This window comes from Cynocephalus volans, chromosome 18 (assembly GCF_027409185.1).
Source record: "Cynocephalus volans isolate mCynVol1 chromosome 18, mCynVol1.pri, whole genome shotgun sequence".
NCBI lineage: Eukaryota > Metazoa > Chordata > Mammalia > Dermoptera > Cynocephalidae > Cynocephalus > Cynocephalus volans.
In genome coordinates this window covers 13,565,885-13,697,202 of record NC_084477.1, presented here as the reverse complement: position 1 = coordinate 13,697,202, position 131,318 = coordinate 13,565,885, and the positions used below count along the sequence as shown (strand labels likewise).

The 131,318-nt window shown below is 44.6% G+C and overlaps 1 protein-coding gene across 1 annotated transcript; it reads right to left on the bottom strand.

Annotated features, from left to right (window-relative positions):
• Positions 1-15,608: 15,608 nt before the first annotated feature.
• On the bottom strand, positions 15,609-97,438 carry NID1 (nidogen 1). Its single transcript, XM_063082732.1, has 20 exons — positions 97,165-97,438; positions 76,709-77,008; positions 74,368-74,594; positions 71,056-71,438; positions 68,632-68,781; positions 64,347-64,598; positions 61,749-61,949; positions 59,541-59,786; positions 58,802-58,945; positions 54,079-54,204; positions 48,467-48,616; positions 47,327-47,449; positions 33,113-33,340; positions 31,245-31,417; positions 25,977-26,103; positions 21,705-21,876; positions 20,596-20,753; positions 19,451-19,574; positions 18,643-18,755; positions 15,609-17,686 (listed from the first exon to the last, which is right to left on the bottom strand). The coding sequence occupies exons 1-20, from the start codon at positions 97,390-97,392 to the stop codon at positions 17,565-17,567; spliced, it is 3,747 nt and encodes a 1,248-aa protein (XP_062938802.1). The 5' UTR covers positions 97,393-97,438; the 3' UTR covers positions 15,609-17,564.
• Between the last annotated feature and the right edge of the window lie 33,880 nt (positions 97,439-131,318).

The window sequence follows — 131,318 nt, the reverse complement described above, 5'->3', positions numbered from 1 at the left end:
CAACCCTCACCTAAAACAAATATGTCAGGCAGTTGAGCCCGTGACCCTTTTGCAATGAATCTAGAAGTTGTTCTGATTCATACTCAGCAACTTCATTTAGAAGAGCTGCTGGATTCACAGTAACCATTTCATTATTACGTCTTCTCAATGAGAGTGTCTTCGAAATACAGCTATTTTAAGAGGATCTTGAAACATTTTTTGACACTAAAAAGGAAATGTTCCTGAAATTGTTGGAAACCACTGCTCTGAGCCTACCTTCCCCAGCATCTGTATGGAGAACTGAAGGCTCAAAACAAGGAAAGGAAACAAACAAACAAACAAACAAAACTTGTTAATTATCTTCCATTTGCCATTCAAACATAAGTGCCAATTGTTTTGCCTAATAGACACTCTGCTTATCACAGGCCACTGGTGTTAACATTTCTGAGTGTTAAATTTTTGTCCCAGGGCCGGCCCGTGGCTCACTCGGTAGAGTGCGGTGCTGATAGCGCCAAGGCCCCGGGTTCGGATCCCATATACGGATGGCCGGTTCGCTCACTGGCTGAGCGTGGTGCTGACAACACCAAGTCAAGGGTTAAGATCCCCTTACCGGTCATCTTTAAAAAAAAAAAAAAAAATTTTTGTCCCACACATTTTCTTTAAAATTGATATACTGAGATTTGCATTTGGAAGAGTAGCATAAGAAAAATTATAATTCATTCCCTAGGTTATTGCTTTTCTCTTATTGCAAGAATGCAATACATACTTGGCGTAACCCCATGCTGGCACCTGTCTTATTCTGCCATATGTTTATATTTATTTCTACCAATAGTGCCCAAATTCCTTCGGGGTAGGAATCACCATTTACTTCTTTGGTATTGTTACAGAATCCATTAAAAAGCTAGCCAGGGGCTGGCTGGCTAACTCAGTTGGTTAGAGCATGGTGCTGACAACACCACGGTCCAGGGTTCAGGTTTCATTGCCTGTCCTGGCCAGATGCTCTCCCTGACCATAAATAAATAAATAAATAAATAAATAAATAAATAAATAAATAAATAAATAAATAAATAAATAAATAAATAAATAAATAAATAAATAAATAAATAAATAAATAAATAAATAAATAAATAAATAAATAAATAAATAAATAAATAAATAAATAAATAAATAAATAAATAAATAAATAAATAAATAAATAAATAAATAAATAAATAAATAAATAAATAAATAAATAAATAAATAAATAAATAAATAAATAAATAAATAAATAAATAAATAAATAAATAAATAAATAAATAAATAAATAAATAAATAAATAAATAAATAAATAAATAAATAAATAAATAAATAAATAAATAAATAAATAAATAAATAAATAAATAAATAAATAAATAAATAAATAAATAAATAAATAAATAAATAAATAAATAAATAAATAAATAAATAAATAAATAAATAAATAAATAAATAAATAAATAAATAAATAAATAAATAAATAAATAAATAAATAAATAAATAAATAAATAAATAAATAAATAAATAAATAAATAAATAAATAAATAAATAAATAAATAAATAAATAAATAAATAAATAAATAAATAAATAAATAAATAAATAAATAAATAAATAAATAAATAAATAAATAAATAAATAAATAAATAAATAAATAAATAAATAAATAAATAAATAAATAAATAAATAAATAAATAAATAAATAAATAAATAAATAAATAAATAAATAAATAAATAAATAAATAAATAAATAAATAAATAAATAAATAAATAAATAAATAAATAAATAAATAAATAAATAAATAAATAAATAAATAAATAAATAAATAAATAAATAAATAAATAAATAAATAAATAAATAAATAAATAAATAAATAAATAAATAAATAAATAAATAAATAAATAAATAAATAAATAAATAAATAAATAAATAAATAAATAAATAAATAAATAAATAAATAAATAAATACATAAATAAATAAAAGCTAGCTGAGAGTCTGCACTTGCTTCGTGATTCCCAAAGTAATGATTAACATAAACTGTGTTCCTGGACTTCCAGATTTACTCAAATGCCTTCTGGTGTTGGTACTGTAAACCTGGTTCTGGCTTTTTTCTCCATTGGACAGCATATTGGCCAAATCTCTTCTTCCTTGGGAATAAGTTCGTGTTTAAACACTGCCAAAATACATGTTACGTGCTGTCATTTTCTAGATCTCTGTCCTTTCTCTCTCCACTGGAGACATGGTGTCCAAGTAGCATGTGCTTGAGAGATTGATAAGAACCTTAAATAGAATGTTGGAAGTTCTCCCAAATTGCATCTATATGAATTATACCTGAAAACATTGTGAGCGTTGAAAGAATTTACTTGGAATAATTAAAGAGACAATTATCTATACTTTCTACACCTATGAGCTGATTGAGGTTTAGGATAATTTCTCTGAGCACACACCCTGGTAGATTTCTAAATTAATCGGTCTTCCTGACAAAGTTACCATTTCCCAGAAGCCTCTTTGCCTTTCACAGCAATGACTGGCATTTTCATATCATATAAGGATTTATAAAGTAGGCATTTGCTCAGCCCCTTGAGGGTCCACGCGGTTCCACTGTGGTCTCGGGGGTGGGCATCAGCCTGGGGGGAGAGGTAACGCCATGTGGTGTATCTTCCTGAAGGGTGCATTTTATCTGATGATGTGCTTGTCTGCTCAGGCTGCTGTCACAAAATGCCACAAACTAGGTGGCTTCAACAACAGACATTTATTGTCTCATGGTTCTGACACTAGAAGTCCAAGGTCAAGGTGTCAGCAGGGCTGGTTCCTTCTGGGGATGTCAGGGAGGGTCTGTGTAGAGCAAGGGCTGGGTCTGGAGCTCACAGACCCCTCGAGCCCGTTCACAAACTGGGTCACAAACCCTTCACATGCCAGGCTGGGTCCTCAGACCCCTTACACGACAGGCTGAGTCACCAGACCCCTTTATGCAGGTCTATGAACTAGGTAACTGGTAAAAACATCCTTGGAGCCTTGGTTGAAGTAGGAATAGTCTTTATTCAGCACACACAACACTGTGAGCTAGGCAGTACAAAGAGAAACTCAGAAACTCAACTGCTACAGGCAAAGTCCAAAGAAAAACTGAAACTGAGCAGCTGCCAAGAGAGTAAACATGCTCTATTGTTAGACATGAGCTCTCTGCCACCAGCCTGCTTCACAAACTGCAGAGCACACAAAAGCAATAACTAGAAAGATACATGGGTGCACATGCACACTAACTCCACCCACACACAACTTGTTTACAAGAAATGTCAAGGGAGCCTGACTATATTATCTTATTTTCCCCATAGTCCGTCCCGTGCCTCTCTCCTAGTGTCTGGTGGTTTGCTGGTCATCTTGTAATTGCATTACCTTGATCACCGTCTTCATCCCCTGGCTGTTCTCTCTGGGGACATGTCTGCCTCTGTGTCCAAACTTCCCCTTTTAATAAGGACACCAGTCATATTGGATTAAGGTCCACCCTAATGACCTCATCTTAACTTGACCACATCTCCAAGAACCTTATTTCCAAATATCACATTCTGAGGTCCTGGGGGTTAGGACTTCAATACATCTATTTTGCAGGAACACAATTTAACCCATAACAGATGGTAAAGGGGTTGAAATGGTATTTTACAGTTGAAAATTTGCATACTACAGAGTTTAAGATTCATGTGGATTTTTTTTGTTTATTTATTAATATTTTTTGCATTCTATGATGTTGTTGCAGAGACGTTGGGAGGGTGGGGGAGAGGAGAAGGGGGAAGGAAATAGGGTGGGAGGAGTAGGAAACAGGAGTGGTGGGGTTGAGGCCTGTGGCACCCCTGTCATTCCTGCAGGGGAGACCAGGGGGCTTCCAGTGGTGTCTTGGTCATTGCTGGGCTGGCTGCAGGTGTCAGAGGTCATGGCTGAGGCCCCCAGCCCTTCCCTATCCTTGGCTTGGTAGCCCAGGGGACTTCAGTCCTTCTAGGTGTTATAGGTGTTCTTTGGTGATGTGAGACCTTTACTAGTTAATATCAAACTTTGTCTCTGGTTGTGGGTAATCTGTTTTTTCTTGCAGTTCTGTGTTGGATTATTTGCTGTTCCCACCACTTAAACTCTGCACTGGAACTAATTTGTTGTCCTTTGCTTACTTCTAAAATGAGGGAACTTCCTGTGGGGACCAGTACTTGAGCTCTGTGGTTGAGCTGAATTGCTGCTTTGCTGCTGATTCTCTAGGGAAGGCTTTTTGTGCAGCTCTGGTTTTAATGGTTGACTTTATAGGTACTTCTGGCTCTCATGAGATCTGGTGCACCTGGGTGGTGTGGAAACTCGGGTCTGGGCCTGGTCTTTTCAGCAAACTGTACTCCCTGCAGTTCTATATTCCTGACCAGTCTCCTCTGAGTGGTCCTACACTGATGGGGGTGTGTGGGGAAAATATAGGAAAATGGTCAGGGCCCCTTGGAAGTTTAGAATCTCGCTGAGCATTTGATGTAAATATTCACGTGTGTCCAGGTGTTCCTTGGCTATTGACTAATGTAATTGTGCACATGCACCCAGGTGTCCTGGGTTATGGACTTAAGTATAAAGGACAAACAGCTCTGATCCATAGGGCCCCCTGCCACCTGGGGTGCCCCTGGGGGGCCACCGGGAGGCCACTACTGCTGCTGGAGGCTGTTGCTGCCAGTGCCCCAGGGATGCTCCAAGAGGCCACCACAGCCACTGCTGCTGCTACTGCTGAAGACTGAGCTTGTGTCATCTGCCAATGGCTCCCAGGATCTTTCCCAATTACCTAGCATGGACTTGTGTGTGAGGGGTCTGGTGACCCAGTCTGTATAATGGGTTTGAAGGGCTTGAGCCTTAGCCCTGACAATAGAAAACAGTATAACTAAAATATATCAAAATAGAAACTTAGTATAACTAAAATAATGAAACATTTTGACTTTAGTTATGATTTACCTAACTCAACAAGTGGCACTCTGTAGCTTTACAGGGTGCAGATCAGCTGTCCTTGCTGTGCCCCATTGTTCCCCTGGTGGGTCCGTCTCCCCCACCGCCTGTGCTGCAAACACTTCCCAAGGGATGGGCCCTGTGCCAGTCACTTGTGATGAGTCACTGGTGTGGGGAAAATAGGAGAATTTAGTCAGGCTCCCTCAGCTCAGGTCTGGTTGGGGGCTGAGCAGCACATTTCTTGTAAAAAAGTTGTGTGTGGGTGGAGTCAGTGTGCATGTGCACCAATGTATCTTTTTAGTTTTGTTGCTATTGTGTGTTCTTGAGTTTGTGAAGCAGAGCTGGCCCTACAGCTCGCATCTAAAAATAAAGCATGTTTACTCTGCTGACAGCTGCTCAGTTTTTTCTTTGGACTTTGCTGGTAGCAGTTGAGTTTCTGAGTTTCTCTTTGGACTGCCTAGGTATTAGATGTGTGTGTGCCAAACAAAGTCTATTCCTACTTCATCCAAGGCTCCAAGGACCTTTTTGCCAGTTACCTAGCTCTAAGACCTGCATGTGAAGGGTTTGTGAACGGGCTCGAGGGATCTGTGAGTGCCAGACCCCAGCTCCAGCTCTACAACCAGCCCCTGAGTGGCTCCTTTTTTTCAGTTGTTGTGGCTCCTCATTCCTATGTGTGTCCATGGGAACTCTATTAGTGGTCTTGTTGTCCTGGGGGCCACCAAGGCCCTCCTCTCACCTGCTGCCTGCAAGCAACTCCATCTGAAGGGCACAGCTGCAGCTTCTGCCGGCTCCTGCTCTGTGTGCTCAGCAGGTCCAGCCTGGACGTGGCCGGGATTTGAAATGGAGCAGTTTTATCTTTCTCTCATTGTGGCTTCTCCCACAAGCACGTGAAGTATCCAAAGAACACTTAGCTTTTACCACTCCCCACCTTCCACAGGTCTCTTCCCCCAGGGGGTGAAATTCAGCTCTCTTGTCCTTTTGTTGGGAAAGTCTGAGATGTCCTCACAGCTGGTGCTACCATCATGTCTATTTCACAGGGGAGGAAACTGAGGCTGGAAGAAGGTGCCAGATGGTGCCTTCAAAAGATATGTAAGTATTCTCCTTTATTTTGTTTGGCCAAGCAACCCACAGAATGCAGTTCTAGGTTTCTAAGAGCTGATCACATTTAGAATCTTTATTAAGGGGATCCTGAGATGGGAGCTGTGGGCCAGCCATGCCCCCACCCACAACCAGATCTTAGAATATACTTATTAGCCACGTGTGTTTCTTTGAGGTGTGTGACTCATCTGCTCATGTCCTTCACCAAATTTCTGCTTAGATTTTTCTAATCCATTTTTAAGAGTTCTTTTTATGATAATAAAGATAGCTCCAAAAAAAAAAAAAAAAAGAATCTTTATTAAAATTCCTCCCAATTTTCTCACCAAATATTTCTCATCAAATATTGAGAAAACTGAGAAGATATTAACACAGGAGATATCTTAAGCCTATAACCCATGTATCTTTTTGATGCTTGGCCTGGCTGGTTTATTCAGAACAGCAAAGTCGTGGTTATCGGATGCCACCAAGTGCATCTGACATCATGTCCCCAAAGGCTCCTCTGTAGCTTTGTTCTTTGTGCACCTCGGGAAGCTTCATGGAGTCCCAGAGGACCAACGTGGCCAGGGCTGGTTGGTACCACTGGTCTTCTTTGTAATCACAGTGGGAAAAGCCCCTGTTGAGTTAAAATATCACTTTATTTCTCACAAAGTCTTCCCTTCCCAAATTCTTGTTGACCATCAAAGTGACTCTTTATGGTGGCGTTGACTTTGGGAAAACCCCCTGAGCTGTATGTAAACCCTTTCCAGTTGTGTACTTTTCCATATGTATGTCATTCCTCAAGAGGATGTTTAAAAACCAGCTTTATAAAAGACATATACTGTGACCACTAAAGACCAAAGGGTGGTCATTATTTTAGACTGTTGGGGTTAGCGATGACTTTTTTTTCTTGAATCTATTTTCCAAATGTTCTGTAATATCATGAAATAACTTTTGTTAAATTGGAACAATTTATCCTAGAGGGAAATATAGATCTTCCTTGACGTATGATGGGGTTTCATCTTGATAAACCCATTGTAAGTTGAAAATATCTTAATCAGCTTAGCCTGCTTTAAACATGCTCAGAACACTTACATTAGTCTACAGTTGGGCAAAATCAAATGGCAGCCTATTTTATAATAAAAGGTTGAATGCTTCATGCAACTTATTGAATATTGTACTGAAACTGAGAAACAAAGTGGGCGTATGGGGACTTGAAGTACAGTTTTGCACCATTGTAAAGTCAGAAAATTGTAAATTGAACCATCGTAAGCTGGGGACCGTTAGTACCTATTATTGTCCACAGCTTATTACAGATGGGTGCGTGTATATGAAACAGAGAAAATGTTTTACTTTAGGAGATTATCTACTGATGCACAAATCCTTCTACTCACATTTGCTAATAATGAAATGATGTCATACTCTAAGATATTCAATGAGTTAAAATGATGGATGCATTTTATTTTATCTTTCATGAATTCTTTGCTTCTCTAGCATGGAGATTTCACCTCATATCCATGAAAATCAGAGCTTAGAACTCTGGGTCTCTCTTTATGGACTTCAAAATGTCTCCTAGTTCATTGATGGTAATGGGGTTGCTGATACATTTCAGAACCTGCTTGTTATTTCTCTTTCATGATTGTGAGAAGAGGGTGGAGGCTGTAGGAAGCCAGGAGAAGCTACTGGCTCCCTGCTGAGCATGCTACAGCAGAGCCCTGTCTGGGTTAGAGGGAGGGGGTGAGGACTGGCTGGGGACTGGCTCTGGGAGGGAATGACAGGGCAGCCCTCTGTCCCCTTGCCTCCCTGTGGCATAGGCAGGGATATGATCCATAGTTAACACTCATTCGAGTCCTTGGGAATGGAGTTAGTTTTAGAAGCCCTCTCTCTCCTGTCCCAAGTGCCACCTGTGTTGACAGCCCTGCCTGAGATTTGTCAGGCCACATCTCCAGACCTTTGCACGTGCTATTTTGTTCCTTGGTCTGGAATGCCCTCTCTTCTTTTATCTGCTTGGCAAACTCCTCTTTCCCTTCGAGATCCAGCTCAGGCACCACTTTCTCTACCACCCCCCACCTTCCCAGCCCCCTGTCCACCTCTGCATCATGCTTCAAGCCCAACATCTGGCACAAAGCCGGTGCTCAGCGAGTGTATGGGGCATGCGTGCACTTCCAGGAAAGATGGTGCAGTGTAGAGGAAAAGCATGGGCCTTGGCACCTGGGGGAGGCTCAGTGTGAATCCCAGCCCTGCAATGTACCAACTGTGAGAACTTAAATGCGTGGCTTAATCTCCCTGTACCTCCAGGTGACCGCTCATGAAGTAGGAACAGAAATACCCCGCATTCTCCACAGACTTAGTAAAGGCAAAAGCACTTTGTGATTGTAAAGTGCTACACAAATGTTGGAAACCACTAGCATTTACTGTGTTCTTGCTGCCTGCCAGGCACTTTCCTCTGTCACCTCATTGAGCCCCACGATGACATCGAATGAACGATAAGATCCTAATTTTGCAATGAAGAAAAGGGGGATTCAGAGGGGTGAAGGGACTTGCCCAGCAGGTGGCAGAGCAGAACTCACGCTCAGATGCATCCACTTCAAGTTCAACGCTCACTCTGCACAGGTGGGGACGCACGTCGGCCTGGAGTACACAGGGACAGTGTGTCCTGGACGACACTAGCAGCTCGTCTTGGTTGTCACCAAAGAGCTGGCGAACCAACTCCGCTTATGAATTATTCAAGCTTTAACCCACCGAGCCTCTCAACACACCAAATGTTGACTCCAGCCTGGAATAAGATATCAATGTATTGATGAGGCTATTACTGAATAATGAGATTCCTGTGATTTCTTTTTCTCCTACCTGACCTTTATTTTCTAATTGTCTAAATGGACATGTGTTAAATACAAATAAAAAGTAAAGTGAGCTAAAGTAGAAATAATTCGAATTTTAAAGTATTTTATAAAAAGGGAGGTGGGGAAGGGTGTTTAGAGGAAACCAGATCTGGAGTTGGACTCTGCTCTGACACTCGCTAATGGCGTGTTCTTTGCCAAGTCACTTTCTTGAGCCTCAGTTTCCTAATTTACACAATGGGCACAATAAATCCTATCTTGCCACGTTATGATGAGTTAGGTATCCCATTTCCCATTTACATTCGACAAATGATTCCTACTGAGCCCTCTCTCTCAGACATTGACCGCTGCTGGGATTAATATCCACTTAGTGACTAGACACACACCGAATGAGGACCATGTCTTATTTCCTACCTTTTCTCGAATTTTCTTACTATTCTGGTCATTTTCCAGTAGCCTCCCTTGGAACCTGGTCCATGAAGATGCACGTCCAGAGTGTCCAGAATACACTTGAAATACCCCTGTGTGATCCTCACGATGCTTATGGCCCTGGACCCAGAGGGACGGATGTCTGTAAATGTTCATTGAACAAAGAAATGACTTTGGGAGGAAAAGTGCTGGGCTACTTGTGGGAGATATGAATTAAGACAAGTTTAAACACATTTGGGACTTTGATAGCGGCTTAGGCAACTGACCAATAATAAGAAAGTTCCCGATCAGGACTACAGGAAAGTTACAGCCTCTTTGCAGCAGGTTACCTGGGCAGCCAGGCCTGGGAACCTCCAAACTTCTCTCCTCTCCAAAACCAGACATTGAGAGGCTCTTACTGCCCCCATGTGTTCTCTCCTGGAACTGCCTTTGGGAAGACCTGCCCCAGATGGAAACTTTGAATCGCCAGGGCCAGAGAGCGCTCAGCCTGTCATTTAAGTTCACCTGCCCCCACCCAAGCTCCAAGCAACCAGGAAACTACTCTTAGAGACTGTTTAATGGCCCTTCCATCTCTTAATTCCCCTCCTAGGTGTCCTCCTCCGTGGTAAGGGACCCCAAATCCTTGGGGCTGCAGTTTCCAGCAGTGCCCTGTGTCCCAGCCCAGGAGGAATAGGGGAGTAGCCACAGCCCAACTTCAGAACCAGAGCTGGGCAGTGACACTCCTGCCCTGTCACCTCCTCTTTCCAGTCTCGTGGTCTTCAAACGTGCTTGCTCAAGTACCCCCTAAAAGAATTTTTGCAAGATCCTGTTTCCCCTTACATTTTTATTCATAGGAAACATTTTTCATCATAGGTTTGCTTAGTTACAAAGAGATGCAATTTTCAGTGCATTTTGGATATTGGCATTTAAGAAGTAAAACCATCACAGTGCTCTTACAGATGCACCCAGCGGAATCCAAACCCAACAGCGATTTTGTATCTACCGCCATCTGTTTAAAAAGGATGCCTATAAGCTCTTTAATGAGCCTTCCCCTCTCTGCACTTGCAGCCCCGTTCTCAATAAAATGTTACTATAACCTGATATGTTTTTGTCCTGAAAGTCTCTCATTTTTCACCCAGTGATAACCTAGACTTGAGGGAGAGGAATGGATCTTGGAGTAAGTGAGGGATGCCCTGGGGAAGGACAGGGTGTCCTGTCAGATGGAGTAGACAGCAAACATACAGGGCAGGGAAGCCTGAGGGCAGAGGAGCAAGGATAGGGGACACGGGGGCTGCCTTCAGGGGACTCTTTCTATTGTTCCCAATGCCCTTCCTTGCTGTGGAAGCCTCCAGAAGCCCTGTCCCCTCATGGATGGTACCTGGGAGGGTGGTGTCCCCGTGGGAAGTGAAGGTCGACAGGGGAGAGGACTGTCCTGTGCTCTGTCTTCTCCTTGGAAGCCCCCCGGAGGCAGGGGGTCCACAGCATGGCCACAGTATGGACACAAGGACACTGGAGGGCCCCGTGGAGCAGGGACCCCAGGACCCGCAGCTGGTGGACAAGTTAACACGGGCAGAGGACCTCCCTTCCCTATGTGGGAAAGGCCAGAGGCAGGGAAGGTACAGTCCCTCCCCAGCCCGTGCCTGGCACCAGTTCCTAGTGCCTGTGAGCGAATCTCCCTCCCCTCTAACATGACCAGCAACTCTCTAATCTCCAAGGCCACCCCCTATTCTTCCATCCTTTAGGGGGTGGCCACTGCCTGCTGTTGACACGTTCACTCTCTCTTGCTATCCTAAACTGACCCAGGTTGTGCTCAGACCATCTCATTCTTGGAAGGGGAAAAGGTGGGGCTATTCATTTCATGCCTCTTGTAGCAGCAGAAATTCTGAATGAGCATTTACGCTATTTGAGGCCTGGCCGCGCGCACACACAGCAGATATGCAATCGTGTGGCTGTTGCTTTTTTAAACTAAATCTGTGACTGGCTGAAAATAAAGAGAGGAAGACCTCCTGGGAGTAGTAATCAGACTCTGAAAGCTTCATTCCTCAGTTAAGAAGATTTGGTTGCTGTAAGTGTTTAAAGACTAGAGAAAGATGGTCATTTGGCTTTGGGACCACTGGTTAAGGCAACTGTGTTTGCACAGAGTGTCTGCCTTTGGATCAGTTGCGCCTTTATTTTTTCTTTATTGGACTCAAACCCTGTGTGTGTGTGTGAGTGTGTTTATATGTGCATTGGGTAAGCTTATCATTTAAGGCATCAACCCAGGGGTTTCCTTTCTCTCTACACCTCAATCCCTGGCTCTGCCTTTGGGATGACATTGCTGGGGCCTGCATTTGCCCTTGGGCGGAATGATGTTGGATGATACTGAACATTGCCCCTGAGAGCTCAGAGCAGAAGAGGAGGGGAAAAAGGAAGCCGTGGGTGGGGTGGGTCCTGCAGGTGGGGGGGAACCTCTGCAGGGTTCCACCAATTTCTGCTGCTACAACAAGCATGAAATGAATAGTCCCATCTTTTCCCTCCTCAAAGAAAGGGCAGGCACTGGCTGCCGGTCCCCACGGGGGAGGCAGGACAACTGGACCTCGCGCCATCTGCAGAAGGCATGAGGAAGGGCTGAAGGAGCTGGCGGTGGGGATGAGGAGACCCATGGAGAGAGATCCCATGGAAATAGAGCCACCAAGCACAGGCACCGCCACGGAGGGACACTGGAACACGAGGCCAGCCTCAGACCATCAGGACGGGTGGGGGGCGTCCTGAGAAGCAGCCAGCTGGGGCTGCCAGCTCCGTGGAGTTTCGATTTGGGTCTAGGGGAGAACCTCAAGGAAGGACAGGGGGACTGCCCTGCTGAACACTACTGAGGTGGCTGAGAATGCACTCGATTGTGCTAGAAATCCCCTAGAGAGGCCAGTGAAGCTGTCTGCCATTGGGAGGCTCTAAGTCTGAACATCAACATAAGCATTTTTGGCACATCCGTGTAATTCATACCTGTTAGTTACACTGGAACTGACCAGTATCCTAATGCATGTGAGATATGGTTATAAGGTAGCTTTGTAATGTTTTTTTTAAAAACTAAACTACAGAAATTTTCAAACATACACAAAAGTAGAGATCACAGAACTATGAACTCCTGTCTCAGGATCTCTACAAAAAACAGATGCACTCAATAGAACAATTTGAGGGAGGTTTGCTTATGGCTGGGGGCTGGGGTGTGGGAGAGCTGAAAGGAATAGAGCAGTTCCAGGGGACAGTGACAGTGCTGTCACCTCTCTGAGGCTCAGAGAGATGAGGTGTGGGCAGAGCGGGACACCCCAAGAGGGGCAGCAACTTTCAGTCAAAGGCAACTCAGCAGGAGGAAGTGAGTGTGGGGGGACAGACACCCAGTCCCACTTTCCTCTCTCCCTCCATCTCCTGCTGGGAAGCCGGGGGTGAGGAAACCACACACGTCCACATGGATCGGACTCTTGGGGTGCAAACCAGGGGTGGGGGGCAGCAGACAGACACATGGAAGGAACCAGCACATCCCATATGTCAACACCCAGCTGCAGCAAGGCCGTTCATCTCTACTGATGAGTAACACATGACCACCCATTTAGCGACTCAGAGCAACACCCGTGTGTGATGTCACAGTTCTGGGGGTCAGGAGTCCGGCTCAGCAGGGCTCACGGGGCGAGGTCAAGGTGTGGGCAGGGCCGAGGGCCTTTCTGGAGGCACCTGGGATGAATCCACTTCAAGGTCCCCTCGGGTTGTGGCAGAGCTCAGTTTCTTGCAGCTGTAGGATTGGGGTGTCCTTGTGCTGGCTGGCAGTCACTTCTAGAAGATACCTGACTCCTGCCCATGGCTCCCTTCCTCCATCTTTGAAGCCAGCGTGGCTGGTCGAGCCCTTTTTCCTCCTCTCTGCCTCCTTCACCGTCTTCCTTGTCTGTTTTTAAGGGCTCAGCCGAATAATTCAGAATAATTTTCCTATTTTAAAGTCAGCTGATTAGTCATCTTAATCCCACCTGCAAAATCCTTTCCAGTATCTAAATTAGAATCTTGAAATCTTTACAATTTCCAGCTACAACAATGATCAGTCTTTTGCCAATCTTAGGGTAACTGGGGGTTTTTGTTTTAATTATGGTGATTTTTTAAAAGTCTTTATTGAGATTAAGTCACATACCATACGATTCACCCAAAGTGTATATTCAATGCTTTTGCTATATTATATTATTAATTTAAAAAATTGTGGTAGAATGTATATAATAAAATCTTCCATTTTAACCGTTTTTAAGTGTACAATTCAGGGACATTAATTACATTTATAATGTTGAACAAGATCACACTGTGCATTTCCAAAATGCTTTCATTACCCCCAAGCAAAACTTGGTAAACATTGGGCAGTAATTCGCCATTCTGTTCCCTCCAAGCCCCTGGTAACCCCCAATCTACATTCAGTCTTATGAATTTGCCTATTCTAGATACCTGATTTAAGTGCAATCATATACTTGTCCCTTTGTGTCTGACTTATTTCATGTAGCATAATGTCTGCAAGATTCATTCACGTTGTAGCACGTATCAGAACTTCATTGCTGTTTTATGCTGAATAATATTCCATTGTATTGTACAATGTCTGTGTATCCACTCATCTGTCAGTGGATGCTTGTGTGGTTTCCACCTTTTGGCTACAGTGAGTAATACTGCAATGAACATTATTAGTACACAAGTGTCTGTTCCAGCCCCTGCTTTCAATTTTTGGGGGGTATATACCTGGGAGTGGAATTGCTGGATCATATGGTTAATTCCATACTCAACTTTTTGAGGAACCACCAAACTGTCTTCTACAAAGTCTGCACCATTTTACATTCCCACCAGCGACAGACAAGTTCTAATTTTCCATATCCTCTCCAGCACGTGTATGTTTTGATAACAGCCATCCTAATGGGTGCAAAGTGGTATCAAACTGTGGTTTTGATTTGCAGTCCCCTAATAATTAGTGATATTGAGCATCTTTTCATATGCTTTTCAGTCTTTTGTATAATTCTCTTGAGAAATGTTTATTCAGATCCTTTACCTATTTTTGAATTGGGTTTTTCTTTTTATTATTGTTTCACTGTAGTTCTTTATATATTCTGTATATTAACCTGTTATCCATATAGATGTTGCAAGGATTTTCTCCCACTCCACGGGTTGTCTGATAGTATTCTTTGATGCACAAATGCTTTTAATTTTGTCGACACCCAATTTATCTATTTTTTTCTTTTGTGGCTTATGCTTTTGGTGTCACATCCAAGAAATCATTGCCAAACTCTATATCATGACGATTTTCCCATGTGCCAGCCTCCAAATATCAAAAGCAGAAATAAGTCATCAGAGCCTACAACACTCATTTCTAGAAAACAAGGCTTTATTGACCACCCTGGCTCCAGCAAGCTACACCAGGGACCTGAGCTGCTGTCTCCACAGCTTCCTGCCCTGATGGAGAATGTCATGACTAAGTGAAAGCTGAAAATTACCAGCCTCTTCACCAAGCTCTCTCCTGGTGCTGCAAGTGTTTTGCTGGACCCAGAGTTCCAGAATAGTTGCTTCAGACAACCTCTGCCAGTTCGGTTGTTTTGATGGAGGGCTGGATTCCTGAAGCTTCCTACTCTGCTATCTTTCTTGATGTCATATTAGGTAACTAGTTTTATGGGTAGAATAAAACACTGGAAGTTTTACTCCTAATATAAGCTGTCCCTTTCAAGACAGCTCACATCGGCAGGCTGCACGCTGATTCCATTGACGGTGCCATTTCACAGATAGGCCCTTACACTGCAATTCCCTTCTCTGCAACAACTGAGCTCTGGGCACCTCATTCCTGCAACTTCTGAGCTGCCTTCACTCTGCCTAAGTCAGAGGCCACTTTCCTCCCACCCAGGGGCCAGCATGGGAGACGCTGCCCACTGGCGGCAGCTTAGAGCAGATCAATGCCAAGAAAGCATATTTCTTCTTTCTGCAGGTAAGGAGGGGAAAAAAAACCCAGTTCATTTTCAGAACTGAATCAGGAAACTTTCTACTGCCTGCAGCTAGAGTACACTTTTTCTAAAAAATGAAAACTATGTCCAAAAGGGTTTTGGGATCTATGATATAATTAATGTTTAAGTCAATTACAGGCCCTTAAGGCTTCTGTGGACTGATATAGGAAATGTATCACCCCCTTGTAACACTGGGGTTTGGTCTCTGGGTTATTCCATAGATTTTGCAGATTATTAAATGGCTGTCTGTCTTTCCATCATGAATCAGCCTCCCAACATTAAATCTCCTCATTCAAAAAAGACAGAGAAAGATTATTTTTTAACAAAACTTTTTTTTTTTTTATTTTTTGTTTTTGGCACGAATATCTGTACAGCTGTAAACTCAAAAACATCATCCAATACTGTATAAATCTGGGGGAAGTTATAAGCACCTTCAGTGGTTTCCACAGTTTCAGAATTCACCCTTTAAAAGATTTTAGAATGAATCTCGTAAAATGAATAAAATAGTTGTAAAAATTAGACAAAATCATGATGAACACTGGATATAGAGGGTTTGATACAGAATGATAAACAGAAGGAAAGTGCGACTAATTCATGGGGTTGGGTTACACCCATGGAAAAGATTCACATGTTCCCCAAATATTGTGATTTGGGGGGATTTAGTTGCCTCACAAAACAAACTCCAATTATTTAAGGAAAAATATTCTCCAAGTTCAGGTTCCAGAGTAGAGCAGAAGCAAAGGCAGGAGAGGATGGGGTGAGGGGTTTGAAGGACGGGGAGAGGTCTCTTCCACAAGGAAAGTAGCAGGCAAGTTCTTCCATGTCCTCTAGTCTAAGTGTTCTTTGGCAAAGTGTACCATTTTCTCTTTGGAATTATTTAAAGGTTTCTGTTACTGCTGTTCTTAAATCGCCTCCCCTACCCCTACCCCTTTCTCCTGGGTTTTCCATTCCTGTTCTTAACCAATCTCTTTGTGATACTATTCATCGAGTCTTGTCTACCCCTTACCTCATCCTTTACTAACTCGAACTCTTTATAACTCCTTATAACTCGAACATCCTTACTAACTCGAACAGCTCAGCTTTCAATCCAAAATTTCTATTGTTTTAGGACTCTAGAAAGCAGCTGATAAAAACATAACCCTAGCTAATTATATGGTCAGGGGATGTTTTCTAAATGAATCATAGAAACATAAACAAGAAATGTGGCAATGGTCCCTTTAATTATACCAATGAGCAATCAAGGATCTGGACCATTAGTATAAATATTCAATGCAGTCTTCCTAGATAGTGTATTTAGATGAGAATACAGCTCTCTCACAGATAGAGAGAGAAACAAAGGAGAAGCAAGTTTACAGCTGTGTGTCAACTGGTTCTCAGGAGTGGAGGACAGAGGTGAGGGACTGTGGTGGGTCATTACCTGGAACCAGCCCCAGCTTGTGCTTCAGATGTGTCTCAGTGGTGCCAGCAGTGGGGCTGAAGACCAGCACAGCACCAGAGACCAAATGCTGTGATGCAAGTGCTTTTGGCAAAGAGGAACAATTTGATAATCTTTGGTATAATTGAAGGCACATCAAAAGAATCCCATATCCTCAAACATCTAACTCTATACCTTGAAATTCCTACCACTAGACACTCCTTTGACTGAAGACTTTGACTACCAAAGGCTATTGCTCAAATGCTAATATCCTATCTAGGAGGGGATACTCATTAAGAGCCACCAAATACCCACATATCCTTAGGACAGGGTGGGTTTTGATAAAAAGGCAGAGCATGCTCACTGTAATGGAAGCCTTGGGTAGGATGAAGATGGTGAGGAACTGGGGAGGAAAAAGAGGGAAATGAGAGCACCAAGAGAAAAAGTGTGGGAGGACTAACTCCCTCCTTCACTCACAACCTTTTCTAGGCTGGCCCTGGCTGCTGTGTTGAGGAGCTGACAGGATGGTGAGTGCCTCAGAGTGAGGCTGAGCTCGTAAGGCCACAGGGAATGGGGCAACTCAGGCTTGGGAAGCTAGCATTAGGAAAAGGTCCCAGGGCCTACGATGAGGCATGTAATCCTCACCCATGGCTGAATAAGCTTGTCTGAGGGCTGGGATCAGGGCAGTTTTCTGTCTTCACATAGGGGAAGAGACTTTCCCATTATGGGAGCCCAGGGTTTATGTTTTGGGGAACAGTGAGAGGAAAGTTGTTGGGGCTCAGGCTGGGCTAGACTAGGGCCTAATGGCCACTCAGCTAGAGGACAGTTTTCAGTCTGGACTAAGTCATTTCAAGTAGGGCGTTGCTGTGAAATACTTGGAGAGGGAACAGGGTACTCTTGTCTTCATTTCCGCTCAATACAGTCAACTCCCAGTGTGTTGTCAGGGCAGCGGCAGGTCCTGCTCCCTGGGGTGGCCAAGCAGAGGTGGGTGCAGCCGCCATTGTTCACTGAGCAGTAGTTGTGGCCTGGAAAAGCAGAAATCTGTTCAATGGCCTCCTCTGTGACCTGACTCAACAGCCACCTAACAGAGTGGCTTCTTTGTTACCCACCTTTTTGGATTTTATGAGACCTAGCTTGTGAGGACTCCAGGAGGACAGGGAACACTGCAGTAGACACTCAGTTATGCTGATCTATTGTTTGTTTGCTCATCATTAAACCAGACAGGCAAAAACACCAATTCCCAATTTGGGGGCTATGCAGATTTACCATTAAAGCTGTTAAACAGATCTCAGGAAGGTTCTTTCTCCAGCTCCGATGATAACATGGAGTTGGAATTTTAAAGTGCTAAATACTCTCTATCTGGCCTGCATTCCTGGCTTCCCACTGACTGGGGGAGAGGAGGGAGGAAAGAGAAAAAGAAAAGTGGCTTAGGAGAGTGGCCTTCGGGAGACAGCATAGCAGGGACCTGGATGTACCTGCAGCTCTGTGAGACTTTGAGCAAATCACTTCAGTTTCCTTATTTATCAAATGGACATAATAACAGTATGTGCCTCACAGGGTTGCTATGAGGATGAGATGAACTAATGAATACAAAGCACTTGAACTCCAAGAGAGTTGATATATATAAAGTACTTAGCTCACAGTAAGTGCTGCATAAATGTCTGCAATTCTTTTTTATTGTCGCAGCAAAGATCCTAACATTAATGCTCCCTTTGGAACCCAAAGACCATATACTTGTTCTAGACTCAAGACTCACTCAAGACTCAGAGCTTTTCCTCACCTGCCCACTCCACACCCTAATGCTTTCTATGTATTTATCTGGCTCAGTCACTCAATATTGAAGACCGTTGATGGATGGGACTGCATCTCTCCTGCAGTGTGATCGGGGCTACCTACGGGTATACAGGCAGCAGCCAGAGTGTGGGCTCTGAGCCTCAGGGTGCCCCCAACCAACCCCACAGTAACAGCCCAGGCGAGTCACCTTGGGGACACTGAGACAGGGCAATGGTGATGCCATATAGCCGGCTCTGCTTGTGGGGGTGGAAGGCATCCATCTCTCTGGAAATAGCAAGATCGGCAGCAACCACAGAATTCCTACAAAGCACCAAAGGGCAGGAGGTAAAAACACATCTGATGCCTTGAACTCTTCTCTACGGGGCAATCCCTTTTGTAGTTTGGGGGATAAGTTGACGGTCACAAACAGACATGGTGGTTTTGTGTCCTAGACATCCCTCCCTCCTCCTGGGGTGGGTCAAGCCTGCATTTCTCTGCTTTCTTAAAAAAAAAAAAAAAGATCAGCTAGCTCTCTCCTCCCACTCTCAATACCAGGCGGGAAATGGGCTTTCTGTCTAGCTGCCGCTGGCAGCTGCCCCCTTCATTTAACCCTTCCTGGTGCAGGAAGGGCTGGGTAGGAAGGGGCTGTGGCAATATTGCAGTTCAAGAACTCTAATGGAGCAGGGGCATGAAGTGGGCATGGAGCCCACCAGCCAAGGGACCCTAGGCCAGCTCCTGGGGAAGAACAGACATGCTCAGGAAGTCCACCTTTACAGACTTGAAACTGCCCCACCAGGAGCGTCCAGATGGTAAATGGCACCCCCTGCTCCCCAGGAACCCAGCCTCCCTCCTCCACCCACCTCTCCCACCTCCTGACAACCAGAAGGGTGGGGGAAAGGGGGCATCTCTGGAGGCGTGAGGGTCAAGCCAAGAGGCCAGATTGGGGGGTTTGGCCTCCCAGGGACAGAGAGAGTGGGAGGGCAGGCCCGCCAGCCCTGCACTGGCAGGTGACATACGTCTGCCAGTCTGTATAGTACAGATTCTTCCCGTAGCTCGTCACAGCAAAGGGATACTGGAGCCCTTCGAGAACCTTCCGTCTGCTGGGCTGAGCGGGGTTCAGGCATTCTGCCCGATGGGTGCCTGCGTGGAGCGAAAACAAATCATTCATTGTCCATGCAAGAAATGGGCCCATTGTGTCAACATCCAAGAGGAACAAGGGCAAGGGTGGGAGAAATTCAGCGTTATGATGACAAATCCTGGAGAACACAAGGCTTGCTCTTAACAGGAACCCCTGGACCCTGTTTCAGCCACTCCCCTGGCCTCCTTCCTCTTAGTAGGAACTGGGCCACCTCCCAGCTCCTGCTCAAGTCCCTTCTTCCTGAAGTCTCCTTCCCTAGACCCTCTGTCCCCAAATCCTGAGCCCGTGAGAGCTGCTGGATTGCACCAGGGGTTGGCAGCTGGGCCCAGCCTCGTGTCCGTGCCCATGCGAGGACAGTAACTTAAGGCTGTGTTTTCATTTATGTGTCCCCGCCTTTCTCCTTGTACTAAATAGAGAGGGACCATGTCTCAGCATCTCTGCATCTCTGCATGAGATGTCTCTGCATCCCTCATGGCACCTGACACAGTGTCTGGATTGGAGAAGGTGCTCCAAAGAGACATTTATAGACAGAGAGGATCAATACTCCTCCCTGACTGCACATCGTACCCACATCCCTGGCCTGTGGACACCCCACTTCTGTGAAAGTAGGGGCTCGCATCAGGGACTGACTGCACGTGGGCTGCTTGTACTTTGGCTCCAAGTCTTGCCTAAGCCCCTGGGGACAAGAGGGCATTCCGGGAATGTAAGTTGTGAATTGCTTAACAGGTATCAGGATGACTTCAGCTCTGTGTCCTGCCACTTAGAACAGGGGTTGGCCAACTTCTTAAAGGGCCAGAGCATAATAATTTTAGGTTTTGTGGACCAAGAGGTACAACCAAGGGTGGCGGTTAGGAATTTCTATAACCATCTAAAATGTAACATTTAAAGATGTAAAAACTGTTCATAGCTTCTGGTTATACAAAGACAGGTGGCAGGTTAGGTTTGGCCCCAGGGCTGTGGTTTGTCACCTCCTGACTTAGAAGATTGAGAACTCTCCCATGACAGTGTCAAGCTTTCGATCACCTGCGTCCACCCAGCAGAGCTGTGATGAGAAGGCGTCGAAGGTCAGCCCGTTGGGCAAGCCCAGGTCATCCTGCACAAGAATCCTCCGGTTTGTGCCGTCCATGTAGGAAGTTTCAATTTTGGGGCTATCTCTGTTCCAATCTGTCCAATAAAGGTTCCTGGTGGAATAAAAGGTGGGGAAAAAGGAAGCGAAATAATAAAGATGCATGAGAAAAAGCTCATAAAAGACACTTAAGAAGAACCTATGAGAAGAAACTAGCAGACTTGAAAGCACAGAACAGCTAAAAAGGATCCAGGGATGACAAAGCACATTTGCTTTTGCAAGGACACTTGGGTTGGGTTCTTGCTTGAATTTGGTTACTCTGTTCTAACACGTTCAGTTCCCTTTAATGTAACTGACATATTATCTCTCAATAAAGCTGTTAACATAACAAATCAAAAAGCTTGTAACTGACATAAATGCACGGGAATTCTCCGAATGCTGCCACCTGCAGGAGGACACGGCAGACCCAGGGGACCAGACTAGGGCGAGATGCAGATGTTGGAAGAGGCGGTGGTCAAGGTGCCTGCCATCGGGGAGGTGACCGAGTGGTCACAGAACAAGGGATGTGGTTTCAAAAGGAAGGAATTAAAGTGTCAAGGAGACAAGGGCCTGGCATGTAAGATTTAGAGCTTGCAATAAGGAGAAAGGAAGGAAAGCACTGAAGTGCTAAAGAAACCCAAGGAAGGGGTCTGCAGGGTGTTCAAAACACATCTGCCCAGGAAGGAGCCCCAGGGCTACATTTAAGCCACGCTGATGCTCTTCTGCGGCTCATACAACTTTGGTGTAGATCCATATTCAACCCATAAGGAAAATACCCAATTTCTGAGCTGCCAAGTGACAAAGTGTCTTGGTAAAAGATTTGAAAGTGGAACACAGTATCAAGTCACATTGTAATAAACACGCTGGCATTTCACCATGGACATTCCACGTCACCCCCTGCAGACTCTTTCCTGCTGTCCGCAGCCGTCTCAGGAGAGCAATGCTGGCGTTGCAGCCTCCCGTCTGAGAAGATCCAGAAGAGCAGATGCAATAGAACAGAGGCCCCCCCACACCCACACAAAGGTACCCTCGCACGGAATCCGTCACGATGCCTCTGGGATTCACCAAATCCGTCTCCAGCAGCACCCGGCGCTGCGAGCCATCCAGCTTTGCGACTTCGATCCGATCCAGCAGAGAATCCGTCCAGAAGATGTTGCGGCCAAGGTGGTCCACCGCGATGCCTTCCGGACTCCCCAGATCTGGAATCAAACACAGAGATCCTGTGATTTTTTTTTTCTTTCTTTCTTTGTTTTTTAAAAGATGACCGGTAAGGGGATCTTAACCCTTGACTTGGTGTTGTCAGCACCATGCTCTCCCAAGTGAGCTAACCGGCCATCCCTATATGGGATCCGAACCTGTGGCCTTGGTGTTATCAGCACCACACTCTCCCGAGTGAGCCACAGGCTGGCCCCTGTGATTTTTCTACTAAGCAGGTGAGATTAGTTTCTTCTGATCACTCAGTGCTATTTCATGTAGCATCCCATCTTTACACTTGCAGAAACTACATGGGATCGTGAAATGCTTATTGTTTAGTAGATAAGCAACCCCCGCAGTGACAAATTCGAAATGCCACCCGTTCACTCCACAACAACTGCTGTATGCTGAGTTAGGGATCTGGGTCCTCAACAGGAATGATGACTAAAGCTGTGGTCCCCGCCTTCAAAGAGCCTATGACCTGTCACAATTCAGTTCCAGGTTTTGCAGGAGCCTGGAGGAGGGGAGACCAGGGAAGGATTCCTGGGGCAGGTGACACTTCTCAAAGCTGGCTCTTAAAGGATCAGTAGCCATTTGTCAGGCAAAGATCGTGGTAAGGGTCTTCCAGGTAGCAGGCCCAGCACATAGGTATACAGGGAGATTGGACCTGGCCTGCAGCGAACCGTAAGTGATTTTATCTGGCTGGAGACCACGGTGGCGGGGGGTGGCCAGAGACGAACTTAGAATGCCATATTTAGGGTTTGTCTCCCAGGCAAAGGAGCAGCATAGAAAGATGTTAAGATGGGGAGTAGAACAAAGAAATTCACTTATTCATTAATTATGGGGGAAAAAGGTCATTTCAGAGCAATAATATTTTCAAGAAATCATAGCTATTATGACTTTCATTCAAGTATAAGGGGTACAAAGAAGGCATTGTTGGTGATGACAAATATTAGTCCTCACGGCCAGCTTAACATCAGCACAGCCAGGTTAAGCAACTTCCCCCTTCTTCCTCCCCTCTTTCCCTTTTTGCTCCAGGAACTGAGCAGTGAAATTCCTCTCCTGGGAAGGGGTAAAAATGACCATTATCATCAAAAGAATGCCTTGTGGGTTGCAGAAGCCGGCTTTGGGCTGGAGCACTTTGCACTGATCTAGTAATGACACTAATTAGAAGCCTATGCCCTAACTGACCCTTAGCAGACTACGAGGGCTGTGTCACCTTGCATAGCACTGATTTCAAAATTGCCCATTACCCTGCCAGAACCTCAAAGGCTTACAAACCCCTGTTTTCCTTTGTTTGGTGGAACCGATCTGGCTTGGACTCCCCTGCACGTTAGCAGAATAAAGCTTTTTGGCTGAAACAGCACCTGGCTTGGGTCTCTCTCTCCCTTTTCTCTGTCTTGCCGAACCTAACAACAAATAACTCCCAGAAACCTTTAGTGGGTTGTAGCAACTGGTTTTCAAGCCAGGGGTCACCACTGGGTGACATGAACCTTCACTGTGAACACTCAGTACCCATCTAACTTTACTGGAAGTTCAAGATTGCAATGGTTTTCTGACTATAAATTTTTCAAAAATTAAAAGCAACAGTTTGAGTTTAATTGGTGTCACTTAGGACTCTTTCCCTTGTACTGATTAGAAAACTGAAGGTCATTTAGTATGGCCAGAGTGTAGGCGGCAATGAGAAGAGACCACCCCACCCGAGTGACAACCCTGTGTCCCTCTGTCAATGCACGAGCTCCCTTTGCATCAGTCTACACTGGACCCTACCACAATCATGGCCGTGGATGCCCAGAAACATCAAAGCCCCCTGCAAGGAGCCCCACCAGAGGACATTTATGAATAATCAGAAACCACACTTGAACGGGTTTTTATCATTCAAACCCAAAGTAGAGATGTCTAAAGAAATTAAGGGTCTCCCACATCCTTAGAGGCTCAAGGACAGCGAAACCGACCTCCAAAGCCCCGTCTGGCCTTGAGACAGAACCAGAATAAATCATTCTGGGATTTATCTGGAATGAGGACATCCTGCATGAGGGACGTGAGCTACTCAGACACACCTAGAAAAGAGGGAAAGGCTGTTCCATTAGAACACCGTGGACCGGTGTCATCCTGTCTCCTGATGAACAGCCCTGGTCCTCAACTCAAACCAAGAGCATCCAAGTCTCCCTCCCCCAAATGAGAAAATGCTTCTTTGCAGACTACAGTTTTAAAGGAAAGGCCTGGAAAATCTCACCCTTTACTGTGCAGTCGGGAGGAAATGTAGACAGCCAGGCCAATATGGGAACCTGATTACGATACTTATTAGAGATATCTGGTTGGGTCTTTAACTCAAGGAAAGAGAGAGAAGCCCAGGATTCAAACTGCATGAAACAAGAAAGAAAAGAAAGCAATAGTCACTGTACTAATTCACTAGGGAAGCACCAACCTGTACCATGCTAAGGAGGTAACTGGAAGTTTCTTTCTCTCTTTTCAGTACAGGTCCTTGGACTTTTGTTGTAATGGTCTTTTATGTAGATAAAACATACTCATGTGAAATAGTCTTGATTTGTTGAATGCAGGCATTAAAAAAAAATATTCCCAGTGATCTTTCTCCTACAAAGATCTCATTTTGGTTTAATTCTGTGTGTTTGCAGTAAGTTGGCTTTTGCTTGGAATGTTTCCTGCTGAGCTTAAAGTTTTCTTGGATAATTATTAGCTCCAAGAGCAACAGGAAATAGCAAACGATGACTCTCTCCCCTTCTTCCCACTGGGTTTGGAAATCAAATCATAGATCACAGAAACAACATTTTTTAACAGAGACAGATAAGATGCCAAAAGACATTTTCAAACTTCTGTCCATTAAACCAAAGCATGAAAACTAGCAGATATTACTTAAGTAGCCCATCAGATTCTAGAAAAGGATTAGAGGATTCAGGGTCTGTGTAATTCAACCTCAGCTTAATTCCTGCTGCGTTATCTCTGGTGAAGGAGCCAAGGAAGGAAAAAAATGCCCCAACGTTGTTCCAGAGGCACAGGGACCCTTCTAGAATATCAGTTGTTAGGGGAAGGCTAGATTGGAAACTGAAAAAGCTACATTCAGTCCCAAGTAAAAAGAAACAAAATGAGGCTCATATATCTTAAAGATATATCTTTGATTTGAATAGTTTGCAGAGGAAGCAAGATGACTCTACACAACAAATATTATCAGCATGACAATGTCTGTTGAGCAAAACTATTTGCACCAGTGGATGAGTCACTGACTTAAACAACATGTAAAACACGGCCTTTTCAGTATGGGGGAATGTTTTTGGGTCCTTGGATTTTTGTTGCAATGGTCTAGATAAAACACACCCATGGAAAAAACAGTCTTGATTTACTGAATGTAGGCATTAAAATAATATATATTGTCCTTGGCTTAATTTGGCATCCTTAAGTTAAGGAATCGAGGTTAAATGCTGAAAGGTAGGCTCAAAGAGTCATGAACTTTATCATCAGTAATGGAATAAAAATCTGAGAAATGTCTGTCAATTTCAGTCTGCTCTGCTGTACTCATTGGCACAGGCAATCCAGGCGGTGCCAGTGGTGGCAGGATCGAGAAGACAAACTACCTCCCATGCCACAAGGTTACAGGTTGAACAAGCCTTTAACTCAACAGCTGTCTTGGGAACAGACTCCGCTGTCAGGGCCAGATTTGGCAATCTACATGTGACCCTCCCCACTTTAAGATTCACCTGCCCGTTGCCCTTGGAAAAACCCAAATGGAACACGTCGAGGAGCAGACACTCTGAGAATCAAGTCCAGGTTCAGCAGCCAGAGGGAGAAACATACATGAAAACCACATGGTGAGTTTGGCCTTAATTGTTCATGAAAACTGGCTACATAAGCTTTCAGAGAAGGGCACGGGCACTTGCCCTGTTTCAATTTTATTCTCAGGCTGGCAACAAATCTCAGCGAAGGTGACTTTGGGAGGAGCTGAAAAGGGGAGCACTTTGAAGCTGAGGACCCGGCCCCTCTCCAGCCACCCTGTGAGCAACCACCTGCTCCACTCCTCTGCCTTCTGCCAAGAGCCCCGTGGGCTGCTAGAAGCAAAACCGAAAAGGAAGAATGGTGTCTGCTTGCCCACCTTGTCGAACAATGGTAGATGGCTCCCCGCCATGCAGACTGGCTCTCCCGATGGAAGGCTCGCCGATGTCCGTCCAGTACACCATCTTGTCCACGCAGTCAAAGGCCAGTCCAATGATGACTTTAGCCTGGAAGTGAAGACCAGGGGTGAGAACAGACCACACATAGCACCTGAGTAACTCACGGGGGCGAGAAATCTCTTCCTGCACTCGCAGGCACTGGGAAATCTTTTTTAATGAAGTGTCTTCAAGTCTTTTGTCCATTTAAAAATTTTTATTATTGAGTTGTAAGAGTTCTTTATATGAGGACACTTCAAAAAGTTCATGGAAAGAGTCATGTTATTTTTTAATTCTACTTTTTTCCATGGGCTTTTTGAAGTACCCTGGTATATTTCAGATATAACTCTTTTGTCATATATATACATATGTGTGTGTAGGAATGTATGCATATGTATATTTCCTCTCATATGTAGCTTGCTGGTTTGAAGAGCAAAATTTTAAAATTTTTATTAAATTCATTTTATTATTTTTTTTCTCTTATGGCTAACGCTTTCTATATACTGTCTAAGAAATATTTGCCTACCTGATGGTCATAAAGAAAAATAAATAAAAGGCATAAATACTGGAAAGGAAAAAGTAAAGCCACTCTATTCTAAGATAATCTGATTGTTTATGTACAAAGTCCCCGGGAACCTAGAAAACTATTATAACTAATAATTTAATCTAGCAAGCTTGCAGGATACCAGGTCAATATGAAATTGTACTTCTAATATACTAGCCAAAAATAAAAAATAAAATTTAAAAACAATAGTGATTATAGCAGCATCAAAAAACATAAAATATTTCAGAATAAACATTTTTAAATGTACAAAATTCTGCACTGAATACTATAAAACATTACAGAGTGAAATTAAAGGCAACCCAAATAAATAAAGAGGTAAGTTAGGTTAATGGATCGTAGGATTTAACATTGCCAAGATATCAATTCTCCCTAAATAGAGTTATAGATTTAATGTCATCTTTATTGAAGTCCCAGCAGGCTTTTTTAAAAATAGAAACTTACAAGCGTATTCTAAAATGTGTATGGAAAGGCAAAGGATCTAGAATAGTTGAAACAATCTTGAAAAAGAACAAAGTTGGAGAATTCACACTCCCAGATTTTGAGACTTACTATAATCAAGACAGTAAGAGATTGATGTAAGGTTAGAGAAATAGATCAGTGCAACAGAACAGAGAAATAGGCCCTCACCTACACTAATATGTTTTTTGACAAAGATACCAAGGTGCCAATAGGGAAATACGGTGTTTTCAACAAATGATGCCAGAACATCTGGACAAACGTGGGGAAAAAAAGAATCTCAACCTGACCTTCCACCATTGGCAAAGATTTAAAGCTGAAACTATAAAAGCTTCTAGAAGAAATCATAAGAAAATATCTTTGCACCCTTCTGAATAAGCTCACCTGCCAGGCCAAGCTTACATAACAGACGATGGTAACTGCAAGGAACTCCAGATCATAAAACTGTGCTTTTACATTTATTATATTATATTACAAATATGTGTATCATAAATTTATACTTAATTTAGATTATATTTAGATTACAAATTAATTTATATTTAGATATATGGTATAACTACACATATACATAATATTGTATTATATGTACATTAACTATTAACTATCTAGGTGGCCTCTGAAAATGCCAAGACAGCCCCGTGCACCTGTAGGACAGACATTCTCTCGAACCATCATCACCATGTGCTCAGCCCACCTATGGGTGGCTCTTTTCCTGTATCCCTTGCTCATTGGTTTCCCTGCCTGCCCCCCATCTTACTAAGATAAGAGAACACGTCCTTCAGGAAACATACTCAGAGTCCCTTACCACACACTGATTCTTACAAAAGTGGAGCAAAAAAAAGGACAGAAGGAAGCAAAGTTGAGTAACTTTTTTACATTTGATTTGCGTTCAACAAAAATCTGCTGAGCTACACTTACGTTTGAAGAGACATCAAGATTTAGCTGCTCTGAGTAAGCCAAGTTGTCCTCCAAAGAGGCACATCAAATACTTGCCACTAAGTCATTTAACGAGTATTTATGAGATGCCCATGATGCATGACCAACTATGGTGATATTTAGACAAGACCCTATCCTCGTAAGAACACCATGCAACTTAAATTATCCGAAGCAACTTAGAGACTGCCTCAAAACAAGACATCTTCCTGCAGGTTGGTTTGGCAAAGCCTCGTTCAGATCTCCAGCAAATGGAAGTATTTAAAAACCAGAGGTATTTATACTTATGTAAAATTTAACCATTGGGAGAAACCAGGTTAAAGGGACTCAGGACCTCTCTGGACTATGTTTCCAACTTCCTGTGGCTCTATAATTATTTCAAAATTAAAAGTGAGAAACAAAACAAAACATGAGGAGTTCACCTCTCACTGCCCATAAGAGGCTCAGGAAAAAGCTGGCAGACTCATCTCAGCCCGTGGTGAGGTCAGGTTCTGTTGACAGCCTGGGAACACTAAATTGTTTAGTTACAAGAAGTCCAGGGGATGGGTGCTTGGTCATGGACACAGGACTACTAGGCATTACGAGGCCAGGGAAAGGCGGTGGGGACCACATACATGGAAGACCAGGAAGATCAGGGTTTTAGCACATGCTTCCTCCTCAAGAGGACAGGTCAAAAAAGACAGTAACCTTTACCTCAAACCACACACAAAAATTAACTCAAAATGGATCAAAGGCTTAAACATAAGAGGTAAAACGGTAAAACGCTTAGAAGAAACCACAGGTGGAAAGTCTCATGGAATCGGACTTGACCATGATCTCTTGGATATTACAACCAAAAGCACAGGCAACAAAAGAAAAAAATAGGTAAATTGGACTATATCAAAATGAAAAATTTCTGGGTATTGTAGGATGCAACCAACGGAGTGAAATGCAACCTATGGAATGAGAAAATATTTGCAAATCATATTTCTTATAAGGAGTTAATATCCAGAATATAAAAAGAACTCCTACAACTCAACAACAATGAAAAAACTGATTAAAAAGTGGGCAAAGGATGTGAATTGACAATTTCCCAAAGAAGATATAAGAATGTCCAATAAGCCAATGAAAAGATATTCATCACTAATCATTAGGGAAATGCAAATCAAAACCACAATGACATATCATTTCATGCCCATTAAAATGGCTATTACTAAAAAACACACACGTCCACACACAAATAGAAAGTAGTAAGTGTTGGTGAGGATGTGGGGCAATTAAAACACCAGTGCTCTCCTGGCGGGAATGTAAAATGGTACAACCACTGTGGAAAACAGCATGGCGGTTTCTCTAAAAGTTGAATATAGAATTACCATGTGATCTAGCAATTCCACTTCAGGGTATACATCCAAAAGAAGTGAAAACAGGGACTTGAACAGATATTTGTACACCCATGTTCAAAGCAGCATAATTGATAACAGCCAGAAGGTAGAAGCAACCCAAGTGTCCAATGATGGATAAATGGATAAATTGAATGTGCTATATCCATACAATGGAATATTGTTCAGCCTTAAAAAGGAAGGAAATTCTGACATATGCTACAACATGGGTGAACTTGAAGACATCAAGCTAAGTAAAATAAGCCAGACACAAGAGGACTAATACTGTATAATCCTACTTACTTGAGGTTCATAGAGTAGTCAAATTCATGGAGGCAGAAAGTAGAGTGGAGGTTATAGGGGGCTGGGGCGGGGTTCAGGGAGAACAGGGAGTTATTGTGTAATGGGTTTGGTGTTTCAGTTTGGGATGATAAAATAGTTCTGGAGGTGGATGGAAGTGATGGTTGCACAGCACCATGAATGTACTTAATGCCACTGAACTGTACACACTTAAAAGTGGTTAAAACGGTTAAAAGAAAAAAAAAAAGACAGTGAACCCTTATCCTGTTGTTTCGGCACCCCCCCTCCTATCCCACCTCAATTCTCTGCCTTTTATGGCCTTGCACGACATTTAGCCTCTCCCCTGGGTCTTGGGGAAGAGTGACTTTCACAGGGACTTTAACCCATCTACTACCTGAGAGCATGTGCTGGAGGCCACAAGGGAGCCAGATGACGATCCTTGAGGGATTTGTGTTTTGGGGCATGTGATAGGAAAATGCAACAATCATTCATGTATCTGGTTGGCAAATATTTTTTTGAGTACCTCCCCATGTGCCAAGCACCGCTGTGAAACCAGTACCTCCATGAAATAGATGGATCTGGGAATGAGGGAGGTTGGCAGGGAATGGGGTGGGAGAGGTAGCCCGAGGCCAGATCCTAGAGGGCTTTGAGGACCATGGGGAGGACTGGATTTTATTGGAGAGAAGAGGGAACCCACTGAAGAGTTTCATGCAGGAGAAAGACATGAATCTGATCAAGGCTGTTTTGCAAGAGGCTTTTGAAGAACGTTTTTTCTTGGATACCTTTTGGCTGATGTTTCCTCCTTGGACAAAAAGAGGCAAAATGACAGTGGATGGCATCTGTGATGGGGAGATCAATGCAGAGAGAGAAAATACGGGAAGCAGAGACACCCTGAAGGCTGGCCAGATGCAGGCACAATGACATAAGTAGCATCTTTACCAGGCACTGTCTATCAAGCTGTGCTGTCACCATGGAGGAATGCTAGGGCTTCTGCTGGACTTTCATTTACAAGAACCAATGACTTGGCCCCAGACTCTCCCAGACCCTCGTGTCCCCTCCCACTGTCCCAGCAACTCTGACCCAACCCCATAGTGCAAGCCCCCAGGTCTCCTGTTTGGTTTCTTGGCAGCAGGCAGGATGGCAGATAAAACAGAATGGCTTTTCAGAAGTGTCCAACCTCCATCGAATGACAAAAATCCCCAACTTACAAAATGCATCTTTGTAGCTTTGAAAAGCCTATAAGCCAAAGCTTGTTGCTACCTCAGGGCAGACATGAGGTTCTTGAGTTCAGTGGCTGTTGAAAAATGAGTCACCATGACTTAGGCAGGAATGGTAAGACCAAACCCAGTGGACGCATGCAGACAAGGCATCAAACTCGCAGAAGCCCTGCTCAGGGGGTCTCTGGAAGGTCTTCCTCTCTACGAGCCTCATGGCAGCTCAAAAGCCCAGTGGCCCCATCTAGAGATGGACACCAGGGCCATGCGGAATGAGCGCCCCTGGTGCCAGGGATCAAGCCCAGGGTCTTGGGCTGACTACACCCTGCTGTTTCTCCAGGTCATGGGAGCAGGAGCTGTCACCAGGTACCATAAGCCAGCACTCACTGGGATATGAAGTAATGCTTTGGCTTCCGTCTTCTTCATGGTAGTTCCCTCCAGGGGGAGATGCTCGATCTTCCCAGTCTGGGCAAAGAGGAGGTGGGTTCCAGGGGGCAGGGGGATCACAGCAGTAGGCACTGAGGGTCCCTGGTGAATGGGGGGAGCCACTGTACTCAGACCTAGGGTGGCAGGAGAGGTCAGTGAATGAGGCCTGTGCACACTAGGAATGTGCAGGTACATACACATAGGTGCATGCACATGAACACACGCACACACATAAACAATGCACATGTGTGCACACATGCAAAGTACATACATACCCACACATACATATGCATACCTATATGCACACACACATATGCACGTACACATGCACACACATACATACATACACCCACATGTGCACACACACACATGCACACACACACGTACATACACACACCCACACATACAGGCACACACCCACACTCCAGGCCACGTCACTTTCATGGCACGAAACTGCACAGCCACACAATGCCCATTTAATATCTGAAAGCCCCTGGAGCAGAAAGTCCTGTCAATCAAAGGGCGTTTGTGGAGAAGATAATGTAGCACATGAGTTTAACATTAAAGGTCAAGTAAAAAAATGGCTCAGCCTCGCTCTTGTAGAAATCACTCAGCTATTCATGTTCTGCCTTGGACACTGGGACTAGAGCAGTGAACCAAAACAGCAGCAGCAACAGCCATAGCAGCAGAAGCAACAGTCACAGCAGCAACAATCACAGCAGCAACAGCAACAGCAGCAGCAACAGCAACAGCAACAAAAGTCACAGCAGTGGTAGCAACAGCAACAGCAGCAACAGACACAGCAGCAGCAACAGCAGCAACAGTCACAACAGCAGCAACAGTCACAGCAAAAGCAGTAACAGTCACAGCAAAAGCAGCAACAGTCACAGCAGCAGCAGCCACAGCAGCAGCAGCAACAGTCACAGCAGCAGCAGCAGCAACAACAGTCACAGCAGCAGCAACAGCAGCAACAGCCGCAGCAACAACAGTCACAGCAGCAACAGTCACAGCAGCAGCAACAGCAGCAACAGTCACAGTGGCAGCAGCAGCGACAAAAGTCACAGCAGCAGCAACAGCCGCCACAGCAGTAACAGTCACAGCAGCAGCAGCAACAGCCACAGCAGCAGCAGCAACAGCCACAGCAGCAGTAGCGACAACAGCAGCACTGACACTGACCTTGCAGGCTAGACCTTCCCGCCCTTCAGCCAAGACAGCACCAGCCTTATCCCCCCTCCTCCCCACACTGCCCGCTTCTGGTCCTGCTTAGAAACGTGTTTACCTGGCATTGCTTCTAGAAGGCCTTCCCCATTCCGCCCACCATCCCACACAAGCCCTCATCCACTCTCTCCTAAAGCTCATCTGCCTAAACTGTTCTATCTCCTGTCCCTTGAGGTTCTTGGGGCACCGTGACCTTCCTCTGGGTATCCCCAGCACCGACACTCAGTGAATGCTGGCTGGGCTGAATTCATGAAGTTTGTGAGACTGTTTCTTCCCAGTTTTGGGGAAATATCTGGTCTCCACCATCCCTGCCTCTGTCTGCAGAATGTTCACCTTGCGGGCCCCACAGCACACACATCCTCTCTGCCACCATCACAGACCAGAGCAGCAGCCCCAAGCAAGAGACAGGGCAAGAGGACACGGGGGGGGGAGAGGGGACAGAGGATTAGTAGGGGAGACATGCAGAGGGGATGGGTGGGGTAGGAGCCCCAGAGCAGATTAAGATTTGGGGCAGACAGAAGGCGCCAGCTGCATCTTTAGCAAAGCTCACCGGCCGGTTTGGTCCTGAGGCCATTCTCAGGCACAAGCCCAAGCAACCCTCCCTCACTTACACGGGGGCCTCATCCCGGGCCTGGTCCTGGTGCCCTCCAGCTCGCGGCCATCGCGATCCACACACCAGCAGTAGCCGGTGCTGCCGTGGCACTGGGTGGGCACATAGTTCCCATGCTCGTCACACTCAGGGACAAACAGCCCCGGTGGCCTGGGCCGCTGCAGGTCCACCGCCTCTGCCGCTCCAAGAATGTGTTCTCGCTCCTGCTGGCACCGGGTCTTTTCCACCTCTATAGAGAGACACGCGAAAGGACAATGTCAGCCATGTGGCCACTGGTGTTCCCTGCAGGGCTGCAGAAGTCCCCACTGCGGGGGTCGCCTGCCATCACTGGGTTTTGTTTTATTAATTGTTCAGAATTTAAAACATCAGGATTATTTCCTGGATTTAATGGTCAAGAAGATTATATTTACATTTTCTTTTCTCTCCTAGGCAGTTCTGTTGTTTCCATTTTAAAAATCGAGGCGAAATTGACATAACAGAAAATGAACCATTTTAAAGTGAACAATTCAATGGTATGTAGTGCATTCCCAATGCTGTGCAAACCACCACCTACCTCTGCCTAGTCCCAAAACATTTTCCTCACCCCAGAAGGAAACCCCATACCCATTAAGCAGCCATTCCCGTGTGTCCCCCTTCCTCCCAGCCCCTAGCAAACACCGATGTGCTTCACGCTGGGCTCTGAATCCTCTGATCCTTTACTCCAGAAGCATCTACTGGGCTGGGCTGGGTGCAGACAGGAATAAGGCACGGGGCCTGCCTCGAGGACTCACAGTCTGGAGCAAAGCGGACAACTAAACACACAATTACAGCTCTGGGAGTGTCTGGACAGGGGGGTCCAGGACTCATCAGACACACAGGAGAGGTCTTCTCCATAGGCATGGAGAGCCGAGGACCTGGCTGCTTTTTTGATAACTAGAAGATTGTGGCTAAATAGCTCTAGGGCAGGGTTCAGCTGACTTTTCCTGTTAAAAAGGCAGAGAGTAAATATTTTCACATTTGTGGGCTATCTGATCTTTGTCCCAATTGCCCACCTCTGTCGTTGTTAGCATGAAAGCCACTGTGTTTAATATGTCAATGAATAAGCGTGGCTGTTTCCAGAAAACTTTATTTACAAAAACAAACAGCGGGCCAGATTTGGCCTATGAAGACTGTAGCTGCCAATTCCTGCTCTAAAGCATTGCTAGTTATGTGAAGGGGAAATTATATATGAGTGTGTATATATATGTGCGTGTGTGTGCACGTGCGTGTTAATTAATATATATTAAAATATACTAATTCATAATAAAATGTATTGTAATAACATGTATAATAGAGTATTACATATTTCTCGGAATTTTGTGTCTGCAATGGTTTTGATTCTCAGTTCCACTGCTTCTGGGGTGACCTTGGCCAAGTCAACAACACTGACTATGCTGTACCTCGAGCAACTCTACAACGGAGCCAGTAGTAACTAATCTCACAGTTTGATTTTGAGGAGTAAGTGGAATATGGTGAGACAATGTACGTGGCGGGACTTTTAAGCAAATATGACTGTATCCACATGAGGCAACACACATTCAGCACGTGTGCTGCCAATGGATGTGAAAGCACCTTCTGTGATGCCAGTTATCGCTGGCTTGTGTCATGAGGCTGCTGCCTTGATCAGAAGCAGTTAGCATGCCAGAAAGGCATGAACCTGGCAAGGGAAAATTGCCTATGCTTTTCTTTTGTCCCAGAGGCTGATATAAAAAAGAAAACAAAATACATTTGATGTAGGAAGTCCAAAACAAAGATACGAACAAGCTATCCGGTTAGAATTAAAATGTTGGGTTTTGTTCACTCTTGCATGTAAAACTTGTTTACTTCTTCAAAATCTGACTTACATACAGGGTTTTAGAGTTCCCATATAAGCCGTTCCCATTCACATACGTATTTCACCTGATCTGTGGCTGTTATACCAATTGAGGAAATGGAAGCTCAGAAAGATGAAGGGACCCTCCAAGTCACAGCAGTAGCAGTAGCAGGTTACAACTAGAACCTGGGTCTTCAGGTTCTTGGTCCTGCCCCTCCTGGCCTGGCATCTGTGCACGCATGTCCCCCAGTGCCCAGGACGGCTCATACCCATTGAACACGTTATGGCAACGATGATACACACACAAGATCTTAACACACTCACCCAATTATCTGGGGACCCTCTGTCATTTTCCTGCCACCAATGTCTGTATGCGGTGCTCCCTTTCCAGCTAGAAAATAGGGCTGCTGTTGGGTGAGCTGCCAACCTGGTGGCACTTGAAGGGAGTAGGGGTTGTTCCATGGCCTGTGGCTGATTGAGTTTTGTGTCAACAGAGAGTTTGGCCAACACATAAAATCTCAAGTGATCTAGAATTTACCGTGGAACTTTTAAGTGCTGTATCTTAGACTTACCAAAAGGAGGGGGAAACCTCAATTATGACTCAGGAAATGGAATTGGGAGTGTGTTTAGGACAGCTGTGATCTCAGTGGGTTTCCTGCGATGGTTCCTGAGCCTGGCCAGCAGGTGGTCCCCATGGGGAATTGGCCATTAAAGGCCCCGTGGATGGGGGGAGAGGGGGTTGGGTGGTCAAAAGGACCCAATTCCTGGGCTTGTTTCTGGTTGATAAATGACAACTCAGGCAAGCTTCTTACTCATCTAGTTTAATCTGCTTAGGCAAGAAGCATTCAAGACCTGAGGAATGGCAGGAAGTCTGGGGTGACTTTTCTCGAGGTGAGGGGACAAAGAAAATGAGAAAAGAGTGAAATAGCAGGAAAATGAAAAAGAAAGCACGTTCTCGATCTCTGGATTTGCATCCCATTCCCCTGCATGATCACATTTGTGTCTCCGTGTTCATTCAAATAAATGGCTGGTGCAGCCTCTGGTGCACTCAGTTGAGTGGCAGGAGCGTGCTCAGAAATGTCCAGCTCCCTGCCAGGAGAAGACATGCAGTGGTGACAGCGCCGACAGGCTCCTTGGAATGGCACTTGCTCGGGGGAGTGGTGGCCATGCGGTGTCTCCCTGTGCAGACCCCGCACCCTCCAGGAGAAGGCCACTCCCAGGGGCTGCGCAGGCCGCGAGCCTGCACTCCCACGCTGTGCACCCTGAATGTCGCCTGGTCTCTGCTGGCTTTGAGACTTTTCTGTGTGTGGCCTCATCTCAGTAGTTGTCAACCGGCCACTTGCTAGTCGAGGACTGTTAAATTTCCCAGAGTGGGAATGTACAAGTCAACCCGACATGGCCTTTATCCTGATGTTCCTGGTGGCTTACTAAGATGGTCATAATAATAAGAATAATAATAGTAATGAACTGTTCTCACATCTCTTCCCATGAATGGCCAGGCAGGGGCAGTGAGCTAGCAATTAGAAAAGGGCAGGCACAGGGGAAAGCAGAAATGTCCTAAGATAGCAGCAGGATAAAGTGCCCCTCGGTCAAGTGCCATCACCTCTGCCACTGTGGGAAATGGCACTGCTGAGTTTTGCTTACACCCTGCCTCCTGGAGCAGCTCCCTGACCCCGTCTGTCCCAATATCCTGCTGTGGTTGGCTTTGAAATCACTGTGCTCAGGGTACTTCTCAGATCGAGATCCCCGGTGGTGCTCAAATCATTTATCTGTTGGTTATAAGCATTTACTGAAAGCTGTTGAGGGCTGGGCACCCTGCAAGCACGAGGGATTCAGGCTACACAGGAGAGTCCCCAAGTCCATTGGCGACTGGGAAAGATGGGACCTGGCAGGCCTGCAGAGGCTGGAGCAGCCCACAGTGGCCTGAACAGGCTCCCATGGAAGTGGAGAGACGAGCACCCAACCCACCTTGGTCAAGGGACATTAAAGGGAGATAAATCCACTGTGTCTGCAACACACCCGGTGGCCTGGGTGCAGAGGCTGCTGACTTTAGGCCTGAGGTTTTCAGCTGTGAGTGGAGAAAGTTCAGGAAAACAAGAAAGTCAGAGCATCGGTGAGGACAGTGGACTTGATGCTCCCTGGGGTTTAGAGGATTTCACGAAAAAGAAGGGACAAAGAGGCCACAAGGCTTGCGATGACTCTGCTGACTTGGAAATGAGGCCTGTGGGAGCTACCAGGAAGTGGGAAGGTGGTGAGAAGGGGCCACCGGCATCAGACCTGGGAAGTTCACAAGCCTCTGGGGGGCCTGGTTTGTATCCTCCAAACCCAACCTCACCCTGCACCTGCCTGGCTACGTCTCCTTCCCATCTCAGGTTCAATCCTGCCATCCTTCCAGGTCGAGTGCAAATCCTCCTTCTCCTCTTTCTCATACTTTCTCTAATGTTCCTGGCCCACCTGGATGGACCTCCACTCCAGTCGCTTGTTATCACTTACGGACTCACTACCACTCCCCAGCATTCCCTTTTCCTGCCCAGTCACATGCAAACTCCTCCAGAGGGAGACGTCATTGCTCAGGTGCCCAGCACGTGGCAGGCACATAAGAGAGGCTTGGAGATATTTTACAATTGATCCTGCCTATGCTACTAGTTGACTGAGTGCCTTGGACAAGTTAACTAGTCCTCTAAATCCCCACATCTTCATCCATTCAATAGAGCTAATAATACCAGTGACATAGAAACCCCAGGGGTGTGGTGTCCCTGGATGTCAGATGACAAAAGTGTTTCAGGAAGGAGGGAGAGATCAACTGTGCCAGTTGCTACCAGAGTGATGAGGCCTGAGATCTAGCAAAGTGAGGGTGTCACTGACTTTTACAAGAGCAGTTTGGGAGTGGGGGTGGGGGGGGGAGGGGGAGGGCAACATCCTGACTGCAGGGGTTTGAGAGAGAATGGAAGACTCTGGGAAGAAAGCAGCACCCTAGTTTTAGAATCTCATTGCAGACAGACTAACTAGAAACAAAACCCAAAGCCCATGGATGACACAAAGAAACAAGGTGACAAGGCAGTCCTATGAACCTCCGAACACAAGCAGGTGGGGACACACCATCAATGACCACAAGGCCCACCTGGTATCAGGTTCTGTGTGGGAGAAAGCAGAGAGAAACAGTAGAGCATCCACCAGTTCTGGGGACAGGCAAATCCCACAGAGTTAACAGGTACTCCCCAGGAGGCAGGGCAGGCCAATTTAAAAATAGCACTGGGACAGTTTTTCCTACTTTATGTTAAAGCCGAAAGGGGCTGGAAGATCTAAGACCTAGAATTCTCAAAACTGACCTGGCTGGCATGGCCCCACATGGGGAGAAACCGCTGGGAGTGAAACCAAAACTAAGGAGAGTGGGGGCAATGCACACAAAGAAAAATAAGGTCCAGATATAGGTGCGGGAGGAACAGAGCCAGGAAATCCCAAGGAAGTCGAAATACGTTTAAACACGTCACCCAAAGAACAGACGAAGAAGCTCTGTGAACCAAGCCACCCTTCTAAACATTCAGGAAAACTAAAATTCACATAAAAATGAGAAACAGAAAAGCATGGAGGTCAAATCCCATACAAAGTTAGTATAAGAAAAAGGGTAATAGGGAATAGAATAACAAACTTACAGACAATAAAAGCTTGCCAGAAAGACACGCTCACAGAACAGACTAAAACTGCAACCTTCTATTTCAAAATAAGTGAAAAGACAATGAGAAAATGATAGAAGACATGAAAGAACAGAATGAAGCCAAATTTGAAAACTCAGAAATGAGGCAACGGAATTCAGGAAAGAAGTAGAAATAAAAGAAAAAAGTCATTTCAAAAATGAAGACTAAACTAGAAAGAACACAAAAATGAATAAACAGAGCAAATTAGGCTTTAAGAGAAAAAGAGGATAGAAATGAGGAAAATGTTTAAAGCCAAAAAAAAAAAAAAATGAGATTTGCAATAAAGGCACAATTATTGAAAATAGGTAAAGAAGATTCAACATGTAAAATTGGAGTCCCTGAAGAAATAAACCAAAGCAAGAAAAGAAAACAAATACTAAAAATTATAATTCAAGAAAACCGTCATGAAATTAAAAAAAAAAAAAGGATTTGAAATGATAAATTGAAAAAGCATGCTGTGTAACTAAGAATATTGACCCAGAAAAACCAACACCAAGCCACATTCTAGTAAAATTATTGGACTTTAAAGAGAAAGAAAAAATCCTTTGGGCATTACTGTGGGTTGAATGTCTGCCCAAGACTCATTGAAACTCAATCTCCACTGCACCAGTGTTAAGAAGGTGGGAAATCCTATTATGGTAATTGAAAGGTGGGACCTTGAAGAGGTGATCAGATTGTGAAGATTGTATCCTTGTGAATGGCCTGATTCATTCATGAAGCAATAAGTTGATGGTTTAATGAGTGGTCATGGGCCTGGTTCTGATGGCTTTAAAAGGAGAGAAAATGAGAAGCTTAGCTCTCTCTTGCTCAGCCATTTCGCCAGGTGACACCCTGTGTTGGGTGTCGACCCACCCGCAAGAAGGCCCTCACCAGATGTGTTCCCTAGACTGTGGACTTCCCAGCCTCCAAACTGCAAGAAAATAAATTTTATTTCTTTATAAATTACCCAGTTTCAAGTATTCTGTTATGAGCAAGAGAAACAGACTAATATAGGCATCTAGGTTAAAAAGGGAGAAATTACCTTCAGATTATCATTAGAATTTTTGATAGCCATACTTTATGTCAGAAGAATATGTGAGATAATCAAGGGAAGAAAATATGAGCTCTTCTTGAGGAATCTACTGAAAAACCAACTTCTGATAACCAAATAATTAGAGAGACATTGACATAAGGACTGGTAGCAAACGATAAATATATAGTTACCTGTTGAACTAAGACTAAATGAGGGTTAAAAGTGAGAAAATATAATATATAATGGTTACATGCTCAGGAAATGTAGATATAGCATAGTTATAAAAATGGGAGAGGAGAATGTGGCTAGCAAGTGCAAAACATTTTTAAAAAAATTTAAGTTCTCAGGCCGAGCCCGTGGCGCACTCGGGAGAGTGCGGTGCTGGGAGCCCAGCGACGCTCCCGCTGCGGGTTCGGATCCTATATAGGAATAGCCGGTGCACTCACTGGCTGAGTACCGGTCACGAAAAAGACAAACAAACAAACAAACAAACAAACAAACAAATTTAAGTTCTCAGAAATTACATGGGTGGTGGTAGTACCAGTACTGTTACTCTGAGACTATTGCGTGTGCAATGTGGGATAAAGTGAATGAGTAATTATGGTACATTCTAATTCTTATGATCCACTGTGCTTTTCAGGACCAGGATCCTCAGAGTGGAAGGAAGGAGATGTGGATATAATCTAGAAATGCGTAAGGAAAAATCCTGGAGTCACGAGTTTGAATTGGAAATATGAACATGAACTCCTAAGACATTCCTAGCTCTGTGAACATCTCTAGTACTTAGACTGTGGTCCTGCTATCCCATTTCCCACTGGAAGAAACCAGGGCTTCATGGAGAAATGGCTGGTTCTAGTTCTGCGGCAGGAAACGGACGACATGAACTTAGGACATCTTTTACAGGAAGCAAGGAAGCTATGAGAGACCACCAGGCTTGTGTCAGAAGGACCAGGGGCCAACTTGAAGAGGTTCCCATGGGCTAAAGATGGGACTCTGAGTGACAGTGAGAATAGTAATTACAACCCATCGATACCCGTGAGTTTGTAATAATATTAAGGAACTAAAAACCAGTTTGTGATTGATAAGGAATCAATGTATTATCTTGACAACTAGTAAAAAAGGGAAAGATCCAAGCACTTATCCTGCTTTTCCTTTGTGAATTTACCACTGGGCAACCAGAGTCACTGAGGAGAGGCACTTCTCTATAAAAGTATCCCAAATAACACAAGAAGAATCATCATAGAATGAGACTATCATCATTTTGCTCCACCTCCCTTAGAAATGAATGGATCTAGGCAATGAGCCTCAATTCCAACTAATAAATGAGAAGAAAAAAAAAAAAGACAGAATTAGAATAGCACCATCACTGCTCCCTAGAAGTTAATGGATCTAGGCTATAATCAAGGGCTCTTAACATCCCCAAAAGTGAGACGAGCAGACATTATGTGCTCCTGATGAAAGACCATACTATCATCTGTTGTCTCACCGAAAGGACTGCACCTGAGCCTGGTCAAGCCACTGTCAAGCTGCAGGCAGTTCAAGGACGGAAAAGCATTTACACCACGAGCAGGCAGCTGGCACAATCCAGACCGTGGAGAGCTCCACAGCTCAGGGGCGTGGGTCCTTCAGCCAACCAATCACAAGGAAAAGAAAGGGATGGAGGAAGAGGGAACTATAGACAGAAAAATGAGCAGTACTAAACCTACGATGTCTAGGAACATACGCAAGTGTGATAATGTAACAAAATGCAAGGAAGCGATCATTGCAAAAGTCAGTTAGTGGTTGCTTTGGGGAGAGGGTGAAGGCTTTGTTGGGGCACCTGGAGGGGTTCTGGGGAAGTTCTATTTCTTGACCTGGGTGGTGGCTCACCTTAGAACTCCTTGAACTATATAGTTGTTTTATGTGACTTTCGGTACCTATGTTTTATTTACAGTAAAATGCTACGGGAAAGAAAGAAAGAACAGAAGAAAAAGTGGGTTCAAAGCAGCATCGTGGCTATTACAAACCCATCCACTGGAAACAACCCAATGTCTATCGACAGTAGAATGGATTTAAAAATAAAATATGATTTAAAAAAAGTGGAGGCAGCAATTCTAGACAGCCCTGATGAAGACACAAAAAGGGGAAGAGAGAGATCAGGTAGCAGGGAGAGAGGGGTGTGTGGTTCAGAGGAGGCTTTGCTTGTATTTGTCTTTGGGGTGAGACATATCCAGCTTCTCTGCAGATGACTGGAATAACCCAGTGGATGCAGAAAGAGTGTCTGTGAAGAGTGAGGGAGCCTGTGGCAGGCGTGGAAATTTCATCTCAGACCAACGACAATCACCGCATTACATTAATGTGATTTGGAAATTTACAATTTGCAATTGCTTGTATTTAATTTGTAAATCTATTTTGATCTTATAGTTAGAAAAGAAGTTGATACCTAGCTTTTCTAGCCCCCCTCCCCTTTTTTTGGCTGCTAACTGTTACGGGGATCCAAACCCATGACCCTGGTGTTACAACACTGCTCTCTAACCAAGTAAGCTAACTGGCTAGTCCTTATCCTAGCTTTTATGTATAATAAGACCTCAAGAACGGTTTTCCTTTAAAAGGATCTATACATGACTCGATTCTGAGAAAAACTGCGATGGAAAATTCTTTTATTTAAAGAATTCAAGAAACTATTTTTGTAGGCTAAGAAATTAGTCAGGCCTCAGGTCCCTTATTTATAAAACAAAGGGAATGAATAACAGAATGACTAGAGCCCCTTCCAGGTCTAACTAGGAAATTCCAGTTCTCTCATGTTGGGTTTGCTTGAAACATGGTGTAAACCCTCACACAAACAACTAGCAAAAGGCATACTGAACTCGTTCCCGAGCTCTCTTTCCTTTAGGTTGTATTATCCTACACGTTTTCGTCTTTCCTGGCAGCCCGACTTTTGCAACCCTGTCATTATCTTCCTCTCTAGGACGTGGGGTGCGATGAAGATGTGGTAGGCTGGTGACCGTAACTGGTGGAAAGAGAAGGGATCAAACATCGCAGGCTTGGCACGTGCCCTTAAGTTCCAGGCTTCACATCTCTAGCCCAGAACCTTCTATGCCCTACTCGGATTGTCTCATAAATTTCTCTATGTTACAAAAATCCAGCCAATTCCACTCCCTTAGAGGTCATCCGGGCCAGGTCAGTGGCTGTGGGAGCTGGCATCCAGATGGCCCCATGATCCCCACCTCCTGGAATTTCCCACCGTTCACACACTTGGTTGTCCCTTGTCACTATAAGAGGGTGGCCTGAGACAAACAGTATCAGCAGAAGTGATGCTATGTCACTTCCAAGAGTAGGTTACAGAGGACTGAGGCTTCCATCACGGGCGTGCTCTCTCTCTGTCATCACTTGAAGACGCTTAGGCAGCCCCGTGGAGAGACCGTGTTCTGAGGAACTGACAACAACCTGGACAGCCACACGGGTGCTCCGGCATGAATCCTTCTCCAAGTTCAGAGAAGACTTAGTCACCACTAAATATACTCTACCTACTCTCCTATTTTCTAGATTATTGTTTTCTGTTTTATTCGTTCCATTTAAAAGAAAATTATGTGAGTGATCCACAAAACTGATTTCACAATCCCTACGTGGGTTGTGGGGAAGAGTGCAGGACAGAGGTGGAATAAATCGTAATTTCTTCTATTCTGTCTGTCATCAGATGACATTGCAGTAGCCACGGCCAAAACTGGCTCACCTTCAAAGCCAGTTTAGTTTTGTTACTGAAACTAGCTGCCTCTGTATACAGTACGTATCAAATAAGTGCTGACTGCTGTGTCTCTGTCTTTCATTATGTTTGGCAACAGGAGTCCAGACGACACCACACATTATTTTTCTCTCCGTAATGTTTCAGAAAATATTTTAGTCATATAAAAATCTAGAAGAATCTGATGAAAACCTCTGTAGTCATATTCTGGCTAAAAAATAAAATGTTAGAATCCAAATGTAGCCCTGCGCGATGGTCTGAGTGCTGGTGTCCTTCCTAAATCCACATGTGGAAATCCTAACCCTCACGGCAATGGCATTAGGAAAGTGGGTCCTTTGGAAGGTGGATCATTAGGGTGGAGCCCTCAGGAATGGATTATGCCCTCATAAAAGAGCCCCCAGAGAGACCCTCATCCCTTCCACCATGTGAGAAGGTGCCATATGCACCAGGAAACAGCCCCCACCAAACACTGAATTTGCTAGCACCTTGATCTTGGACTTCCCAGCCTCCAGAACCGTGAGAAACACATTTCTGTTGTTATAACCCATTTTGTTACAGACGCCTGAACAGACTAAGACAACCTCTGCACCTCTCCCCAATCCCACCTCTCTCTCTCCCTGCATAGAGGTGATGTTATCCTTAAGTTTTTGTTTCTCATTCCCATGTGTGCATTTTATAGTTTTCCTGCACACATATATGCACATGTAGGTTTATTTTCATACAGGTTTATATTTTATATACATGGGACCATTCTGTATATATCATTTTGTAACTGTTTTTTTGCTCGACATTATGTTTTTGAGTTTTATCCATTAACTCTAGTTCACCCATTTTAACTGCTGTATGTTATTTCATTGTTTGAGTTATACCAAAAGTCACTTGTCCGTTCCTCCTGTAGATGGTCATTTAGATCTTTTTCTGTTACAAACAATACTCGATGAACATTCTTATGCATTTCTAGTACATATTGTCTCACTCAACTAGATGTTGAATTTCTTAAGGGATCGGGATTCAATACTTAAATAATACTGACAAACAGCTCTTATTCATTTTATCCTTGTCCTGTCTTTATATCCCAGCCTACAGGTCTGCATTTGTTTCTGTTACGTCAATAGAGCTTTAAAGAGGGGTCAGGGAGTCAGGTTAAAAAAACAAACAAACAAACAAAAACCAAAAAATGAGACACCTGTTTCTCTTTGAAGTGGAACTGTTAAGCAAGCCTAAGGAAATAATGAACTTTAGTCATTTTTAATAGCTGCTGGAATGTCTTGACTCAAATGACTATGAACTCTTCTCTTTGTAGCCTGCCTATCAAAATCTATGGGAAATTCTACAGTTTTTACCCACAATTTCAGGAACAAAAGGTTGGCCTTGCCTGGGTTCATCTAAGCCAGGGGTTGGCCAACTTTTTCTGTCAAGGAGCAGAAGGTAGGCTATTTAGGTTTTGCAGGCTTGACAGTCTCTGTCACAACTACTGAACTCTGCCCATTTGTAACATGAAAGCAGCCACAGACTATACATAATCTAAGTAGGATGGCTGTGTTCCAATAAAACTTTATTTACAAAAACAGACAGTGGGTCAGATTTGAACCATGGGTCATAGTTTGCTGATCCCTGTTCAAAGAAGAAGAAAACGATTTAGACCAGCAACATGAAGTCTTGTACATCATGATTTAAACTTTAACCTGATATTTTCTCCTCTTAGGTCAGCAACTATTCTAAAAACTAGTCCTAGTGATAGTGTGGGTAAACACATACTTTCATATACTGCTGGTAGGAATGGAAACCGGTGCATTCACTTATTCCTTTAACAACTGTAAATAGCTGTGAGCTCTGCCATGGGCCACCTCCTCTGCTGGCTACTGGAGACATAAAATAGTCACATGTACCCTGTCCCCAGTGTGCTCATGGGCTAGGGAAGGGGTTGGGTATTTAAACAGTCATTAACTGCCACATAAAAAAATGGTGAGATGAAAATTTCTACTCATCTCTTATTGAAAACATTTATAGTGGCATGAATATATGTGACCAACGGGAGCAGCAGTAATTAAAAATAAATAACATGACTAGCTAACTCCAGTCTGAGATGTCAAATATATCGTTAATCTCAGGTCTGGAGACTGTGTGCTTTAGAAGACCGAGCTCAGATTTGGAGTCTATGAGACAGACCTGGATATTAGTCTTAGTTCTGGTATTTAACACCTGGGTATCCTTGACTATGCCTTCCTCTTTTTTAGTTTCAGCATCCTCTGTGTAAATGGAGATAGTAATAGCTCTTAGCTTAAAAAGATAACTCTGAGCCAGTGCCGCAGGGCCTGCCCAGGGACCCAAGGCATGGAGAAGGGGACCGGGCCCCTCTCCCACAACCAGGCACATTGCGCCGGCACCTCAGGGCCTGCCTGGGGACCTGAGGTATGGAGAAGGGGACCGGACACTCCCTACAACCAGGCACGCTGACAGCACCAAGGAGCATGCCAAAAACATCACCTCCATATGGGGTGGCCCACCATAGCCACCACAGTAAACATGGCTGCTGAGAAAGTGGCTAACACCACAACCACCACGCAGATGGTCCGCCAGCCACTGGAGTGAATTGTCACAAGGAGAGTCACCAGCAGAGACAAAGAAAAGAAGAGAATGTCTCTCTACACAAAGCCCATTTCAGAGTGACAGAAGAAGCATCTGCTCTATGATAATATTGGGGGACCTGAACACACCTCTCAGCATTGGACAGATCATCTAGGCAACAAATCAACAGAGCAACCATTACTCTTTCAGAGGGAGAGAAGAAATCTAGGGTTATCAGAGGGGGGAGGGGGGATGAAAAGGGGGATAGAGTGAGATTGGACAAGGGGCATATAGAATAATTATGATTTGTAACAATATATATGCTAGTAATATTGATTTGATCAACATATCTCAATGTTGAACCCCCAAAATATGTATAATCAATTTTGATTCAATAAAAAATTTTAAAAAAAGATGACCCTGAGCATTACATGAAATAGCACCTGTAAAGCACTGAGCACAGGGTAAGTTCTGCACAAATGGTGGACATTTACATTCATTCACTCAATAGCACTGGTTGAGTGCCTGCAGAGTTCCCAGACGCCTTGCAGGTACTGGCCTGAAGCTATCACAATCCTTTTTTTAAATTTTTTAATTTTTTTATTTGTGACCAGTAAGGGGATCACAACCCATGGCTTGGTGTCGCCCGCACTGCACTCAGCCAGTGAGCACACCAGCCATCCCTATATAGGATCTGAACCCGCGGCCTCTGCGCTCCCAGCGCTGCTGTGCTCCTGAGTGAGCCACGGCGTTGGCCCACAATCCTTATGCTCTAATAAGACGCCACTCAGTCTCAGGTGAGTAGCAACTCTAGAAGCTGCACAGTCCAGGTCAAGTATAGCAGGTAATACAGACTGTTCATGGAGTCCTTGGTCTACATCTTCTCCCAGCACAGGCCCTTCACCTTGTCCCCTCTCCCACCCCAATTCCATTCCCTGTGACTCTTAGGAACCTGTGCTGGTTTGTTTTATGTGTCTACTTGACTGGGCTACAGGGTGCCCAGGTATTTGGCCAAACATTGTTCTGGATGTTTCTGTGAAAGTGTTTTTGATTAACACTTAAATTGATAGGCTGAGTAAAGCCGCTTGTCGTCCTTAATGTGGGCAGGGCTTGTCCAATCAGTTGAAGCCCTGAATAGAACAAAAGAGAGGATTCTTTCTGCCTGATGGTGTCTGAACTGGAACATCATTTTTCCCCCTTGATTTTGGACTGCTCTTTCTAGGTCTCAAGTCTGCCAGACTTCAGACTGGAACTGTCTAACATACACTATCCTGGTTCTGAGGCCTTCAAACCTGGGCTGGAATTACACTATCAGCTTTCTTGGGTCTCCTACATGCCAAATGGAGATCTTGGATCTTGTCAGCCTGCATAACACCCCACCCTCTTACCTCCAGGCACACACCGGAAGCCGTCTCCCTGATAGCCAGGTTTGCACTGGCACGTGAAGGAACCTGGAGTGTTGTAGCAGAAGGCATCAGGGTGGCAGCGACTCACCTGGCATTCATCCACGTCTGCAAAACAACCACCAGGCCCAATGACAATGAGATTTCTTCTGGAATTCATTGTTTACACAACAAATCTAGGGAAACCTTCTTCTGATCTGGGAACAGTGCTTTTAAAACTCGCTAAACATTAATTATCAAGATACCAACTCCCCAATTTCTATCTAGTGCATTTACACGTTTCACTTGGGCGATAATGTATTCTTAAAAAGTCAAGCTGGCAAAAGGGAAAAAGAGAGAATTCATCTGCCTTATAAAATGACCCCTCCCATCATAAATGAGAGCTTCAAAAATGTCTGAGTGTTTGCAGACAGATTATTAACTGCTTGACAGAGATGAGCAAATTCACATTTTCGGTAATAAAGAGAAAGTATTTCAGAAATGATTGTCTATCTTAGAAAGCTTGGACTTTTCAGAAACACTCTATAGTACAATGTTAGGTAACTTTGTGAACCAGGGGACCCAGGATACCCTATTTGAGTTATCTTACCTAAAATTACCTTCAAGAGCACCCTGGCAGCCAGCAACGGGGCTGACTTCCAATCTTAAAGAATCCTGTGGTGTCATTTATTCTCTGACTCTGCAGTCATTCATGCAATTAGGGGACTTTCCTTTTCTGGAGGAGAAAGTTAGAGCCAGCCAGTTGAATGGCTGTACATATCTTACTAAATAAAAAATGGACTTTATGCTCCACGCATGAAAGGATGATTTGTCTTTTCATGAAAGTCAAACAATATCCTTAGTTCGTAGCAGGGAGCAGGTGTCTAACTGTTCCCTTACTGAGCAAGTCACATGGAACAAAAGAGTCATGGGAGGCCAAGTGTCTTTTGCATTGAGAACAGCCCCCAAAAGAAAACACATAGTTTGAGGTACTAGAGAGATATTCAAAGCAGCCCATTTACCCAATGGTGCTGAGGGAAGAATTTTTCGTATGTTCAGGGGTGAGTGTGTAATTAGCACATGACAAGTACCACCCAGTTAACTTCTTCAAGTTACATAGAGGGAAAAATGAAAGCAACCAGGCACCTTGGCAGGCTCGGCCATCCCCAGAGAAGCCAGGCAAACAGGAGCAGGTGTAGGAAGAGCCACCTGTGTAGACACACCGGGCCCGCTGGGGTATGTCACAGTCATGGAGGCCTGTGGTGCAGTAGTCGATGGGGCGCTGGTCCATGACAGCTGTGGAACGAAAGGGACATGCACAATGGTTGGAAGAGAGTCCCCTGAGCAGGCCCGGTGCCTCCCAAGCTCCCTGCACAGCACGGCTTAGTCCAGTGGGGTTCTAAAAGGAGGCTCCATGCTGAGCTGGGACCCCTGGCTTTTCTCTGGCTTCTGCCACCTGGATCCTGCCTCTGACTGGTCTTTGCTTACTGACACCATGGTAGGTCCTGCAGCCCAGGGCTCTGCTGCTGGCCACTCTCCATACCAGATCCCAGGATCTGGTATGGAGATCACAGGTCCTCAGGACCCCGCTCCTCCTTCCGCTGGACGTGGAGGTGGGACATCTACGTGTGCCCCATTTCGATGGCAGCCCTGTTGGTGGAGCACTGGCAGCCAAGGATCTGAGACTCCACATGGAGCCGATAGCTCTGGCCACTCTGGGCAGGTGGAACTTCACTGCAGATGCTGAAGCCCACCAAAGAAGGAGAAATAAACTCTCCCAAGGCAGCGAGACAGACTGAGGGCCTTGGGGGTAGGCAGCCTGGGTTTACACCAGGCACACGTGGGTCAGCCACATGGCCTTGGATGAACCGTGTGACGTCTCAGAGCCTGACAGTCTCCCTCTGCAGAGCAGGGATCACGTCTAGCATGCTAAGCCCAGGAAGGCAGCAGATGTGACCATAATTTTCCAAAGGGCCTGATGATGGAACTCATGGAGTAAGTCTGGGGACACCCCCTCTAGAGCTGTTGCCTGAAGAAAGACACAAGGGCTGAGTCTGGGGGCTGGCCGGTTAGCTCAGTTGGTAGATCACGGTGTCACAACACCAAGGTCAAGGGTTTGGATCCCCTTCTGGCCAGCTGCCAAAAAATAAAGAAATAAAAAACAATGCTTAAGGGCTGGTCTGTGTGCTCAGTGGTCAGAGCACGGTGCTGATAACACCAAGGGCTTGAGTTCGGATCCCCATACTGGCCAGCTGCCCCTCCCCAGCCAAGAAAAAAGAAAGTGTGCTGGCCGGTAGGCTCAGTTGGTTAGAGTGTAGCCTTGTAACACTGAGGTCAAGGGCTGGGATCCCCAAACCAGCCAGCTGCCAAAAAAAAAAAAAAAAAAGCAGAGTGGGGGTGCTGAGTCTAGAGAGTGGTTTCCAACAGCGGGTTCAGCTGCTCTGAAAGTTACTCCTGAGGCACCATTTTGCTTCTGGTTTTCTGAAAGTGCTAAGACCCAAGACAGAGTCCCAACCCTTAAAAAACAGAAGCTTCTTCCCCATGCCACCCTCCCCTGACAAGAGGACCTCAGTGTTTGGATGACCCCAGATGCAGAAGGTCTCATGCTTGTCCTTGATAAGTCTTCCTAAGATTGCTTCCAGTTGATAATGCATTAAGTGCAAAGAGAGAGAGAGAGACAGACAGACAGAGAGACAGAGAGAGAGCCCTCTAGGCACTTTCAGGGGACAGAGGGAGTAGAGGAGACTTTGGAGCTCTGTGTCAAATGAGAGGTTAGCAACGTACTGGAGGATGGGAGACGGACGCCTGGCCTGTGCACTTAGCAGCTCAGACTCCCAGGGTCAAGAATGTGATCTAACTCCCATGGGACAGGCACCCCCAAGCCCAATCCTACAGACCAAATGTTGCCACATTTTAAGCTGCTCCCGATGGTCCAGGATTGTGGCTGGAAAACAGTAACCCAGAATAGGCCCAACCTGTCCAACCACGTGCTCCTGTTCCCTTGGACCGTCCTTCCTTGTCCCTACCCCTCCCGTCCCACCAGGGCTAATGTTCTTTTCTGTAGGGTCTTCCTTCCTTCCAACCCCTCCAGCTAGCAAAATGGGACAGGGAAGATGCTCAAGGAATTGGAACCAAAAGACCCCACAAAAGGTAGGGAAAATATATTCATAGCAGCCAGGCAGTGAGCCTCAGCCCTCTGTCCTGTCGCCCTCCTGTCACACACCTGGCTGGTTCCTGTCTTATAAACTGAGCTTGCTCACGGCTCGCCTGCCTCACCTCTACCCCCAGGGCCTGGCCTTGCTGCAGCCACGTGCTTTCCAGCTCAGCCACCGTTTCCACCTGTGCCTGTCTGCAATGCTTGACTCAGTTACAGAAAAATAGCAGCGGATCGTTTTGTTTTCTTCAAGTCCTGTTTTCCTTTATGGAAGAGCATGTCTCACGCCAAAGCGATTTGATCCTTGCAGGAGCTCCAAAAGTCAAAGTGACAACCCTGAATAGTGTAGCCCTACCCTGTTTCATTTTTAAAAGAAAGAAAGCATTGTTAAGGTAATGTTTTCACATCCATTAAAAGGAGGGTATGTCCAAAGGGGTCTGTGGGACTCTTGACCCCTAGTTCTCACACAAATGCAGTTTCTAGAACGTCTTGCCATTTGGAAAGCAGGAGTCAGCGATCGTGGCCACAAAGGACAAGTGGCCACCGCACAGCCCGAGGGCGACCTGGGGTGCAGGAAGGCCACACCGGAGGGCGACTTCCCTGCTGCTCCGGTTCACTGCTGGGGAGCTGTGGATGCATAGAGGGAAAAGTTTTGGAAAAGAGAGGAAATTGGGCTCAAAATGAGAATCAGAAAGATTCTAAGTCGGAGTTTCACTTTTCTTGTTCCTTCTTTTCTTTTCTTTTCTTTTTTTTTTTTTTTGTGACCGGTAAGGGGATCGGAACCCTTGGCTTGGTGTCGCCCGCACCGCGCTCAGCCAGCGAGCGCACCGGCCATCCCTATATAGGATCCGAACCTGCGGCCTCGGAGCTCCCAGCACGCTGTGCTCCCAGCGCCGCACTCTCCTGAGTGAGCCATGGGTTTGGCCCTTGTTCCTTCTTTTCTAAGAGAACCCTGGAACAGGACTGAGTCCCGGCCCAGGATGATGAGCCCAGGGATGGAGGCCTTGAGATGCTGGTGTCCCCTTGAAGGTCGTCCCATAGATGACCAGGAAGGGAGGGACACACAGCTTTCTTACTCCAAGTTCCAAAACTAAGATCACAAATGGGTACTTTAAATAGTTTTTTCTAATAATACGACTGGGGAAGGAGGGTAACAGGAGCACGGGGTGAGGCTACGGGGGCTTGTACACTGCAGCCTTTTGCCCGAGCCTGGCCCTGTTCTTGCTGCCACAGAAGGGCTGGTGCACAGTGTTGCGCACTGCACAAGGACACCCAAGCCAGGGGTACGCGGGACCTCAAGCGGGACCTCAGGCTCACCACGCTGCGCATGCTAGGACATTATCATAGGCTGTGTCCGCTCAGAGGGGTGTCTATGTCTTCACGTCAAGGTGACTTATGGGCAAGCGGAAGCCCAGTTTTCCTTCATGAAAACCTATTTTGCGCATTTTACCGAACTGCAAAAGTTTGCACCCAGTAGAAAAGAGAAAGTCACAGGTTTACAAAAGATGCCAAATATGGATGTCCACAAAGCAGTCCCCCACCCAGCACGGATACCAATCCTCATGGAGAGAGAGTCCCCTGTGGCCACCCCACTTGGCAGGGCACAGAGCTGGCCTCTTAATCTGCACGATTCTTCCTGCTCCTTAACCTGTTCTGACCTGCAGGGAAACCTTCCAAACCCAGGCTTGCAACCTAGAACGCTGTTTTAACAAGGGACCCTGAGAGAGAAGAGATGACCACTCAGTTATCCAGGGACAAGCCAGACAGTGCGTCTGAATGAGTTTAGGCACACTTGGATTTACACAGTGAGTCTCAAAAGAGCCCATTCAAAGGGCTGAGGAGCCTGGGGGGATGGAATTGCCTGGGGCTTCTAGACAGTGAGGGAATCAGAAAACCCCATGAGGCCAGGCCTCAGGGGAGCAACGTGATCACCCAGCGGTTTTCACACTTGATTTTGAGCAATGGAATCCACTATGCAAACAAGATCTTACTCAGAATTTGATGTACAGGAAAACGGAAGGCTGGAGGTCAGGGGAGAGGAAAAAGCCTGCCTGTGGCTTCCCCCTGGTCTCCTTGTCCTTGGCAGCTCCTGAGGTGCCTCCAAGGGCTACATGGGACACAGGGGGGACCAATGATCCAGTCCAGTCACCTCATTTTACAGGTGAGGAACTGAGGCCCAGAGAGGTTATTTGTCTCCAAATCAAATGTCTGGGAGCATCTGCACAGCACCTGTCTTACTCTCTGCCTTGACCTTCCAGTACGTGTGGACATCAGGAATGGTCCAATCCAGAAGCCCAGGCTGCCATGCCTCGCATGTGTGTGTCCCAGGATGGGTCTCTTACTGTGCACACCACCCAAGCTTGAGCCAAAATGCAATGAAAAGGGTGCTGCCATTAGAAGTAAACTTTAGAGTCTTTTTCACCTGAAAGAAGGAAAGGCTGAATATACAGAAATTCATGTTTTCTATTGAGAGGAAAAAAAAGGCTAAGTAACTTTAGCAGAGCTGAGATCCCAACTCTGTGCAGAGGGGACTGGCCTCGCTGAGCTCACAGATGTTTGGGTCATACTCAAAATATGAGAACTGACTGTTCCCTCCTGCTCTCAAGACACCACGTCACCCTGGGACCTCAGCAGCCTCTTCCAAGCTTTGAGTCGGAGCAAGGAGGAAGCATTCTAGGGTTTAGTAAACAGCGAGGAAGGAAGGGGCCAGGAGATGGTTTGCTGATGTGGGGTGAGAGGCACCTGTCTTCAACTGGGGACATATGGTGAGCCCAGATGGCCCATTCATCCTGTTGCCCTGCAGACCTGGAAACAGGCTGGCCCTGGTAGTACAGGAATCTTCAACTTAAAATTCTTGGAACCCACAGTCAAAGCACTGCCATAAGAAAAAGAGGAAGATTTTCCACAATCTGGCTCTTTGTGGCTGGCTTATCATCAATCGTCACCAAAATCACCATCGACCAAGAGCGTAATTAGCCTAATTAATAGCATCAACTTACTTCAATAAGGCTCAGTTATGCTGCGACTTGTGGTTTGTAAAATTAAAATCTAGGAACAGCGTGGCCCCAAATGGGATTTTATTTGTTTATTTATTTATTTAATTTATTAGTATTTTTTAATCTTAACTTCTCAATATACGCTGTAGTCGATTTTCATGACCCCTTTACCCGTTCCTCTTCCCAGCTCCCAAATGAGATTTTAGGCGCAACTCAGGAAGAATTCGATCAAAGACAGGCGATGACACCAAAGTGCCTAACAGGTGGCCCCTCATCACGAATCCCAAGGCTACTAACTACAAGGAGAAACGAGGCTAATAGCTTTAATAGCTACTAATGGCACATGAAAATGATTAAAAGAAGTTTACGAGGGGTGAATGTGATGCAGAGGCTGGCACAGGTGAGGTGACGGTCTCCCCGGTGGGGACAGTGACACTGCTTTCTCCTCGTACCTGTCACTCTGCAGGTGTTAGGTGGGGGGCTATGTCTGATTCTCTTGTGAACTGCCTCTCCTGACACCAGAGCCCAGCACCTTCCATCTTGGCCAGGATGGGAGCTAACATGCACCATACGAAGAAGTGTTTTGAAAAGTTACCTGGGGAACTTACCCACACACGTGCCCTCGTCTGAGAACCGGAAACCCTCCATGCATTCACAGCGGAAGGTCGCTGGGTGGTTGTTGCAAATGGCATTGCTGCCACACACCGAGGGCTGTTCTGCACATTCATCAATATCTGCAGTGGATTTTTTAAAAAGGCAGCGTTTTTTTAACCTCTTCAGACATCACTGAATATAACAAAATAGAAAGCGTTTTCACGGGAGAATGAATGAACTTTAAAACTAAGTTTTCCATACTCCAAAAGTAGTGTTCAAAACGATTTTTTTTTTTTCTGTGCATAACTTTCGAGACCGATCCCAGGCCCCTTTCCTGAGTAACCATGGGATTCCTGCACCTGCCCTGGTGCACAAGTCACTCAAACAAAATTGGCAGTACATGTTCCAAGGCCACAGAGCCAAATATGTGGACTGTGAATAAGGATCTGACACTTCAGAGCATGTTTAAATAAGCTACTGTTCAAAAATGATGCCTTTCTCCAATTACAGTTGCAAAGAAAAGTTGAACAATTTAAAGCCTAATTGTGAATTTTTAAATATTATTCAGAGTTTAACGGACTGAAAGGAAAACCATGAACTCCTAAGACCATAAAGGAACTAGCAGGGTGATGTCCCTTCCTGTGACAATACTATGGTCACCACATGGGGTAACATAAAGCAGAAAGCACATGCTCTGGAGTTGGACATAGCTAGGTTCAAATCCTGCCTCCTTTAGTTACTAGCTTGTGTGATCTTGAGCAAGTTACCTAACTACTTGGCCTCAGTTTCCCCATTGGTATATAAGCATAATGCTATTCATCTTGTGAGGACTGCAGAAAATGGAGCTCCTAGCACGCCCAAGACATGCAGCGATTATTATAATTATTAGTAATTGAGCATGCACCCTCAGCCTCGGTGATGGGTCTGGCTGATTCTGGGAACATGGTCCTCAGATGGCCACTAGGATTTGGGGGCCGGTCTGTGGCTGCCACCAGAGCTAGGCTGGTTGGCCCAGGTAAGAAACTGAGCTAACCTGTCATTACACTAGTTACCTGTCCTCTGGTGGGTTGAAATGAACACAGTTACACAAAGTTCTTCCAATGCCAACCTCATACTCAGAGAGTACACAGTTACTTCTGGCAGTTCTAAAAACTGAGATGTGTGTAATAGAGGATTTTGTAATGTCTGAAACCACACAACTCCCTCCCCCTCCAAAGCCCCTTCCAATGCTTTAATGTGAATCTTTCACTCTTGGAAGACAAAACCTCCTGTGTCTACTTCCAATGGCCAGTCAGGCTAGCCCTGTCATGGGTGGGACAAATGCCCTGCTGGATTATTGGACAACGTCATACGAGACAGGCATTCTTGCACTGCCGCCGCACTGTCTTTCCTGCACCCAGGCAAAAAACCCAAACCAAATGGTATTTAACTTTCTGAAGATATACTGAAATGTGTGTTTCTGTGAAGGGTTTAAGATGCAAGACCTCAGACAAGAGGACTGTGCAGGGCACTGCTGGAAGGTTACAGAACAAAGCCCCTCCCAAAGCAGCCTCTTCCACAAGCTGGAGCTGGGGACTGGGGGCAGTGGTGGTGGTGTGGATGTCACAGCTCCATCTACCAGCGGCAGCTCCCACAATGTGGGAGAGAAAAAGGTCATTTCTGCACCCACACTCTCAGAGGACAGTCCCAGCAGAGATCTGGACGCATCATACTGACTGCACAGCTCACATACAGCTGCCAAAGCTGAGCAAAGAGCAGCAGTTTTCAATCAAGAAGACAGAGCAGAGTCACCAAGGGGAAACTTTCCAAGCTCCACGCCTCCCTGGGAACATTTACGGAAAGGGAGGCTGTATGTTTTGAAAAGCTTCTTAGGGGATCAGGCTCTTCTCTCAGGCCCTATCGAGAGAACCACTGGCAGATAGGGTCTTGGGGCTGGTGGGATGAGGCAGCGGGGGGACAGTCCCCTGGTACAACCTCCACCTCCAGGCAGGGCTACACGTGCAAGCCAGCCTGGACGACACCCTTTCTGCAGAGACAAGACCCCAGCAATTTCCCCGCTAATGTTTCATGGTCCCTGCAGTTTGGATATTCTTCCTAATGTGTAATTTAAATCCTGTCTTCTGTAAATTGAGGCCAGGACCTTAATCCTCTCTTTAGTGGAAATACTAAACTGGTGATCACTGACTCTCATAACCAGCCACAATGTGTGCCCAAAGATGACTATTCTTACTAGTTGACATCTGGTCAACCTCTTCTCTGAAAAGTGATCTCTTCACATAATTACCCCCTAACCTAATAAGAAAATCCTGGATGTTTTTTGTCATTACTGTTTTGATTTTATTTTTTTCAGAGTGGCTACTTCTCACGTATTTTCAATGACTCTGTTTCTCCCATTTGCCCCTTTTACAAAGGCTCTTTGAGGAGGAGAGAAGAGGATCATTCTCGATTTGTTGAATGTCTTCTACGTACTCAAAAATGACTCAGTGAGAGATTCCAGGCTCCAGATTGAGAAATACATGGGAGCTATTCTGTGATGCACCAAGGCTTGAATCACAGAGCTCTGTGATTCAACTGGAAACCTCCAAATTACATTGGAGGTTCATTGTGTGATGTCTAACCAAAACCAGTCTCTCACGGGATGCCGCATGTCATTAGGCCCATGCTACACACACCGAATTATGAAGTCCCATCCGCATTCACCTCTCAGGCACTTTCCAGCTCAAAATCTCACATGAAGCGATCTGCTTAATGCAATTTCCTGCTAAAGCCTCGTGTCTCGATGCATTAACACTTTGAGGCATGTTCTAATGACCCAGAACAATAAATAGCCTGGCTGGGAACATGCCCACATTCCACGGAGCCAATGTGCCAGAACAATGTCTAACCACAGGACAAAAGCAAGTCTGCACCCGGCCACCTGTCTTCCTGGGCAAGGACATCTAAAGATTTTCTATGATAGCAACAGATTATGTAAAGTCTGGCTGGATGGTTGTGCCTTCTAAAGTGAAGTGCACCCATTATGACAAGCTCAGGCACCAAGAGTGGAATTAGCAGGCTGGGGTATCTCCACACACAGCAGAATCTGCCAACCTTCGCATTAAATCAGCACGCCAAATCTGCCTTTGGTTGGGGATGTTGGATTCCAAACCTAAGGCATTATTCTGAAATTCTGAGGCTGCTGAGCTTGCTTGGTTCTTATACCTGAGTCAAGCAAGGGTAGAGGGAGCTGCTCATCTTTCTGGCCAACTGTAGGTGACCACACTACCCATTCTGCCAGGAAACTTACTCTATCCTTGCTTACGCTCACTGGCCAGCCCTCTGCTGCAGATTTAGGTAGCACTGGTTAAAGCAATTGAATTCTTGTCCTTGGCAGTGAATTAAAATTTAGTAACAAACGTATAAATATCAACCCGACTACATGAAAGTATCTGAAATTAAATTGCAAGTAATAAAATAAGTACAACAAGAAGATAGAGTTTACAGATGTTTGAGTCAGAGACATGAGTTCAAACACGGTCCATCACTGGCTCACTGTATGGAGTCTCAGTTTTCTCATCTGTAATAAGAGGAATAAACCTCACACCCATCAGGATAACCACTATGAAAAAACAGAAACTAACAAGTGTGGAGAAATTGGAACCTTCGGATGCTGTTGGTGGGTATGGGTTGGAAGCTGCTATGGAAAATGGCGAGTCCCCCAAAATTAAACATAGAATTAGCATATGATCTGGCAATCCTGCTTTGGGGTATAACCAAAATAACTGAAAAATAATCGGAAATAATCAAAAGCAGGGACTTCAACAGATAGCTGGACACCCATGCTCAGAGCAGCATTATTCACAACAGCCAAGAGGTGGAAGCAGCCCAAGGGCCCATAGACGGATGAATGGATAAACGAAATGTGGCCTATACACACAACAGAATATGATTCAGCCTTCAAAAGAGGGGAAATGCTGATATATGCTACACCACGGGTGACCCTTGAGGACATTATGCTCTATGCAATAAGCCAGTCACAAAAGGACAAATACTGTATGACTCCACTCATAGGGGATCCCTACAGTAATCAAATCCATAGAGACAGAAAGTAGAACAGTGGGTGCCAGGGGCTGGTGGGGAGAGGGGATGGAGAGTTAGTGTTGAACGGGTAGTGGGTTTCAGTTTTGCAAAATAAAAAGAGAGATATGGAGGTGACGATTGTACAACAGTGTGCATGTTACACAACTGGAACCCTCAAAAATGGTCAAGATGGTACATTGTACATTATGTGTATTTTACCACAATGAAACATAATTTTTTAAAAGACAGGAAGGAAGGAATCTACCTCATTAGAGTTGATGGGGAATTAATTGAGATGGTGTTTGGGGAAGCACTTAACGTCAACAGTACCTGGGTGAACCCCAGCTGTGGTTACATCACTGGTGCTACCATAGACACCTCTGACCTTCGAGTCCCTCTGCACCTGTGCACTCTGAGCATGGAGTGGAGTGGGGCATTAGGAGTTCTGTCTACCCTGCTGCTTACATCAGATGAAAGAAAGGGGCAGGAGCCCTGCCCTTATGGAGGGAACAGCGAGTGCATGGCATAAACAATCCAGGTGTGCCATGGCCGTCAGTTTTTTATGTCACCTGTGCTTCCTCTCCACACCCAGCTCTCTGGTTTATGAATCTGGAAGCTTCTTTCTAGCCTGACTTCCAGCCCCCCACCTGCCCCACAAGTCAGAATCAAAGGCTGTACCATAGCAGATTCTCCCATCTCCTCGGAAGCCGATGGAGCACTCGCAGGTGAACTGGGTCCCAGGCCCGGGGCGACAGGCGGCGTTGGTGTCACATCCATGTGTACCGATGTAGCAAGGATTCTGAAGGGCATCAGGGGAGCCGTCTAGAAAGGCAGAGACAGAGGAACCAAGTGAGTCTTTGGGAACTCTGGCCGGTTTCCTCCTTCCATAGAAAGGAAGCCACAAGGTGATCGCAGAAGCATGGGGAGGAAAGGGAAACCAGCGGACTCTGTGTCATCCTGGTGCAAGATTGGCAAACTACACCCCTCTGGCCCCTTCCTTGTTTTTGTCAATAAAGTATTATTGGCAACCAGCCACACACTTACATATAGTTTATGGCTACTTCTGTGCTATGGCAGAACTGAGATGTCGTGACAGAAGCCATATGGCTGGCGATGCCTGCAATATCTACTATCTGGTCTTTGAAGGATAAATGTGCTGACCCTTGATTAGAGCCACAGTTGTCAAAGAAGGGAGAACACCACTTACCTTGTTTCTGCTTTACAGGCTTAAAGAAAGCACAGACCGATCAGCTAAACAAGTGACTTAGACATGCAGAGAGAACCACAAAGAGCTGAAAAAAATACATGCATTCAAAATGCATGCACACAGTTTGATCCCAGGTTTGGAACAAAACAAAAAAAACAAACAAAAAATGCACGTGCCCAGACAGGCCCGGCATGTGCTCGGTCCCCTTACCCCGCACGGGCCCGATGGAGTTGCTGAGCGCATAGCGCAAGATCCTCTCTTCCTCATTGTACAGGACAAACACGCTGTCCACTGACAGCTGCTGGGTGCTCGGCAGGGCTGGCCTCGAATCGTCGTGGACGCAGTCTTGGAAGGTGATGGTCTGGCGCCACTGGTAGGTGTAGGTGTGCGAAGGAGCAGCCCCGTCTCGCTCGGGCTCTGTCACCGTGTACTCCCGGGTGGAGGAGGAAGTGATCACTGGGGTGCGGGAGGGCAGGAGGGGACAAGGCAGGTTGAAGGAGAGATCGTTACAGATGCAGGAAGCTGACTTCCTCAAAGGCTTTAAGACCAGCAGTGGCAGTCCGTGCCCGTAGTGCTATCAGATGGCAGTTGAAGTGCTTACATAGACAATTTGTGTTGGGACTCATTCTGCTACCCAGATTTCCCATACTATCACTGTATTATTTGCATTATTAATATTTGTTGCCTTTCTCATCAAGTGCTTCTCTATAAGTTCCTAAGACTCCCAGAAGTAGCAATCAAGGTCGTGGAGAGAGCACACACTTGGTAGGAATCCACTTGAATTCACACCTTGTACCACGTGCAAGCTGTATGAGTACGGGCCAGTTACATACCTTTAGCCTCGGTTTCTTTTACAAAATGGGTGGGCTTGAGGGTCAGGTGAGGTAGTGTTTGTGACATTTCTGGAATCAAGCAGACTAATACTATCCCTAAGATAAACTACCATTTATCGATGATTTCCTACATGACTAGCAGTGTGAGGACTGCCTCTTATTTATAGGTTTTTTCTTAGGATCCAGCAAACAGTGGTTGCTTCCTATCACCCTAGATGAAGCAGTTCTATGTTATTAAAAACAGACATTCAATGGGTGTCAGTAGCCAATTTTGGAAAAATTACTATAGCACTGTAAGCACACCTCAACAGAGGAGAGAAACAGCCTTTCCCACACAGAAGACAGCCTGCTATTCACCCATGCAACAGAAGCCTCAACTTCTTATTAAAAAAAAGAAAAAGTATAAAAGACTCTTTATATTTTGAGCTCTGCTGCACTTTGCTCCATAAAAGAAGCAAAAGCCAGAGGATGAATAAAGTATCAGTGTGGGCTGCCTCCTGTCCAGTTCCTGCGTGCTGGCCTGCTGGAAAGGCCATCTGGCTGCAGGCTGGGTCCTGTGGCTGGTTACCCTCCTGTGCACTGTCTGTCCTCCCCCCAGAAAAATGCAACCAAGCCACAAAGCCCTGGTAATTGGTACAACCTTTCTGGACAGCAACTTAACAAGAGCCTTTAAAAAGTCCTCATTGTTTGACTCAGCTCTTCTATTTCTAGGAATCAAGTCTTAGAAAAGAATCAGAAATGTGGCCCAGATTTATGATAAAAATGGCCATTTCATCTCATTAGAAGAAGGGAAAACTGGAAATAAGGTCCATTTTAGAAAATAGAGGAAAATAGTGGAAATCAATAGCCATCCGATAAAATCATACAGATTCGTTAAAAAATGTTTCTGAAGGCTGCTTAATGAAACTATTAAATATTCGTGATTTGGTGTTAACTGAAAAGAAGTTATCACAATGTGGTATGATTGCAATTTCATTTAAACAAGAACTATCCACCCAATGGGGGATTATATAATAGTATTGCATCAGTGTTAAATTTCCTGATTTTGGTAACCGTTCTGTGGCCATGTAAGAGAATATCCTTGTTTTTAGGAAAAACACATCAAGTGTTTAGGGGATGACCAGTCATGATGTGTACAACTTACTCTCAAAATAGAGAAAGAGAGAGACAATAATAAAGTAAATGTGGCAAAATGTTAACAATTAGTGCAGCTGGGTAAATGGTATGTGGAAATTTTTTGTGTTATTTTCAACTCTTCTGTAAGTTTGAAATGATTTCAAACCAGGTACCAAATAGAGAATAAGTGTAGTTTAAAAAGCTACATAGAAATGCATATTAAAATAAATTTCTATTATTTTTATCTTGGAATTATATAACATGTTGGGATATTTGATGTATCTCCAGATAGATAGATAGATGCTGGGGAAAGGCTTAAAGGAAATACACTTCAATTTAAATAATGGTGATGTCCAGATGTTACGATTCTAAGTTATGCTTATTTTTTTGTGCTAAATTCTCGATGTCGAGTGTGCCCTATGCCTATGATTGGGGGAGGTGACTGTCATCAGGTATGTGTGTCCCTCACCTGTGTGGGAGTAGTGGTACAGCTCGGTGTAGGGCTCGATGTGCACTGAGGAGCCAAAGGGGATCTGTGGCACGCGGCCCTCCAGCTCTGTGTCGATGGTCAGGTGCCCGTGCTCGTCAATGCCGCTGAACTGCTGCTTGATGACCAGCTTGCCTGGGTGACCCACGAAGGTCACCTCGGCCTGGCGGGTGAACTCACCCCCTGCAAAGCAAGATGGGCCTGTCACCTGGCTGTCTGGCAAGCACGCCCTCTGCACACAGCATGGGGCTGGGAAGCCAGGGCAAGTGCAGGTGCAAACCTCCCCTGCAGGTGATTCAGTTTGGTTGGTAGGACACGGGGCTAGTGAAGCTGGGGACAGAGCTTGGATATCCGTGCAGCCCGACCAAGCCACACACGGAGGAGAGAAACTACTTTCCAGCTGCAAACCAGCACCTGAGATGGGTTGGCTCAGGCGTTGTGCTAGAAAAGCAAGGAACCAGATGGGCCTCCTGCTGTGTGATCTTGAATAAATTACTTAACCCCTCTGAGCCTCCATTTCCTGATGATATGAAAGGGATACAATCTATCTTGTGGAATCCAGATGAAATAAAGTATGTCAGGGCTGGCCAGGTAGCTCAGTTAGTTAGAGTGCAGCCTTGGTACACCAAGGTCATAGGTTGGAATCCCCGAATTGGCCAAAAACGAAAAAACAAACAGAAAAATGTGTTGTGCAAATTGCCAAGTGTTCCACCATGCCACCACGATGCCATCTGTGATGATGATGATTGAAATATTGTCTCGTCCTGGTCAGGATGAGTGAGTTCTTAAGGGCCAATTATCACCAATACCAGAAACCACACTGGGACCACGTGCTATGGTTGGTGCTGGCTCAGAACTCCCCCCGGTCTGTGCAAGGCAGCAACGCAGACAGACAGGAAAATACTCCCCCCTGTTCAATTGTTCTCCCACTACTGCAGGGTCTGGCAAACTATGTCTCCAGGACTAAATCTGGCTGGCTGCCAATTTTTGTACAGCCCTTGAGCTAAGAATGGCCTTTACATTTTTTAGATGGTTTAAAAAAAAAATCAAAAGAAGAAGAATATTTCATGATATGTGAACATTATATGTAATTTAAATTTCAGTCCATTAATAAAGTTTTATTGGAACACATTCACGCTTATTCATTTACATCCTGTCTACGGTGGCTTTAGCTCTAAAATGACAGAGTTGAGTAGTTGCCACGGACACCATGTGGCCTAAAATATTTATCCTCTGGCCCTTTGCAGAAAAAGTTTGACAATGCCTGCTTTATAGTTACCCAAGTCCCAGGCAGGTATCCAACTGTTAACATGGGTCCTGGGGAAATTAAAAGGGTGATGGAATAACAAAGATTTGCTGTTGTAGGAAATTTGTACAGACTCTGTCGCCCCGAGTCTGGCTGAAGTTGATGTACTGTAGGTACAAAAAATCACCAAGATAAGTTGACACACATGTGAAGCAACATAAATGTGAAAAGCTGTGCGGGGATGAGGGTCTTTGAGTCTGACTGCAGTTCAACTATGTTTGCAAAGAAAAAAAGGCATCGTGTTTGCACGGGAGCATGATAGTGGTTATCACTTTCAGAATATGTACGCCAGTAGAATAGGGAGGAAAAACTTTAGGCCCCAAACTAGCAAATCTTATGGGTAGGTTCACCTCTTTCCTTTCTTAAAATGGCCCCACTTCAGAAATTATGTCTTTATCCTCTCTAACTTTGGGGGGAGACATAGGCGGGTAGTTTCCAGTTTAAATTGCAGATGGCGATCCTGCTTTCTGCAGTGCTTCCCCTGATGGAGGCTTGGCTGGGACTCTAGGTGGGCCGGGTGGTTTGGGAGATGGCAGGTCCAGGTAGTCAGAGCAGTGGCTCTGGACCTGAGCCCCAGCACAGCAGCATCCAGGTCTTGGAAGTGACCAGAAATGCAGGACGCAGGCTCTTCCACCTCAGCCATTCCCAGGAATGGGCCTCTAGCATGCAAGGTCCAGCACGCACAGGTGCGCTGGCCTCAGTAGAGCAAGGGCAAGGCCACCACTACCCCAAGGAAACGTCCCCCAAACAATCTGCCCACATGTCTGCTAAAGACTGAACGTTCCCCGGCAGGACACAGTCTCTAAAAGTCTCCAAGAAATTCAGGTTTCCTAAGACTCTTGAAGACGATGTTCCTTTTCTTGAGCAGACATCGCAGAAATGTCAAGTATCAGTTTTGGGTTGGTTTGGGATTCAGAGGCTTGGTAAAGAGAATGAGGCAACCTGCGAGTCCCCACTTTGGGTTGTGAGGATATAGGAGCTGATGTCACTTGCTCTGCCAGGACTTGCTCCTTGATCCAAACACAATTCTGGGCAGTCTCGGTTAATATGTATCAGTGAAAATACATCAATAAAAATAATACATGTTAATTTTACATTTTCGTTTTATTTCTGGGGCAGAACTACAGAGTACTCTGTCTATAGACAAAAAGGAGCCACAAAATGTTCATCCATAAAATGCTCCCTTTCCATTCACTCCCAGCTCCCCCTGCCCCCGGTCCCCCACCCTGGCACCACTGTGTGGCCCACTGATTTTAGTGACAGATATAAATTACCAGTGATGCTGAAGCCGTTCCTGAATCCGTCCTGCTCCACAGCAAACATCCACCCAATGATGCCTCCAATAGGTGCCAGAGGAAGCAAGGAGTAGCCAAGGGTCTCGGGAATGGTGCTGATGGCCGTGTAGGAGCGGCCGTGATTCATCACCACGTAGGAGTGGAGATCGGTGTTCTCAAAGACAACGGGGACCTGGCTGGTCCCCACAAAGATCCTTCCTTTCACCTTGCCGTTGACTCGCTGGGGGGAACCTGAGTGAAGCATGAGCAGAGGAGAGATCACTTTAGCCAGCCTTTCAAGAGTAATACGTCCAGTGGGACCTGCACCTGTTTCTCATGCAGAAAGTGTCAGACCCGTGCACTAAGCACAAATCCCACACACCGGAGTGGCTCGCTTCACAAAGACCACGAGACAAGAGTCCGCTGCAATCAAGCAAGAGGTGTTTATTTCAGCATGCTGGGTCGCTTTTTCATAAGCAGCCCCAAACTTACAATACCAAGGCTTTTTATACCGTTTTTCTTAGACTCTCATAACAGGCTGAGTTGTTAATTAGCCGTGGCGCCTTAAGATTTATGGTTAGGCTCAACAGACTAGCACCGCTAGCACCCCGATAAAAGATGTTACATGTTTATCTTCCCTGGTCCAGCCAGGTGTCCAGAAGATAAGGGGGGGCTGGTTCAGTCCTTGGGACCGGCTGTCTCCTGGAATGTGTGCCTGGTTCTGCCTTGACTTCTGCCTGACCTCTTAAAAGCTGCTTCACTTAAAATACCTTTAGATATGTTTTCCCCGTTTTTAGTAAGTGCTTACAGGAATAATTTGTGAAGATTAGGTTAAAGTCATACTTTTCTGTTACAATTTGTGCAGGCTAAAGTTTATATAGGCAATAGTGCAGGTTAGAGTTACATTTTTTATAACAAAAGCAAAGAGGCAGCACAGCACTAGGGTGAGAGGCTTTGGGGTAAATGCTAGTAGTCGTCCTTCCCAAGAAGACAGTGCCCACGACTGTGTGCCATGAGCCTTAGAAATTCCAGCACCCCTGTCACTCTTCCACGTGGCTGATACTGGACGGCATGAAAGGAGGATCCCCTGGGAGCCATGGCAATCGAGGAACTTCAGCGGCATAAAAAGCCATCTCAGGAGAGGAGCAATATCACAGGCGACTGAGAACTGAAGTGAATGTATAATTGATCACTTTTGAGAGAAAAGGGGGTGTAATTAATCATGTCGCTGGGAAGGCAGGGCCCTGGGGATCTGGGACATTTGGCTGCCTGATCTGAAATATACCCTAATAAGCATTCGGGCTCAAATACAGGCTTACTGCCCAGAGTTAGGGTGCACAGTCTGAGTCCTGGAGCCAGGACAGTTGCAGGCAGCAAGGACATCAAAGCCGCACGGATCTGCCTCTGAACCAGCCCTGCTTGGTGGACGAGGCGTGTGTCTGTGGTTGAATGTTCTTTTAGAAAATTAGGAAAACCATGTGAGTGAGACTACTCTGGGAAATTTACAAGCTTTCTTAATAGAGTATACATAGGATAGCATTATTGTTTAAAAAACTACATTGATAATAAATGTTAGCCCATACCCGGGGGAAAACTGCTAGCAGTGGTTAACTCAGGGAAATAAGGTAAACATTCATTTTCTATACGATATATCTCAATGATGTTTGAATATTTATAACTTGCATATATTTATTACTTTTTCATCAGGAAAAAAATAAGAATGAAAGAAATTAATTTGCTCTTGTGATAATTGAGTAAGAAAGCTGAAGGTTACCATATGACCCAGCAATTCCAATTCCTAGGTATACACCCAGGAGAAAGCAACATGTATGTCCACTCAAAAACCCAGACACAAAAGTTCTTAGTAGCATTATTCATAATCTTCAAAGAGCAAAACAACCCAAATGTCCCTCAATGAATAGACAAAATATGGTATATCCATCCATTGGGATATTATTTGCCTAGGAAAGGGAATGAAGTACTGATCCATGCTAAAATGTGGATGAACCTTGAAAACATTATGCTAAGTGAGAGAAGCCAGACACAAAAGATCACATACTGTGTGATTCCATTTATATAAAATGTCCAGAACAGGAAAACCCACAGAGACAGAAAGTAGATTAGTGGTTGTCAGGGGCTGGGGGATTTTGAAGAATTGAGTGACTGCTAGTGGATACAGTGTTTCTTTTCGGAATGATGAAAATGTTCTAGACTTTAATATATTCAACTTTGTGAATATATTAAAATCCACCAAATGGTGTACTTTAAAAATGTGTGTTGAATTAGAGCTCAAAAAAAAAAAAAAAAGCAAACAAACAAAAACCCAAAAACTGAAGGGAGAGATAAAAGAAAGGTCACCTTGGATTGTTTGTTTGATGTAGAATTAAATTCTATCAGTTACTGATTGTACATATCTTAGTTCTCTTCCTAGATTATAAATCACTAGGAATAAGACTTTCACACCCAGCCTTTTCATTCATTCTTGCTAGGGTTTTCTTTGCATAGTAAATTCTCAGTCAATTTCACTGAAATTTATCATAGACAGATGGAATTGCACCTGTGTGCCATCTGTGTTCTGATGACCTTTTGCTGTGTTCGGTGTGCCCAAACTGCTACACAGGTTAGCCACCTAGCCAGGGCATATTTGACACAGAGTAGTTCGACACACATGTTGTGTCATTACACTGGGAAATGCTGTGAAGTGAGCAGACAAATAGGGAAAAAATGCATCCAAGAACAGTTTCAGAAACAAGCAAGAAAGCCAAGTTAGGAAACCAAACAAAACTTTTTTCTACCAAACTTTGAGCTAGAAAAAAAATTTTAAGTAGCAAGAATCCAACAAATATTTAAGTCACAAAACTATTGTAGTGTGCGTATATAATGTCAAAATATGTGGCCGAACAGCTTGTCACATCTCAGCTTGCTGCCAAACACCGACTGCTTAGCATTTTGAGCTCTGATATTTGGCGTGGAACGAGCTAATGAGGTTGCTCTTTAAGAATAAACTTTCATTGTGGATTTTGGAAGCTTCTAGAAGGGTGGGAGAGGTATAAAAGCCAAGCTTAAAACAAAGAAGCAAAGGCACCTCATCCCTGGGGGGACAGGATTTGTAGGAAAACAGAAAAACACTTTAAAGAAATTAAAAACATTCTCCAAAATTAATATGAAAAGCATACTAAATGTTCTTTCATTGCTGAAGGTTGTATTAAAAAAAACCAAAAAACAAAAAACCTCACTTTATCTAATTGTGACCCAGAAGGAAACACTTCTCTTGTTTTTAGCAAATTAAAATAACTGATTTAACTGTGGCTATGGCAAGGGATCTGAAAAACAGAAAACCTTCCTCCAACTTTATTTTCATTAGTTTTATTTTAGGAGTTTTATTTAATCAGATTTTGCAAAGCAGTTGAAGTTCCCCATGAAACACACAAGGAAAATGAGCCGTGACAAGTGAGGCTACTTGGTGGCACCTGAAGGAACAAATCCGCAGTATGATGGGGTTTTTTGTTTTAATTCTGGTATATGGCCCCAGGCTCCCAGAAATCTCTCTCTCTCTGAGTGAACTGTTACCAGGATCCCCTAGACTTGCACAGAAAGGATTCTCCTGACCTCCTGAAAGCATCAAGACCGTGTGGGTCTTCTGAGGTCAGAGTTCAGAAGTGATGCTGGCCCACAGTCAAATCTGTTTTGGAGTCAGCTCTGCAATGGGCTAGAATTAACTGGGGTGCACCCTCGCTCCACTGTAGCCATGCTGCACTGCCAGGTGCATGGGGAAAGGAAACAGAAGGCGATGGATGACCGGAATAGAATTGACCCACTACAGTTCGGTCTACATCAGCCTCCTCTGGCCCTGCTGGGGTGTAAACAGTCATTAAGATGGTTAGGTCTGGAGCAGCGCCACATCACACGGGAGAGACTTAAGGACAAACACATGAGGTTTAAAAGAAATAGCAGAAAATGAGGGACATGAACAATTACTAGTCCAGGCAGTGTAATTTCAACACTTGGCCTTTGTCTCCTGCTAGGGGCGGTCATGAAGAGGGGCTCCCGATGGTTGTCATCTCAGAGATGGAGAAATAGCACAGGAAAGAAAGAGACTTTGCCCTCTGAGAAAATGGCCATTCTCCAAGGAATGCCTCATTAGAGAATATAAGACTCAGGAATAAGAGATGAAATATCACTGCCAGACTAAGCACACAGCCCACCTCCAGAGATCTGAGCAAAAGCAGCCCTTAAAAACAAGCACCAAAACCAAAGCTCTGCACCCCCTGCCAGCTCCCATTACCTTCTGCGACACACTGCCTGCCGTTCCCCGTGTAGCCGGCCACGCAGCTGCAGCAGAAGCCAGTGGCGTAGTCCCTGCACTCGGCGTGCACCGAGCACTGGTGTCTGTTGTTGGCACACGTCTGGCGGGCATCCGTGTTGTAGCTGAAAACTGTTCAGAAGACAGGGCACACCTGTGAGCATTTGCACGGCTCGGCCTGGGAGGTGTCCCCCCAGCCCTGCAGGGACTCACATTTGCCCAGGCAATTCAGGGGACCAGAGGCACTACAGAAGATTAGCACCCGCTACGTGTAGCTACTGAAATTGTAATCTGGCTCCACTATTCAAACCACTGAGGCAAACAGGTTTAAAAGGAGTTGAGAAAGCACCAGGGTGGATTATTAAAACATGCTATGACACAGCGTATACAGTGTCACTGAATCAACATTAGGTTACTGTCACCCAGTATCAATCTTAGGTTGGTGTCCATTGAAGGTAATCAGAAGGGTCAGCTTCCCCTTAAAATATATACATTCTTACTATTTATATATATCATAAAAATACATATATATTTCATGTATATATCAAATTATATACAACATAAAATTTTCCATTTTAACTCTCTTAAAATATTAACTACCTTAAAATATTTCTCCCAAGGAATAATACAGAAGCTCTTACACTCAAAAGCCAATCGGAAATAATCCCTCAGTCACATCTGGTCTAAAAAGACTTTGACCCAAGAAACAAAATGAATTTCTCTCTATTTTAAATTTCTAACTCCAAAGTTCATTTCATTAGAATCATGAACTAGCTCATTCAATTGAATAATCCAGAGCAAACTGATTTGGAATGAAGTTCAACAGCACAAGAGGGGTGAACTTTTAGAGGGGATAAGGATTGCATTTATAATGGACTATATACATACTTGGAAGGGAATTTCCAGTGTGTATAAAGACAGTGTTTGGAGCCAAGAACATGTGGGCCCTGAGCTGAATACATGTGACGCTGATCACTTAAACCTAGCTATGGGCCTGGCTCTCAGTGGGTCCGCCATGGCCTGTGTATCCGTGGGTGACTGTTCAAATAACACCAGGAATGCACTGCTGGCCAGCAAAGACTGACCTTTCTAATAAACACAGGGAAATAACTGGGCTAGAGGGACAGAAAAACATCTGTTTTAAACACACTTTGGGTTTAAATCTAGGCTTTTTTCAGTATTATGTAACATAAGTTGTTGGGGCCAGAAATGGTTTCATTCAAATATGATGGTTTCAAAAATGAGAATTCCAGAGATACCTAGATAGGGTGGAAACAAGAGGACTCAAAACTAAACATCTGCAAGTAAACACACCCGACACATCTGGGGAGATCACTTGGAAACCCAGCTGTAGGAGCAGGGTGCCATGTGCTCAGGGGTTTTGGCATCAACCAGGAATCTGGGGTGCAGTGTGTGTAGGGGGAGCCCAAGACGTGAACCTACGTCCTCGTCCTGCCACCAAATGGCAACGTCTCCATTTCTGAGCCCCAAAAGTAAGCGAACACCCTACCCAGTAGGCAGCCTCATGTCCCTGCTGTAAGAACAAACATTTCGGACTATTGCTGGGAACAAGTCAGGAGAAATCGAAATACTGAGTGAATACTGTGGATTGTGCTAGACTTTTCTGAGGGTTTTAGGATAACTTCATAGTAGAAGTACGAATGAGTCACAGTAAACATATTTAAAGGCCTGGACCATCCCATTTGTATGAATCTGAATGGATTATACGTCAACCAAAAGAGAGAAAAAAAATGAACACAGTTTAGTTGAAACATCTCATAAGACAAAGCATGTTGGGGTTCAGACTGTTTTCTCTCAAAATATTGCACAAATCTGACATAATATGGTTGCCTAGAAGATACTATATGGTAAAACTATCTTTTAAAAAGGGGGATCTACTTATTCTGTATTTTTTAATCTTCACAAACCAACTCTGAAACTGGCAGGACTTGGGAGAAAAAAAAAAAAATCAACCATTCTTATTCCAAAACCAGGAGGAAACAAGTAGCAAAGATTAGCCGCATAAAATTGCCAAAAGAACTTCTAAAATGTTTTTTCAGGTGGGTGAATAGATTCCTGATCTCAGAAGTCACAAGTAAGAAAATCTGACTTTCAAAACAATTCTAAAGCACGTTTCTCTTTAAAACAGACAGAAGAGAATTCAGGAAACTTGAAAGAGGACACACTCAACAGTCTCTGTCACCTCAGTCCTAATCCCAAAAGATCACGGGGCATCTCTGAAGTCACCGGGTCTACACACCCGTGCTGTACAGCTGGGACAGTTCAGTCCTCCCCCAAGCTCTCATCCTTACAAGCCACCCCAGTGCATGCAACTGACACCCTCCAGCGGTACTGCCATCTGGAAACCCCAGTGTCACCCACCAGCTGCCACTTAAATGGTCTTACCAACTCCTGTTTCCTCCACTTCGTCCACATCTATGACCTGTGGGGGCTGCTGGGGGAACTTCTCCACGGGCAATTGGAAAGACCTTGTCCTCTCTGTGGGAGGTCCAGGGGGTCTCTCGGTGGCCGTGCGGCGTGGGGAGAGGACACGGGGCACTTTGTATGTGTGGGCGTCTCCTCTTCTGGGAGCCTCATGGGGGAAGGGTGTGGTGCCCATGTCCTCCAGGCCCAGATGAGGAGTCACCAGGTCATAATCTTCGTCCTCGTCATCATAGTCTGCTCCATTGTCAGGTTCGAAGTTCACGTCCGCGGGCAGCACACCATTAGTTGTGGCTGGACTCCCAATCTCAAACACCCAGATGCCCTGTTGCCCGGAGTTGCTGCTCCTAGAGGGGAGGACAGGCTTCTTGGAAACAGGCTGGCAACCCTTGAGAGCCCCCGCTACCCACGCAGAAGGAATCCTGGGGATCCGTGTTGATCTGAAACCCATCGCCTGCTTCCTCCTGCAGCAGGGGATGGAAGACCAGCCACTGTCATGTCTGGTCATGGCAGAGCTGAGACAGACCGGGGCTATTCAGTGAGTTTGTCCCAATGGACACAACACTAGCAGAGGCCCCCCAAGTCATTCCAGAGGTGCAATTCAGGGACGTCATCAGGGATTAAAAAGTGACCTACCCATACTAGTTGCTGGTTATGTGCCCTAACTTAGGAGCTAAGGTAGCTCTTACGTCGAAGGTAGCTTTATGACTAAAGTCATTTTATTTTCTTCACTATTCTTTTTTCATGACGTGGTGTGTGATACAATAGAACATATATATTTGGCCTTTGTCCCTGGCTCCTGAAACAAAGCTTCTAAAACCCTTGAAATTTCTGGAATGTTAAGAATGCCATCTTTTGAATAAAGCATAATTCAATTAACCTGCAAAGAAAAGAGGTTACCAACTTTGCAAAAACAGAAGTTCTGGTAAAAGTATAATGCTCCATGCAAAAGACTTTTAACTTGCCTGCCACATAAAAACAATTTGATTGCCTTTACTCTCTTATTCTTTATTATTTCAGTGTTGAAGATTATTCTCCACACTGACATATTTAACAAATGTGTGAATATAATAGAAGATATATATTTGATCTTTTGTTTCTGGTTCCCCAACACAAGAGCCCCTAAAACAAGAGCCCCTGAAATCTCTGGTGTGATAAGAATGTCTTTTGTATGTTAATGTGATGGTTGGTGGTTGGTGGCCCCTAGGTAGCTGCAGAACGGGGGCTGCTGGACAGAAAGACCATGCCCTGATTAGAGGCTTAGACGTTCAACCCCAACCCCTCACCTCCAAGGAGGGGAGATGGGCTGAAGGTTAAATTAATCACCAATGTCCAGTGATTTAATTAACCAGGACTACATCATGGAATCTCCATAAAAACCCCTAAATGGCGGGGTTTGGGGAGCTTCTGGGTTGGTGAACATGTCCAGGAGCTGGGAACATGGCACACCTGGGCATGGAAGCTCTGCCCCTCCCCCACACCTCACCATACATGTCTATTCCATTTTGCTGTTCTGAGTTATATCCCTTATAATAAACTGGTAAGTAAAGTGCTCTCCTGAGTCGTGTGAGCTGTTCTAGCAAAGTACTGAACCTGAGGAGGGGGTCATGGAAACCCCTGATTTATAGCTGGCTGGTGAGAAGTACAGGTGGAAAGGCAGGGCTTGTGACTGGCGCTAAAGTGGGGGCAGGCTGAGCCCTTAACCTGTGGTCTCTGCACTAACTCCAGGTAGTTAGTGCCAGAACTGGATTGAATCGTAGGACACCCAGTTGGTGTCTGGAGAACTGGAGAACTGGTTCAGGTGGGGAAAAAACCCCACACATCTGGTGTCATGTGTTATGAATGAAAACAGTTCAGACATGGTTTATTAGAAATCCTTACTCTGTTGGGTGTGGGATCTGGGACAGGTTTACCCTTTTGTGCTCAAAAGGTGTGGTGCAAAGCAAATGAGATGCAAAATCCAAAAGCATTTTACAACTATAAAATACTGTAGAATAACCCTAATCTCTACGTCTTGCTCCACTGTGTCTGTGACCAGAAATGTTCCTACCAGAAATTATAAAAAATGATCATATTACACAATGGAAAGGGGACATTCATTACTAAGTACAAGACATTGAGCAAAATATTGGGGTGGGATGAGAAATGAAGAAAGTCTTGCAAAAAGAAGATGTCTAATGGATCTGTCTGCCTGGGACACATGTAAAGGCTTTCAGGAGCTTACTCGTACCAGCTCGCGAGAGCCTGCTGTTAAATTTTTAGTAATTTTGCAAGCCAATTATTAATCAAAGCCGTTGCAAAAAAATTGAATTATATCAACTTACAATTAAATAAATTATATTTTTTCAAAGGCAAGAAATACTCAAAGCTCATTACATCCTAATTCTTTTACTAGTATCCATGTTCTTGAAGTTATTTAAGTCTACTGGATCTTGATGGTGAAAATTTATGTAATGAAGCATCTTTTCTCAACTCTTCATTGAGTAACATGACGTTAGTACTTGAAATTGGCTATGGTAGGAGGATTTACACCGTGGAAATAGGCAAATGCCATAACCTAGGGCTCCCCCTACCCTCATAAAACCAGTTGTTAAGCATTTACCAGCACACCACGAAGTCAAGGCCAGAGGAATTTTATGCTACATTTGACAGTAAGAAATTGGGAAGGGGCATTTCATTCTTTGCTTTTTAAAGAATAATAAGAGAGGAAAGATTTTAATTTTATAAAATCAGTCTGGGCTTTTCCTTCTTTTGCCCAATTCTACAAAATAACCTGAGAGAGATCACTGTCTCTGCTATAAGAATTTCCACCCTAGTCAATGTGGGGGTAAAAAGGTTCTTAGCCTTGGTTTCATAGCAGGAGACAGGTTTGAATACCTTTATTTCTAACCTTATAGAAGAAATGGTAGAAACTGTTTTCAATAAGGATGATATCTAGACTGGCTGGTGGGCTCAGCAGACAGCAGTGTCATAACACCAAGGTCAAGGGTTCGGTTCCCTGTACTGGCCAGCCACCAAAAAAACAAAAACAAACAAAAAACAAAAACAAAAAAATAAGGATGATGTCTAAAAAGCAGGATGGATACACGTTCATTCTAAGAGTACATTCCCTTAAGCTCAGCAGGAAAATAGTATTTCATAACATAAAAATGATATAGAAAATTTAAACCTGTAGGAACATTTTTAGGAGGAATGATCTATAAAACCCATGACATTTACCCTAAAATAGTAATAGTTTTAAAGGGAGAATCTACTGAAAAGACAATGAAAGCATACTTGGCCAAATTTTCAATTGATTCTCTGTCGTTAGCGAATATGTTATAAGCTCCGTCGCTCTTCCAGAGGAATCCCACGGAGCCCTGACAGAATGCGACCACAGCAGGGACCTGGTTCTTGTCTGTCTTTGAGAATGTTGTATGGAATTGCAGGCCATCTTCAGGGTAAAGGAAAATGGCATAGGAGCTGACATCAGAGGAGGTCAAAACAGCCTGGAACGTGTTTCTCTGCAAAAATGAGTTAACATTTAATTACTTAGGAAATATCTGCAGATCTGAAAATGCATTATTCACCAAACTATGCATAAAAAGTGCTGTAAACAGATGGCAGTATTCTCACCTTATTCTAAAAGTAGTACTTTTTGTAGCAAGGACCAAATATTCTGAGATAACTCCGATGTAATATCTCTAAGGCTATGCCAACATAAAATTTTATGATTAGCTAATGAATATCTTCTGCATATCTGCAACCCCAAGGTTAACCAAAAACTATAGAGATGGCACCTCCAGATGGTGGCCTAGATTTCATGCAACTTAGGAAATCCTTAGGTGCAGAATTTGTTTCCACAGCCATTAAACATTTTCAACCACATTCATCATTTAACAAACATTCATTGGGCTTGAACATCATACAGAAGGAAAAAACATGAGCTTTGGGAGAAAAGAGACCTGAGTCCAACTCCTGGCTCCACTCACTATTGGTTGGGAGACCTTACGCAAGAACAAAATACTTATGTTCTCTAAGCCTTGATTTTTGCATCTGTAAAATGGAGAGAAAACCACCTACTTCATAGAAGTGTTATGTGAGGTTAGCTATGAATCGCCCAGCACAGAGAGTATTTCTTGCTGTGTGCATACAGAGATGGAAAATGCAAGGTCCCTGCACTTGAGTCTAGACAGGAAGACTGACATGTGACCAGAACTTTGCAAGAACAGGGGATGGATTCTATGACAAATATGTGCAAGCACTGTAGAAGCTGAAGGAGAAAGTGCCAAGTGCTAGGAGGGGTGGGGGTGGAGGAGGTGGTGCAGGGGGTCAAGGCCTCGCAGAAGGGCCAAGTCTGAAGGAAAGAGAAGGAGGAGTTTGCCACCTGTCGGGAGGAGGCAGGGGAGGACATCCCAAGCAGAGAGGACAGCACATGCAAGATACTGCATGGCAGGGTGGGGAGGGTGGCATGATCAGGGACTTGCAGAATCATTTGGTACAGCACTGCTGAGAGCATGTGACAGATTAGGCCCCAGAGGTAGGCAAGGGCTCAGTACCAAGGGGTTGGGCATTTATCACCCAAGTGAAAGGAAGGCATTAAAAAATTTTAAGGTTTCAAGCCATTTTCAAGTATGTCACCCAGATAGCTAACAGTTGAGCCAATGTATCATGAAGGCCCATAACAACCTTTCCCAAAGTGTGTTCTGTTGGGATATAATGTGTCCTATTTGGGGTGCGGTGGGGGTAGGGAGATGGCCAAAAGGTTTGTGGACTGCTCAGTTAAACAGCATGAAGCAGGTTTCTCTACTGCAAGACTTTCCAGGGTGAGTCACCAAGAGGCAGACAGAGTTTTAGTATTTCCCAAATGAATTTGGCCAGGAAGAGGCCTCTTCCTCCAGGACTATCTTGTAGGACTGGTGTACTGTGGTTGGCTTTGGGAACTACCAGCCTGGAACCTCCTCCATTTCGATGGAGTTCTCTTGGACCTTCCAAGTTTCTCCCTACTCCATAATCATATAAAAATTAAATAATGGTAGAGAGAAATTGTATCTCCAAGGAAAAATTGAGGTCTGTCCTAAAAAGTCACTTCAGGTCTAGTGATGGCATCTGGACCTACTCATGTAGACTCTTCCCTTCGAGGGCAAGTCCAAGTTCTGCAGCCTGGTCCTTCGAGCTCTTCCTGTCCCCTGTGTTGTGATAACACTCGTGTCCTGAACCACTCAGCAAAAGGCTCTTGTCACCCCAACTAGAGTCTGGGACCTTGAGTTCAGTTCTTCACCTCTCATTTCCTGTTAATATCTTCTCTGTTTAAATTAGAAACTACCCTTCCACCACGTGAAGTACGGACAGCCAGGGGATGGCATCTTTCAACCCCATTCTTGCCAGGTGGTGGTCTTCTCAGGAACTGGCTTTCTTTATATTTAACCATTGAAAGCTGGAGTTATACAGCCTCGTAGATAAGCTTTTGAAAGTTTGAAACCTGCGATGACCAGCCTTCTAGATTTTGCTTTGGATTTCCTGTGTTTATCCATAATGTAGGCATGATGGCCATCAGAGTCACACAAACCAGAAGACCCAAAGAGTGCAAACCCAATGTCAAGCTATCTGCACTCGTACCTGGGGAAGTGCTGCTTACCTTGCCTTCCTGGGCAGGGTTCCTGCTGGGCCCTTGGTAGGGGGCCACAGATTCCCAGGTGACAACCACCACGCTACTGGGCTGGAAAGAGACCTCTGGGAACCCTCTCTGGACATACTGTGCTGCCAGCTGAGTGATAAAGGGGGATAGGTCTTCTCGGTAGTAAACCTTCCCAAAGCCATCTGTCGTGTCCAAGTCCGCCAGGAAAGGTGCCACTGCACCGAAGGTGGGTGGGAAGAGCCCAGGGTGGGATTCTTCAGCTGGGGGCTCACTCATGGCAATGAGGCCATTGGTGGTGACCTGCACGAAACCAAGCACAGTTAAAGGGGATGCAGAAATGACTTCCTCCTCCGTGGAACCAAGCACCCACTTGCAGAACACAGTCGCAGGCACCCACAGTGTGTAAAATACAACAGAATCTAAGATGTGTGTGAATTGCAAAACCCAGCATTTTCCTTCCAGACAAGGTGCACTGGTGGCAGTGGCACAGGGTAAGAACTACAAGATGTGATGCCACCTGCCAGTCGCCAGACCTTGGCACACGCCTTAGGCTTCAAGTTGCAGGCTTCTTGTGTGCAACCACCTCGCCTCAAGGAGGACAACAGGAAAAAAAGTGCTTCGTTTACTGCCAAGCATTAATTCAAACGTAAGTCATTATTAAAGCCTTGATTAATTTACTGAACGCACAGAGAAATCATTTCCTGGGTACAAAAATGCGTAGGATCCAGTCCCTGCCTTTAAGGAACCCACAATCCAGGAAGCTAAGGATGGCCCCACAAAGTGTCAAGAAGTGAATCTGAGGGGCCGGCCCGTGGCGCACTCGGGAGAGTGCGGTGCTGATAACACCAAGGCCCCGGGTTCGGATCCCATATAGGGATGGCCAGTTAGCTCACTGGCTGAGCGTGGTGCTGATAACACCAAGCCAAGGGTTGAGATCCCCTTACCGGTCATCTTTAAAAAAAAAAAAAAGAAGTGAATCTGAATGGGGCATTACCCATGACTTCGAATGGTTTGATGTGTTAGAATAATAGCGAACATTTATCGAACGCTTACCAGGTTCCAAGCATCTTATTAACATCTAATCCTCAGCAGAATTCCCTAAGAGTAGGTCCTACTAATACCCATATTTTTCTGATGGGGAAAATTGGCTAAGTTAATCAATCTGTCCGGAGTCACCGAGTGCCAACACTGATATTTGACTGCAGGGAGCCCAGCTCCAAAGCTGGCCCTTCTAATCACTATGTGGTTGTCTTTCTTGAAATCAATTATAACCGCCCCTAAAAAGTACCACTGTTCTCAGCCACGGTTACGCCCCACGGAGGAGGCACGTGGATCTGCTGTAAAGCCACGTGACAGCGAGGTCTGACACCCCCTACTTTCTTGTCAGTGCACAATCCACAGAGAACACGGAATCCCACTCCAGTGGTCTTTCTCCCTAGAGAAATCTCGGAATTAGAACAAAAAACTCCCTCGTCAAATGGGAGAGATTTTGCAAGTGGCGCCTTAATCTGCTCAAAAGGCTGCAGATTGGAAGACCCCAAATCTAACACAGCGACTGTCCGTTGTTCAGGGCTGGGTTAGAAGTGGCCTGTGGGTTTCCCTCCTCTTCCCTGAACCTCATCCTTCAGATACTTGCCACCTCATTATGAGACGAAGGGGCAGGGATGGAATAAAGGCAGGAACCTCAGACCAAACAGTTGCCAAGAAGCTGGTCAAAAGATCCCATATGGCAGAGCAGATCTGGGTCCAGGTCGGGAAAGGAATGACAGCTTCGGGAGTTAAATGTGAACTTAACAAAACCCTCGCTTTTTACCAAACGTCATGGGCTGTCAACTCTTCAGGTGACATGTTTTCCCTCATCACCTGGCACCAGCAAGACTTTTCCAGAATACACTGACAGGCTGCAGAGGGGGGAGTCAAGCGAGGAGCTCCCTACTGTGAGCTGTGACTGCTTCCCTCCCCACCATGCAAACATCCCCCAGCACAAACCTCCCAGTGGGGCTGAGTGAGAGCGTGGGAAACAGGTCACTTTCTCAAGCTGCCAGGGGTTGGCAGTGACCAGCTGCTGTGGGAGTGATCACCCAGAGCCCGTTACACACAACTTAGCTTTAAAAAGCTGTTTTCCAGTGAAATTTAAATCAGTCCAACAATATTTAAAATACTCCTGGTGTCTTTTATTCTTTGGAATCTGGGCCCAGGAATGTTTCTGTTTTCACAAGGAATGTCTTAGGAACCAAGATTTCAGACCAGGATCGTGAAGCATTACAAATGCTTTGAACAAAAATCATTTCACCCTCATTAGTATATGATTGGAAAATTATTTTTTCAGCCAGTTTTCCTGCACATTCAACTCAGCCGTCTGTGATCATGAAAAAAGAATGACCTCAGAGATGAAGGTAAGTTTCATGCCAGCCAGAAGTTTCATGGGATTCTCAGCTTTAAACTTCTTGCACCCATAAACTTTTTTTTTTTCAGATATACAATGAATGGCAAACGTGATGGACGATATCCCCTTGCATTTGGGTGCAAGCCTCATTTTGCAAAGTTTGTCAAGCACAGGATGCTCTACCAGCCTCATGTCTTTTCTCCATCTTTTGAAAGTGTCATTGGGCAAGTCAACACTCAAAGGGCAGGGAACACAAAGGGAAAGGCCAAGAGGCACTTGGGAGGCAGGAGGCACAGATCCAGGCACAACCCCCAAGGGGACTGGCCTGGGGCACCCCATGGGACTCATGCAACCTGCTAACAAGCTGCCCTGGGCAGTGCCATCTCTGCCATTATCCAGGTTACTGAAGCCAGGAAACATGGGAGTCGGTCTTGGTTCTTTCCTTTCTCACCTCCCACATCCTGTGTGTCCTCCCTCCAAAGCATATGGCACTTTCTCCGTCCCTGCTACCACCAGCACATGGCTCGCTCCTCCTGTCCTTCAGGCCTCGGCCACCGTCCAGTGTAGATTCCTCCCACTCGCCCCTCCCCCCTCCCAACCCCCCTCCACCCCTATCTGTTTCCTTCCTACCTGTTTGTAGGTTCTGAGTGCTCCCCACTATGAGGTCAGTTCATTGGGGATGGGAACCATACGCATGTTGGTTACTGCCAAGGTCACAAGTTCGGATCCCCATACTGGCCAGCCACCAAAAAAAAATTATATGGTTTTATGGGATCGGACTTCAGTTTTGCTATGAATGTTGGTGAGTAGAAGGCTGAAGTAGCAATACATGTGCTGGAAAATTTGTTTAGATTGCTTCCAACTCTCCAAACTCACTATGATGTTTCACCCACTTAACACCAGCTCGTGCTTTTGCATCTGTGGTCCCCTCCACCTCGAAAACCCTTTCTCAGTGTCAAAGTCTCATTTCTCCTTGCAAAGCCTTCCTGACCTCCAAGCAGGGTTTACCACTTGTTGCTTTATGCCAGCACCTCTCCCTGTCTTTGCAACTGTCACCTTATAGTCCTGACTCAGATGTCCTGACTCCCACTGGCACCAGCTATAGGACACGCTGCAAAACACTTACGGCTTAAATGCATTTCTGAGAAAGCCCATCTGAATTATTGACAGAGCTACTACCATTAATAGTAACAATAGTAATGTTATATTATTGCCTTAGGGTAAGGCAAACTAACCAAATATTGCCTAGATGAGGTTCTTGGTTAATTTGCCTGAAGGAGTCAAAACTTCTTTACTGAAAAACAGCTCCTTCCAGCATGTTGTCCAATGTAAATATTGCCCTGAAACCTTGCTTACAGTAGCGGTTCACACTGGAAAAAGTTCTTTTAGTAAAGTTAAACTTCAGCTCCGTACGTTGCTAGCACTACTGAATACCCCTTTACAGAACATCTACCCGCCCACCCCAAGGAGCACAGCAAACAATAGGGGTTTTCATCCAGCTGCCTGGGGCAGAACATGTCGATTGTATCACAAAAAAACCCATCGTGGAAATGCCAAGAACCACATGGTTAACAGCTGGAACCACTTATGTGCAATGGTTCCAACCCAGCTGACAAGAAGGAGACACAGCAACTAACTAGTGGAAGAGTGTTTCCCATTTTATAAAGCACCTCCTGCCTCACTTTCATCTTTTTTTTTTTTACTTTTTATTTTGAAATGATTATAAATTCACAGGAAGTTGCAAAAATAATACAGAGAGGTCCCCATGTATCGTCACCCTGTTTCCCCCAATAGTAACATCTTTATAGTTAACCTAATTACATAGGTAAACTCTAATTACATAGGTAACATAACTATAGTATAAAAATCAAAACCAGGAAATTGATATTGGTAGAATCCATGGACCTTACTCAGATTCCACCAGTCTTACATGCACACATTTGCGTGTGTGTAGTTCTATGTCATTTTCTCCATGTGTAGATTCATGTAACCACCAGCATGGTCAGTACAGAACTATTCCATCACCACAACCATCTCCCTGTGCTACCCTTTATAGTCATACCTGCCCTTCTCCACCCCCTCCCGCACACCTGGCAACCACTAATCTGTTCTCCATCTCTACAATTTTGTCTTTTCTAGAATGTTATATAAATGAAGTCATGCAGTATATGCCCTTTTGAAACTGGCCTTTTTCACTTTGCATAATGCCCTTGCAATCCATACAAGTTGTTGTCGCATATGTCAGCAAGCAGTTTGTTTCTTTTTTATCGCTGAATATTTGTCCATGGTATGGATGTACCAGTTTGTTTCACCCCCTGAAGGATATTTGCGTTGTTTCTATCTGGCTGTTACAGATAAAGCTGCTATTCATTCGTGTACAGGTTTTTCGTGTAGACATAAGTTTTCATTTCTCTGAAATAATTGCTCAGGACTGCAACTGCTGGATTATACGGTAAGCGTATGTTTAGTTTTTAAAGAGACTTCCAAAGTATTTCACTTTCATCTTTAATGTGAGCTTACGGACAGCATCAATCACTGGCTCTCAATGCAGATACATAATAAATTCAAATTTATGTTTAATTTTTTATATTCAAATACAAACTGATGAAGTGAAGCAGTCATCTTTTCTGGCTTAAAAGAGCAAACAAGTTGTCCCCAGGGCAGAAAGCCTTCTCCAAAACGTGCGGTTAGAGAATACTTGAGGTAAGCACAAATAAAAACCACATGGAGTCTTTATAGAAAGGCAAATAGCTGTACTGAAAAGACAATGAAACTTATAAAGGCAAACTCCAGGGGTGGCAGGCAGTGAGATCTTAAGGTACAGTAGTTTAGAGTACAGAATGGAAACGCAACATGTACCGCACGTCTGCTAAGCTGGAGGTCCTTTGCTAAGAATGCTTGCATTTTTAGGATTTAATTCAACAGGCATTTAATACAACCATCCCTCTTTTCACAGATATGAAACAGACAAGGAAATGAGAGGAGACTTCATTTGGCTTAATGTCACACAGACAGCAAGTGACAGAACTGAGCTTTGAATGCACATCTGCTGGGGTCCATAACCCATGCTCTTGCTGTTACATTTGGCTGCCTAGTTTAGAGAAATTGAGGGCAAAAGTCACGGGAGTTGCAAAATTTTATGGGATGGCTTCAGGGTTAGCAACTGGGCAGCTAGAAGAAGCAGGAAAACTTAAAGGGCCTAAGAAAACAAAAACTTGAAAAGGAAGTCCAGGAAATCGCCAAGCCCATGACACAATAATCATAGACATTGCTTCATTTCAGCTGGAGCCCAGAGCTTTCCATTTGCATGGTACTTTACAGTTCGCAAAGCATTTTTACTCTAGTTATATTATTAAACCTAGTAAAGTAGGCGTTAATAGCATTTTCATTCTCTTGCTTGAGAAAAATGAGTTTTGCTTCATATAAATTGCCTAAGATCACACATTAGACGTGCCAGAACAAAACTTCCAGTCCAGATTGCAAATGTTTTCCATTAACCCCACACAGCCAGAGAAACGGCTCTGGCTTGAATTAAAGATAGAAACAAAAAGACTAGCAAATAAAGATGAGGGACAATTTAAGGGAAATTGTTAGAGATGAGTCAGAGTTTTTGACTCAATTCAGTTAATGTCTAATGAGAGATTTTGGATCAGTTACCCATTTCTAGATATTACTGAGATTACCCTCCAACATTTAAACGTGGGTGGGATCATTAGATTTTAACTACTTGTGTGTCTATCAAAGAAGAGATAGCTGTGTCCTTGAGCGCTCCACACCAGGAGAAAACTCTGGAAGGGAGGAAAAGGGCTTGTCCAAATTTCAATCTCTTGGGAGAAGCATCTTCTCCTTAACAACCTAGATGTAGATGTCAGAAGTTTACCTGTGACAGCTGAAGCCTAGTGTTACATTAATTCCTTAATTTGAACATCAGAAAGTATAGGGAAGGAATTAAGCATTTATCTATCTGCCTTTCCAGAAGCCCAAAAGCCACAGGCGATGAGGAAAAGCTCTTCTTTACAGAATATGCCAGCCAATAAATATAGAATAAATGGCAGAAACAAACAAGCAAACAACAAAACAAAATAAAACAGCATTTTGCAACCTTTAATGTAGTAATTGATTCAAGCAAAGATTATCAATGGATGCTAAAACCATTAGGAGAAAGTTGGAGGGCAAGGGGATAGTTGATAAGACTGAAGTGTCACCTGCTCACAAGGGGAAAAATGTGACTTGACAGACACCATCTGTCATCTCCTTGACACCAGCTGCTCATCTCAGCATGACTAGCACAGCCATGACCAGACATCACTTGCCCCATGATGTTATACGGTGCAAAATGTACAGATGCGTTTATGAAGTATGCTTGTTTTAAAATGTATAGAAAAACAAATAACCTGATTTTAAAATGAGCAAAGGATTTGCATAGACATCCCTCCAAAGAAGATCTACAAATGGCCTGTGAGCACATGAAAGGATGCACAATAGCACGTGAAAGCTGGTTGTATAGATTGGGCCATTGTTGTCACATGCAAATTAAATTAGAGTCAAGGGATGAGAGGGAAAAGCACTTGGGACACATAACACCAGCTCCAGGAACCTTCTGCAAGCCCAGCTGCTGAAATGGCCTGCTGTAACCCTAAGAGTTTACCGAGTAGCCACTGAATCGACTTGCCATGACTCTAAGACAATTTTTACCTATTACCCTCACTTACCAATCGGAGCCTGCCAACTCCCCCAAATGTCGCTAGTGCCAACAAACTGTCCTCCAAAACAATACATAACCTTTCTCTTTCTAATAAAATTCCTGCTTTGGATTGAATGTCCCCCCAAAACTTAATTCCCATTGTAACTGTTGAGGGTGGGAAATCCTATTATGGTAATTGAAAAGTTGGTCCTTGAAGAGGTGATTGGATTGTAGCACCATGCCCTAGTGAATGGATTAAAAGTGGTGGTCAGGGGCACGGTTTGGAGGGCTTTAAAAGGAGAGTGCATGTGGAGGTTAGTCTCTCTCTTCTTCCACCATTTTTGCAATGTGATACTCTGCTGTCACTGTCACCACCAAGACCTTCACTAGCTGTGTTCTCTGGATTTTGGACTTCCCAGCTTCTGAAACTGTAAGCAATAAATTTTGTTTTCTTTATAACTTACTCAGTTCCAAGTATTTTGTTACGAGCAACAGAAACAGAGTAGTACAACTCCCAAACCTTTCTTTGTTCTTTAGATATACTGGAGACCACCCACCTGTGTGTGTGCCCCAAACTGCAAGCCTGTTTTTGCAAATAGAATGTTTTGTTTAGAGATGATATATATATGTATTTTAGCCAGTCAAATTCAGCAGTGCTGACACTATATTTTTGACTTTGGCCATCATTAGACATAAGGGAAATGCAAATCAAAATCACGAGATACCACTTTACACTCACTGGGATGGCTAAAAATCAGAAAGTCAGAAATAACAAGTATTGGTGAGGCTGTGGAGAAATTGGACCCCTCATTGTTGGTGGGAATGTAAAATGGTGCATCACTTTGAAAAACAGCATGACAGCTCCTCAATGTGTTAACCACAGAGTTACCATGTGACCCAGCAACTCCCTTCCTAGGTGTATACTCGAGAACTGAAAGCAGGTGTCTACATGAAAACTTGCACACAAATGTTCAAGCAGCATTACTCATAATAGCCAAAAAGTAGAAACAACCTGGATGTCCATCAACTTATGATCGGACAGACAAACTGTGGTATATCCATACAATGGACTATCACTCAGCCCTAGGGAATGAAGTTCTGACCCATGCTGTAACGTGGATGAACACTGGAAACATTATGCTGAGCGAAATGTACTGTGTGATTCCATTTGTATGAAATGTCCAGAGTAGGCAAATCCATGGAGATGAAAAATAAACTAGTGGTTGCCAAGGGCTGGGAGAGGGGAGGGATTGGGAGGGACCGCTAATGCATGTAGCATTTGTTTTGGTGTGATAGAAATATTCTGGAATTGGGTAGTGATGATTGTTGCACAACTCTCTGAATATACTAAAAACCACTGATTCGTACACTTTCAAAGGGTGAATCTTATGATATGTGAATTATATCTCAAGGAGGCTGTTATTTAAAAAATCAGGGAGCTGAGACAGGCGTATACAACAAGGGGAGAATCTCTCTGCAGGGAGATTTTAAAAGAAATCACGAACAGCAATTGTCTCTGGAGAAGGAGCTACAGGGCTGGAGGCCAGGGTGGGAAGCAAACACTATTTTGCACTGTTTTTACAAGCAAACACTATTTTGCACTGTTTTTACAAGTTTTTTTTTTTAATCCTTTGACTATATTACTATTCCCAAAATTAATTTAGAAATAAAATTCTACATGTGTTCTAAAGAAAAAAAAAATGTTTAACCAGAATATTTTCAAGATATGCTTCGATTACCAGTTTATTGGAGAAATTTGATATGGACTGGGCATAATTTGATAATAGGGTATTATTATTAATTTGGTTATGTGTGATTATAGTGTAGTGGTTATACAGGAAAATGTTAGCTGTTTAGGAATAAAATATCCAGTGATGAAATAACATGAAGATTTTAATTTACTTTGGATACTTCAGCAAAGGGAAATTGATGAATAAATATGGAAAATGTTAAAAACTGTCGCATCTAAGCAATGTGTCTGTGCGTGTCCATGAGACTATTTTCTCCCCTTTATTGTGTTTGAAGATATTTATAACAAAGAAAGAAAAGGAAAAAATTTACCTAAGGGCAAAAGAAATCTGCTCTTTAGGGTCTGAGGACCAAGTCTTTTCAAAAAAATGCCACATGAGTGGTGAGTTCACTGAGGCAGGGACTGTGTCTGAGGTCACCTGTCACTGTGCCCCAACACACAGAGCCTGGGAGTCTGCACAGAACAGGGACTGATAATATATAATTGAAGGAGGGAGCAAGGGAAGGAAGGAAGGAAGGAAGGAAGGAAGGAAGGAAGGACGGAAGGAAGGAAGGAAGGAAGGAAGGAAGGACCCAGTGTGGCACAGTATTTTGAGATAACAAATTGTTTTTCCTCTGCTCTCACACCACAATCAACACAGAAGACTTCTGTGACCACATGTAGGTTTTTTCCTGCACACACCAAGCAGGCGATCAGTTCTGCAGCGGACGCCAGCTGAATATCCACAAACTCAATTCAATTCCAGCACTATCCACCTGGAGATAGCGTCAGATCCCACAGGTTGAGGGCTCAGTCCCCAAGACTGCCCGTCCTTTCTGATGCCAGTTGCAAGCCCCAGGTTACATTCCTTGTGACAAGCTATAAATTGGGGTTCCCACTACCCCCTCCTTGGGTTCAATTAATTTGCTAGAGCGGCTCACAGAACTCAGGGAAACACGTGCTTACATTTTCTGGTTTATTATAAAGGATATTACAAAGGATACAGATGAAGAGATGCGGGGGGGACGCAATATGGGGATTGGGGACACAGAGCATCCATCATCACCCTAGGAACCTTCATGTGTCCAGCTATCCAGAAGTTCTCCAAACCCTGTCCTGTTGGGTTCTTCTGGAGGCTTCATTATACAGGTGTGACTGACCAGATCAACTTGACCTTCTACAGAGGTTGGGCATTGGGGCCGAAAGTCCCAACCCTCTAATCACAAGGTTGGTTCCCCTGGCAACCAGCCCTCACCCTGATGCTACCCTGGAGCTCTCAATCCTCAGTCAACTCAGCATGAGACACTTATCACTTTGGAGATTCCAAAGATTTTAGGAGTTGTAGGCCCAGCAACAGGGTCGATGGCCAAATATGGTATATACGCCCCAATATCACACGTATTATAAGGAGCACTGAACTCGGAGCTAGAAGATCTCGGTTCCAGACCCGACTCTGATGCTGACTGGCTGAATGAATTTTGGCAAATCCCTTGGCTGTGTGCACAAGTCTCCTTCTCTGTGATATGGGGCTCGTGACAGCGTGTCTCTAGTGAGACGACACCTGGACAAGCCTTCCTGTTTCTACCTCCTGAATAGGTCTAGAGTCCACACTCTTGTCTACACCACCATCACCTGCTCACCTGGACCTCTAGCCCTGGAATTCACCTTTCCTCCTCCTCCCGACCCTCAGAGTCCTCTTCCTGGGAAGCAGCATAATTTTAAAATACCTTTCATAGTGAGGCTACTGTTTAGGGAAATTTTCAAACACATCGACTCATGCAATGAACTCCCATATACACATCCCTCAGCCCCAACAACTACCAACATGCTCTGGCTCCTGTTTTATCCGTTCCGTTCACACAAGTGCATCCTTATTTTTTTTCTTTTTTGAAGTATTTCAAATGAAATCCCAGACCTCAAACTCTCACCTGTCAATATTCCCATGTAGACTTCTTCTAGAAAAGCAGTGTGTCTCAGCGATGAAGTTTTATGGCCTGTTTGTTGTACCCAGGTGCCAACAAAGTCATCACTTGGCATTTGATGAATATGTCTCTGATGTCTCTTCTGACCTGTACCAATTCTCCCTTCTTCTTTTTCCCCCATGCCATTGATTTGTTGAAGAAAATGCTAATCTTTTAAAATCAAATCATGTCACTCAACTACTAAGAGATTGCTAACGGCTTCTCACTGCTTCGCAGAATAAAGTAAAAAAATTCTAGCAGTCTTTTATTCATTCATTGAACAAATCACAACAGAGCACCCACCAGGGGCCCCTGCAGGACCCTTGGTATTGGGGACATGAGTATGATAAAGACGGGATGCAGAAGAAAAGAGGCCAGGAAAGGAGAATAAAAGAAAAAAAAGCCACACTGACTCCATTTTTTAAAAAAAACTTAATTGACTCGTTCTCTTCTAGCCCAAGAAGCTAACTGTGCACTAGAATTTACTGCTTGACGTTTACTCTTGGAATTTGTTATTACCAAGAAACCCACCACTTACATAAACCCAGCTGACATTGTTTAGAGAAATCCTGGGAAAACGGGATGACTTACAAGTAGCATAGCCTAGAAGATTGTTAACCATTACATTTACTTATGCATTGAATAGTCTAGATTAGAGTAGCCATAAATATTGTAAAAGTCCTGAGAAATCGTTATTCAATATGTTATATTCGGTTATCCATTCCGTCTTCCACAATGTTTGGAATTTGTTTACTGCTTAGAGCTTCCTGAACTTATGCTATAAAACCTCCTACCTTTTCTGTTTGCTGGGCAGATTTTTTATGCTGAGAGGCGGTCTCCCGGTTTGTAAATTTAAATAAGAGCCTCATTTAAATTTCCTAAGTGTTTGCTTCGACACATGGCAGACAGGACGTCCCCTTGTGGGGCTCAGGCTCTAACCTGGGAGACAGGCAATAAACAAGGAAACAAACACACAAATAAACTACTTTAGGTGGTGTTAGGTGTTATGATGTGTCACAGAGCTATGACTGAGGATGGACTGGGAAGGGATCTCTACAGAGGCTGCTTGTGAGCGGGGACCTGACAGTGGGACGCTGTGGCCCTGGGAGCTGGGGATCAGTGTCCCATCAGAGATGGCCATTGTGCAGGCTGTGGTCAAGGAAGAGCAAGCAGGTGGGGAGGTTGGAGCCTGCTAGATGAGGACACAGCAAGGCAGAAGAGGGGACAGGCCAGCTGGGCAGGGCCACGTGAGGCTTTGCACCATACAGAGGAGTTTGGGTTTTCTGAAGCACAAAAGAAAACCTGCAGAGGCTTCAGGCAGGAGTGATGAGGTCTGAGCTAGAAGGCATTGCAGATCCTGCTGTTTAGCCCCCCGAGTTCCTCTAGCACCTCTGCCCCTCACTCCTTTGACCTTCTGTCCATTCTCAGGTGCTGTGGATCGATTGAATTGTGTCCCCCAGAGTTCATATATTAGAACCTTAATCCCCACTGTAACTGTTGAGGGTGGGAAATCCTATTACAGCAATTGAAAGGTGGGGCCTGGATGCAGTGATTAGATTGTAGGACCATGCCATAGCAAATGGATTAATAATGGTGGTCAGGGGCGTGGTTCTGAGGGCTTTAAAAGGAGAACATGTGAGAGGTTAGTCTCTCTCTGTTCCATCTTGCCATGTGAGACCCCTGAGTCACTGTCGCCATCACCAGATGTGTTCCTTGGACTTTGAATTTCCCAGCCTCTGAAACTGTAAGCAATAAATTTTATTTTCTTATGAATTACCCAGTTGCAGGTATTTTGTTATAAGCAACAGAAACAGACTAACACAGAAAATTGGTACTAGAAGAGTAGGGGGTGGTGCTTATAACAAATACTTGAAAATGTGGAAGAGGCCCTTCCATATCAACATCCCTTCATGATAAAGATGGTCAGCAAATTAGGTATAGAAGGAAAGTATCGCAACACAATTAAAGCCACATACATCAAACCCACTGCCGATATCATCCTGAATGGAACAAGAACAAGACAGGATGCCCACTCTCACCACTCCTATTTAACACAGTATTGGAAGTACCAGCCAGAGCAATCAGGCGAGAAAAGGAAATAAAGGGCAACAGACTGGAAAACATGAAGTCAAACTGTTCCTGTTTGAAGATGCCATGATCCTATTTATAGAAAAACCTGAAGATTCTACCAGAAAACTCTTAGAGCTGATAAATGATTTAAATACAGTTGCAGGATACAAAATCCACATGCAAAAATCAGTAGTGTTTATATACCTCAATAACAAACTAGGAGAAAAAGAAATCAAGAAAGCAAGCACATTCACAATAACCACCACCAAAAAAAAAAATCCCAAAAAACAAATTCCTAGGAATCAATTTAACCAAGGAAGTGAAAGATCTTTACAATGAGAACTACAAATCACTGCTGAAAGAAATTAAAGACGACACAAAAAGATGGAAAAACATTCCATGCTCTTAAATTGGAAGAATTAACATTGTGAAAATGTCCATACTACCCAAAGCAATCTACAGATTCAATGCATCCCCATCAAAATACCAATGACATTCTTCACAGAGACAGAAAAAAAAAAAAAAAAAACAATCCTAACATTCATAAAGAACAACAAAAGACCATGAATAGCCAAAGCAATCCTGAGCAAATAAATAAATAAATAAATAAATAAATAAAGCCAGGGGCATTACACTACCTAACCTCAAATTATACTACAAAGCTATAGTAACCAAAACAGCATGGTACTGACATAAAAACAGACACTCAGACCAATGGAACAGAAAAGGGAACCCAGAAATCAACCCACATACTTACAGCCAAAAGATATTTGACAAAGGCAACAGGAGCATACGTTGGGGAAAGGAAGGCCTCCTCAATAAGTGGTGCTGGGAAAACTGGATTCCATAAGTAGAAGAATGAAACTAGACCTATGCCTCTTGCCACATACCAAAATCAACTCAAAATGGATTAAAGACTTATATACAAGAACCAAAACTATAAAACTACTAAAAGAAAACATAGAGGTAACACTTCAGGAGGCAGGACTGGGCAAAGACTTTATGAACAAGATCCCAAAAGCAAAGGCAACAAAAGAAAAAAAATAAACAAACAGTATTTTATCAAATAAAAAGGCTCACAGTAAAAGAAACAATTAACAGAGCAAAAGGACAACCTACACAATGGGAGAAAATATTCGCAAACTATGCACATGGCAAGGGATTAATATCCAGAATATACAAGGAACTCAAACAAATTAACAATAAAAAAACAAGTAACCCAATTTAAAAATGGCAAAGGAGATGAATAGGCATTTCTCAAAGGAAGACATACAGATGACCAACAGACATGTGAAAAAATGCTCAACATCACTCTGCATCAAGGAAATGCAAATTAAAACCACAGAGATATCATCTCATGCCAGTTAGACTGGTCATTATCAAAAACACAGAATAACAAATGCTGGCAAGAATGTGGAGAAAGGGGAACTCTCCTACACTGTTGGTGGGACTGTAAATTAGTGCAGCCCCTATGCAAAACAGTATGGAGGCTCCTCAAAGAACTACTGATAGAACCGCCATGCACTCCAGCAATCCCACTGCTGGGTGTACACCCAAAGGAATGGAAATCATCACGTTGAAGGGACACCTGCACTCCCATGTTTATCGCAGCTCTATTTACAATAGCCAAGAGTTGGAACCAACCTAAATGTCCATTGATGGATGGCTGGATAAGGAAAATGTGGTATATTTACGCAATGGAATACTACGCAGCCATAAAAAAGAATGAAATACTACCATTCACAATGACATGGATGGACTTAGAGAAAATTATGGTAAGTGAAGAAAGCCAGGTACAGAAAGAGAAATACCTCATGTCCTCACTCATAAGTGGGAGCTGAAAAAAGAAAAAGAAGGAAGGAAGGAAGGAAGGAAGGAAGGAAGGAAGGAAGGAAGGAAGGAAGGAAGGAAGGAAGGAAGGAAAGAAAGAAAGAAAGAAAGAAAGAAAGAAAGAAAGAAAGAAAGAAAGAAAGAAAGAAAGAAAGAAAGAAAGAAAGAAAGAAAGAAAGAAACAATAATCACAGTAATTCCTTGAACTTTCAAAAGGAGAGAATGGAACTGAGGGCACCAGACATCAGAAAGGGGGAGGGGGGCATTAAAGAGAAACTGGTAAAGGGCCACAAAAAAAGCTTACATTGTGTAATGATAAAATCAAAAGTAAATTAAAATAATAATAACAATAATACACAGTGTTCTGAGAAAGCACATGTACTTACTCAGCATCTGGTCAATCAAAAAATATTAAAGATCCAAGATAAAATGGACCTTAGACAGAATCTTGTCAAATTCTTCATCTTATAAATAAAAAGATCCAGGATCCAGAATAACAAAAGGCTGAGAAATGAAATGATTTGACCTCAATTATAAGCTGGTCGACATGATTAATCAATTACGTTCTAGTCACTACAGGAAGTAATACCCTAATAAGCTTTCTGTGATTCACCAGGGTCACTGCTAGACGATAGGGCAACTTTGGGCAAATTAGAAGCAGGTGTCCCTTCCTCTGAGTGACCCCAGCCCCAGGCTGAGGCTAAGGGCTTGGTGAGTGGAGTGTGGGCAGATTTCAGCCCCTTCTTGTCCCCAGGTCCAGAACCTTTGTGCTGTAAATGAACAGCTCAGGGTGGCCCTGCCCGAGCTTCACCAGCAGACTCACAGCCTTCCTATGTGCCAGTAAGTGTGGCAGTTCTACAAGTGAAAACTAGTGGTAGGGATGTGTGTGTGTGTGTGTGTGTGTGTGTGTGTGTGTGTGTGGCAGGGAGATGAGTCAGGATAGAGGTATACAATTTTTTGCTACCAAGGATATCCTTTTATTATTTTTCCATGGCATGAAGGATGTCCAGATAAGGATCTCCAAAAGAAACTTAACTTATTAAATAATAACTAATTCATCTCTCCATTTTTATGAATCAAAGAAAAATCATTTAATATGCAATAAAAAATCATGTTCCAGAAATTCTTCTATTGACCTACACACCCAATCAGAGCTTCCCATCAGCATGAGATAACCAGCATTAGTACACTGAGATGATAAAATTCCAGTCAAAGGAAGAAAACGTTTTTATTGTTCTCTGTACAAGCTCATAACAACTTTGAAGAAATCTTACCAAGGGAGCTCAGAGTTCATTGGCCAAGGCATCAGTGCTCATGTGAAATGTCCAGTGGCTTAGTGAACTGGCTAAGGAGACCCAAGATGGGGTCCAAAGAGTGGATGGTTTCATTGGTGGGGCTATGCTGGTTTACTATCCAAAAATAAGAGGTTAGTCCATGGTGACAATCAGATCTTATCACTCAGGGAGTCTGTCCTGGCCTACAGGAAGAAGTCTGGTACCAAAATGGCACCTCACCTACCATGAAATATTTCCCCAGCAATACCTTTCTCATGCCTTTGAACATCTGTCAAATTGAGCCTGAGGCATGTGATGTCTGCAAATCCTTAGATCAGCAGTTCGCCAACATTCTGGCCTCAGGACCCCTGTGTTTATGTAGGTTAACTCAATCAATATTTTTCAGAGGAGAAATTAAAACTAAGAAATATTTAAATATTTAAATAATAATGAACTCATTATGTGCTAATGTAAACAACATTGTTTCTCATGAAAATAACTATATTTTCCAAACCAAAAATACTTAAGGAGAGAGGTGTCACTGTTTTACATTTTTGCAAATCCATTTGAAGTCTGGCTTAATGGAAGTCTGCTGGATTTTCATATCTGCTTCTACATGCAATCTGTTGTATAGACCTCACAAATGTGTCATGTATCATGTAGCCTCTGGTGAACTCCACTGTATATATGTGAGATAATAGGACATAAAAAGCAAATAACATCTTAGTATTATTAGAAAAGTTTTGACCTTGTGAATTCTTTGCAAAAGTCTACGGGAAACCCAGGGATCCCTGGATCACACTTTGAGAACTGCTGTGTTCGAGTGTCATTAATGGTAAGTATCTTTTTCCAGGGCTCTAGATGTAGCTCTCAGCATTTTTCTCCCTATCCTATTTCCCCTTGTAAACCAGTGTCTCAAGGATTTCCTGTCCAGCCTACTGCTTGCTTGAGGGTCTGTTGGCTCTAGAGCATCTCCAGGTGATGGTCCCCAACAGCACAGAGTCAAACCTGGGTTAATGCGTTTTCGCTGGAGTCAGCCCTTCTGGCCACCCGTTACCCACCTGCCTTCTTAACGTCCCAAATATGATGGGTCAGAAATCCTGTTGATGCATCTCTGATCACCTCTAGGCCCACCCTCTCCTTGCCCCCCTTTCTGTAGGACCTCATCCCCATGTGTCCAGATCAACCAGCAGCTTATGGAACTGATTTTCCTGCTTCCAAGCTCTCTCTTGTCCATCTGTCACACTGTTCTGCAAACTACTGCCTCCTATCCAACTTTTCTAAAGACAGGCATGCCTTGTGACCAGCTACACATAGCTTAAGCCACCAACCACTACCTGCCATGGCCCTCCATGTAGTGTAATGAATTGTACGGCTCTAGTGCTTCCCTTCCCCCAGTGCCCATGCGTGTTGCCACCATGTGTGGAGTGACCTGCCTCACCATTGACTCTGGGCTCAGCCATGTGACTTGCTTTAGTCCATGAGATATTAGCAGACATGACCCAAGCAGAGGCTTGAGAAAGCTCTTAGGTATCTCTGCTTGCTCTCCTGAGCCTCTGACGTCCCCGTGAAAGCCCAGGCTGTCCTCTGAAGCCACACTGTCCAATACAATTGCAGCAGTGATGGAAATGTTCTATACCAACATTGTCCAACATAGGAGCCACTAGCCACACAAGGGTATTGAGCACTTGAGATGTGCTAGTGAGACTGAAAGGATGATATTTTCATATCATTTCATTGTAATTAATTTAAATTTAGATAGCTACATATGGCTAGTGGCTACCAGATTAGCCAAAATGACTGACGGGTGAGAAACCTGGGGAGCAGAACCAAATCATCCCAACTGCCCCCCCAGACACATGTGCAATAAAAACTTGTCATAGCCACTGAAGTTTTGGGGTTGTTTGTTATGCAGCAAAGCTAACTGATACTTTCTGTCTTCTGACCCCACCTGCCTGTGCAGACAGAAACCTCCTATTGTAATAGAAACACTTTGCTCTAAACAGATGACATTCCTCCCTTCCCCAGCCTATGCCAGGCTTGTTCCCACCTCCCGTGCATTGGCTCCTGTGGTACTTTCCACCTGGAATGGCCTCACCATTTCCTCTCCATCTACTGAAATTGCACCTGTCTTCAAAGTCTTAAATGTAACCTCCCCCATGAAGTCTTCCCTCACTGCCATAGCTTACAACAGTCCCTCCTGTCCATTACCACGTGCTTTGGGCTAGATGCATGCGAGCACTGTGAATCAGACACAGACCTGGGTTGGAATCCAAGCTTTGGTATTTAACTGGTGGTATGGCCTTGGACCTATTACGACTCTATTGTTATGATTTTATCTGAAAAAAGTGGGGGATTGTTCTGAAGATTAAATCCTGTAAAATTAGCAAGTCCCTGACACATGCAGATATACCCAATCAATAACTTTTCTTTCTTGGTGGGGGTCCCTTTCATTTTCCCAATGAACAGTGCAGACCACCCACACTCCTATCCTTTCATCTTCTCGCTCACGGCCCTGTGAGGGTCTCCATCAGTTCAGAAGAGCATTTACACAGCTGCAGATAGAAGTGGACACTGTGATGTGTCACCAGACCCTCCAATGCCTGGACATGCAGCCCTGGGTTGTCAGCCCTCTTTGAGGATTGATTCCCATGAAAGAACTGCCTCTCCAGGGCACCCTCATCCAGTTACTGACTGGTCCACGTAAGGGCACCTGGCCCAGCCCACTCAGGCCAACTTGAGACAGCTCTGAAAGGCCACGCCAGCTTCAGAGCTCCCCAGGGGCTGGCTGAGACCTTTTTGGGGACTACGCTGCATCTGGGCTTCTCGTCTGCTCACTCGTTCTTTAGCTTCTCCCTTCCACAAGAGAGGATCCGAGCTCACCCACGTGAAGTAACCTGCCTGCTAATGTCCATCGCAGTCAGAGATGGGGAACGCAATTCACAGCACAGATATAAGATCCCAAAAAACCTCTGGGGTTCTTTCTCACTGAAATGCAGGTCACACCCAAATAGACAGGAATCTTTTGGTAGGAATAGATTTTTCTAGGTCTTTATAATGTAGTGTGGTTAGTCTGATGCCACCTGTAAAGAAGGGCAGCAGGTCCCAAATTTAGCAAAGGGGTTCTTAACCTGGAGTCCAGTGACCCCCTAAGGGTTTCATGAATAGAATTCAGTGGGTTAACTTAGATGAGAAAAATAAATTCCATTTTTATTTTCAATAACAGCTAACTGATAGGTAACGTTTCCTTCTGTTATGAATGTAGGCAGCAAAGCACATTAGTGGCAACAACTAGTGACTTTGTCACTAAAAGAAGTCATGGATATTTTCAGTGTCACGTTCTAGTTGTTGCAGGTGTCTCCGGTTATTGTTTACAGCCCTTAGGTCTTCAAAGTTAATAACCATTGACCCACGGTGGGATCCAGGGCTACACGGTTGTTAAAGGCAAGCACGTACACTGCTCCATAAAATGTGTGGGGTTTTTTGGTTTTTTGTTTTTTAACATTTTGGGCAGTAATTTTCAACAAAATTGGTTCCTTTGGGAATGTGCAGATTTTCTCTTATGCATCTAAAAGCATTATTCTGAAAAGGGCTCTTCCCAAAGGGACTGGGGCCCTCAGACAACAAGACTGAGGGCTCTTTGTGGGGCAGGGACTTTAAGGACTCGTGCTTTTGAAGCACAGCCGACAAGCTGCACGTGGATGTTGTCCAAGGCACAGTGGACCCAGGCCAGCCCCGGAGCACGGCCATTTCTCGGGCAGGACAGGCCCCAGCCGCTGTTTGTGTGGTCACGCCCACCCCCACCCCCCTTCTGGAATGCGCACAGGCATTATATGAAAGCCACATGGTGCGTGGCTGGGGAAGGCTGCGGCTGCAAAGGACTTCACCGAGGTGACAGCGCCCCCGAGCCGGCCGGTCCTGGAGCGGCTCCAGAGAGAGAGGCAAGGTCATCCGGCCCGCTCCTCATTGGGGGGACCCCGTGGTGACAATGCTCGGCCACAGGAAACTGGATCGCCAGGGCGCCCTGCTTCCCCAGCCCTGAACTCTGGACTCTGAAACGACCTCAGCGAGAGAGCAGAGCCATTGCCAAGCCACATCCGGAGTCCAAATGCACGGGCTGTCTTTTCCGGTCGGGGACCCCCAGGAGCGCGCGGGCTGCCACCCAACTCCGGCCAGTCCCCGGGCTGGGCCGCGTCCCCCAAGGCGCCGGACAATGGCGCGACGCGGCCCCACTTCCCGGAGGCCGCCGGGGAGGAAACTCCACCCGGGGGACCGGGGGTCCCAGAGTCCGGGGGTCCCGGGATCGGGGCAGGGCGCACGGGGACAAGCCGGCGCCGCCCCAGCCCCGCGTGCTCCTTGGGTGACAGGGGCTGGGCGGTAGAGAGACCGCGCAGAGGCCACAGTCCCCTGGGCGTGGAGACCCAGCGAGGCGCCCCGGGCCCCGGCGACCAGCGGGTCCGCGTCTCCGCCCGCGACTCCGGCCGGGTCCCCTCGCCAGCCCTCCCGCCCGGGTCGCACTCACGTAGACGGAGTCGATGTCGGATCTGTGATAGAAGCGGAGCGTCCGGCTCAGCGCCAGGGCGGGGGACACCAGGTCGTCCCCGGCCCCCAGCTCCAGGTCCCCCTGGCCGGGGCCGAAGGGGAACAGCTCCTGGCGGCTCAGGCAGCCCCCGGGCCCCGCCAGCAGCAGCAGCTGCAGCAGCAGCGCCCGCGTCCACACGGCCCCGCTCCGGATGCTGGTGGCCCGCATGTCCCCGAAGTGTCGTTCCCAAACGCAGCGAGCGGCTCGGCGGCCCGAGGCGAAGGAAGGCGGAGATGTAACCGGACGCCCCTCGGCAGCCCCTCCTCGCCGCCCGCCTCCCAGCGCTCCCACCCCGGGAAATAGGGGAGGGGAGCCGAGGGGACACCGGGAGGGCCCCGCCCCGGCCACCGCGCGCCGCGGAGGCGGCCCAATGGCCGCGAGGGGGAGGACGAGGCGCGACACCGAACCCCAGCCCCCGGGAGGCGGGGGGCAGAGCGCGGGGCCGTGCACCGGTGTCCTCGGGTCACGACTAAGTCGTCGAGGACAGGCGACGTCGGGACAGGAGACGCCCCGGAGTCGCGCAGCTTGGGAAGCGGGCCAGGAGCGCGCGCGTTGCGTCCTCCACCCACTCGTGCGACGCGTCTGAGCTCCCGATCCTGGGCCCCCTAACGTGGGGACTCGCCAAGAGCAGGGTCCGAGACAAAGTCACGAGTGTGCGCCACGGTGCGGTGTCGGGCTGGGTGGCGGCGGCCCCGAGGGGTGAAAGGCACTAGAGCTGGAATGACGGGGCCCGGGAGGGCTTCATGGGGGATGGGGGGACGGAGGGAATGAAACCGGGTCTTCACGGGGCAGGACGGGGACTTCCCCAGGAGGCTGCAGAAGGGACGTCCCCGGGGCGTGGAGGACGTGAGCCGGGGCGGATCCAAGGCACCCCCCTGCCCGCGCCGAGAACTTGGGGAGGGTCTGCTGCAAGTAAAGCCTTGAATGACACATCCGGGGATTTGAACTCGGTCTACACTCAGGAAAGAGCTGTTCAAAGTTCCTGACAACCGGAGGCAAGCGACTCGAGGGGCGTCCTGAACAAAGGGTAGATCGTCCCTCCGGCGCTAGGTTGAAAGAGGACACAGGTTGGTCATCGGGGGTCCATTGAGGGGGGTGGGGGTGGGGGGACAGGGATGAGAAAGCCAGAGGTGGAAATGGACAAGAAATGACTGAAAGAGACATTACCACGAAAGAAGGAAGAGACCCGACTGCAAATGTGACATTGGGGAGGAGGGGAAATTAACAAGGTTTGGCACCTGCAGGATCGGACCATCGGTGCTGCCTCTTGAGGTCCGGGAGGAGGACCTGGGGCAGCTGGAGTTGGGTATGTGTTGAGGTCGCAGATCCTCATTGCTTGTCAGCAGCTAAAATTAAGAACCCGAAACCAAGTTTGGAATAATTCTCCCAGTGAATGGCACATTCTGTATAACCTTTGGGGAGCTTGAGTTCTCAACCAGCAGAAAACAGGAAGAGAAAGCAAAGAAAACCTTCTGAGCATAAAGTGTTTGATCTGTTAAGGACACCTTTTCTTTTTCTTTTAAATCCATCAGCCATCAGAGGTAACATGTATCAAGGGCTTGCTAGGCACCCCATGTTCTGCAGGGATTAATTCTTTTTGCACTCACAGGAACCCTAGGAGACAGAGACCAGCCCTGTTTCACAGAGGAGGGGCATAGAGCCCAGAGAGGTTAAATCATTTTGCTAAGGTCACACAGCTGGGGGCCTGCATGTGACCCAAGGTGGTCCAGCTACAGGGACCCCACTTGTAACCACCCCATCAAGTGGCCTTTGTGTTGCTACATCTCCCTCTTGTTAGTGACTGATGCTGCCTGCAATCTCCTGCCACATCCCTCGGCTTTCCTCCAGCTCTCTCTGCGCAGTGCTGTGCTCTGAGCCCCCACCCCGCTCCCAGAAGCACTTCCTGACCTTACCCCATGACCTCCCACAGCCCCGACTGCGGCTCCATCCATCTCTGGGCTTCTGGGTCCCAGCGCAGCCCCTTCCAAGCGCTGAGAACTCCACATGGAGGCTCTTCTGCTGCTCTGTGTTCACCTGCACCCAGCGCCGGCCCCCCAACTCCTGGGAGCCCCGTGGATGCTGGAGACCCTGAGCTGGCCATCCTTTTCCTGCCTGCATCTTAGACTCCCCCCATCCGGAAGAGCCACCCCACCCTCCCTCACACATCAGAACTGTCTCTGAAGCTGTTGTCTGTGCCTGGAATGCTCTTACCCCTCTCTCCACTTCTGTCCCTTTATGGTACTCAGAGAGCTTCTGAAACTCCTATTGGCCCATGGAATTTTGCCCTGCAAATATAGGAGGGAAGTTGGCTGCTTTGCTAGGCCAGCACAGTGCCCAAGTGCAGCCTGGCTGCGGCCTGGGCTCCCTGTTTACTTGCTGTATGAGCATGGGCAGGCCGCTGAGCCTTCGCATCTCGTCCTTTGCACGAGTTGCTCATGTGCACGATCAAAGAATTGTTGTGAGGATAAGCTAGGCAATCCATGGAATGCTCCCAGCACAGAGCTGGGCACAAAGTCCGTATCCAGTTCACATGAAGCCATCTTAGGATCTAAATCGGCAGTTTTCATGATTCTTAGGATGTCAACATTTATTGAGAATCTACCATGAGTCAGACACCGTGCTAGCAATGCTAAACACCAAGACCATCGTTAAGGCACCTTTTGTGAGCCGCTCACAGTCTGCTGGGAGAGCTAGACACGACAGTTAACAGTTTGATACTTTCATGGATTCACAAAGAGCCAAGAGAGATGCCACTTGCTGAATGCCTGCTTCTGCTAGATGCTTTACGGAGCGCTGGATTTAATGCTAATAACAGTTGCACAAGCTGGGAGCCTCACAATAAATAAGAGGACAGTGAGGTTTGTAGAGAATGCGCTCAGTTTTGCATAGGTAGCAGAAGAGCTAGGATTTGAATCCCAGCTTGTCTGACAGCAAAGCTAATGTTCTTTCTGCCACACTGTCCCTGTCTTTCTATGGAAGGGGAGCTTTCTCTCTCAGCGTCCACCCACCAGATGTATCTGCTGCATTGTTTATACATAATGCCTGTGCTCTGTTTATGCATGCCCTGCTCCCTTATTTCATCAGTGCTGTCTGGCCTGCGTAAGTGTAACATATACTGTAAACTCTCTGTCACTTACTATTTATAGCCCTGCACCCACTTCACATTGCCAGTCCATGTGGGACGTAACATTGATGCTGTGTCTCCCACTAGGACAGTATGGGCTCTGTCCCCGTCACTCCTTTAGAATTTATAGTTCCAGATACATTTAGCCTGTAATCATAATCTTCAGCATAGAAGACTTCATTTCAGACTGTGCTCTGGGCCTTTGCTAAGTGTTTTTAATAATATGGTCTTTTTCTTCAGTCATTTCATGTGTTTTTCCCATATATAAACTCTTTGGGGCAAGGACCATGCGTTCTTTTTGTTTCCCAAGTTCACAGAGTTCAGCCCAGTGCTATGTGTGCATTAATATATGTTAACCGTTTGCAAACTCAACCATACTTTTAAGAATTATTCGATACCTGCAGTACCAACTGTACCCATAATTCTATATCATACCAGCTTAAAAAAAAAGTGAAACTCTGCTCTCTCAGACTAGTACTCTTTCTGTGGCTCTTGTCACCCTGATGAGGCAGGAAGACAAAATTTAGAAATTTTGTCTTTAGAAATGTAGGCTTTGTCTATAAAAAGTCAAGGTAGCTTCTCTATCTGGTTATTCAGACAAAAGTCCATGCAATTACGTGGGACAATTGTTAGCCCAAATGGCTAGTTCACTGAAAAGGCATCTGTTCTAATCTCACACCCGTGCGAGGTTGGGCCACTGACCACAGGTGGCCATGGAAGGTTCCTTTAATTTCCAGATGTCAGGTAGAATTAAATGTGTTAGTGTTTCAATTCCAGGGCAATTCACCTAATTCATGAATATTTTAAACAACCTAAGCTCAATCCTGATTTCAGATAAAGATGACCTAAATTAAATGACCACACCCTGACAGCGGAGGAGAACCAGGCAGGATTTGGGGCTCAGTTTCTTGCATTCTCAAAGGAGATTTGGATAAAAGGTACTTTGGGGAAGCGTGATTATGTCCATCTATGTGCTTGGCTTGGAAGACACCAAGCTTTTCAGGATAATATTAATCCCTCTTTTTCTATACCCTGGGTTCCACCTGAATGATATATTAGGGAATAATCTGAGCATAATGTGACTTTTGCACTTAACATGCATTTTGCTCATGCGTGATTTTGTCTTCTAGAGACACTGCTGCCTGGCCCCAGCCCTCCCCTCTGTTTAATTTCCCTTCTTTCTTTTCAGCCTACTCTGTGTATTTCCTCTCCATTCTCTTTCCTTTTCTCCCTTTTTCCTTCTTGTTTGTTTTCTCCATCTCTCACACAGGGGGGGCTGGGAGCCAGCAGATGAACGGGCAGGTCTTCCCTGAGCTTAAGTGCCATAGTGGTTGGAGAACATCTGCACTTCTTAACCAGAGATCATGTATTAAACAGTGCTACCATTTTTATCAGGCTCCTCTGTTGCTGTTTTTAATGTCGCTGATGAGGTTTTTGAGTGTGGTGCCCCTAACCCATGGTTTTGATTTTTAGGAAAACGTGTGTTGCCACCCAGCAGAACCTATTGCAGTCCAGTAACAGATATCAGCACAGCGACGGTAACATTCAGTTTTTGCCAGGTCCATCTGTTTCTCTCTGGTGTCATCGAGGTAGGAAGAAAGGGATCTGCCAGTGCCATTCTGGAGAATGACAGCATTAGGACCACCGTGGTACTGAGGGCACCTGGCTGGTTCCCCATGGGGCTACCTCTGTCTCCCTGCAGAAGGCTGGTCATGTTCCTCACAGGTCCTTCTCAAAGCGTTGGCCTGTTGCATGACTCCTTTTGAGGGGCTCCGGCCCTTGGCTTCCTGCCACTGCAAACCACATGCAGTCACCCATTTAGGAGGCAGGAATTACCTCCTGATGGCGACTGCTGTGCCAGGGACTCACTAGCAAGGGGACAGCTGGAGCCAGCTTGGAAATGTGCAACAGGGCACATCCTGCAGAGCATGGACTGTCCAGAGGGACTTGGGGGGAGACCTGCCTGCAGTGAGGGCTTTGACACGGGAATTTCTACAAGTTAGAGCTGACTGGGGTAAACACAAAGGAGACCTTTTTAGGGGATGGTTGGCTGAGGACTCTTCTGTGAGCGTGACTTCCCAAGTCCCCCCATTTGCCTCACGGGAAGCTGCTGGGGCTGGTGGCCGTGGTGTTCTGCCTGCCCAGAGGAAGTGCTATGGGTCTCAGAAAACCCCAAAAGGGGTCTTGGCAAGTGTCTAACACCCCCAGTCTCATTTTCTGGAATTCCTTTGAGTCACAAAAGCAAGCCATGTCCCCTGGACACAAAATCCAGGTTGCGGATGCAACTTTTCACCACATAACCAAACCCACTTTCTGTGTTTTACACAGATTAAATAATCACAGGAGCAGTCACATGGCGCAGAGGGGACTGGAGGAGCAGCCTGGCCCCAGCCTATCACACCAGCTCAGGCAGTGAGCATGCACCGCACAGATCTGATGCGGGGAGTGTTGCCGGCTGACAGCTCAGCTCCTGGCCTTCTGGATCCCTCCCAGACACCAACTCCTTGCTCTGGTGAGTTGGCCGAGCAGTCCCCACTGGCCTGGCCTGATCTCTCCTAGGACCACACTGCGGTGTGACTGTCCCCCCCTCTCCTTTCACGAGGGTCAGTCCTGCGTCTAGGTCTGCAGGTTCTCCCCAACTCGTCCTGCTCCTGCCTCTTCATCCTTCATAGGTCCACAAACACCGCTGAGGTTTAGGGACTGGCTCACTGCCCGGCAGGCACGGAGGACGGTTACATCTGTGCCATTTGCAAAGCGCGGGGTCCCACGTGTGGTCTCATCTAATCATGACAGCAGCCCTGTGAGGTACGCATTACAGTCTCCACTTAACCAGCAAGGAAACCAAGGCTGAGAGTATTTAATGGTCATGCAAGTGAAATGGGACAGACCCTAGTGTTCCCCAACCCCCCTCCCTCAGCTCTCCCTGCATCTCCAGCCAGAGCAGACCTCAATGGGGGGAAGGGAAGCGGAGGGGAAGGAAAACCTGCTTGGCCAAACAGGATGGGCTGAATTCCTAGAAGCAGCAATAAAGTGTGGTTAACAAGGAGATAAGAAAAAAGTTAGTTAAACATGTACTTTCCTTAGGCTGAAACTTGATTTAAAGTTCAGGATGTGTGTTCCTTCACTGAATGTCTTATGGCTATGATAACATCTGTAGGCCCAATCTAGAGCTGCCTTTGCAGACCACCTGCAACTACAAGCCTGCTTGGACACACGGACACCCTGGACCCTAAGGTGCCATGGAAAATATTAGCCCAGATGCCAGGTATAGTTGTGCTGACCGCACCCCGAACCAATCAGCCTCCCACCCTGAACCAATACGACACCTTGGACCCCCACTCACGGTTCTCTGGAAATGCTTGTGATTTTATGCTATCGGGGAGTACAAAGTCTTTAAGCTCCTTTAGCTGCCATGAGCTCCTTTGACTGGCCAGTCAAATAAATGCTGATCTGCAAACTTTGACATGAGCGACTTCTCAGTCATTTGAGCAGCGGAGGAAGGGCCTCTCTTGGTTTGGTAACACAGGGTCTCCCAGCTAACAAATGGCAGAGCTAAGCGTGACATCCTGTCTTCTGACTCCAAACACAATATTCTTCCCACCAATGTAATAATATTCAAGTATCTGTTCAGAATTTTTTTTTTTTGGCATGTGCTTACACTGCTGTTTTTCTTTGTTTGATCATTGTGCAATGTATACATTTTTTGTGGCCTGTTGACAATTTCTCCCTAGTGCCCCTTGCCATTTGTTTGGAAATTTTTAAAACAACCTAAGACTATTATCCAAACACAAATTTTTTTTGGTATTCCGATCTGTTATAATACACACAAATTCTATACAGGGTTGTCGGTATAGTACATAGACACACCATTTTGCATTCATTTATTTTTCCCATGAGCATAGTAATGTAATGATTTTCCATGGTGCAATAAATGATTATTAATAAATTGCTAATATTTATTAATGAACAGTTATTATTAATTAATAAATACTAGCTAACATCACTTAATAATTATTGATAAATTATTAAAATAATTATTATTTTTATACATTCCATTTATTAGAGCATAGTCAATCTAACCTTTACTCTTAGCATTTCTTTCTTTCTTTCTTTTTGGTGATTTAGAAAAAAAATCTGCAGTGAATATTGCTCCTCCTCTCTGGAGTTGATTTTCTCAAATCCTCTTCCCCAAAGTGGGATGACTGCATGAAAAAGTGTGACATTTTTGTGGCCCTTGACATGTGTCGCACTGTTGGGAGGGTGGATGAGGGGAGTTGAGAGAGACAGGACGTGGGTAAATCATGACCAACACTAAAGAAACAGGACTAGTGCCTTTTAACCTTCCTACAGATTCAGCTCCCATCTACCTTCTGCAGAAATCCTTCCCAAATCTTGCCTCCGCCATTAGAGTTCATCTCTCCCTTGCCCATTACCTTATCGTATCAATGGTTAGAACAACATCCATACGGATATCAAAGTACATCTACAATCTCATTTAATCTGCAGGAGTATCTTTATTCTCATTTGACAGATGAGGACCCTGAGGTTCAGGGTGAGCACCTTGCCCAAGGGCCCCCAGTTAGCAAGAGGCGATGCCAGGTCTTCAAATACAGGGTTCTTTCCATTACAGAGCTACGAAAGAGGGACACATATCGGCAGTGGGCTTTTTGTCTTGTCTGAAGAGGCTGCTGTCCCTAAAGTTGGAGACATTTGCTTTTGAAATCATGCTGACCCCTCACATGGCCAGGCAGCCTCTTCCAGAAACTTCGTCAGGGCCAAGAGAGCCTATCCTGCTGTCTTCCAGAACAGTCACTCTCAGCAGGGTGGGCTGAAAGGTGGGGAGGCAGGAAGGAAAGGGGAAGAATCAGGAATCCAAATCATCTTTTCCAGATTCTGATAAGCCCAAGGAGTGCCAGGATCTGGGGAGCGGGTAGGGAGGCCAAGGCAGGTTGAGACTTTCTTGGTTCCATGGGCAATAATTGTCATCGCAGTGAGGTTTCCTATATACACCCCACTTGATTCTAATTACAAACTACACATTCACCACCAGGCAAAGGTGTGAGAGTAAAGAAAACTTAAACCCAGATGTGGGACCACAAGCCGATGAGTGAGGCTTTGGTTTTAAGGGAGAATTTAAAGCTGCATTAGGACATCCAGGCAACCCCTCAGATTTGAAATGGGGGACATTAAGCATTTCCCTTTAGAAATGAAAGTGTCTGGCTTTGGAAGACCCATGTAGGAAAGGGTGGGATGCTTTTGGTGGTTATTTTTCAGGATCTTTACTGGAGGAGGAAAATGAACAATTTCCTGGGGAAGGAAGGACACTCTTCTGCCCCAATCAATGCATGTCAACAGGAGAAAGATGCAGGCAACTCCTCCTCTGCATTTCAGGGCACGCCAAATGCTGTACCCAGGCCAGCTGTGACTTGGGTTGTGCTTTGGATTAAGTGTCCCCCCAAAACTTGACCCCTACTGTGACAGCATTAAGAAGATTGGAAGTTCTACTAGGATAATTGAAAGGTGGGGCCTTGATGACATGATTAGATTGCAGGACCATGCCCTAGAGAATGGATTAATAATGGTGGTCAGGGGTGTGGTTCTGAGGGCTTTAAAAAGAGAGTGCATAAGAAGCCATCTCTTGCTGTCTCTCGGCTATGCCATTTTCGAAATGTGATACCCTGCTGTCATGAGGTCACCGTCAAAGAAAGCCTTCACCAGATGTGTTCCCTGGACTTTGGACTTCCCAGCCTCTGAAACTGTAAGTAATAAATTTCGTTTTCTTATAAATCACCCAGTTCCGAGTATTTTGTTATAAGCAACAGAAACGGACTAACATAGGTTGCTGAATGCAGGCTTGAGAGGAAAGTTTCGATGCTGAAGTACAAGCAGGAAAGCACCTGGGGCCCCAAGGCCCCCCAGCTCCTGTCGTGACCCTCAGCCATCTGGAGCCTCTGCCTCACTCCACCCACTCCCCATCAGTGTCAGGCAGTTTTCAGAAATGACAATCTGATCGTGTCAACACCCTTCCAGTATCCCATTTTAGTGATTCCCAGAATTTTGGGATCCCCGGGCCTATAAAAGTTTAAGCAAAAAATGGAGGGACTGAGATAGAATGGCCAACGTTTTCTTGTCACCATGATGTGATTAGAGACAGGACATCTAAACAGCAGAAGATAGCAATGACATAGCATCAGAATAAAAAAAGAGTCCTTTTAACTGAATATGGTTAGCTCTCTGAAAAATTCACTTTATATAAATTGCATAGGTATGCATATATATAATTATATATGTAATGTGTGATTATATATGTCATTCTATCTATAGTGTGCACTTATGATGTATGTAATTTTTAACCATTTTGCCACACACTAATGAAAGCTTTGTCACAGACCATCGGTGGCCCCAGGACTGTGCATTCGAGGAGCCTCCGGTGCATGGAAGAAGCCGAGCTCCTCCCCTACCCCCATGCACACACCTCCTGCTCCAGCCAGGTCAGGCTCCTTGTCTTGACCTGTCCCTTCTTCCTGGGTGCCCTGCTCCTCTTCTCAGCCTTTGTGGGATCTTTTACTCATCCCTCAAAACCCTGTGGGGTTGTGACCTCTCTCAACTTTTCTTTGTCCTTCCTCTGCCCCTAAGAAGACAGGCTTGATCACATATGCCTTAGGATAGTGTCACTGCTTTGGGGCTGGCCTGTGGCTCACTTGGGAGAGTGCGGTGCTGATAACACCAAGGCCATGGGTTCAGATCCCATATAGGGATGGCCGGTTAGCTCACTTGGGAGAGCGTGGTGCTGACAACACAAAGTCAAGGGTTAAGATCCCATTACCAGTCATCTTTAAAAAAAAAAGAAAGAAAAATAGTATCACTGCTATATTTTCATCATTAAGTTGATTAAAAACGTCCTTCTTTCTCACTAGACTCTGAGTTCCTTGTTTACTGTAGGACCCACCACAGGAGTAAGCACACAGTAGGTGCTTACCAAGGGGAACTGATTTGGAGCAGAAACCATCCTGTTCAAAGGAAAGCTGACTTGATGAGAATGGGTCAGACCTGAGCTGATTAGATAAACAACCTCCCTGCAGTGTTAACATCAAGTATTACGTTGGGGACCGAGTCATTGGTCTCAGCATCCAGAAGGGTCCTGAGGGAATAAAGATATCTGTAGACATGAGTTTAAAACAAAGGTCACTTAAAATGACCACCCACAACATGGAGTCTTCATCTGTCCAGAGAGTGTTATCCCACAGACAATATAGGAGAAAACAAAGCTGATTATTAGATCGTTTTTTAAAAATCCAATGAATAAAACAGCAGTTATAAACCCACGACGAATACGTAATTTGAAAAAATGCAACACATTGCGTTGTGGGTGGATTTTTTTTTTTAACCTAAAACTTGTTCAAATGTTATTTTCTCCAAGTAATTTTCATTTTTCATTCATTTCGGATTTTCATTTCTAAGTAGCTGAAGTGCAAAATGCATTTCTCACTTAAAACCTGCAGGCTCAGGCTCCTGTGCAGTTCCGTGAAATACACACGTGTTCCCTTGAAGCTGCAAAGCTCGGCAGAGTCAGAAAGGGACAGAAACCTTAGTCCTTTTCTTCTTACGGACCCTGTAACTGTATGGACCGGATGTCCTTTGTTCCAGTTAGAAGATCTGAAACTAAAACAATCAGCAACTCACTCATTCCAGCCCAAATATGGTGCTGTTTTGGCTCAGAACACATACCCCATGGATTGTCACGACACACAGGAAGGTTTACAAGAGACAAGAGCTTCTTCCAGGAACAGTGTTCAATATTTATGAATATAAGAAAGACTGTGCCCCTGAGACCCTCTCAAAGTACCAGTGGTTGACTGAGAGGTTTTTTGTTCTTTTGGGTTTTTTTCCTCTCTCTTTCTGAGTTTACACTAAAGACATATTATGGTAAAAAAAAATGATGAAATATGAGAAATGTCTTGCAGAACATCATGTTAAATGAAGTGAGCCAGGACCAGAAAGAGAAATATGCATGTGCTCACTCACATGGAAGCTAAGAAAGTTGATCACGTAGGTGTAGAAAGTACAGTGGTGGTTACCAGAGGTGGGGAAGAGAAGGGAGAGATAGTGAGAGGTTGGCTAATGGATACGAAAGTCCAGCCAGATGGCAGGAATCAGTTCTAGGTTCGACAGCACTGAAGGGTGACAGTAATCGACAACTTGCTGTATACTTAAGTAGCTAGAAGAGAGGATTTCGAGTGTACCCAACACAAAGAAATAATAAATATTTAAGGTAATGGGAGAGAAAAAAAAAAAAAATCAGTGATTGCCAGGGGTTCAGAGGAGGAGGGAAGGATTTTTGGGTGAGTTGCTGATTGTTTTAGTGTCAGATCTTGTAAGGGGAACAAAAGACATCCGGTCCATGCAGTTACAGGGTCTGTAAGAATTGTTTTCTTGTCACCATGATGTGATTAGAGACAGGACATTATGCAGTTGGCAAAACCCAGAGAACTCTACAACCCACAGAGGGAACCCTCATGTAAAACTGAGTTAATAATTGTGTATCAATATTGCTTTGTAACTAAAACCAATGTACCACACTCAAGTAAGATAGTAATAGGAGAGATTGTGTGTTGCAGGCGAGGGGTGGGGGGTCGTTGAATGCTCAATGTTTCTGTAAACCAAAAAACTGCTATAAAAATGAAGTCTATTACGAAAAGAACAGAAGAAATGAGAACTGGGTTCAGGCGGTGTTTTGATGACATGACATTGGCTGGCTGGCCCGCCCATCTGCAAAGCACCTTTGATTTCATTCGGCTCTGCTTAGCACTAAACCCGTCCTTGACTCTGTCTCCTTAGAGGACCGGGGCTCACCAGCAAACAGTTCTGCTCTGCGTGAGGCCAGGGGAGCAAAACAGCCCTGAGAACTGGATTGTTTTCTTTTTTAGTTGTATTTTAAGCTAAGGTTACTATGCTCCATTACATTTATTTTTCACTCAATTGTCTGGACTTTTTAAAAAAGATTTCCTTTTTTAGAATTATAAAAAGTAATGCATGAGTGTTACAAAACATTCAAACATTCAGAAATGTCTGATGTAAAAAGAAAAAACTGGAGAAGTTTCCCTTCTCTACATCTCACACTCCAGAGGTACTTTGGGATTTTTCCCTCCGGATGGTTTTCTATGAATACACTGGTTAGGGACACAGACTGGGGAGTCAGACTGCCTGGATATTTGTCCCGGTTTATGTAAAGTGCCTAGAACAGTGCTTGACACACACATAATAAGCACTAGATATATGTTAATTATCATTATTAGGAGTGGCAATAGTGTAAATATATACTGCATTACTCACTGTGTAGGATTCCCTGCTGTAACAGAGACCCCCACATCACAGTAGCTAAATCAAGACAGTTTATTTCTCTTCCTAGAAGCAGTCCCCTGTGAAGTTTCATCCCCCAGCAGGGGACCCTTATCTGCATCCAAATGTTATCTCTGGAGTCCAGGGCAGGCATGCGATAGAGGACATGAATACTAGGTCCCTTTTGAAGGATGTGACTCTTTCGTTGCATATATCACTTCTGCCCACAGCTCATTGGCCAGAATTTAGACCCTTTGCCAAATCTGTCTACAGGGGAGGCATGCTACGCTGTCCCCAGGATCTATATCCACTCAAGCCACTGCAGTCTTCAACTGTCCACTTAAAATGGGGCTGGAGGGAGTCAGACTTCTATGACTAAATGAAAGAAAGAAAGGACACCGAGGAACAGCTAGTAATCTCTGCCACACACGCTTTTTCTTTAGTGAGATCATTTTGTAGATATGGCTCTACACATCGATTTTTCATTTAGCAATGAGCAGGGCATGGCTCCCTGTGTCAGTATATACAGATCTGGTTTATGTTGCCTGTCAGCTCCACTGTTTCCGGGAAATGGAGCTCCCTTCATTACTCAGCCAAGCCTTACTGATGAACACTGAGGCTGTTTTCAGCTTGCGCTCTTGCAAACAAAGCTGCACAGTATATCCTTCTGCACGTGGGTTTTTGCAATTTTCTGCCAGTACTTCTATAACATAGGTTTACAAAAGTAGGTTGCTAAAGGATAGGGTTTTTTAAGTTGCTGAGTAGTATTTTATTTTATGGATATACAAACATTTGTGTATTCATTCATAACTTGATGGACATTTGGGTTGTTTCCAGTTTTTGGCTATCACAAGTAAAGCTGTTGTGAATGTTTGTGTACAATTTCAACGTCAGTTTTCAAAAAAGACTATCCTTTTCATACTGAATTACGTTGGTACTCATCAAAAATTAATTGACTGTGTATGTATAGGTCTGTTTCTCAACTTTTTATTCTGTTCCATTGATTCATATGTCTATTCTTCTACCAATTCTGCACGGTCATATGCATTGCATCTTTGCAGTGAATCTTGAAATCAAGTAATATAAGTCTTCCAACTTTGCTTTTTTTTCCAAAATAGTTTTGGCTATTTTAAATATTAAAATTGCTGTGATTTTTAGAATCAGCTTGTCAAGCTCTGTAAAAAAGCCTACTGAGATGTGTTTATTGCTTCAAATTGATACATAAATTTAGAAAGTATTAACATCTTAATACTATTGAGTCTTCCAGTCCATAAATATGTTCTATCTACTTTGGTTTTGCTTAATTTCTGCCAGCACTGTTCTGTAGTTTTCAGTGTTGGGTCTTGCACATACTCGTTAAATTTTCAATTATTTGTGGCCAGAATATGCAGTTGAGTTTTGCATATTGGCCTTGTATCCTGTGATTTTGCTAAAACTCACTAGTTGCAATAGATTTTTCTGTAGGTTTCTCAGGATTTTCTACATATTTGATTTTGTTGTATGTGAAAAAGACAGTTTTACTTCTTATTTCCCAGTATGAATACCTTTTTTCCTTTCTTCCTTACCTACTTGCTAAAACCTCCAGCATCATGCTGAATAAAAGGGCTAAGACTGACATTCCTTGTCTTGGTCCCAGCCTTAGGAGGCAGTATTTGGTCCCTCACTACTGAAAATGATAACTATAGGGTTTTTAGTAGATGCCCCTTATAATCAATGGGTGTTGAATTTCCTTTAATTCCTTCTCTGCATCTTTTGAGATGATTTCCTTTTTAAACTCTGAATATGGTTAATTACACTGATTAATTTTAAAGTGTAACCTAACTTTACATTCCTGGATAAACTCTTAGTCATGATACATGATCATTTTTCCAAATTGCTGGATTCAGTTGACCGAAATTTTGTTAAGGAGTCATTGTGACTACATTCTGTTGGGTTTTGTTTGTTTAGTTTTGTTCTTTAGTGTCTTTGTCTGTTTTTGGTATCAGAGTAATGCTGGCCTCATAAAACGAGTTTGAAAATGTTTACTTCTCTTCTATTTTCTGGGAGAGTTTGTGTAGAATTGTTATTATTTCTTTTTTAAGTGTTTAATAGCAGTCACCAGTGAAACCATGTGGTCCTGCAGTTTTCTTTACAGGAAAATTTAGAACTATAAAATCAGAATTTAAGACAGATACGTGACTATTCACGTCTTGCCTCCACCACTGACTCGCTGTGCAATCTTGGGCAAGTTACTTAACCTCTCTGTCTCACTTCTCTCATTTGTCATGGTGGTTTCAAGGATCACATAATTGCATGCAAAGTGCTTAAAGCTATTCCTGGCCCATTCAGTACGACAGACCTGTTTGCTATTCTTTTATCGTCCTTTTCCTGTCGTTACACACCTGCAAGTTAACTAAACTGGATTTCACTAGCATTCCAAAATTTTCTTGCACAAAACTCAAAATAACTGTTCAGATTATATTTACAAACTGTGTATCCTCGTCAGAGCACGGGCAAGACCATCGCAGGGGAGATGGGACGCCCAGGTTACAGCTCTGCAGCTTTTGATTCTTGGACTGAGAGTTGCCTAATACATAAGGGTGGTATAGGGAGGATCTTTTGCAGATTTGCCTTGAAATGGCCTTTCACCACGGTGGGGGGAGAATATAACAGGCTGTGGTGTGAGCTCCACATTAACCTGCTGAGGGTGTGAGCAGATATCAAAGGCTCCCATTCATCAGTTTTCTCCTTCTAACACACAGTTATATTTAATCATTTGATGTGCATCAATATAGCCTCTTGCCTGCCCTAGACATGTACAGCTTTGTTGCAAAACTAGACATGCTTTCATTTGAAATGCTTGTATTTCTTGGTATCCCAAAGATTGTGAAGTGGCTACATTACATTCCTAGAGACCTCCAATGTTTCTTTCCTTCCTGGCCAGAGTGGTTAACTCTCTTCTGCAAGTACTGGCTGAGACCACGTGCCACAGTGGCCTGGCAGGGAGCTCTGTGGATCTGGAAGGCAGCTCAGGACATCTGCTCTGGCTAATCCACCTACATAATGCATTCAACCGACCTGACCCCTACCCCATAAGCAAAGACAGAGACTGGCAGAGACCTTGCAGGGGGAGATGATTCATTCATAAGGAAAGAAGAAGAGAGAAAGAGGTAATTAAACAGAATTGCTGCCCACTGAAAGGAGGGTTTTGGAGCTGCTGGGGTGTTGTTGCAAATTCCTTGAGGCCAAGCTGGTGTCTTGCCTACCTCTGTGAGCTGCTCAGTAGAAAGTGAGTCTCCTAGTGGGTGCTGGTTGAGTCTTTGATTCTCTATTCTTTTTTCCCCTCATGCCTGATCAGTAGTGATACTGACATTTATCCCGCACAACTATACGACATAGCTACTACTACTAGCAGCATTTTACAGATGAGGAAATCAAGGCACAGTGAGCTCTGAAACCTTTTCATGCTTCTGCATTGCCCGTGGGAGAAAGTTTAAACTCCTAAGCATGGCAAAAGGGAAACAAACTTCTTCACCCAGATTTTCTGCTCCATCTGCCCGTTTGCCCACACACATCGTGTGTTTCCATCTGCAATCAGAGGGGTCATGATCTGTCACTTTTTGGAGCCTTTGCCTATGTCATTTCCCCCTTAGGACTGGCCTTTCTATCTTATCCCTCTGTGAATTCTACTTGTCTTTTAAAACTAAGCTCGAAGGGTAACTTCCCAATGAAGACATCCCTGTTCTCCTAGGCAGAATGAAATGTGCTCTCCCTGTGCCTTTGCTGTTTTAATTTTATTCTTTAATAAGCAGTAGCAACGATTCCTTTATTTGCATGTAACCATAGCCTTGTCGATGAAACACCGTTGCCTTTTTTTTCTAAAGTGAACACATAGCCATTGTTGCAAATACATTCTTAACCATTTCAATTCATGCAGCAACCCCTTATCGAACTCTTTCACTTAAAGCTCAGACACAGTGCTAAATACTAGAGGTGGGACCTTGCCATGGAAGAACTCTGAACTCGTGTTAAATACACTTTCATTATTATGTAGCTTATCTCAAAGGGCAGGGGCTGGATTCTAATTGTATATGTATTTCTGATGCCTACTATAAGGCATAGCTCAGGGCAAGTGTTTAACAAATGTTTTTCAAATGAATGAAGAAACCTGGTTTCTCCCTCTGATTTAATTTATGGATTGGAAATAGGACAAGTGAGGAGTAAGAATAAAATCTCTATCCCAGAGCCTGACCTCCTGCTCTCCAATGAACATCCACAAAGAATCCAAGGAGACCTCAAAACACACCTTCAGAGCCAGCACTCCCCTGGCAGCCATGGGACCCCACATGATCTATTTAGGGGCCCCAGCCTGAAACCCAGATTAAATCATTAAGTGATTGGGATGCCAATGGGTAGAACTTTTGCAGGCATGGAAGGGTTGGACTTTCCTCCTCCTGATAGAATGTGTTATTAACTTGAGTGAAACCTTTAGGAGCAGAGTGGGACCTGCAATTCACTTCTGAACCCCTGAAATTACTTTCTTGGTTCTGATGATCTTAAAATCCCAAAAGGCGGGGGGCTGGCCATTAGAGCAGTCTGTTAGAGCATGATGCTGATAACACTAAGGTCCAGGGTTTGATCCCTGTAGCAGCCAGCTGTCCAAACCCAAACCACAACAGACACAAACGAACAAATAACAATCCCCAAAGAATTGCTCACTGGTATTTGAGGGGAAGCTCTGCTGAGCCTATTAAAGCAGTCATCATCAGAGGAACAGAAGCAAGGGTCAGACGCAGGGTGACCTCCAGCCTGAGCCAGAGGGGGAATTCCTGCATCCAGATGTACAAATTCCACCACTGGAACAATTTCTGTGACTCCTGTCCCATCTCCGGGAGGGTTGGGAGACCCCAGGAAGCAGAAACAGCTCCCAGGCCTGTAATTCACCACCAGCACCTTTTGTTTTAGAAACTGGGCACAGCTGTCACATGAGCACACGCCAGTGACCCTGGGCAGCCCCGGGCTTCCCACAGCCCTGGTCCCAGCAAAGTTAAAACCAAGTTCAGAATGTGGAAAAGCGGGAAGAGACAATCCTTCGTCATCTCTCAGTTTCAAGAAAACCTGCATGAATTTCAGCATTTTTGGTACCTGTGTGACCCACTTCTCAGCAGATCGCACCAAAAATGTCTTGTGGGATTTCAGGTGAAGTCTGAGCCCACGAGGCAGCCCCAAGAAGCTTGAAGTTCATGGGCGACTGGGGTGAGCCTCTGCTGATGTGCACAAGCGTGTGAGCATGTGTGTGAGTGTGCAGGCATCTGATCTCCAACCACTCTTCACAGCCACTGTTCCATTCAGACACCCAAGTGCTGCCCAGTGCCTCTCCCACCTGCCAAAGGGATACCCCCCTCTGGGGTCTCCCCGCACAGTCTATCTAGCCATAAAGACCATCTCCTGCTTTGTAGTGTGGTTACATGCACCTGTCTTACCTGCCCCATCTAACAGAAAGCCCTCCAAGGACAACACAGGATCCAGTCTGGCTTCGTGTTCCCGTAGCAGCCGGCACGTAGTGCATGCTCCTGCAATATCCATTGAAAGGGGTGAATGCGACCAGCACTCAGCTCCAGTGCCCCCCAGCTCTCCCTACGTTTCTGCCCTCAGCTCCACGGAGCACCTGCTCAGGTGGCCCGGGGCGGGCCTAGGCTTTGGCAAGGGTGACCACACCTGCCACTCCACATAAAGTCAGTGGCCCCTGGGTACCTATGAGGTAGCATCACAGGATGACTGAGGCCAGCCTGGGAGCTGGAGGGGCTGGTCCCTGATGACTGCACGGTGCACTCAGCCTGCACCAGGCCTCAGTTTCTCCCCCGGGGCATGAGAAAGCAGCACCCTCCACCCACTTCACAGAGGTTCTAAGATGACAGCAAGGACAGCTATTGAAAAGCTCTAAATAATGTCAAATACTGAGTAATGTCACTGTAAAGATAGGTCTCATGTTTTGGGTGTGAGATAAAATGATGTATCAGTGTCCTACACATAAGTTACTGAAAATGAATTTGCAGTAAAACTCAAAAGAGGAAAAGGGGAAAAGTGTCTGAGCTGATGGTGGACTCCGCTCTTGGTGTGCAGATGAAGCCATGAACTTGGCATTAGTAGATCAGGCAAAACAGATGGGACTTGCACGGTGAAGGCTCTGCTCCCACCCAGGTCACCAGATATCCTGGGGACTGGCCCCAGACTGCAGCAGCAGGTGACGCTCTCCAGCACCCTGCAGCTGGGTATGGGACTTGTTGGAGCACGCAGCTAGCACTTCTTTTCTTGCTTCCGTTTTGCTAGCAGCCACCTGATTTTAGAGATTGCTAGAAGTACATGTCCACCCCTCCTCACTGGTCCTCCGTCCCAGAGAAGGGGCTGGGTTTGATTTGCACAGAGGATCACGGCTCCCTTTCTCTGGGTCTGATTTTCAGGCCAGTGGCCTTTTACAGCTTTTGCCTTGCCTGTGGTCCCTTCGCTAGTCTTTGGCTATTTTACTGGATGCTACTTTCTGTAAGGGAGGGTAGGTTAGATGGGGAGCGGAGAATTAAAATTCAACCAATTTTGCCTGATAGCAGATTTGATACGTGCTTTGGTAGTGGAAAAGTTAGCATTGAATTAATTTTTATTCAATTTATGTTTTTCCTTTCTCTGTCAGAGATTTTCAAAATCGACTGCGTATCAAAGAACAGAATATAAAATTTCTATTTTGTCAGTTTTATCCATTTCATCAACATCATTCAAAAACAGAAGTCTCCAGCAGATGGCACCCAAGTTCATCTTTTCTCCACCTTCCGAATGTGCCTTGGGTCAAGGTCAGCACGGGCTGCTCTCCAGAAAATGAAGTTTTTTCATCAGCACAGACCAACACTAGTTAAGATCCATAGCAAGGGCTGGCCGGTTAGCTCGGTTGGTTAGAGCATGGTGTTCTAACACCAAGGTCAAAGGTTCGGATCCCCACACTGGCCAACTGGTAAAAAATAAATAAATAAATAAATAATCCATAGGAGGCAATTCCAGTAAAATGTCTAGGGGAAAAAAATAGCCCCAAGAATTATAACTCTGAGTAGTATAACCAGCAGCCAGATTTCCAGGTTTTCGAGTTATTTATGGATTTTATACCAGTTCAGTTTGAAGAAATGGCCCTGCAGGCCTGATATTGAGCCTCACCTTCTGGGTCTCACCTCGGTCCCTCCCACGAACCCTTAAGGAAGCAAAAGCCCACATGTTTTGGGAAACCATGAGGTGCTGGAACCCTGGGACAGGAGGAAGACTCTGAGCCTGGTGAGATCCTGAGATCCCCAAGTTCTCCCTTCCCTTGATAGACTCATGACTCTGCCCCACGCCACCACCAGGACACATGTGGAGGAGGAAAGGGAAATGGTAGAGGTGACAGGGCTGTCTCAAGTCCAGGGAAGAGGGCTGACAGGGTAGGAGATCAAAGACAATGGAAAACCTAAATAGCAAGCCCAGGGCCAATATCCATGTCCAGCCTAAATGCCTGTGCATTGCCATCTCTGTGCTTGGCATTGTGCAAAAAGAGAAAACAGAAAACAGGTACAGTCCCTGGTCTCCGGACTTAATGATTAGGTGGCGAGAAAGCTGATTCCATCCAAGGGGTGCTGGAGCCAGCTGCCTCCAGGAGCTGACTGTGCGCATCTCTGCATTCGATCACATCACATCACTGGTTCCTAATCGGCTGTGGTAGGAGTATTTGCACCAGAGAAATCAGCCAACTCTGCACATCAGGGCTGCCCCCACTTCCCAGAGCTAAATGTTAGACATTTTCCAGCATGCTGCTGATTCTGTGCCACCACAATGCATGCTGCTTAAACTAAGGTGGGGCAGGACATTGTCCCAGTCAGGAAGCAATGGAAAGGGGCGTGGATTTGGGTCCGAGGTCAAACTCTCCCTCTGACTATCTGACTCCGACTGTTTCAGCCTCAGCTTCTGCCTCCCTTGAATGGGACTAATGTTCTTTACCCTTCTTAGTTACAGAAGGTTTGGGAGTCTCTAAGGAGATGGGTTTGTGCAAATGCTACGTAAATCAGAATGGATTCCACCAAGGTAACAGAGGCAACCTGTAAAATCTCTAAAATGATGAGAATGAGGTCTACCTAATCTCAGTTTTTATCAAGAATGCATAAAATAATGCATATTTGTTTATTTTTCCTTTTATTTAATAATGTGTATTGATGTTTCCCACATACTAGATGTTTCCTGCGCTAGCTGGGCAGTCATAAGAGAAGACGTAAAAACACTTTGTAGATTACAAAGCTTTTAGGCAACGGATCCTTTGTCAAATGGGAGGGATCATACAAGGAAAGATGTTATTTTTCTCAACTTCTTTCATCTCTTCCAATCCAGACACACTCACATGTGCATTACAACCCACCCTGCAACTAATGTTATACCCTGATGCCTACATGTAGATGAGGATACAAAGCAGCCATCAAAACAATGGCACTGACACAAAAACTCAGACAGGGTAATAAAACCTGTACAGCATAATATACATGTGTGTATATATGAACTTGGGAGAATACACATTACAGATATTCACAGTGGCTGTCTCTAGGTGGAAAAAATAGAAGATCTTCATTCACCTATTTATTTTATAGAGTCATAAATTTGGATTTGAAAGGGACCCAGAGGTCAACTAGTTTCATAAGATGGGAAAACTGAGGCCCATGGAGATGAAGTAACTGGGCAAGTTAGGCATTTCTAAGTTTGGCATTTCTATTTCTAAGTCTGGCATTATCTTTTCTCTCTTTCCAAATGATTTTGCAGAGCTTTTGATTATTAGTCTAAACTTATATGCTCCGTAATTAGATTCTCATCTTTAATAATCTTTCTGACTCTTTGATGTATCTACTTACTCTAGTATCATAACTTTTCTTTGCCTTGTCTCTAATTTTTTTTTTAAACATTCAACTGGCTGCTTGATTTCTTTGGCTTTTCTCCTTGAAAGACTCCTGAGATAAATTAGCATTTTTCCTAATCGGTGGCCTCTTTAATTATATTCTGCTCGTTTTTGCCTTTTCGTCTCTACAACTAATTGCCCAGAAATTTCCAAGGGTGAATCATAATTCCTCTAACCCATCATTCCTGGATCACAACATTTATTTGTCTTTATTTGATGTAGACTACGGCTAGAGTTTTTCATACACGTGCACAGGATTATGGAACACAAAGGCTTCTTCCCCTCTGGCCTTCAGTGTTTCCTTCTGCCAAGCAGATATTCTCCCAACTCCCCTGATGACTCTCTCTTTTTGAAAGCATCTTGGGGAATCTGAAGCCCTTTCTGCTTCCACAGCTCAGGTACCTGACTGCTGAGACTGCACATCAATGGATTCAGGGCCAGAGAGAAGCCAAAGTATCAAAGCCACTTCCCAAGATGCAGAGATTTGGGTTACACAGGGGAGGCTCCAGAGAGTCAGAGCAAGATGTGAGAGTGAGTGGATTTGCCTCCGTTTTGATAAAACCTCTTCTGTCACCCTGCCTGGGCAACCTGCAGGTAGTTTGCTCTTTAGCTGTGGCCCCCTAGAAGAGTTTTCGATCAGGAGGCTTAACACAAACACACACACACACACACACACACACACACACACACACACACACACACACACAGTGAATGGATTGATATAAGCTTCCAGATTCTTCTCTGAGAGTCTAGAATAGCGCTGTTCTAGAAAAATAGAATGCAAGCCACAAAGATGAGCCACATATGTAATTTAAAATTTTTTTAGGAGCCTCATTTTAAAAAGTAAAAGGAAACGTGACAGTAATTTTAATCGTGGAATCAATATTAAAAATTATTATAGAGATATTATACATTCTTTTATTCCTACTAAGTCTTTGAAATCCAGTATGTGTTTCCCACTGAGAGCACATGTCAATTTGGCCACATATCAGGTGTTCAGTAGCTGCACGTGGCTTTGGGCTTCTCCTTGGACAACACAAGTCCAGGTTCCCGGATGACTTGTCAAAGTTCACAGGAGGGAGAGAAGCATAGAATCATGCCTGGTAACTCTTTTCTTTTTCTACTGTAGTAAAATATATATAACATAAGGATTGCCATTTTAAACATTTTTAAGCATATGTTTGCATGGAATTAATTACATTCACAGTGCTGTGTAACCACTATCTCCACCTATTTTCAAAACTTTTTGTCATCCCAAACATAAACTCTGTAGCCATTAAGTAATAATGTCCCATTATTCCTTCCCCCCACAGTTTCTGGTAACCTCTAATCTATTCTGTGTCTGAAATTTTTTTTCTATTTAATCTATTTTTTCTTCATTGATCCATGATAATTGTATATATTCATGGGGTATGATGTGATATTTGGGTACGTTTATACAATGCACAGTGACCATAAAAAGATATTTAGCATATCTATCATCTCAAACAGTTGTCACCTCTTTGTGTTGGGAACATTCATCATTCTCTTAACTAGCTACTTGAAGTTATACCAGCAATTCATTACTGACCATGGTCTCCCCATGTTGCTATAGAACACTAGATCTTATTCTTCCTATCTGTCTGAAATTCTGTATCCATTGACCACCCTCTTCTCACCCTCTCTCCTCCCGCCCCTTACTAGTCTCTAGTAACCACTATTCTACTCTGTATTTCTGTGAAAACCATGTTCATGGGTTGGAAGGATCAATATTGTCAAATGACCATACTATCCAAAGTGATTTACAGATTCAATGCAATCCCCATCAAACTACCACTGACATACTTCACAGATATAGAAAAAACAATCCAAAAACTTATATGCAACAACCCAAACACCCAAATAGTCAAAGCAATTCTGAGCAAAAAGAACAAAGTAAGGGTCATCATACTCTCTGACTTCAAAATATACTACAAAGCTATAATAATCAAAACAGCATGGTACTGGCTCAAAAATAGATACATAGACCAATGGAATAGAATATAGAAGTCAGAAATAAATCCACATACCTATGGCCAACTCATTTTTTTTTTTTTTTTTTTTTTTAGTCATTTTTCTCAATTAATGTTTGGCCAACTCATTTTTGACAAAGGAGCTAAACACATATATTGCAGAAAGAATAGTGTCTTTAATAAATGGTGCTGGGAAAACTGGAGATCCATATGTTAAAGAAAGAAATAGACCCCATCTTTCACTATATACCAAAATCAACTCAAAATGGATTAAAGACCTAAATGTAAGACTCAAAACTATAAAACTGCTAGATGAAAACAGGGGAAATGCTTCTGGACATAGGAATGGGCAAAGATTTTATGAATAAGACTTCTAAAACACAGGTAATAAAAACAAAAATAAACAAATGGGGTTATATAAAACTAAAAATCTTCCACACAGCAAAGGAACAATCAACAGAGTGAAAACACAACTTGCCAAATGGGAGAAAATATTTGCAGACTATCCATCCCACAAGGGATTAATATCCAGAATATAGAAAGATTCAAACAACTCAATAAGAAAAAAAAGATCCAATTAAATAATGGGCGAATGAGCTCAATAGCCATTTCTCAAAAGAAGACATACAAATGGCCAACAGGTATATAAAAAAATGTTCAACATCACTAATCATCAAAGAAATGTAAATCAAAGCCACAATGAGATATCATCTCACCCCAGTTAGAATGGCTATTATCAAAAAGACAGAAAATAAATGGTGGTGAGGATGCAGAGAAAGAATTCTTATATCTGGTTCGCAAGAATCTATATTAGAACAGCCACTATGGAAAGCAGTATGGAGGTTTCTCAAAAAAACTAGAGATAGAACTACTGCTGTGGATTGATTGAATCGTGTCCCCCAAAGTTCACATATAAGAAGCTTAACTGCCACTGTAACTGTTCAGGGTGGGAAATCCTATTATGGTCATTGAAATGTGAGGCCTTGAAGAGGTGATTGGATTGTAAGACCCCGCCCTAGTGAATGGATTAATAATGGTGGTCAGGGGCGTGGTTCTGAGGACTTTACTGAGTTTGTTTATCATGTCCAGGAGTTTTTTTGATAGAGTCTTTAGGTTTTTCCCTATACGAATGATGTCATCTGCAGACAGGGACAATTTGACTTCCTTGTTTCCAGTTTAGATGCCCTTTCTTTCTTTCTTTCTTTTCTTTTCCTTTCCTTTCCTTTTTTTTTTCTTTTGGTATGGGGATCCAGACCCTTGATCTTGGTGTTATAGCTCTGTACTGTAACCAACTGAACTAACCAGACAGCCCTGCCCTTTATTTTTTTTCTCTTGCCTAATTGCTCTGCTAAGACATCCAGTCCTATGTTGAACGAAAGTGGTGAGAGTGGGCACCTTGGTCTTGTTCCACTTCTTAGGAAAATCCAAAAGCTTTTGCCCATTCAGTACATTAGCTGTGGGTTTGTCATACATAGCCTTTATTATATTAATACTCTCCCTCTATACCTAATTTTTTGAGACTTTTTATCATGAAGGGATGCTGAATTTTAAAAAATGCTTTCTTCTGCATCTATTGAGATGATCACATGTTTTTTTCTTTCATCCTGTTGATGTAATGTATTACATTTATTGATTTGCATATGCTGAACTATTCTTGTCTCCCTGGGATAAATCCCAGCTGATCGTGGTGTATAATCTTTTTGATGTGCTGTTGGATTTGGTTTGCTAGTATTCTATTGAGGATATTTGCATCTACATTAATCAAAGATATTGGCCTATAGCATTCTTCTTCTGTTGTATCCTTCCCTGGTTTTGGTATCACGGTAATACTGGCCTTGTAGTACAAGTTGGGAAGAATTCCATCCAGTTCAATTTTTTGAAATCGTTTAAGAAATATTAGTATTAGTGCTTCTTTAAATGTTTGATAGATTTAGCAATAAAGCTATCTGGGGCTGGGCTTTTCTTTGTTGGGAGATTTTTTATTATTGAGTCAATCTTGTTATTGGTCTATTTAGGATTTTTATTTCTTCTTGGTTCAGTCGTGATAGGTCAGATGTGTCCAAGAAGTTTTCCATTTCCTCTAGGTTTTCGAATTTATTGGTATGTAGTTTTTCATAATGGTCTCTAATGATCCTTTGTATTTCAGTAGTATCTGTTGTAATGTCTCCTTTTGCATTTCTTGTTTTATTTACTTGGGTCCTTTTTTTCTTGGTTAGTCTGGCTAATAGTTTGCTGATTTTAAAAATCTTTTCAAAAAAACAACTTTTTGTTTATTGATCATTTGTATTGTGTTATTGTATTTTTAGTCTCAATTTCATTTGTTTCTGCTCTGATTTTAATCATTTCTTTTCTTCTACTTATTTTGGGCTTGGTTTGTTCTTGATTTTCTAGTTCCTTGAGGTGCATTGTTAGGTTGTTTATATGCAGTCTGTTTTTTTGATGTTGGCATTCATTGCTATAAATTTCCCTCTTACTACTGCCTTGGCTGCATCCCATAGGTTTTGGTGTGTCATGTTTCTGTCTTCATTTGTCTCAAATCTCATTTGTTTCAAATTTGTTTGATTTCCCTCTTAATCTCTTCTTTGACCCATTGGGCATTCTGTAGCATGTTGTTTAATTTCCATTATTTGTGTAGTTTCAAAACTTCCTCTTGTGGGCCAGTCCCATGGCGCACTCAGGAGAGTGCGATGCTGGGAGCGCAGTGGTGCTCCTGCCGCAGGTTCGATCCTATATAGGGATGGCTGGTGCGCTCACTGGCTGACCGCAGTGTGGGCGACACTAAGCCAAGGGTTGCGATCCCCTTACCGGTCACAAAAAGGACAACAACAACAACAAAAAAACCACTTCCTCTTGTTATTGATTTCTAGTTTTATTCCATTATGGTCAGAAAAGATACTTGATAAGATTTTGATTTTTCTGAATTTTTTGAGAATAGTTTTGTGGCCTAGCCTATCATCAGTCCTGGAGAATGTTCCACGTGGTGATGTAAAGAATGTGTATTCTGCAGTTGTTGGATAAAATGTTCTGCAAATGTCTGTTAGGCCCATTTTGTGTATGGAGTCGTTTAAGTCCAATATCTCTTTGTTGATTTTCTGTCTTGATGATCTATCCAATGCTGAATGAGGCATTAAAGTACCTAACCATTATTGTTTTGGCATCTCTCTCTCCCTTTGGACCTGGTAATATATGCTTTTTATGTCTGGGAGTGCCCATGTTGGATGTATATATATTTATAATTGTTATAGTCTCTTGCTGTATAGATCCCTTTATCATCATATAATGCCCTTCCTCATCTCTTAATACAAATTTTGATTGAAAGTTTGTTTTATTTGATATACGTATAGCTACTCCTGCTAACTTTTGTTTTCCATTTGCATGGAATATCTTTTTCTATCCCTTCACTTTTAGTCTATGTGTGTCTTTGTAGGTATGGTGTGTGTATTAGTCCATTTGTGTTGCTTATAACAAGATACCTGAGACTGGGTAATTTATAAAGAACACAGGTTTATTTGGCTTAGGATTCTGGAACAGCTGCATCTGGTGTGGGCCTCAGGCTGCTTTTACTCATGGTGGAAAGTGGCAGGCAGCCGGTGGGGACAAGCAGATCACATGGTGAGAGGAAGCGAGAGAGAGAGAGAGAGAGAGGAGGTGCTAGGGTGTTTTAAACAACCAGCTCTCATGGGAACTAATAGAGTGAGAACTCACTCATTACTCCCCTACCTAGAGAGAGCATTAATCCATTCATGAGGGATCCACTCCCCGGGACTCAAACTGCCACACTGAGGATCAGGTTTCCATGAGTTCTGGGAGGACAATACATCCAAACTCCATCAGTGTGCTTCCTGCACGTAGCATATGGATGGGTCATTATTTTTTTTATCCATTCAGCCAGTCTATGTCTTTGTATTGGGAAATTAAATACATTTACTTTCAAGGTTGTTACTGAAATGTGAGATCTTACTCCTGTCATTTCGTTGGTCGTTTCCTGATTTATTTTGTGTGTTTATTTGCATTGATAAGATTTGATTCCTTTTTCTTTCTAACTTGTGTATCTATTCTACCAGTAAGTTTTATATTTTCTGGTGTTTTCATGATGGTTGTTATCATTCTGTCTCTTCTAGGTGTAGGAATTCCTGTAAGCATTTCTTGTAAGGCTGGACTGGTGGTGATGAATTCTGCTAAGTTTTGATTGTTTGAGAAAGACTTTATTGCTCCTTCATTTCTGAAAGATAGCTTTGCTGGGTCAGTACTTTTTGGATGACCCAGTACTTTGGATGACCCAGTACTCTGGATGACCCAGTACTTTGGATGACCCAGTACTCTGGATGACCCAGTACTTTGGATGACCCAGTACTCTGGATGACCCAGTACTTTGGGTGACCCAGTACTTTGGATGACCCAGTACTCTGGGTGGCTTCAGTAATTTGAATATGTCATCCCATTCTCTCCTGGCCTGCAGGGTTTCTGCTGAGAAGTGTGCGGCTAGTCTAATGCACATTTCCTTACAATTGACTTGATGCTTTTCTCTTGCTTTAAAAAAAAATTCTCTTTGTCTTAAACTTTTGAGTTTGGCTACAATGTGTCTTGGAGAGGACATTTATGAATTGAACCTATCGGGGGATCTTTGAGCTTCCTGGATTTGGATGTTCGTATCTTTCCCAAGACTAGAGAGGTTTTCGGCTATTATTTCATTTAATGTATTTTCAATAACTTTTTTGTTTCTTCTCCTTCTGGAATGCCCATAATTAGAATATCTGTACTCCATAAATCTTGTAGGCTCTATTTTTAAAAATTTTTATTGTTTTTCTTTGGTCTTCCTGGGTTATCCCAAAACAGCCATCTTCAAGATCACAAATTCTTTCTTCTGCACGATGTAGTCTGTTCTTTAGATTCTTAGATGTATTTTTTTCGTTCAATGAATTCTTCAATTCCAAGATTTCTGTTTGATTGTTTTTAATGCTATCTGGCCCTTTGCTAAATTTCTCATTCAGATCATGAGTTGTTTTTCTGGTTTTGTTGAATTGTTTGTCTGTATTCTCCTGTATCTCAGTGAGTTTCCTTAAGATTATTAATTTGGATTTCTTATCCAGCAAGTCAGCAATTTCTGATTCTTTGGGATCAGTTCTGGAGATTGTTATATTTCTTTGGTGGTGTAAAGTTTGTTTTTTCATGTTTCTTGTTTTTCTGTGTTGATATCTGAGCATCTGACGGAACAGTCACGTCTGAGTTTTGTAGAGTGGCTTGTATGGGGAAGGACTTTCAGCTGCCATTGCTTCCTTGGGTGTCAGGTGGGAAAAGTGCAATGGCTTTGTTCCAGACGAATAGTGTAGACTCTGTAGTTTCTTCAGCTGTAATCTACTTTTCCTATGTCTGCACATGCGTCAGTGGCCTATGCTTGGGCGGTTGGTGGCGGCATTGGCACAGCTTTGCCTGGGGTGGGCTTGCTGTGTTGAGTTTCAGGCTGGGGGGGTGTGCATATGTCTCTGTGGGTCAGTCATCTCAGGAGCTGCCTCACTGGGGATGCGGTTGCTGGACTGATTTTCAAGCTGGGGGTGTGGGCATGTGGCATGTCAGGGATCCTGGGACTGATTCACCAGTATCAGGGTCACCATGCTGATTCTCTGACTCGGGTCAGGCCCATGAAGGGCACGTCAGCCAGGCAGTTTCTCACTTGAATGTGTGTGTACATGATAGCTCAAAGACTTGGGGGTGGGTGCACCAGAGGCGTGACAACTGGGCTATTTCTCAGAGTTGGCGGCATGGACCTGCTTTGGCTCAGCTAGCTGGGTGTGGGTCTGTCGAGAACCAGTCCAATGCAGCACTTCTTTGGGGGCAGGTGCAGGGTTGCACTTCTCTTGGCAGTTCATAGCAAGGTGGTGCTGCAGAGCTGCTTCTTGGGACACCAGGTAAGACTGTTGAAGGAGAAACCACCTGGCTGCTTCTCTGGGAAGGTGTAGATGCGCTTTATTTCTGCCAGCCTCGGGGTGTGTTCATTAGAGACCCATGAGCTGTTTTCCTGGGCTGGGAGCTTGGGCACACAGAACTCAGCCCATTGGTGGGGTGGGGGTGGTGACTTTCTGATCTCTGGCTGGGGACATGGAGGTACATCAGTTTGACAGGCTAGGGACTGGCTTCCAGACAGGAGTCACAGCCGCTCCTGGGTCCACATTTCAAGTTGCCTGGGTCAGGGCGTTGTAGCCTGTCATGTGAGGGCATTGGGCTGACAGCAGAGCCTTAGGCTGGGGAAGCGCACTGGCTTGTGGTCCCACCTGAAACTTCCAAGCAGGTTTAATCTTATTGGTTAAAGATGTCCACTTGGGGGGACTGAATGCAGAGAACGAAAATGTGCTCTGTGCTGTGGCATTATTAACATATGCAATTGTTTTTATGTATAATTCAATACTCCCAACAACTGTGTGAAATGAGTAAGAAACTGCTCATTTAATAGATGAGGAAACTGAGGCTGAGACAGCACAGGTGCCTGGCCAAAGGGTTCTCAGTAAGCAACTGGAGGAGGCCAGATTCAAGCCCAGGTGTGTGTCTGGTGCCAGGACGCAGGCCGTCCCCACCCTCAGTGTTCACCCATCTGCCAGGCACGCGGAGGTTCTGGGTGTCTGATGGGAGTAAAGCAAGGGACCGACAGTCCAGTGTGATGACGTTGCTCAGGTCTCTATGAGACCACTGAGAAGGGCCATCGCCAGACTCAGACAAGTAGGATGGCTTCTTGGAGCAGGTCACTGTGAAGGTGACATAGCTGACAAGGAGCAGATTTAGAGAGCTGCTGTGGGGAGGTGTTGAGGGCAGCCCTTTGGGGACCACAAACAGCACTGTGTGGCTAGAATAAGGCCCAGGCTGTGCTGCAGGGTGGAGCTGTCAGCAGTGGGTACAACCCCATGAAGATGGTGGGATTTTAAGCAGGAGATGGACATAAAGGAATTTACCACGTAGATGGCTCCACAGCCTGGATGCAGAGTGTAGGGCAAATAAGGGTCCTGTCCAGGAATGATCCCACCTGTACATTTCCTTTGCAAATTTGAGTTCCAAGCTTAACCAAATATGGTAACCCTAGAGCTTAGGACCTACCTGGTCAACAGAATGTAGCAAGAGCTCTGGGAGGTGCTCGAAGCTCACGCCACAGGATGTGGAGTCAGACAAACCCAAAGTCAAGCTCTGGCTTTCCCATTTGCTAGCTGTGCAGTTTCGAACAAGATTCAATTCTGCATCGTAAAGTAGGGATGGTGCCAGGATGGACCTGTTAGAGCTGTTGACAGGATCCAACGAAACATGGCTTGCAGAGTTGCTATCACCAAAGCAATACCCCAGGGGTGTGTTTGGGACTATGAGCGGATGGTGGCACTGTCTAGGTCCCTTCCTGTGTCACATGCATGGCTGGCTCTGGCAGGCACAGGATGCCTCATTCATTCAAGAACTATTCTAATGTTATGCACCAGGCCCTGGGGAGGGGAAGAGATTCCTCCTCATGGAGGTTACCGCCTTGTGGGGGAGACGGATGTTAGTTAAATGACACCAACAATATATAAAGTACAACCGTGACAAGCATTCCAGAGGTACTAGTTGAAGGCATGAAGAAAGACGTGCTAAGTGTGTTAGTTTCCTAGGGTTGAAGTAACATAGTAGCTTGAAACAGCAGAAATGTGTTCTCTCTCAGTTCTGGAGGCTGGAAGTCCAATGCTAAAGTGTTGGCAGGGCTGTGCTCCCTCTGATGGCTTTCAGGAGGAGCCTTCTTGCCTCTTCTAGCAGCTGGTGCTGCTAACAATCCCTGGCATTCCCTGGCTTGTGGACACATCCCTCTGCCTTCACCACCACATGGCCTTTCCCCCTCTGTCTCCCTCTGTGTCCCTGTGTCCACATATCTCTCTCCTTATAAGGATACCAGTCACTGGATGGGACCCTTCCTGCTCCAGCATGACCTCATCTTAACTTGATTATATCTACAAAGACCTTATTTCCAAATAAGGTCACATTCGTAGGTAGAGGGAATTAGGACTTCAGCATGCATTTTGGGGGGACACACAATTCAACCCACAACACTTAGGGAAATGATGTTTGAGCTGAGATCTGGAATTTGAGAAAGCTTTATCTAGCCAAAGAGGGCAGGAAGAGCATTCTGGGCAGGAAATAGCTTGTGCAAAGGCCCTGTGGTAGGAGGGAGCACCATGCTTATGAGAGACCAGAGAGGAGAGCAAAGTCTGCCCAGCAGGAGAGGAGGGTGCAGGTGGACAGGGGCCATCCTGAGGTTTTTATCCTTAAAGAGGCGGGAAGCTAGTGACGGATGGCATGATCTGATGTTTCTGTTTATTTGTTGTTTGTTTGAAGAGCTCCCTGTTTGCAGTTCACCAGGAAGCAAGAAGGGAAGGGAAAGAATCTTTTCCAAGCTGTGGCTCCCATCTGGAGTCAGATATTCCTGCAGGGCTGGAGTGGAGAGGGTAAGATCGGGAGAATCTGAGGGGTATTTAGGCAGAGAAAGTGATGGACTTTGGGTATAGATCATCTGTAGGAGTGAGGGAGTTGCTGGTTATTATTATTTTTACATAAAGGCTTAAGCAGGACAGACAGGTCTTGGCACCTTGTCACGAGAGGATTGCGTTGTCCAAGCCACCTGATCTGTTCTTCTGCTGAATGCCTTATCTCAGTTCTCTTTACCCTGTGACATGTTGTGCAGAACCATGTGAGACCAAATGTTTCCAAAAAGTGAGAAACTTGGGCCAATGGCATTGCTTATCTCCGGCTCACAGAAAATTCTGCCCCCCGAATCTGCTTGTGCGTCTGCACCCCCGCTGAGCCGTGCACTTCCAGAGGGTGGAGACTGTGTCCTATTAACAGCAACATCTGCACAGCCACCACTTCATGAATTGTCAGCACATCAGAGGCATTTCATAAATGTTTGCATTTAGCAACATTTACTAACACGTTACTAACTTGGATAATTTCAGGGTGTGGCTGATACCATCCAAAGGGCATTATTTCTCTTGTCACTAAACATATCCCAGAGAAGTTATTGTAGCCTCCATCTAATTCAAAGGAAGAAGGGGCAATGGTGGAAGAGGGAGAGAGAAGGATGACATGGTCATTGAATGATGGAGGGGAGGGATGGGGGAAAGCTGCTTGTCAATCGGAGTAGCAGGAAGGAAACGGTGTCGGAGACGGCCATGTCTGCCCCCCCCCGCCAGGTACCAGGTGAGAAGCTGAGGCTGACAGGTGCAGAGACTTGCCTGCTGGGTTGTTCCTCTCCTGTGTCCCATTTGGGCATGGTTCCGTCCCTCTCCCCTTCTTCAATGTCACATAATATGGAGCTGAAATATATTTTAAATAGTTTTGTACCTACTGAATAAAGCATTGTATCCTCTTCTCTATTTAACAATCTGTGGACTTAACCAATTTTTTCAGTCTCCCCATCTCCTGCTCAGCTTTCAGAACACACATTGCTGACACCTCCTGCAATTTGTCAAGAGATGTCAAGAACCTGGAAAAGGTTCGCACTCTCAGAGGCAGGAATTCCACTTCTGGGACCTGCTTGAAGGATACTCAGATAGGTACCTGCTACAAGGTTCATCACTTTGATATAAAAGATTCTTTAAAAAAGAAATTTATAGGACCAGCCCGTGGCTCACTTGGGAGAGTGTGGTGCTGATAACACCAAGGCCACAGGTTTGGATCCCATATAGGGATGGCCGGTTAGCTCACTTGGGAGAGCGTGGTGCTGACAACACCAAGTCAAGGGTTAAGATCCCCTTACCAGTTATCTTATTAAAAAAAAAAAAAAAGAAAAGAAAAATTTATTCTATCTTATTTTTAAAACAGCTCTATTGAGTTATCGTTGACATAAAGTAAACTACACATATTTAAAGTGTGCACTTCGATAAGTTTGACATTTGCACCATTTTTTCTTTTTTCTTTTGGCGGTTGGCTGGTACTGGGAGGGGAACGCTTGACCTTGGTGTTATAGCACCGAGCTATAACCAACGGAGCTAAGAGGCCGGCCCAATTTTGACACTCACACAAACTTGTCGTCGTGGTGATGTTGTCTTGTGACCTGTTCTTCTCCACTTTACAATGTAGCATGAGCATTTTCTCAAGTCATGAAACATTATTTTAGAAAATTATCTTAATGACTGCGCAGGATCCTATCACATGGCATATAATTTACAATATTGAATAATAAAAGATGATTGAAATATCCAGTAACAGAGAGTTAGTTGAATGAATTGTGGTCTATTCTTAACATGAAATACCATGTGGCCAGCAGCCTTTAAAAGTTGTTTTGTAGAATTTGTATTGATTTGAGAAAATGCTCAGAATACATTGTCTAAGTAAAAAATTTAAAAAACTATACGTACACCTGTGTTCACTTGTACATAAAAAAAGAATGAAAAAAAATTTTAAACAGGCCTAAATACTAATGGTTATTTAGGGAGTAGGATTACAAGTGGCTTTTTCTATTTCTGTGTTTTTCTGTGTTTGCTTGTTATAACCATCATAACTTTAAAAAGCAAAGAGATTTCATTTTTCTCCTGAAAATTGAAAACAACCTAAGTGTTCAGAAGGGGAATTTTACATGCACATGTTGGGATACTATAGAGTCATTTAAAATAATATTTTAAAAGAATATTCCATAATATGAGAAAATATTCATGCTATATTTAATGAAAGAAATAGTTTACAAAATAATATAGCTTAATTTTTTAAAGGG

Bases quoted from the DNA above. Each gene is read 5' to 3' on its own strand.
- NID1 (XM_063082732.1), bottom strand. From the start codon at position 97,392: ATGCGGGCCACCAGCATCCGGAGCGGGGCCGTGTGGACGCGGGCGCTG. The intron at 71,439-74,367 runs GTATGCTTTCAT...CCTCCCCTCTAG, and splicing joins TCAATTGAAAATTTGGCCAA to GAGCAGCAACTCCGGGCAAC. The intron at 33,341-47,326 runs GTAAGAGGGTGG...GTCTCTCTATAG, and splicing joins CTTCCGGTGTGTGCCTGGAG to AGGTGGAAAAGACCCGGTGC.